This window comes from Phascolarctos cinereus, unplaced genomic scaffold (genome assembly GCF_003287225.1).
Source record: "Phascolarctos cinereus isolate Bilbo 61053 unplaced genomic scaffold, phaCin_HiC Scaffold_726;HRSCAF=1367, whole genome shotgun sequence".
In the NCBI taxonomy this organism is placed as follows: domain Eukaryota; kingdom Metazoa; phylum Chordata; class Mammalia; order Diprotodontia; family Phascolarctidae; genus Phascolarctos; species Phascolarctos cinereus.
The window spans coordinates 91,541,561-91,685,739 of NW_027556098.1; positions in this window are offsets into that span (position 1 = coordinate 91,541,561).

Here is a 144,179-nt window from a genome sequence, read left to right on the forward strand (position 1 = left end):
GTATTCTATAAGTATAACATATTTTTCAGTTTTCCTATCTTCTTCAAGTAATGGTGATCTCTGTGAGAATAGGAATAAAGTTTTAATTTTCTTCACATCTACCTTAATAACTAGCATAGTTTCTGCTCTTGGTTGGGCCTAATCAATATGATTTATTTTTTTAGTAAATTTAGCAAAATTAGTTCAGTCTATGGTATTTTGTTCCACTTTATAGCTATGGAAGCAATACGTAATTGTGTTGCATAAATGTTCTACTGTGAAATATACTTAAAATGTTGCAAAGAAGATGCAAAAGCTCTTTTTTGTCATAGATTTAGAGCGAGAAGAAAAGGTAGAAGTGCCCTAATTTAACTCTCTCATTTTAGAGATGAGGATTTAAACAACATGCCTAAACACTACAGATATTAAGTAATTGAGCCAAGGAGGGGTTCTCTTTAAATTCAGTTTAAGTAAATGGGCTCCAATAAAATATGTCATTGGAAAATAGAAACAACACTCTCTCCCAGAGGACCCTTTGATCCATCTAATCTTTTGCGCTGCCAGAGTTTTTATTAAATCTACCCTTTGGTCAGCTGATAGCTAAATAATGATGACTGTAGAGCATGTATTGTAAAGCAGCAAGTGTAATAAGCATTTTCAGAAAACGGTAGTTCTTGTTCAAATCTTGCAGCTTTCAACATTCAACATATTTTCAATCCTATCCCTCTCCATTCAGACAAATGTAACATGTAATTATCACATCCAAAGGCTTTCATGTACAACTACATATCCTACAACCAGCCAAGAGAAGAAATATTTATTAAGCTGTACTCTACTCCTATAGCTTTTCTGTATATGAAGGATAGAAGAAGATAATTAGACATAAACTCTGCTTTTAACTCTTTAAATGAGTTGGTAAGTTAAAACATTTAAAACAATACCCTAAAACAAACAAAACACTTCTAGATTTCAACTGATAACACCCAGTGGCTCAGCCACTTTCTATCTATGCCATACTGAGTAATTAATTTGATTTAATTTTGGCCTTAGTTTTTAATTTGTATAGTGAAGGCATTGAATTAAATAAGCTCAAAGTCTCTTCCTATGTATAAATATGTATCTTAATGAAGCAGAAAAACTATGTATCAAATTGTGTTTTATACACAATTGGAGGTGCTTACTTTCTACCACAATCTATTAGTGGAAACCAAGTTTTAGAATAGTATGACATGAGTAGATTGTCTTTAAATAGATTACATTAGTCCAGAAGAGTGACCACAGGATAGTTGTCAATATATTATGCAAAAAAATAAAGCACAATAGACCCTAGTTTATCTTAATGTTCCATAATACCTTAATAAAAGAATATGGTTATATCATGAAATTGACAAACATAAACCACATATACAGCAATAAAATATAATTTACTTAATGATTTTGTCTCTCTTCTTAGAATTATAAAGAGTTCTGAGGAATTATTTGGATCATTTTTGTTTCAATAATAATAATAATAATAATAATAATAATGAAGTTGTTCAGATAATTTTTTTAAAATTTTCCTTTAGAAAGATTTTCTGGTGATGTGGGGACAAAGAGTGCCCTCGGATCAAAAATAATATTAAGGGTTACTTTCCCAGGCCCCTGAAGGGGCTTGAGGCTTATTCTGTAGCCCATCCTATACCAAAAGAATTGCCTTTGTTTCCCTTATCCTATGTTCCTTATCCTGTCATTTATCTTTCTCGTCCAATGTCATGACAATTTTTCCTTATTTTGATAATTATCTTCCTCACCTTGTTTGTTCTTATCCTGTCCCTAATCTCCAACTCCCATACGAAACTCTAAAAATACATCATCTTTCTACAGGCTGTATAGCTTTCTGTCTATACAAGCCTGAGTCTTTTTCTATATTGGAGCCCTTTGTTTAGCTCCTTACTAACCTCAGGCCATTGAAGCTTTCATGAAATAAAGCTCCCAATGGCTACAGAGAAGGTGTGAGTGAATTCTTCCACGCCTGAACCAGCTCTCCCAACTCTAAACCTCAACACCAGCATAAAGGTTAGGTTTGAAAATATTACATTTAAAAAAAAAGAAAATATTCCATTTAACATCACATAATCACATAATATTTTGTAGCTGAAGGGCCCTCAACCGTCAAATAGTTGAATCCATACGAAGAAAACAATCCTTTCCCCAATGTAAGTAAGTGTTCATCCACCCACCTATTGAAGACTTCCAGGGAGGGAAAACCCATTCCTTTTCAAATTTGATTGTTCAGTCATTCAGTTATATCTGACTCTTCATGACCCTATTTATCATACTGTTTGTGGGGTTTTCTTAGCAAAGCTCCTGGACTGTTTTTTTTTTCTTTTTCACTTCCTTCTCCAACCCTTTCAAGTTAGTCCGTTACATTTTTTAATCATTTAAGGTGATCCATCTAAACACAATTGGAAGAAATCTAAAAGGTGATCTATTCCAACTCCCTTATTTTACAGAAGAAGAAATTGAGTCCCAAAGAATGTAAGTAACTTTCACATGATCACTCAGGTGTTAAGTAGAAGAACTGGAATTTGAATTCAGGATCTATGATTCCAAGTTCAGTGTTCTTTCTCCTTTTTTCCCCCCTAACATCAAGACTAAATCTAATTTTTGGAAACTCCATTCAGTGTTTCTAGTTTTTCCCTCTGGGATAATGGTGTCATACTTAAATAGAATGGGAATTTAGGAAATTATCTTAGAAAACCACAAATTAACATTAGCTACATTGTATTTTAATTTACTTTGTGAAACATTTCCCAATTATATTTTAATCTTGTTGCAACACACTCAGGATTTTTGTTGTAATTTGCAATTGACATAGTGAGTTTGACAGCTCTGGTTTGTGACCAAACAGACCACATCTGATGCACCTTTCCCAAGCAAACCATTCAAATACTTTAAGAAAGCTGTTATGTCCCTGTATGTATGTAAAGTCATTTCATCTCTAAGATAAATTTCCTTAATTCCTTTTACTCATTCTCATAGAGGATGAACTTGAGGTCTTTTCCATTGTGATTGACTTCCTCTAGATATACACCAACTTTCCAGTGACTTTCTTAAAGTATGATGCCTAGAACTGAGAACAGAACAGACTGTAGTCTGACTATCACAAAATACAGTGGTACTGTTGTCTCCATATCTCCATATTCCTGCAAGCTATTTCTCTCAACATGGTCAAAACTTCAGTAGTTGTCTTTTGTGTGTGTGTGTGTGTGTAGTATGTTAAAACCTCCATATCTTTTTTTAAACTTCTGCGTAGTTATACTAGTGTCCTTTTATATTTTTTAATTGATTTATTTAACTTAAGACTAAGATTTTATATTTTTCTCTTTAAAATTTTTTCTTATGTACATATATGCATATGTATGTGTGCACATACATATATATATATATAAATAAATAGATGGACAGGCAATACACATACATATACATACATATGCATATGTGGACATGTATGGATATTTTAGTCACTTTATGCATAATTCCAAAAAATGGTTTTACAATTTCACAGATGCACCAACAATATATTAGTGTATCTATCATTCCAGTTGAGCAAGAGTTTAATTATATTGTTCCATGGCTCAGCCCAAAATCTTAACATGATCCACACATCTAGGTTGGAACTGGACCCACATATCTACTACTGCTATTCTTATGAGGGCTTCAATATGATTATTTCAGTAGTAGATACATAATAAAACAGAATTGAAAAACCTTCCAAATTGGGCTCTCTGCCTTGAGGTTCTGTCTCCTCCATGTCATCCTCTACTTAGCTGCCAAAAATATTTACAAAATTAAAATCTGACTATGCCAACCATCTCCTCAATAAACACTAGAGGCCCTATGTTAATTCTTGGGTAAAATACCAGTTCCCTTATTTAGCATTAAAGCTTTTCACATTGTTCTCCAATCTTTATTTTTATCTTTATTATATGTGCATTTCCTTCACATATGAAGAAGAATGTACTGTTGTTCTTTAGTTGATTACATGGGAAACTTCATTTCCCATTTCCATACCTTTGCAGAGACTGTTTCCTATGCTTAGAATGTGTTTCTTTATTTTTCAAAATCTCTAATTTCCTTCAAAATTAATCTGAAATGTCTCTTCCTATGTGAGACCTTTCCTTACCCTTCACCCTCCAATGAACCCATACTTAATTTCCATAAAATTCAAGGTTGTATAATAAAAGAAAAAGAAGATAAGCAGATCACATACATTGTACAGTTATTAATAGGATATATATATTCCTATATAAATAAGATGTAATTATAAAAGTTACAAAATAATGTTATATAATTTTGATTATATAAAACTGAAAAGTTTCTTCACATAAAAAAGTAATAAAACCAAGATAAGAAAGAAGAGGTCAAGATGAAAAAAATTTCTATCAAATTTCTAAGATGAAGGTTTGCTTTCCAAAGTATATGAAGAATAAATGCATATGTTACACACACATATATGTATACATAGATGCATAGATATGTGTGTGTTTGTGTGTGTGCATATGTGTATTTAATTTTACCTCACTTCTACATGATGCAAACAATTACTTTCATTCAATTTCTTCTATGAATCTAAGGTAAAGATTGAGCTTCTCACCCAGTTACACATATAAATATTGCAAAGAATAATAGCCATTCCCTAATAGATAAGTGGTCAAATTATATGAACAGTTTCAAAAGAACTAGAAAGTATTCACAAACACATTGAAAGAATGCTCTGAATCATTAATAATGACAGACACACAATTCAAAATAACCCTGAAGATTCACCTCATAAAGTATGCAGAATGATAAAAAATGACAATAGTCAATATTGGCTTGATTGTGGAATAATAAACACACTAATAACTTGTTGGTGTATCTGTAAAATGGTTTAACTACTTTGGAAAGCAATTTGGAATGTAAATAAAGTAGCTAAAATATCCATACCCTGTGAACTGGTGACTTCATTACTGGACTTATACCTCAAGAAAATAATTGATATAAAGAAAATTCCCATATGCACCAAAATTCATAATTTAATTGAGATGGCATTGAATATACAAATTAATTTTGGTAGAGTTTGTCATTTTTATTATATTAGCCTTGCATACCAATGAACAATTAATAACTTTCTAATTTTTTAAATCATTTAAAGATATTCAAAGCATTTATCTAAAACCACCAAAAACATTATTTGTAAAGGGAATAAACTAGAGGCCTTCCCAGTAAGATCAGGTATGAAAAAACAATGTCCACTGCCAATTTAGTATTGTATTAGCAATCCTGGCAATAGCAATGAGAGAAGAAATTTAAATGAAAGGAATCAGAATAAGGAATGAGGTGATAAAGTATCTCTCTTTGCAGATGATATGATGATATTCTTGGGAAATCCTAAAGACTCAAGAAAAAGTCAGTTGAAACAATTAATAATTTTTAGTAAAGTAGCAGGATATAAAGTAAATATACATAAATCATCTGCATTCCTATATATTACAAACAAAACTATACAAGAAGAGACAGTTAAAACCTCATTTAAAATAACTATAGATAGGGGCAGCTAGGTGGAGCAGTGGATAGAGGACCTGAGTTCAAATCAGCCTCAGACACATGATACTTACTAGTTGTGTGACCCTGGGTAAGTCACTTAATCCCAATTGCCTCACCAAAAATGAAAAAAAAAATGAAACAAAACAAAACAAAAAACAAGCAAACAAATAAGCAAAAGAAAAAAGAAAAAAAGAAAATTGTAGACAGTATAAAATATCTTGGATTACACCTGCTAAAACAAACCCAGCAACTATGTAAACAAAATTATTTTTAAAATTATACAAATAAAATCACTTATATTGCTTTCAAAGAATTATCATGCTGTACCCACAAACTTGTTTTATTTTGGAGCAATCTAATCAGTTTTCATCCTCACTCATCATCCTGTTGCCTTCTTTCCTTCTTTCCTTCCTCCTTTCTTCCTTCCCTTGTTTTTTTTTTCCATTTACAATGGCCCAGACAAAATAAGAATGTGATTCATAAGCCATCTGTCTACACACATAGTTCCTTAACTCTTTATTTAAAAGACTTTTATTTGTGGCACTCTATTCCAAAAAAGAAAAAAAAATTTACGCATCCCTTTCTACATTTCTTTCATAATGTGAGATTGTTGTATATTATTCTCTTCATGGACTTGGTCTCTCTTCTCTGAAAGATCCTCAGACAAAGTGAGGATTTAGAAAGAAATTTTCAGTTTGAGTACTGAGAATATTTTTTGAAATATATTTTAATAACTTCATATAAGTTCTTCTGAAATGTATTTTTAATTTTATGCAATTAAATATTGTTCTGAGAACAATAATGGCAAGGATAAGACAATATTAAAAATGAAAATATAATAAAAATTAGTTTAATTTTTACATACTATACCAACCAAAGTATCAATGGATCACATCATAGAACAAGAAGAGAATAACAATGTTTATCTGGAAGAATAACAGTTTAAGCATTTCAATGGAAATAATGGCAAAATATAGAATGGAAAAGCAGGGTTAGCACTACCAGGTTTTAAGTTACATTATAAAACAGTCCTAATAAAAACAATTATATAGATCTAATCTAATCCTAACTCCTTTGTCCAATAGAATATCGTATTCCAAGCCTTCTGATTATTTAATGTAGAAACTATTGAATCTTGTGTTATTCTAATTGTGGCTCCACAATAATTGAATTTTTCCTTCTGGCTGCTTGCAATATTTTCTTTTTTGACCAGTGAACTTTGGAATTTGACTTTAATATTCCTAGAAGTTTTCATTTTGGTATCCCTTTCAGGAGGTGAAGAGTGGATTCTTTCAATTTCTATTTTACCCCCTGGTTCTACAATATAGGGACAGTTTGATAATTTCTAGAAATGTGATATCTAATCCCTTTTTTTAATCATAATTTTCAGATAGCTCAATAAGTATTTTTTAAATTCTATCTCCAGTATCTATTTTCCAGGTCAGTTGCTTTTCCAATTGTCTTCTATTTTATTTTTTCATTTTTTTGGTTTTGTTTCATGATTTCTTGATTTCTCATAAATTTATTACAATCCATTTGTTCCATTCAATTTTGTAAGGAATTATTTTCTTCAGTGAGCTTTTGGACCTCCTTTTCATTTGGCCAATTCTGCTTTTTAAGGCATTCTTCTCATTGACTTTTTTGGGCCTCTTTTGCCATTTGGCCTACTCTATTTTTTAGGTGTTATTTTCTAATGAGATATTTCACATTCTCTTCTATTTTTTTCATTCTTCTGTATTTGTTTTACAATGCATTGATTTCTCATAAAGTCACTAGCTTCCAATTTCTCCATTCTAATTTTTAAGGAAGTATTTTCTCCAGTAAGCTTTTTCACTTCCTTTTCCATTTGGCTGATTTTGCTTTTTAGGCAATCCTGATCTCAGACAAAGCAAAAGTAAAAATAAATCTTATCAAAAGAGATAAAGAAGGAAACTACATCTAGCTAAATGGCACCATAAACAACGAAGAAATATCATTATGAAACAAATATGCATCAATGGGTATAGCATCCAAATTCTTAGAGGAGAAGTTGAAAGAGTTATAGGAAGAAATAGATGGGAAATCTATACTAGTGGGTGACCTAAACCTCCCTCTATATAAACTAAATAAATCTAAAAACAAAATGAACAAGAAAGAAGTTAAGGAGGTGAATATAATTTTACAAAATTTAGATATGGGGGACCTCAGGAGAAAATTGAAGGGGGATAGAAAGGAATACACTTTTTTTTTCTTGGCAGTACATGGCACATACACAAAATTTGACTATGTACCAGGGAATAAAACAATGCAATGAAGAAAGGCAGAATGTTAAAGGCCTCCTTTTCAGATCATGATGTAATAAATATTGTATGTAATTAAGAGCCATGGAAAGATAGATTAAAGTAATTAGAAACTAAATAACCTAATACTAAAAAATGAATGGGTTAACCATGAAATCATAGAAGCAATCAATAACTTCATTCAAGAGAATGACAATAATAAGAAAACATACCAAAACTTATGGGATACAGCCAAAACAGTTCTTAGGGGACGTTCTATATCTAAATGCTTACATGAACAAAACAGAGAAAGAGGATATCAATGAATTAGGCATGTAACTAAAAAAAAACAATTGAAAGATAACAAATTAAAACTTCTCAATTAAATATCAAAATACAAATACTGAAAACCAAAGGAGAGATTAATAAAATTGAAATTAAGAAAATTATTGAACAATAAAATAAACTTTAGAGATGGTTTTATGAAAAAAACCCAATAAAATGGAGAGACCTTTAGGTAATTTAATTTAAAACATAGAAAGAAGAAAACAAAATCATAGCATCAAAAATGAAAAGGCAAATCCACCAGCAAGGAAGAGGAAATTAAAACAATAATTTGGAACTATTTTATCCAACTGTATGCCAATAAATTTGACAATCTTAGTGAAATGGATGAATGTTTACAAAAATATAAATTGCCCAGATAACCAGAAGAGGAAGTAAAATACTGAAGTAATCCCATCTCAGATAAACAAGCCATTGATGAACTCCCTAGGAAAACTCTCCAGGGCCAGATGGAATAACAAGCAAATTCTATCAAAAAATTAAAGAACAATTAATTACAGAACTACATAGCCTATTTGGGAAAATAGGTGAAGAAAAAGTCTTACCAAATTATTTTTATGATACAAATATGGTACTGATACCTGAACTGGGAAGGGTCAAAACAGAGAAAGAAAATTATAGACTAATTTCACTCATGAATATAGGTGCAAAAATGTTAAATAACATATTAGCAAATAGATTACAGCAACTTGTTATGAGAACAGTACATTATGATCAGATAGGATTTAAACCAGGAATGCAGGGCTGGTTCAATATTTGGAACACTATCAGCATAACTGATCATATCAACAACAAAACTGAAGAAAAGCACATGATCATATCAATAGATACAGAAATAGCTTTTGACAAAATAAAATGCCCATTCCTATTAAAAAAACACTATAGAGCATAAGAATAAATGAATTCTTCCTTAAAATAATAAGTAGCATCTACCTAAAACCTTCAGCAAGCACAAATGGAATGGGGATAAGCTAGAAGAATTTCCAATAAGATTGAGGGTAAAACAAGGATGCCCAGTATCACTGCTGTTGTTCAATATGGTACTAGAAACATTAGCTTTAGAAATAAGAGAAGAAAAAGAAATTGAAGGAATTAGAATAGGCAAAAAAGACACAAAACTATCACTCTTTGCAGATGATGTGACAATACACTTAGAGAATCCTAGACATTCACGTAAAAAAATTACTTGAAATAATAAACAACTTTAGCAAAATTGCAGGCTATAAAATAAATCTACACAAAATCATTGATTTTTATATACATTACCAACAAATTTCAATAGCAAGAAATAGAAAGAGAAATTCCTTTTCAAGTTACCATAGACATCACAAAATATTTAGGAGTCTACATACCAAAACAAACCCAGGAATTATATGCACACAATTACACAAATAACACAAATAAAGTCAGATCTAAAAAAATTGGAAAAAAAACACATCAGTTGCTCAAGTTAATGTAATAAAAATGATAATTCTTTCTACCTAAGCTCATTTACTTATTCCATGCTATACCAATTAAACTACTAAAATTTATTTCACAGAGCTAGAAAAAAAATAATAACAAAATTCATTTGGAATAACAAAAGATCCAGAATATCAAGGGAACTAATGAAATGAAATGCAAGGGAAGGTGGCCTAGCTGTTCCAGATCTTAAATTGTATTGTAAGGCAGCAATCATCAAAGCTACATCTTACTGTCTAAGGAATAGAGTGGTGGATCAGATGTATTCAAGACACAATAGTCAATGACTCTAGTAATCTACTATTTGATAAACCCAAAGACCCCAGCTTGTGGGATAAGAACTCACTATTTGACAAAAATTGCTGGAAAAAAACTGGAACCGTGTGTGGCAGAAACTTGGCACAGACCAAAATCTCACACCATATACCAAAACAAAGTCAAAATGGGTTCATGATTTAGATTTAAAGGCTGATACTGTAAGCAAACTGGGAGAGCAAGAAATAGTTTACCTGTCATATTTATGGAGAACAGAAGAATTAATGACCAAACAGGAGACAGAGAGATCATTACAAAATGCAAAATGGATAATTTGATTCCATTAAATAGAAAAAGGGTTATTTGCACACACAGCCAGTGCCACCAAGATTAGGAGGGAAGCAGAAAACTGGGAAGGATTTTTTTTTTTAAACCAGTGTTTCTGATAAGGGACTTATTTCTAAAATATATAGAGAAATAACTTAAATTTATAAGAATACAAGTCATTTCCCAATTGATAAATGGTCAAAGAATGTGAACAGGTATTTCTCAGAGGAAGAAATTAAAGACATTTGTAGTCCTATGAAGAAATGCTCTAAATCACTATTTATTTGAGAAATGCGAATGAAAACAACTCTGAGGTACCACATCACATTTATCTGATTGGTAACATGATAAAACAGGAAAATGATAAATGTTGGAGAAGATGTGGGAAAACAGGAGTTCTAATGCATTGTTTGTGGAGTTGTGAAATGATCCAACCATTGTTGGAGAGCAATTTGGAAGTATGCCCAAAGGGCTATAAAATGTGCATACCCTTTGACCCAGCAATAAGACTTCTAGGGCTGTATCCCACAGAGATCATACAAATGGGAAAAGGACCCACATGTACAAAATTATTTGTAGCAGCTCTTTCTGTGATGACAAAGAATTGGAAATTCAATGAATGTTCATCAATTAAGGGTTGGCTGAACAAGTTATGGTATATGAATGTAATGGAATACTATTCTGCTATAAGAAATGATGAGCAGGCAGACATCAGAAAAACCTGGAAAGACTTGTGTGGACTGATGATGAATGAAGTGAGCAGAACCAGGATAATGTTGTACACAGTAAAAGCAATGTTGTGTGATGAATAACTTTGATAGACTTAGTCCTTCTCAACAATGCAAGGATGTAAGGCACCTTCAAAAATCACATGATGGAAAATGCTATCTGCACTCAAAAAAAGAATTATGGAGTTTGAATTGAGATCTAACTACTCTATTTATTCTTTTTTTTTCCCTTCTGTTTTGTTTTGTTTCATCTTTCTTTGGTGCTAATTCTTCCTTACAACAAGACTAATGTGGAAATATGCTTAATAGGAACGTGTATGTGTAGCCTATATTAGATTGTGTGCCATCTTGGAGAGGGAGGCTGGGAGGGAAGCAGAGAAAAAAAAATTATACTCAAAAGCTTATGGAAGTAATTGTTGATAAATCAGAACAAGTTAAGAAAAAAAAAAGAAAATCTCAAATAGGGTCATGAAAATTTGGACATGACTGAAAATGACTGAACAACATAGAGCATACAGAAGTAGCACTTTAGTGCAAAATGTGTCCTATTTCTCCAATGTGTCAGCTAATATTAAACATCAATAAATATTAAAAAAGAAGCTGCTGCTGGTGCTGGTACTGGTATTGCTGCCAATGCCATGGCTACTTCTGCTGCATTTACTACTGCTGCTACTGATTCAGTCACTCTCAAGGCCTGCTTTTATTTGGCTGGGGCCAGATGCCTGAACTTCCCTTTTACCCTAACTTTTACTGCTGACCTTCTAAGTTGTCTTTGATGTTTGTGGGCTGAGAAGTCTGGAAACCACCACTGCCAGTGATCCAGGTACCCCAAAATGTGGTCTGACTTTACTGGCCCCCTGCCTGTGCTGGATTATGCTCCTCTCACACACTGGTGCCACAGACCTTTCCTATTGACCTTCTAGGTTGTCTTGGGCTGGAAATTGGTTTTACTCCATCTTTTTTGTGGGTTATGCTGCTCTACAATTTGTTTAGAATCATTTTTGAAGGTATTTGGAGGAGTTTAGGAGAGAGCTGAGGTGAGTCTCTGCCTTTACTCTACTCTCTTGGCTCTGCCCCAAGATAAGAAATAATTAACAGAGAGAAGCAAATAAGAGGGGTTGGGAAAGGCTTCCTTTTGAAGATGGAATTTTATTTGGGTCTTAAAAAAGTCAAGGGAAACCAGTAGGCAGAGATGAAGAGGAATAACATTCCAGGGGGAAGGAGAGATAAAATGCCCATAGTCAAGAGATGTGTCAAAAAGGAGTATAATGTCACTGGATCAAAAAGTATGTGGCAAAGAATAAGGTGCAAGAAGACTGGAAAAGTAGGAAATGACAAGTTTGGGGGGGATGTAAATTCCAAACAGGATTTTGTGTTTAATTCTGGAGTAAATAGGGAATCACTGGAGATTGTTGGGTAGAGGAGGAAATAAGATTGGACCTGCACTTTAGGAAGATCACTTTGGTGATTGAAAGATGTATTTACATGGGGAGAGACTTGAAGCAGACAGATCCACCAGAAGCATCTTACAATAATTCAAGCATGAGATGATGGACAGCTGCACCATAATGGTGGCAGTGTCAGAGAAGAAAAGGGGGAATATTTGAGAAATGATGTTGCAAAGGTGAAATTGACTGCCTTTGGCAAGAAATTGGATATGTGTGGAGAGAAATGATGAGGAGTAAACAATGACATATAGATTATGAGCCTCAGAGATTATGAGGATAGTGGTATCCTTGTCAGTAATAGGGAAATTGAGAAAGAGGGAGGGTTAGGAGGCAAAATAATAAATTCTGTTTTGTACATGCTGAGTTTAAGATTTCTGCTAGATATCCTATTTGAGATATCTGAAAGGCAGTTAGAGATATGAAATTAGAGGTCAAAAGAGGAGTTAAAAGAGGATAGGTAGAGTTTTGAATTACCAGTTTATAGATGAGAACTACATCCATTGGTGCTGATGAGATCATCTGGTGAAATAGTATAAAGGAAGAAGAGGATATAGGACAGAATTCTTTGGGACATCTATAGTATGAGAGTATGATCTGGATGAAGATGCAGGAAAAGAGACTGAAAAGAAGTGGCATCATAGGTAGGAGAGGAACCAAAAGAGAGTATCATTCCCCCAAAATAATAGAAGAAAATATGAAGGAGGAAAAGGTCATCAATAATATCAAAAACTGAAAAGAAGTCTAGAACAAAGACCAAGAAAAGGCTATTGTACCTGGTATTTATGAGATCACTGGTAATTTTTGAGAAAGTTTAGGTGGAATAATGAGTTTGGAGCAGGATTATAAAACATTAAGAAGAGAGTGAGATGAAAGAAAGTAGAGACACCTATTGTAGATGGACATTTTTTTAATTTTATTTTTAATTTATGAACTAAAATAAGCACTTGCATAAGATCATAAAATTAAAAAAAAGATAATTGTATATGAAACTACAATTCTGCTATGCACAACTTGATATTCATTTCAAATATACAGCAAAAAGTATCAAATAAATTTATTTTCCCCTTTTTTCTTCCCCCCTTGCCACTGTAGATATGGCTACATTAGACACAAATAGACACAAAATTGACTCTCTTTAAAATCAGCCTAGCTTTTATAATATACTCTTTATTGATCTATTGGTATTGACTATGTACCAGACACTGTATTAAGCATTGGGGATACAAAGAAAGGCAAAACAGCATCTTTGCTAAAGTTTGACCTATTATGGTAGCCTTCTGCGTGGTGTGACTGACTCATCTCTCCCCACTCAAGTTCATCCTGCACTCATTTGTCAAAGTAATTTTTTTCTATTTTTTGATTCAATTTTATTTTAAGTTCCAAGCTCTTGCTTTCACCTCAGCACTTATTCTACACATTGAGAAGGCAAGAAATACAAAATCTATTTTGAATTTGAAGCTGTGTCAAACAAATTTTCATGTTAGTCATAGCCCTCCCACATGCAGAAAAAAAGGAGAAGAGGAAGAAAAAAAATCCTTCAATCATGCTATCTGGGTCCATCAGGTTTTGTTTTTGTTTTTGTTTTTGTTTTGTAGAGCTTGATAGCATTTTTCATCTTGAGTCATCTTGAGTCTTTTGGAATAATGGTGGGTCATTGTGTTTGTCTGAGTCAGTAAGTCCTTCACGATTGATTAGCTTAACAATATCGCTGTTAATGTGTAGTTTTTATGGTTGTACTCACTTCACTTTGCATCAGTTGATATGAGTTTTTACAGTATTTGTGAAACAATCTTCATTTCTTAGAACAGTATGCCATCATATTCATAAACAATAACTTTTTTTTTCTGACATTCCCTGGTTTATGGGCATGTCCTTAGTTTCAAATTATTTGCTAAGGCAGAAAGGGCTGCTATTAATATTGTTATGCATATGGATCTTTATTCTTTTTCTTTGATTCATTTGCAGTATAGATCTACTAACAATTTGACCAGGTAAAATTGTATGAACAGTTTAATCGATTTAGACACATAGTTCCAAATTGCTTTCCAGAATGATGAGACTAATTCACAGCTCAGTCAATAATTCATCAGTTTTTATTTTTCCACATCCTCCCTATCATTGTCATTTTCTTTTTCTGCCATGTTACCTAATCTAATGAGTGTAAGGTTGTAACTCAGAATGGTTTTAATTTGCATTTTTCTAATTAATAGTAATTTAGATCCTTTCTATGAGTATAGATATATTTGATATTTTTTGCTCTTGAAAACTTCTTGTTCATATCCCTTGACCATTTTTCAACTGGAAAATGGCAATTATTATAAAAATTTGGTTCAATAATCTGTATATTTGAGAAATGAGACCTTTGTCAGAAAAAAAAAAACCTGCAAAGATTTTTCCCCAGTGTCCAGTGGGAGTATTTTAGTTTTCTTTCTGCATTTTTATTATATGTAATCAAAATGATCAGTTTTATTACCCATGAAATTTTCTTTTCCCATCCATAGAACTGAGAAGAAATTACCCTATACATTTAAACCATGTACCCATTCTGACCTTGTCTTGGTATATGTTGTGAGGAGTTGGGCTATACCTGGTTATTTCCAAACTACTTTCCATTTCTCCCAATAGTGTATGTTAGTAAGTTTTTACCCCAATAGTTGTTGTTGTTGTTTGGGGGGAGAGAGAGTTATCCAACAATAAGTTACTGATCCTCATTTGTTTCTATATGTTTTTATGTAGTTTGTCGCATTGGTTAGCCATTATCTGTCTTCTGCAGTACCAGAATGTTTTTGATGATCACAGCTTTATATTATAGTTTGAAATCTGGTATTGCTAAGCCCCTTTACTTCCCTTTTTCCATTGATATCCTTGATATTCTTTAGGTTTTCTTCCCCCAGATAATTTTTGCTAGTATTTCTTCTAGTTCTATAAAATAATTCTTTGGTAGTTTAATTTTTACAACATTAAATAAGAAAATTCATTTACAAAATATTTTATTTTTATTATATTGGATTATCCTACTCATGAGCAAATAATATTTCTCTGATTATCTAGATTTGTGACTATTTGTTTGAAGTGTTTGACAATTCTGTTCATATAATTCCTGCATGTGTCTTGGCAGGCAGATTTCAAAGTGTTTTAATAATACCTACAGTTATTTTAAATGGAATTTATCTTTCTCTTTTCCAACTAGTTTTTGTTGGTAATATTTAGAAATGTTTTGATTTGAGTGGGCTTATTTTATATCCTGAAACTTTGTAAAAATTTTTAATTACTTCAATTAGTTTTTAGTTTACTCTTTAGTGTTCTCTAAGTAAATCATCATGTAATCTGCAAAAGGACTTTTGTTTCCTAATGGCCTATGCTTATTTCTTGATTTGCCTTATTTCTATAGCCAGCATTACTAATACAATGTTGAATAATAATGATAATAATGGATATGCCTGCTTTATCCCTGCTCATATGGGAAAAGGATTCTTGATTGTCACAATTATAGATAATATTTCCTATTGTTTTAAATAGATACTACTTATCATTTTAAGAAAAGCTCTGTTGATTCCAATGTTTTTATTTTATTTTTATTTAACAAAAAAGGTACTTTGTTTTGTCATTTTTTTTGCAGCTACTAAAATAATACTCTTGGTTTTTTTTTTGTTTTTGTTTTTTGGTTTTGTTTTGTTTTGTTCTTGCTACTGATAAGTTCAATTATGCTTATAGTTTCACTAATATTGAACTAGCCCTTCATTCCTTGTATAAATGCCACCTGGTCATAGTACATGTGTTATATTCATGTAATGTCCTTGCTACAACTGCATCTCAATTCATTTAAATTTTTTGCATCATTACTCATTAGGAAATTCAAGACAAATATGGAGTCATACAAAGAATTTGGTAAAACATTTTAGGTTTTGCGAGGTGAGTTTACCCTGCTCGCTTTCACAGTTATGATTGCTAACCATTTATTTTTCCCCATCCAATATTATAATTTTCCTTCTCTTTTTTTCCAGCCTATCCCCTCCTTTAAAGTCCTTTTTCTTTTTGCCACTGCCTCCACTGATCTATTGTTCTTATTTTCTCCCCACACTTTTAAAAAATCCCTTCACCTCCTACTTTCCCAGTGGGTAAAATGAATTTCTATACCCACCTGTGTGTATGTATATTCTTCCCTCCTTGAGCCGGCTCAAAGGAGAGTGAGGTTCAAGTATTGCTTGCTCTCTCTCTACACAATTCTCACCTCTGTTTAATGATTACTTCTTTCAGGCAAGATTTAATTAAGATAATTTCCCTCATTCTTCCTTTACCCCTTCTCCCATTTCATCTCTCCTTCTCTCCTTTCATTTATTCTTTTCAGAGCATCCTAACAACATAATTATGTCCATGTCCTCTATCTAAATAGAGTCCCTCTAACAATCTCAGTGATGATAAAGTTCTGAGGGTTGCTGGTATGATCTTCCCATGTAGAATGCAAACAGTTTAACTTTATTCAGTCCCTTATGATTTCTCACTCATGATTACATTTTTAGGCTTCTCTTTTGTCTTATATTTTAATGTCAAATTTTCTATTCAAATCTGGTCTTTTCATCAAGTATATTTGAAAGTAATCTATTTCATTAAACGTCCATTTTCACACTATAGAATTGTATTCAGCGTGGTGGGTAGGTTATTGTTCTATGTAATATTAGATACTTTGCCCTGCAGAATGAGATAGTCCAATCCCATGATTCCTTTAAAATGATAGCTACTTAATCATGTGTGATATTCACTGTGGCTCCACTGCATTTGGATTTGTTCTTTCTGGCTGCTTGCAGTATTTCTCCTTGACTCATGAATTCTGTTTTTTGACTATAATATTCCTGCAAGTTTTTATTTTAAGTTTTCTTTGAGGATGTAAGTTCTGGATTCTTTTTATTTTTCTCTTGCCTTTTGGTTCCATGATATGTAAGCAGTTTTCTTTTAATTTCTTGATATATGAGGTCTAAGATCTCTTTTGGTGATGGTTTCTAGTAGTCAAAACTATCTCCCTATGACCTATTTTCCAGATCAGTTGTTTCTTCTCTGAAATACTTCGTACATTCTTTTATTCATCATTTTGACTTTAATTCATTGTTTCTTGATGCCCTATTTTGTCATTAGCTTCCACTTGTCCAATTCTAATGTTGATAAAGGAAGCAAAATAGGACTGCCTAGGATCAGTGAGGGACCAGTTGAGGATGTGTAACATAAATTTGTTGTGACCAAATAAGAACAGTTTTGCATGGTTTTCTCCACCTTCATTCAACAGCACACACATAAGAGTTAAAGACACAGATATCTAAGCATTCCACATGTGAACCAGCCAGATAAATGCATAATACACATACAAGACACATATAAATGATTATATATTTCCCATAGACATTTTGGAATGTATGTATTACATGACTGTGATACTATTACTCAAAATTCCTATTTCAGATATTGACTTTGGAATATAGAAACAACAGAACATGCTGAAGACCAAACAAACATAAAACAGCAGAATGTCATTTCAACATCTGTGCCAGTGTAGATAGTTGATTAGAGCAAGGTCAAAGATTCAGTTTTCACATTCTGCTCCTTAGCTATACAGGAGGTTCCAGGTAGTCATTTTACAAGGGCTTACCCTGTATCATAAGAGGTCTATAAAAGGAAATAAAGATTGTTCAGTTCTATTCATCACCACTACTTTAAAAAAAAAACATAAAATAACTACTGCTAATGGTGAATCAATAATACAACATGTTTATATGGATAGCAATTACATATGCTTTATTGTCTGATCAAAGATGTATATTCCTTTATATGCAAACAGTATTCATGTGTCTTTATGTGTATGTATTTATGTGTGTGTGTGTATACATTTGTGTATGTGTATATATATGTATATTTATATATGGGATATATGTGTGTATGTGTGTATATGTATGTATATATGTATGTATATGTGTATATATTCGTGTGTGTATATGTACATATATATGGAAACAGTTCAAGAAAAACATGGCATTATTTTAAAAATTACTTATCTCTTTTATAAAAAGATTATTATTGACTTAATAATTAGAGAAGACTTTATGGAAGAAGTTCTTATTTTAGTTCTTAAGCTAGAAGAGAATTCAAAGTTAGATCATGGTTGGATCGGATCATGGTTCCTGCATTAGAGAACTAAAGATTGTAGGTGTATATGGTTATGGGGTGGGCAAGGTGACTGGCAAGAGCAAAACAAGAATTTCTTCCTTCCATGGAATTCTTCATAATGTTTAACGCATTATAGGCATTTAATCAGCACTAAACATATCACATTATATTTTCAAGCATTTTATTATTTCCCCAACATAAAATCTTCCTGAAACTTTCCAGGTTAAATTCTCTTTTTCTTCTTGACTTCCTGCAGTTCTATTTCCCCCAAACTGTCTGTACTACAGTAACACTAAAAAAAAAAAAAAACAAACAATGTGAGCCATTAAAATATGGCAATATAATGTACCTTTTCAATGTGACGTTGGTTTCCTTTCAGTAAACTTCATCCACCTTTTTCTATTTTGACAGACATTTCTTCCAGATTCTCCCAGGTCTCCTCTCTCCTCACAGCATCCAAACCCTCAGTTATTTAGATACCTTTTAATGCCTTATTATAGAGAGTTAAGACTCATTTAAATCTCTAGTGAAGGGGAAAAATACCATCCCTTGTGTGAATGGAGAAAAAAAAAAGCAAAATATAATATTATTTGTCATCTCAGACACATAAAAAAGATTTCAAATCTTGTCAAAATAGTACATTGGGAACTAAAAGGACTTCATGTCATATCGCTGGAAAGAAGCCATGGACATCTTATGATGTTGAAGTGAAATATTTTCATAAAAAATATATCATGAATTTATAATAGTCAAATAGACTTTCTCTGAAGATACTTAATTTTGTTCTCATTGTACATTTAATGCTATAATTATTTCATTGTGATAGTATTGATAGATATTTAATATAGATGAAATTTCAAAATTGAAATCTTTAAAATTTATCTAACAAGCTAAATCGTTGTTATTGTTGCTTTTTTTTTGGCATCATGACACATTAAAAACAAAAAAAGAAACAAAATGCTACCTGTCTAGGAGTTAGAAGACCTACCTACTGTATGACCTTGGACAATTCAGTTACTTCTAACTCGGGATACTTTGACTTCTTTTTTTATTATTATTATTAATTTATTTAAACTTAAATACTAAAACTTAAATACCTACAAGAAAAAAAAGAAACATATTATATACTTAAATACTAAAACAAATATAGAAGAAGAAAAGAAAGAAAAGCATTGCCGTGTGCAGAGCAGAACCTAAGAGATGATTCAAAATATAGGAATAAGTTTCCATTTCAAGAAAGCATGCACACATACACACCCACACATTCACACATGTAGATATCTATATTCACACTTACATATAGACATATACATTCATACGCATATATGTATATATATATATATATATATATATATATATATATAAAATGCCATACTATATTTGTTTGTCATCTGTTTCTCTGAGGGTGGATAACATCTTCCTTCATTAGTCTAAGCCTTTCTATATTTTTCTGAGGCCACTAATTCATCATTTCCCATACCACAGCAATATTACAATCTTATAGCGTCTAGTTATTTTAAGTAGTCTAAAACAATATTGATTAATATGGCTGACATACAGTGTAGGTTCCCTATTTTCCTCTTTTGATTAAATTTATTTTAGTTTTAACTTTGTCTGAGATAATGATTACTACCTCTGCTTTTTTCCTAATTCTACTCCAGATCATTGTTTTGTTTGTATCTTATTTCCTATCCCACCTGACTCCTCTACTTTACTTATACCCACTACCTTGCCTTCCTATTACTTAACCTACATTCTTACTCTAACCCCATCCTTTCACTTTACTCTCTTATTTCTATCTGAATTTAGAAGACACTCACAGCCTTCCAAATATATGTTATTCCCTCTTTGTCCCATTCCCATTAATCTATATACCTTTTCTAGCCCCCCATCCTATTCCCTCACTCTCTTATTTCTTCAAAATATAGAATGATTTTATTCCCTTTCAAATATGTATTTTTTCTCTCTTTAACCCAGATCTGATGTAAGTTGGGTTTCCTCTAAAAATCCCTCTCTTATTCTCTCCCTCTCCCTATCACTTCAGTCTTTTATTTCTTTCTGAATTTATAAGAGTTTTATTACAGACACACATATACACATATATTCAGATATATGTATATATATATATAGATATATGGATATCTATATATATATATATATACATATATCTGATTGATCTATCTAGCTAGCTAGCTAGCTGTATTCATGTGTGTGTATTGTTCCCTCTTTAACCCACTGCCAATGAGAATAGGGTTCCAAAACTACCAGCTTTCCTCCTCAATGTAATTCCATTGTCAGTTCTTCCTTTCAAACCTCATGTGTGTAAGATAATTACTCTTTTTTTACCTTTCTTTCTTTTACCTATCTTTCTTTTAAACTACCTAATTATCAACATCAATCTTAGACAGATATCTTATATTTCCTCATATAAAAGTAAATAGTCTGTCCTTATTGACTCCTTTATAATTAGTCTTTGATATGTACGTTGGATCTTGTATGTCAAATTTTCTGTTAAGTTCAAGGTATTTTTTGTTTGTTTGATTGCTTGTTTTTGGCAATAGAATCCTGAAAATCTGGCAATTCATTGAATTTCCATTTTTTTCCATTTAAGATTGTGCTTAACTTTACTGGGTATGATATTTTTGACCACAACTCCTGTTTTTGCTCTTTGACAAGTAGTTTTCCAAGACTTGCATTCTTTTAGTTTTACCACTGCTATGTTTTGTGTGATTCTAATTGTGTCTCTGCCATATTTGAATTGTTTTTTTTTTCTTGTTCATTACTTTGACTTCTTAATTTAAGTCATATATGCTAACAACAGTGTTTTCCAAGTAGCATGTCATGAAACACCAGTAGCTTGGATGGATATCAAAGGCAGGTGTAACAATTGGAATGAAATAACTCATTGTTGCCCTTTAAATTTGGAGGACCAGAATGACATCACAATGTCAGGGTCAGTGTCTGACTATGATTAATGAGATCAATGTGAGCACAGAAGACTATCAGGTAAGATATAAATAGACTATTTGAACATTTGGGATGGATATGTCTATAAATTCAAACGTCTCACATTTCTTTTGAGCTACTGCAATTTTACTTTGCTCATAGAACACAAAGCCTTGTTTGATGTGGGCATGCTATGCTGGACAGTCCTTTGACAGTTTCTTTCATGTCTCACAATTGATAACAAAAGTTATTCAGTTATTCAGAGAGACTTTGCTTCTTCTGACCCCTGTATAAGCACTTGCCTTGTGTGAGTTCGCAGTAAAGTAGTCTCTTAGGTAAACATATTTTTTGGCTTTCAAACAATGTGGCCAGCCCATTGGAGTTGTGCTCCTTGCAATAGAGTTTGAATACTTGGCAGTTCAACTCAAGAAAGGATCTCAGTGGCAGATATCTTCTGATTAAATGGGCTACAACTTAATGCCGATGGATCACTTCTTTGCAAAACAAACAAGCAAAAAGCAAAAAACAGAAAACAGTGAAAGGAAACATGGGTTAGTCAGAGGATCTAAAGTCAGAGGATCGGGGCTCAAATCTGTCCACTGAATCTATTGACATCTGAGTACTTAAGTAAATCACTTAACTTTACTTTGAACCTCCATGTTCTTATCTATCAAATGAGGCAGTTGGATAAAATATGTCCTGTGTTCCCTTGCATCACTCCATCTATTGGAATATGAAATGAAACAATGAGAAAAAATAACATTAGGCATTTACTAGGTGCTTAGTGTTGGGGACAAATACAAAAGCAAAACATAGGTCCAGTCTAAGTCCCTTAAAAAACTTACATCTTAATGGTGGATTAGGGAAAAGTACTTTGGACTGGAAATTTACATTAGTGGTGTGTGGTGATATGTCACATGATCTGATCATGTTTTCTTTTTTTCCAGAAATCAGGGGTGAGGAAATAGAAGAATGGATAATGTATTTACTTTGTGGAAAATCACTTTTTGAAGTAAGGCGACACTATTGAGGAGGTGGCCTTTGAAGTGGTAGTGAAGTACCATAGCTAGGGGCTTTCCTGAAATAATCCTCCAGAAGCAGCTGTCACTAACCAGGAGAGCAAAAGTTCCTCTAGAGTATGGTCTCTAATGCGGGGGGAAAGGAAACTGAAAAAGCTGTGGAGGAGGGGGTCTTTGAGGAGGAAGTGAAAACACATTCAATCACAGTTTCCAGAGTGAAACTGTTTCTTAGTTTAGCTTGAGAAGCAACATGCACTGTAATCAATGTGCATTTCTGATCATGAATGCCTAGTGTCAACATCATATTCTGTAATTACACTTTGAAATGTAAGAAACTGTGTTGTGGCAGAAGGTGCTACAAAAATCCTCCCAGGTGGTGAGTTTGAGATGCTGTCATGATGCACTGATTGGGAGTCAGAGTAGTATTGTTTTCTTCCTGTGCATACCTTCTTGTCACTACAATGTGCAGAGGTAAAACAGAGCTCAAGTCAATGAATCTGTGGAGTTCAAACTCAATTTTGAGAAGAATATGCATCAATTTAGGGATTTAGTGTAGAATTCAGCCTGCTCATGAAGGCCACTGTACAATCTGTCCAACTTAGTGGAATTTAAATTTCAAGCGACCTCTGCTCTTATACTTGCCAATCCAAATGATTCCCTGATTATATTTTATAAAGAGCTCAATTTGAATATTGCATCTGAAATATCAGATTTTATATTTAAAAATCATTACATTTTTGAGTCAAAAAATTCAGAGGTGGTTTTTGTAGCCCTTGCCATTGAGATAGATTTGTATATTACTTTTCTAATAAATTCAAAATCTGGATGCATTCATTCATCACTCATATATCCATTTAACAAACATTTATTAAGGTCATACTATGTATCAAATGTTTTACTTGGTGCCAGGGCATAAAACAAAGGTTAAAATGATAGCTCCCTGTGTTCAAAGAATTTGTAGTTTAGTAGTATAGATGAGAAATGTGTTAATGAGAATGTGAGCACGTAAGAAAAGCATGAATATGGTGTTTAGAGAATCCAATGGATTCTTCCATGTTTCAATGAATCTATGATTTCACTGCTGTGATTATTCTTTTCAAGGGCAACAGAGACACAGAATTTTGGAACTGGAAAGGATCTTAGAGGTCACCTAACCCAAGCAATTTCACTGTGTTTACTTGCAGATGAAAAAGATTCTCTCCAACATACCTAACAAATGGTCACCTATTCCTTGTTTTAAGAATTCCAAGGAAGTAAGGTGGTGCATTAAATTCTAGTGCATATCACTCTACTTTTAGACAACTCTACTTTCCAACTTTTTTTCAAATAATCAAACCTAAAACTTTTTTTTTTTGCACCTTCTTTCTTTTCCATTGTTGGTGGCCAATCTGAACAAGCCTGATGCTTGTTTGTTCCACACAATTGCTATCACAAAACTTGCCCAAATTTTCACTTCTGTCTGTGAAATATTCCCAGTTCCTTCATATCATATGAAATTAATTCAAGGCACTTCACCTTTGGGTACTCTCAAGTTTATCATCAGCCTTCTTATAATGTAACATCCAGAAATGAACATAACACTGTAGATAACACATGACTAGGACAAAATACAGGGGATTAACTTATCCCAAACCTTGACCTTATGCTTCTTTTAATGCAGCCTAGTAGTATTAAGTATTTAATTACAATACTGTACTGTTGAATTATATTGAGAGAATTGGACATTAACCAGTCTAAGTGAAGCACAAGGATAAAAAATATTTCCAGAGCATTCAATTACATAGCTTTCCAAGTTGATGATGTCACATGAAGTCCTTTATGACTATTGTCTCTGCTGGTCATTCAACAGTTTTGGAAGTCATGTAGTTATGCAGTTATCTAGGTCATATCTTTTCATTTGGTTGAGAAGAATTAAATAAAAGATCTTATCAAATTCTTTGGTAAAATCTAGATAAATGATATTAATATAATTTCTTTTGTCTAACAATACAGCAAACCTGTCACAAAAAAAGAGGAAAAAAGGGGAAAAAAGAAATCAAGTTATTTATGCATGAATAAATCTTGATGACTCTTTGTAATTAGTGCTTCCTTTTATTGATGTGCACTAGCCATTAATTTAATAGCATGTCCTAAAATGGTGTCAGGAATTGAAATCAAGGTCAAAGTCTAAAGTTTGCAGATTCTATATTTGTTTCATTTTTTAAAAATTAAGAAAATATTTTCTTTTCTCAGGTCCTATAGCACCTCTTCTCTTTCAATAATCTTCAAAAACACCTATAAGATCAATGACAGTGGTGCAGTAATCCTATCTACCAGTTTATTCAGTTACTTAAAATGTAGTTAATCTAGATTTAGTGACTTGAATTGGTCCAGGGCAGCCAAGTTGTCTCTTTGTATCTCCCTACTAAATTTTTGTTCCAAACATGCTATTAACCATTTTAGCTTTATTCTGACATCTTATCTTTCTTCTTGGTAAAGAACATAGGAATCTGTTGGAGCCAAGATGGTGGGGTAAAAGCAGCAATCTGCTTCAGCTCTCTCCCAAACCCCTCCAAATACCTATAAAAATGGCTCTAAACAAATTCTAAGGGAGCTTAACCCACACAAAGACAGAGTGAAACAAATTTCCAGCCCAAGACAACCAGAATGACTGATCAGGAAGGTATATCTGGACAGGCTGGGAGTGAAGCACAGTGTGGCATGGGTGCATAGGGAGCAGGCCTCAGAGAACTGAATCACAGGCAGCTGTGGCTGTTTCCAGACCCCCTCAATCCACAAATGCCGAAGACAACTTAGAAGGTTAGTGGGAAAAGTCTGTTTCTGCAGTGCTGAGAGAGGAAGGTGAGGTCTCAGCTGCATTCCCCAAGAGTGTGGCACTGGGGTGGGCAGCTGCTTCCCAAAACTGCTGGCCCACAGACTGAGGGGGAATAGAGTGGCTGATCGGAGAGGGATTGAAGGGATCCTTCTGCTGGTGCTGAGGCAGGAATCTCTTGCTTTGCCCATGCTTGGATCTGGGTCACAGTTCTGGATGGGGGTCCTGGGGTGAGGAAGAGCACTGGCACAGTGGGGCTTGTAGTGCCTGTGGACAGGAAATCTTCCTCACAGTCCCAGGACAGAAAGGAGTGCTTGTGGTCCCTAATAGACCACAGCAAAGGCCAGGAAAGGAGTAAATACCTTGCCCCTTATCATAACACCTTACGGGTCCCTACAAGTATCTCTGAAAATAGCTATATAAACCTCTGAAGCTTGGGACAGTATATCCTCCACATTGGAAGCAGACTCTTACCTTAACAAAGAGTTTAAATCTCAAGTAATTGGCCAGGATCATGAGCAAGCAGCACAAAAAGAGTCAGACTATATTATCTTACTTTGTTGACAAAGAGGATCAAAATATACACCCAGAAGAAGACAACAAAGTCAGAGCTCCTACATCCAAAGCCTCCAAGAAAATATGAATCAGTTCCAGGCCTTGGAGAGAGCTCAAAAGGGATTTTGAGAAGCAAGTAAGAGAAGTAGAGGAAAAACTGGGAAGAGAAATGAGAGTGATGCAAGAAAATCACAAAAAACAAGTCAATAGCTTGCTAAATGAGACCCAAAAAAATACTGAAAAAAATAACACCTTAAAAAATAGCCTAACCCAAATGGAAAAAGAAGCCCAAAACCCAATGAGGAGCAGAATGCCCTAAAAAGAAAAATTTGCCAAATTGAAAAGGAAGTCGAAAAGATTACTGAAGAAAATACTACCTTAAAGGTTAGAATAGAGCAATTGGAGGCTAGTGAATTTATGAGAAATCAAGACACTGTAAAACAAATCCAAAAGAATAAAAAATAGAAGAGAATATGAACTATCTCTTTGGAAAAACAAGCGACCTGAAAAGTAGATCCAGGAAAGAGAATTTCAAAATTATTGGACTATCTGAAAGCCATGATCAGGAAAAGAGCTTAGACATCATCTTTCAAGAAATTATCAAGGAAAACTGTCCTGATATAATAGAACCAGAGGGCAAAATAGAAATGGAAAGAATCCACAGATCTCCTTCTGAAAGATATCCCCAAAGGAAAACTCTTAGGAATATTGTAGCCAAATTCCAGAGTTCTCAGGTCAAGGAGAAAATATTACAAGCTGCCAGAAAGAAACAATTCAGGTACTGTGGAAACACAATCAGGATAACACAAGATTTAGCAGCTTCTACATTAAAGGACCACAGGGCATGGAATATAATATTCCAGAGGCAAAGGAGATAGGATTACAACCAAGAATCACCTACCTAGCAAAACTGAGTATAATCCTTCAGGGGAAAGAAATGGTCATTCAGTGAAATAGAAGACTTTCAAGCATTCTTGATGAAAAGACCAGAGCTGAATAGGAAATTTGACTCCCAAATACAAGACTCAAGTGGAACATGAAGAGGGTAAACAGGAAAGAGAAATCATAAGAGACTTTTTAAGGTTGAACTGTTTATATTCCTGCATGGAAAGATGATGTTTATAACTCATGAGACCTTTGTTAGTATTAGGGTAGTTGGAGTAAAAAAAAAATGTATGTATGTATAGGTAGATAGGTAGGTAGATGGATAGATAGATAGATAGATAGATAGATAGATAGATAGATACAGGGCACAGTGTGAGCTGAAGATTAAGGGGTCATATCAAGAGAATAAAATTAAGGGATGAGAGAGGATTATATTTGGAGAAGAAGAAAGGGAGAGGTAGAATGGGGTAAATTATTTCACAAAAAAAAAACAGAGAAGAAAATGCTCTTACAGTGGAGGGGAAATGGGGAAGGTGAGAGGGAATGAGTGAATCTTATTCTCATAGGATTTGGCTTAAGGAGGGAATAACATACACATTCAATTGGGTAAGGAAATCTGTCTTACCCTATGGGAAAATAGGGGGAGAAGGGGACAAGAGAACAGGGGGATGATAGAGAGGAGGGCAGATTGGGAAAGAGGGTAATCAGAAGCAAACACTTCTGAGGAGGGACAGGGTCAAAAGAAAGAATAGAATAAATGGGAGGGCAGGATAGGATTAAGGGAAATAGAGTTAGTTTTTCACAACATGTCTACTATGGAAGTGTTTTGCGTAACTGCACATGTATAACCTATATTGAGTTACTTGCCTTTTCAATGAGGGTGGGTGGGGAGGGAGAAAGGTAGAAGATGTGAAACCTAAAATTTTAAACATGTATGTTTAAAAAGAATGTTTTCACATGCTACTGGGAAATAAGAAGTATGGGAAATGGGGTACAGAAGTCTGTCCTGCCCTACAGGAAAATAGAAGGGGAAGGGGATAAGAGAAGTGGGGAAGAGATAGAAGAGGCTAGGGGAAGGGATATTCAGAATGCATGCCATCTTGGGGTAGGGGGAAGGGTGAGATGGGGTGAAATTTGGAACTCAAAATCTTGTAGAAGTAAATATTGAAAACTAAAAATAAATAAATTTATTTAAAAAAAAACATAGGAACAAAGTAAGAATTGAGTAGTCCTGCCATTTCATAGTTATGAGGTAATATTATCACATCATCCAGCATTCTCCTTCATTCTTTAATCATCTTCTTTTCCATAATATTGTTCCAAAATTTCCCCTGCATTTCTGTTGTTAAGATGAGAAAAGATAAAGATCTTTTCTTACCATTGTCAAATCACACTGAAAATTATCACTCTCTTACTCTTATAGGATTATGAAATATTTTTGTATTCATTTGTTACCTTCTTATTTAAGTGTATATATTTATTTTTTAAACCATATAATCATAGATTTCAAGCTAGAAAGAATATAAGATATCATGAAGTAGATCTCCCTCATTTTACAAATGATGAATTTGAGTCTCAGACAGTTGAAGGTATATGTTGAAAATCACCAATGCAATAAGTAGCCAGTTCTTTAGCTTCCAATCCAGTACTTCTTCCACTGCACTGTGTTCAGTAGGTTGGACTACTGCTACTTCTTCCCTATCAGTCTTTTTTATTGATATAAATTAAAATGATGCAGATTCTAGGAGCCAAGATAGCAGAGTAAGAAGTCACTCTCATAATCCCTTATTGACCTCTGAAAGCCCAGAAAATATCCCATGAAAAACCCTGGAATAGTTGGACCAGCCAAAAGACAGGGTGCAACAGTCTCGTAGCCCAGGAAGCTTGGGGAATTAAGGGGAAAGGTCCCTCTTGCTCTGGGGGAGGAGAAGCAGTACAGGTCAGGAGGTATTCCAGGAAGCAAGGGAAAGAGCCACCTTAGCATACCAGGGGGAGATCCTGAAACCCAGCGTGGTGGAGCAGGCAAGCACCAACACAGGGACTCCTAAGTGCCTGAGTACAGGCAGAGGAAGAGGTGAAAACTGGCTCAGAAAACTAGTACATACCAGACCTTTCTCTGGCAGCCAAGTTCCCTGTGCCTCAATGAGAAGCACAACTCCAAGAGGGAAAACTCCAGGTGGAGAAACATCCTGCAGCAGCAAAACATCACTGTGCAAGGCCTAGGTGAGTAGGAGACAAAAACTGAATGCAAGGCCTGAATGAGCAGGATCCAAAGAAAGGAGTGCAAGCCCTGGATGAGCAGGCATCCTGCAGTGGCCAGACTCCACACTCTTACCCCTAGAGCTCCAGTGTTGCTGATTTCAGCCCAACACCAGGTAAGCTGCCAGAACCCTACAGTCTCCAACTGCCAGCATTGGAGGCCCACCTTCAGAAAGCCAGTGACTCTGGGTTCCCAGAACAAGAAGCTTAGGTCAGTGCCCCCTGCTCCCGAGCAGGAGAGCTCATTTTTTAAAGGTCAGAAAATAAGCAAACACGATGAAAAGGGTGAATCCACCGCCAAGAAAGAGGAAATTAAAATAATAATTAGGAAATATTTTGCCCAACTGTATGCCAATGCATGTGACAGTCTTAGTGAAATACATGAATATTTACAAAAATGTAAATTGCCCAGATTAACAGATGAAGTACTAAAATGCTTAAATAAACCCATCTCAGAAAAAGAAATTAAATATGTCATTGATGAACTCCCTAAGAAATCATCACCAGGGCCAGATGGATTTACAAGCATATTCTATAAAACATTTAAATAACAATTAATTTCAATACCATATGGGCTATTTGGGAAAATAGGTGAAGAAAGAATCTTACCAAATTCTTTTTATGATAAAAATATGGTGTTGATACCTAAACCAGAAAGATTCTAAATAGAGAAAGAAAATTAAAGACCAATTTCCCTAATGAATATAGATGCAAATATTTTAAATAACATATTGACAAATGGATTACAGCAACTAATCATGAGAATAATACACTATGACCAGGTAGGATTTATACCAGGAATGCAGGGCTGGCTCAATATTAGGAAAATCATCAGCATGATTCATCATATCAACAACAAAACTAAAGAAAACCACATGATCATCTCAATAGATGCAGAAAAAATCTTTTAACAAAATACAACATCAATTCTTATTAAAAACACTTGAGAGCACAGGAATAAATTGAGTCTTCCTTAAAATGATAAGTAGCATCTGCCTAAAACCTTCAGCACGCATCATATGTAATGGGAATAAGCTAAAAGCATTTCCAATAATATTGGGGGTGAAATAAGGATGTCTATTATTCCCACTGTTGCTCAATATGGTATTAAGAACATTAGCTTTAGCAATAAGAGAAGAAAAAGAAATTGAAGGGCTTAGAATGGGCAAAGAAGAAACAAACCTACCACTCTTTGCAGATGATATGATGATATACTTAGAGAATCAAGTAAAAAATAAAACTACTTGAAAAAATAACCAACTTAGGAAAGTTGTAGGTTATAAAATAAACCCACACAAATCATGTGCATTTCGATATATTACAAACAAAGCCTAAGAGCAAGAGATAGAAAGAAAAATTCCATTTAAAGTCATTGTAGATATTATAAAATATTTAGGAGTCTACCTCCTGAAACAAACCCAGGAACTATATGAACACATTTATAAAACACTTTTCACACAAATAAAGTCAGATCTAAATAAATGGGAAAACATCAGTTGCTCATGGGTAGGCCAAACTAGTATAATAAAAATGACAATTCTACCTAATCTAATTTACCTGTTCAGGGCCATACCAATCAAAGTATCAAAAACAAATTATTTTATAGAGGTAGAGTAAATAATGACAAGATTAATTTTGAATAACAAAAAGATCCAGAATATCAAGAGAACTAATGAAAAGAAATGCTAGGGAAGGTGGCCTAGTCATTTCAGATCTTAAATTGCATCATAAAGCTGAAATTATCAAAACTACTTGGTACTGGCTAAGAAATAGAGTTGGTGGATCAGTGAAATAGGTTAGGTATGAAGACACAGTAGTCAATGACTATAGTAATCTACTATTTGATAAAACCAAAGACCCTACCTTCTGGGATAAGAATACACTATTTGACAAAAACTGCTGGGAAATCTGTAAAAGAGTATGGCAGAAACTAAGCATAGACCAAAATCTTACCGTACACCAAAATAAAGTCAAAACAGGTTCATTATTTAGATATAAAAGCTGATACTATAAGTAAACTGGGAGAGCAAGGCATAGTTCACCTGTCAGATTTATGGAGAACAGAAGAATTTGCAAACAGGAGATAGAAAATATTATGAAATGCAAAATGATAATTTTGACTACATTAGATTGAAAAGTTATTGCACAAATGAAACCAATGCAGCCAAGATTAGGAGGGAAGCAGAAAACTGGGAAAGAATTTTTATAATCAGTGTCTCTCATAAAGGCCTCATTTCTAAAATATATAGAGAACTAAGTCAAATTTATAAGAATGCAAGTCATCTCCCAATTGATAAATGGTCAAAGGATAGAACAGGCAGTTTTCAGACAAAGAAATTAAAACCATCTATAGTCACATGAAAAAATATTCTGAGTTACTATTTATTAGAGAAACACAAATGAAAACAACTCTGAGGTGCCACATCACACCTATCAGATTGGTCAACATGATAAAACAGGAAAATGCTAAATGGTAGAGAGTTTGGAAATTTGGAACTCTAATGCATTGTTGGTGGACTTGTGAAATGATTCAACCATTTTGGAGAGCAATTTGGAACTATGTCCAAAGGGCTATGAAAAGATGTATAGCCTTTGACCTAGCAATAGCATTTCTAGGGCTGTATCCAAAAGACATCATAAAAATGGGAAAAGGACCAATATGTACAAAAAAATTTATAGCAGCTCTTTCTGTGGTGGCCAAAAAAATTAAAATTGAGGAGATGTTCATCAATTGGGGAATGTCTGAATAAGTTGTTGCATATGAATTTAATGGAATTCTATTGTGCTATAAGAAATGATGAGCATTCTGCAATTGGTAGTATGCATTGAGAGATGGGAAATGAAGCCTGTTCTTCCTGATTCTTGAGGTTTGGTCTACCAAGTATTCTTTGTTGACACTTTTCTAATTAACTCCTAATGTAGGCTACTAACATAAGAAAAAGAGGCAGCAAAGTATTTTCAGCTACATGGGTGCTTTAATATTGCTGCTCTTGGTTTTCTAGTTTGACTAAAATATTTTGTTGAGAATATGAAGTAATTTCTAATTGAAATATTATAAAATTGGTTAAATGATAGTCTTCATTTGGAAAAAAGAAAAAAACTTTAGAAGGTTAAATTTACCCTTGCTATAAATGCTCATTTTTGCAAATTAAGGAAATTCTTGCAATTTGTCTAAAAATTAAATTTTCTTAGAAGCAAAATGACTGAATGCTTTATCCACACTGAGATGGTTACTGTATTTTTTGAAGGAAAAAAATAAATATGCACTCAGTGCAGAAAAAAAAAAAGAAAGAGATGATGAGCAGGCAGACTTCAGAAAAACCTGGAAAGACTTGTATGGCCTGATGATTAGTGAAGTGAGCAGAACCAGTAGAACATTGTAAACAGTAACAACCATATTGTGCAATGAAGAACTTTGATAGACTTAGCTCTTCTCAGCAATGTATGGATTTAAGACAACTCCAAAAGTCTCATAATGGAAAATGATATCCATATCCAGAGAAAGAACTATAGAGTTTGAATGCAAATTGAAGTATACTATTTGCTCTTTTTTCTTCTGTTTTGTTTTGTTTCATCTTTCTTGTGGGTCCTTCTATTGGTTCTAATTCTTCCTCACAACATGACTAACGTGAAAATCTGTTTAATAAGAATGTATATGTAGAGCCTAAATCAGATTGTGTGCTATTTTGGGGAGGGAGGTGGAAATGGAGGAGGGAAAATGTAAAACTGAAAAGCATATGGAAGTGATAGTTGAAAGCTAAAAAATGAATTTATAAAAAATCTAAGCTTGTAGGGAAAAAATAAAATGATGCTTTCCCATTTTTTTGGCTCATTTGATCAATATAGATGGCTGCAAAGTCTGAATATAGTATTGGAGAAGGTAGTTTGGCCTGTTCTGTTAATGCTAATATATTAATAAGGTTTTCACCATTTTTTCTCTTGTTTTATACTGTATAAGACTAGTAGATGGGTTGGTGAGTAGTTATGATTTAGACTTGATACTAAATGATCTAATCAGTTAGCAATAGTTCTCAGTAACTTCTGAACAACTTTTTATTGTAAGGGGGCAGGAGAATGACCCGTAATTCTTACAGTAAACAAGAGCTTAATAAGTGCCCACTCTGAGCCATGTACTATTTGAAAGCCTGGAAAATATAAAAACAAAAGTGAAGCAGGATGTTCTCAAGAAAATTGCATTCTTTCTGGTGAGATATGTAAAAACCAAATATATATATATATATATATATATATATATATATATATATATATATATATATATATATATGCAATTGATATACACATACAAGGTTTATTTTGTTTCATTTTGCTACTTATGAAAAAAAATTCTAGTAGTCTATGGCAAGCATGGGGCATCATAAAAGTAACAAAAGCTTTCTATATTCTATTATAAATATCGTGATGAATGTGATTTCATATGGCAAGCGGTTGCAAATGAAAACAATTTTGATTTGCTTGAAAGCATTATTTTGCTTCACTGTAATTTAAAGAATACAATATGTACACCCTTCAAAATATGAGGTAATTGTCAATAATTTCAACAGTAAGGAAAGTCTCTTTGCATATGGGAATCCCAAAGTATATATGCTTTAATAGAATATTTTCCTTCAATGGTACTGTTTCCTTCTATCTGTACTATTGTGCAGTGAAATTAAAATTACAGACCCACAATACTTCACCAGGCCCATTACTGAAGAGGTCTACTTAAATGGACTTACCAAAGTTTGATCTTCTTTAGCCTAGCATTTGGAAACCTCTATGTCAGAATATTGTCTCAGAGGCAACAGTATGACATAACAGGAACTATATTAGATTTGGTGTCATCAAATATGGTCTTCCATCCCAGCTCTGCTATTTATCAATTCAGTGACTTTAAGCAAATCATGTCATCTTTCTGTACATCAGGATTCTAATTTGAAAAAATGAGGCTAGTGGAAAAGGTAACCTATGTGGTTCCATCCAATTTTAAGTCTATGCTCATATGAATGGGACTCAGGTATAAAATAGAAGAACCAGTTATCTAACATTCACATGACTGGCCAACTGTTATTTAGGGAACTGAAGTGGTAATTTGTAACTAAAATTATTTTGATAAATTAATTATCAGATAATAATCAATTAAGATGTTTAGTATATGAATAGGTACAGAGGGAATACAGGAGAAATATATAATGTCCTTCCTACCCTCAAAGAGGTTATAGTCAATTTAAGCAAATTTAAGACAGGATTTGGATAGTTTCACAAAATATGGGAGTTATTAATTACTAGCCTGAAGCAGCAAATCATTTATTTTTTCAGTCTTTCACAAACAATGAATTTCTTAATCTAAGAAATGGCATTCCAGTTGACACACGCATGAAAACATCCACCCAATCTCACTTTCTCATAATGTTTATTGGAATTTAGAGTTGCTGAAGACATCTTCAAAAGGTCAAGCAACATAATTAAATTTAAATGTAAATAAGGGAGATATCTATAAAGCAGTGGATTCTTAAAAAAAACATATTGTTAGATTTAGAACTCAAAATTCATAGATGAAAGAAATAATAGTAAAAGAAAAACAAAAAAAAATGAAAGAATACTTGAAATTTCTAAAAGCACTGGAAAATGAAATTCAATGAGATAACCTAAGAATTTTTGATCTTACAGAAAAAACAAGGTAAAAATAAGAAGCAACATTATAGTCCAGGGAATCATATTAGAAATCTACCTTGAAATTTTGCAAACAGAAAAAAATTACAATTTTATATCCACAGACTATTATAATTATATAATCCACAGATTAATGATAAAATCTGAACATCAAGTCATGAAGAAATCTTGTGGTCAAGCTTCAGAATGACTATTTTCAATCACAAATTTAAAAAAAAATCCTGCAAAGACCTTTTATTTAATAAGGAAAGATAGTCCAAAATGTACATGATTTATTCCTGTTCCATAAGAAAGGAAAAAAAAACAGCGTTAAAAGGAGGTGTTACAAAAATAAAGTAAGTGAATTTGCACTCAAAAAGAACAGGTTTGGAAAGCTGAGTTTAACTTTCAATGTAAATACATATATATGTGCAAATAAAAAAAGTACATATATATGTACATATACATATATGTGTAGTGCAAGTGCTGTCACCATTACAATCCTTACTTTTCCTTCTGCTTGTTTTTTTTGTTGAATTTCTAAATAAATCTAGAGAAATTGATTTTTTAAACACATTTTCTCATTTTTTATCAACAATTTTAGGATCTTGTTGGAATTGCAGCATGTTCCCTTGAATATGAGTTTGTGTTTGTTGCTGTTTTCGCATCACTCTACATTACTTCACAGCATTTACTTCTTTTCCTAAGGTCTAATTTTGTTTGCATATTCATTCTTTTTAGTCTCTTTGATTTTGTTTTGTTTTTGAGGTCTCCTTTTAATGAATTATATGAATTCTGAACTCACTGTTTCTCAATCTATTTGTCAAGTTTTGCTGACTCTACCCTTCTAGTATCTCTCATACATACCCCTTTCTCTCCTTTAACACCAATACTCTGACCACCCTGGGGCAAGTTCTCATCACCTTATTTATGAACTATTATAACAGTTATATGTTTGGTTTCCATGCTTCCAGTCTCTCCACACTATAATCCATTCTCCACCAAGCTGACCCAATTTACCTTCCTTAAGCTCAGGCCTGACAATGTCACTCCCCTCTTCAATAAAATGAGATATGGAATTCAGAATCCCTATCATATCTAGTATGAGTAAAAGAACATTTAAAATAATACCTCTGAAGAAGCTGCCTTTTCTGAGGATTATTAAGAGAACAGATAATATTCAATCACTATTGGTAAATCAGGAAAAAAAAGTATTATCATTAAAGTACACACACTCAGTTAGCTGGCATTTATTAAATGTCTAGTATGTACCAAGTACTATGGGGTTCAGGTGAAAAAAAAGTCATTGAGGTGATGTTCATGGAGAATAAAGGGACTTTGGATATATTGTCTTGGACAATCACTTTATTTATGAGATAGGGAGGAATAGATTGGTCCAGTGTACAGCTGGTAGTTTCCTGAAGTTGGGACACAGTACCTGCAAATTCAGTAGCCTTTCCTTGATAAAATATTCTTCCATTCTCTCATAAATTGATATTTCAGGGAATGAGTTTATAAGGATGAATGTGTTTGAGAGAGAGATGAGGAAGAGAAAGCCAGGGATAACTGGGCAGCAAATTTTTATCATCTGTACAAAAGAAAGGTAACATTAATTGCTGATTGTTTAAACCTTCTACCTGGTCTTGGTGAATGAAAGAAGAATGAGAGAGCAGTTATAGGTTATGATCACGGGGAAAAAAATTCCTTGAGTTCAAAAAATTATAAAAAAAAAATAGAAAATAATAGCATGAACTTGCAGAAAGAAGAGGTCATGGAAGTTATCTGATCCAGTCCCTGCATTTTACAGATAAATTCAATGGGGTACAGAGGAATGATTGCTTTTATTCTAAGTTATGCAGGTAAAGAGTAGTATAGCCTAAAATAAGTCTCGATACTTTCAGCCAAACTCTGTACTCCCTTCAGTGCATCACAGTATCTGCTTAGGCAATTAGTGTTGGGGAATGGGGCTTCATAGACATAGACCTGTTGAACTGAGAAGGGTAAAAGAGAAGTTTCTGGAATCACAGCCATATGAAGGCAGTGTAAAAAAAATGGCATATCTATTTGTCTGGTAGAGTATTCACCGTGTATGCAAGTCATCAAGAAAATAGACAGAGCATATATGTGCAAGGTCCATGAAAAACAATTAGATGCTAGTGTAACCTAGAAGGGAAATAGAGTAGGGAAATGGATAAATAAAGTTAATATTTCTTGGAGTTAGGAACCAAAGATAAATGTCATTCAAGGTAAATTTGTTTGATAGTAGGAGAAATGGTGGGTAGAGATAAGAAGGGAATAAGGAAGGTTGTTAACTATGTATTTACTAGGATGGAAAAAGATAATGTTAGTAAAATAAACTATCCGTAATTTTAGAATAAAATAATTTATGGGGCAGGTAGGTGGCGCAGTGGATAGAGAGCACCGGCCCTGGATTCAGGAGGACCTGAGTTCGAATCCAGCCTCAGACACATAACACTTACTAGCTGTGTGACCCTGGGCAAGTCACTTAACCTCATTGCCTAACCAAAAAAAAAAACAATGAAGTGATTTAGGCTTAGTCTGAGTGGACAGAGTTTGTGATAGAAAGTTGGAGCTATGTTGGTATAAGCAAAAATAAAGAAACAAACAAAAAACAGCTGGAACTGGTTGAAAGTTGTGTATAAATATGATAAAATATATGTATAAATACAAATATGTGTTAATTTGATGGAGAACAACATAAATCTAATGATTATAATTGTCAATGTGAATGCACAAAACTCACCATTGGAACAGAAGATAAATGACATATAGAACTACAAAATAGAACCAATAATTCCTATTTATTAATTACGTTTAGACCATAAACCCAACTTCAACTTAAAATGAGGGCTAGAATAAAATTTATATACTTCATGTGATTACAAAAAAGCAGGTGTTGTGATAAAATTTGAAATTAAATGAAAAAAATTATATCCTTAAGATATTATAAATAAGAAAACTACATTATGCATAAATACCAATATCAATCAAATATTAAATTACCAAATATTTATTACGGATTACTATGCATCAGACATTGTGCTAGAACTTGGGATAGAAATACAAAGAAAGAAAGGATTCTTACTTGTATTCTAATGGAGAAAACAAGTATATAAATAAGCATACAGCAAGAGGGACCAGACTTCCTGTGAGAATTCATTGGTGAGTAAACTACTTCTGCCCATTAAGAATAGCACATTCTCACTATTTATAATCTTATAGAACTATAAAGAATATTGATTTGATTATTCAAATTAAATCCTGAATATTTTAAGTTCTAATTCTTTTCACATCTCCAAAGAGTTATGAAATTTACTAGTTTAATGTGCATTGAGAGAGTTTGTTATGCGTTGAGAGAGGATTATCAAGGTTTGGAATCTGAAAAGACTCATTAGATGAAAGGGAAAGATTGATGAACAGATAGTTAATAAACATTTATTAAACAATTAATATGTACCAGGTACTGTAGAAAGTGCAGAGGATACAAATTCAAGGGAAAAATTAGTTACCCTCAGCCCTTTAAGTAACTTACAATCTAATTGAAGAAGACAACACATAAAAAAAAAATGGAAAAACTGGGGGAAGGGAGTAGATGGAGGAATCTAGCAGAGGAGTATGATGAAGTCCAAAAGGAATGTATCAAGTTGGAAATGGGGAGAAGACTATGCTGAGACACTTTCATAAATAAAGGCCCTTGGTAATTTCACATTAGATTATAATGATATCTAGTATATTCAAATACCAATGCATACACAAATACATGCATATATACATGATTGGATGTCAACAAAAATGTATTCATGTATGTATGCATTCACTATACCTAAGTGGAGAGAGATATGAATAGATACATAGATAGATACCAATTTAGGGAAACTGGGTGGCACAGTGGATAGAGAAAAAGACCTGGAGTCAGAATTCAAATCTAGTCTCAAACACTAGCTGTGTAGCTCTGGGCAAGTCACTTAACCCTGTTTACCTCAGTTTCCTCACCTGTAAAATGAACTGGAGAAAGAAATGGCCAGCCACTATCTTTGCCAAGAAAACCCCAAATGGGGTCATGAAGAGTTGGACATAGCTGAAACATCTGAACATTATGCTAACATCTGTCTCTCATTAAATATAGAACTTAGCATAATTCCCTAACCTTTCAATTATAGGAAAGAAAAATCCCAAAGGACAGTTAATGTCTCATATCCCCAGAGCAAAATATGAAAATGAAAGTGCCCATAGAAGAAGTCATAAGTTGGAGAAATTCAGAAATTGAAGTATTGAGGATGTCTTATGTTAATGGATATGTACCTAAGTGAAGACAGACTTTATTTTGCTCTTTGGTCCCTATCATATGGAGCCTTAAGACTATTGCAATAATGCATCGTTTTCTCAACCAGAGGGCTTTCCACACAATTCTCTTGTTTTCTTAGAGAATTAAGAAAAGAATGCATTTTAATAGCACCCTAGATTCATGTAAAAAAAATTCTTGCATTTATTTGAATGATCAGACACTTAAATGCAAATTGTGTTTATTTTAATGTCTGATCAGAGCTTCAAATCATCACATCATACACATTTATCTCAATGTCCAATCCAAGTGATCAGACATTCACATAAACACAGGTGCAATAATTAAATATGCAATTTTATAGATAGTCCTCCTGGTTTTTCTATTTCTACATAATTGCACATGAACACCTGAGTCAACTGAGCCTTATTGTGATGGATCTGGGCTGGTTCTTTTGTTTGGCTTTTTTAAGCATAATTGCGAATTGGTACTGAATGCACATTCTCCTATAATTCAAAGGTGGGTACACGTGGGACAACTAGAGCTTATCTGATGGAAACATGACCGTTAGTTTTGTGCTACATACTCAGTGGATATCAAGGGCATTGCAAGGTAAGATGCTCTGACCTATAAAATCATAAATTGGCCTGAAATGCATGAGGGATCAGGGGTGTGCCAGTTTAATGATTGGCTTGGGGGAGAGGTGGGACTATAAGCATTATTAACATTTTTTCCATCACTTTAAGTCTAAAAAATCAACAAAACAATATAGGGAACTGATTTGTAGCATTTGCCAATTCTGAGTTATAAATGTTCCCACTAAAACTGTAATAATTGGTTTCTCAGAACTGGCTTTGACTCAGTACTATGGAAAAAAATGCTCTTTATGTGAAAGCCAATAGTAGACAAGTCAGTGACTCAACAAGCACTTATTAAACACTTACTGTTTAATGTGCTCTAGGAATTGTGCTAAATTTAAATAAAATAATATGAAGAAAGCTAAAAAATATAGTTTCTTCCCTAAGGAGACTTCACATTTTAATGGAGAAGGAATGCCAAATACTCAACAAACATTGTGTATGCCTAAACACACACAGTATTTTCAGAATCAATGGGAAATAATCTCTGAGGGAACAAATACATTTTGAGAACAAAATTTTCAAAGTTTCCCAAGAGACAGTGTGGTACAGAATAAAACAAAACAAAATGAAACAAAGAACACTGAGTTTAGAATCACCCAAGTTTGTGTAATAGTTGTGCCAATTAGTACTTGTGAGAACCTGTACAAGTAAGTTTGAGGTCCTCACTTTGCATCAGTTTGCTTCTCTGTAAATAGTGTTTACCTTGAAAGTCTCTTCCAGCTATACACATATGATCCTGTGATCCTTAATCTGTCACTTATTACCTGTGTGACTGTACAATTCAATTGACCTATTTTGTCATTTGCTTCTTCAACTGCAAAAGGAGGTCATTGAAGTATATCACCTCTAAGGTCCTTTCCATTTATGAATGTGAATTCTTATGAATTTAATTATTGCCAAATCGACATTTACTGGCATGGGAACTATAGACATAATCAGGCTGTGCCTGAGATGATAAAAAAGACAATATCAAGGAAGCACAAGTAGATTTAATAGTGAAAATGAAAATATGCACAGACATATATGCACACAATATTCATTTGTGTGTGTGTGTATGTGTGTGTGTGTGTGTGCATGTGTGTGTGTGTGTGTGTGTGTGTATGCACACATCAGGAGAGATTAAAAAGGAGGGAGAGAGAAGATTTTTTTTTTAACAAAGAATGTTTCTGGCATTGCATACAATAATATGTCTACACTATTAAAAGTGCAACATAAACTTATCTGCTCCCTGACAAAGATTACCCATTAAAAACATTTATAAAATCCCCAAGAAATATGTTGTAACTTAATTATTTGGTTTCATTATAAGGAGGATGACTCTCCATTTCAAGAAATATATGTGTATGATCTGCAGTGAGTTTCTCGTCTGAATAGACTTATTAAAACTCTTGATATATTCATAAAAGGTACAAAAGAATGAGGTCCCTTGAATTCACAGTGAAATCACCCTCTTCTCATGTACCTGTATTTGTTCTTTCTCTAAGTTCTAAAAATAAAACTACTCTTAAATCAAAGTACTTTAACCTAGGTTCTGGCCCCAAATTGATTGACCTTGGGCAAGTCTTTGGAATTGTCTGGACTTCAATTGCTTCATCCATATATAACTTCATTCTCAAAACCCAAAGATATGAGTCCCTTTCCTTATTGGTGGAGATCAATGACCCATGACTGCATCAGAGGCAGGGTGGGGTTAACAGGAGAGGGAAAGATCCAATCTGTTGAGTCTCTTCAATCTTTTCAAGTCTTTTTAGACACTTCAAGTTTTCAGCTTTGAGAGAGAAGATAGAAGATGCCAGGACCACATGAAAGAAAATACTTTGGGAAGAAGCCAACATAAGAGGAGCTGGTAGTTCCCATGATGTTTCTGTGCCCAGCTTGCTACATTAGAGACTGGGGACTTTCCCCTGGGTGAGATGTAGGTCTAGGTCTCTCTCTCTTCCTCTCCCTCTCTCTCCCTCTTCCTCTCCCTCTCTCTCCCCACCTCTCCCTCTCTCTTCCCCACCATCTGTCTTGGTTAAGCTGACTTATTTCACTCCTAATAAAGGAGTGCCTTTACTGCTTATATTCTCATACGTCTACTTTCTCTGAAGAAGCTATGTGTCACAGTTGATGGAGTGCTAGGCCTGGAGTCAAGCTTCAACTTCCTGAGTTCAAATACAGCTTCAGTCACTTACTAAGCTGTGTGACCCTGGGAAAATCACTCATTTCGGTTTCCTCATCTGTAAAATGAGGTGGACAAGAAAATGGCAAACCACTCCAGTATCTTTGCTGGGAAAGCTCCAAATGGGGTCATGAAGAGACAGACACAACTGAAATATTATGTAACAACAACAAATATTTTTTTTCTAACTTCTATTTTGCTATTGATTTGGATAAATGAGTTTCTTGGCTAAATGGTATATGTATTCATCATCAAACTGATAGTTTGTGGGAAAGGGGTAGAGACTTGAATAAAAAGCTTGGGATTCTCCTATCTTTATTAAAGAAACAGTGATCAAGGGTGGTGCCAAGATGGCAGAATAAAAGCAAAGACTTTCTTGAGCTCTCCCCCAAATCCCTCCAAATACATGTAAAAATGACTCCAAATAAATTATAGAGCAGCAGAACCAAAAAAATAACAGAACAAAACAAATCTCTAGCCCAAGACCACCTGGAAGGTTGGCAGGAAAGGTCTGTTGCACTAGTCTGAGAGAGAAACAAGGTCCAGCATAAAACATGTCAGCACAGACTGGTCCGCAGTAAACCTGGAGCAGTTCTCAGGGCATTGAATCACTGACAGCTGTGGCAGTTTCTAGAATTTTCAACCCACAAACACCAAAGATAACTTAGAAAGTCTATAGGAAAGGTTTGTCAGACCTGGGTGAGGGAAGAGCACAGTCTGGCCCCAGCCCTGGCCCCAGCAGCTGCATCTGGAGCTATTAGCCTATAGACTATGAGGGGGGATCAAGCAGCTGATCAGAGTGGGATTGCAGGGATCTCTTTGCTGGGACTGATGCAGGATTTTCTTGCTTTGTCTGTGCTTGGATCTGATTTGCAGTCCATGGTGGTGGTCCTGGGGCAAAGAGGAGTTCTCAAGTGGCAGAGCTTGTGGTGGTGGTGAAGAGTGAATCCTTCTCTCTATTCCACTGCAGGAAAGAGTGCTTGTGGTTACTCATAGATCAAAGCATGTGCCTGGAGAGGAGTATACACCCGTTCTTTGATCATACCACCTTTGAAGAACGGAAAATTTATAGGTTCCTAGAAGTATCTCTGAAAACACCAAACCCTTGAAGCTTGAAATACTGCACCCTTTACACTGGAAGTAGAGCCTTAAAAGTCAAGTAATTGGCTGGGAAAATGAGCAAACAACAGAAAAATACTCAGACTATAGAATCTTAATTTGATGACAAAGAAGATAAAAACATACAACCAGAAGAAGACAACATAGTAAATGCTCCTACATCCAAAGCCTGCAAGAAGAATATGAATTGGTCTCAAGCCATGGAAGAGCTCAAAGAGCAAGCAAGAGAAGTAGAGGAAAAATTGGGAAGAGAAATGAGAGTGATGCAAGAAAATCATGAAAAGCTAATCAATAGGTTGCTAAAGGAGACCTCCCCCCAAAATACTGAAGAAAACAATACCTTACAAAACGGACTAACCCAAGTGGCAAAAGAGGTCCAAAAAGCCAATGAGGAGAATTGACCTAATGGAAAAAGAGGTCCAAAAGTTGACTGAAGGAATAATTCCTTAAAAATTTTAATGGAGCAAATGGAAGTTAATGACTCTATGAGAAATCAAGAAATTATAAAACAAAATGAAAAGAATGAAAAAATGGAAGAAAATCGAACTATCCCATTGGAAAAACAACTGATTTGGAAAATAGATCCAAGAAAGATAATTTTAAAATTATTGGACTACCTGAGAGCCATGATCCAAAAGTAAACTAGACCTCATCTTTCAAGAAAGTATCTAGAAAAGCTTCCCTAATAGTCTAGAACCAAAAGGTAAAATAGAAATGGAAAGAATCCACTGATCACCTCCTGAAAAAGATCCACAAAGGAAAATTCCTAGGAATATTATAGCCAAAATTCATCATTCCCAGGTCAAGAATAAAATATCACAAACAGCCAGAAAGAAACAATTCAAGTATTGTGGAAACACAATCTGGGTAACAGAAAATTTAGCAACTTCTATGTTAAGGGATCAGAAGGCTTGGAATATGATATTCTAGGGATCAAAGGAGATACGATTATAGCCAAGAATCACCTACCCTGCAAAACTGAGTATAATCATTCTGGGGGAAAATGTACATTTGATTAAATAGAGGAATTTCAAGCATTCTTGATGAAAAGACCAGAGCTGAAAAGAAAATTTGACTTTCAAATATGACTCAAGAGAAGCATAAAAAACTAAACAGGAAAGATAAATCATGAGAGAGTTACTAAAGTTGAGCTGCATTCCTACATGGAAAGATGATATTTGTAACTCATGGGATCTTTCTCAGTATTAGGGTTATTAAGGAGTGAGAGAGGAATGTACTGGGAGAAGGAGAAAGGAAGAGGTAGAGTGGGGTACATTATGTCTTTTAAAGTTCAATGGAAGAAGGGGAAGGTGAGAGGGAATGAGTGAACCTTAATTTCATAGGATTTGGCTTAAGGAGAGAATAGCATTACATTGAATTGGGTATGAAAATCTATCTTACCCTACAAGAAAGAAGAGGATAAGAGAGGGGGGATATAGAACAGAAAACATATTGGAGTAGGGGATTATCAGGATCAAACACTTTTGAGGAGGGTCAGGTTCAAAGAAGAGAATGGAATAAATGGAGGTTGGGATAGGATGGAAGGAAATATAGTTAGTCTTTCTCAACCTGACTATTATGGAAGTGTTTTGCGTGATCACACCTATATAACCTATATAAAATTGCTTGCCTTCTCAATGAGAGTGGGTGAGGAGGGAGGAATGGAAAGAATTTGGAACTCAAAATTAAAAAAAAAATGTTTAAATTTGTTATACATGCAACTGGGAAATAAGGTGTACAGGCAATGAGGTATAGAAATCTATTTTGCCACACAGGAAAATAAAAGCGAAGAGGATCAGAGAAGGGGAGGGGGTGAAAGAAGGGAGTGGAGACTGAGGAAAGGAGTAATTAGAATGCATGGCATCTTGGGGTGGGGGGAGGAGAAATGGCGAGAAAATTTGGAACTTAAAATCTTATGGGAGTGAATGTTGAAAACTAAAAATAAAATAATTAATTTAAAAAAAAGAAACAGTTATCAGAAGACAGATTAAACCTGAAATTGACATTCTCTAGACTAATAATATTTAAGGGAGTAGATAGATACATTTCTAGCCTCTCTCTTAGGAGCTCAGAGTGACCATGCTTCTGGTCTGCCAACCTCCTGCTTGTCTTCCTGGCTGGAAACAGTCTCCCTTGGAGATAGGGAGAGAAGACTAGAGATGTGTATTTGACCTCTCTTTGAGTAACACAACATGCTGCTTTATGGAAGGATAGCCCTCAACACATAAAAAGAAGGAATTGGACTTCCAATCACAAAAGTATAGCTTTAGAGTTGGAAGAGACCTTAAATATCTTCTGGTCTTTTTGTAGTTAGGTAACTCTATAACCACCAAGGTCTCTTGCTACTCCAAAATGCTAAGATGTTGAAAATTTTTTATTTCAATTATAGACAAGCCATATATAAAAACATCTGCTTTACCAAGTAGAAGAGATCCCCCCAAAAGGTTGGAAAAACTATGCTGCTGATGCAGCCTCCCTATGACAGTTAAAATGAATGTTTTTACATCTCATTGACACTGGACTATGACCATAGGTTCTTGAAGGTCAAGAAAGAGACTAAAACACAGGTTGCCCCCAAACGTTGCAAATGATAATATTTACTGAACACACAGAATTTTACTTATCTTACCTCTTCATTCAGCATAACATTCACTGCTGCTTTCAAATAAATAACACAACCTGACCAAAAATGGTCCTTTTTTGATTTAAAGGGAGTTAGCCAATGATAACTGCTGTGGAACTTTGTTATGCTTTCTATCACCTATGCTCATCAGACGGATTTTGAATATTATTATCTGTATTCGATTTTATTTTCATAAAACTCACATCATCTTTCACATCTAAGTGCCTGTATCTAAGCAGTAGCAGAGAAGACAGAATAATGAAAAAAACTTTTTCATAAATGAAGAATAAACAGAATGAGAAAGAAGATAATGGTCACAATTACATCTAGGTATATCAGAATGGGAAGCAATAAAACTATAAGATAATTATTTCAGGCAGAAGAAATAGCTCTTTAATTTTGCTTAGTGAAAAGCTCAAATTGTGCTAAGGCTTCAACCCAAAAATTTGTATTTTGTGTATTTTTATGCCCATGAAGAGAAAGTAATTTGAACATTTTAAAATTATGTGACTATTTTGATTAACACAAACAGCAAAACCAGCTCACAGAGGTCAAGGGGAAAAATGTGCAGAGCATTTGTGGCTCACCTAAGGCCTTAATTGTTCCCTAGAAAAAAATGTTATGACTAGCCACATTACACTGCTCAAATCAAGTTCTTGGGAACTAAGGTTCAAACTTGGGATTTATTCCTGAGTGGTGAAAATGCAGACTTTTTCACAAAGACATGATATGATAAAAATTTTCATAATGGTAATGTTAATAATATTAATGAAAACAGTAGAGCAATAACCTAGAGCAACAGTATGTACATGCCACTTACTCTGTGGAATTTAACAAAAAAGAAGTTAACCTCTGGATAAAGCTTACGATCCAATAGTGAAAACAAAAGAAGACATGGATGATAGCTGCCTGAATTCAACTAATAATATATCAATAAAGGTCTTCTTCCCCCCTCATGCCTCTCCCCACCATAGTGAACAAATCTAGTGGATGAATTCAAATCCACTTCAGAAAACTTTGAAGTACCTATCAACTTTGTCTGCTATTAGAGTTGCCAAAGATGTTTTCACTGAGACCTGAATAACCAAAATAGTCTAATGATTCCAGACACTTTCAAATCAAGCTCTGTTAAGACAATGCTGGTAAATTTAAGGCTCAATTGCTCCATGCTCAAGTTAGAGTGTATTGTAGAAACTCTTCCATAAGCTTAGCGATGTGTCAAAGTTATTATCTCATTTTTCTCATCCTGAGAACTAATGTGCCATAGGCTGTATAGTCAGGGTTGTGCTGGAGCCATCCATCTCCAAACTGCTTCTGAAAATGTAGGGCTAAATTTTCCATGTGAGCATTTATACCTTAGACTAGCAATCAGTGTAAATTAAGGCTTGCTCTATCATTTTATTGATTGTCTACACTTAAGAAAGCATAAGAAATATACTTTAAACTTAAAAGTGTGTCCATACATTTCCACACCCCAGCCCTATTGTTAAACATTAAACTAGAACACTCTTGTACTGCTCCAGAAGCATAACTTGAGCTCAACAGTAGTAGAGTAGGCAGCTCAGGAATGAAGTCATTACCAGATTGGAGATCTGATAAATGTAAAATGATGATATTGATGATGATAATGATGATGATGATGATGACAAAGATGATAACTAATACTAATACAGTGCTTTAAGGTTGCAAGGTGTTTTATACCAATTACTTCACTTGGGCCTCACAACATCCTACCTACCTGTACAGCAGTTATAGTTTTCCTATTTAATCTTTAGAGAATTTCCTTTACCAATGGTCCACATTTCTTGATCCCATTGCTCCATAAGCAATATGACAGTTGTCTTTTCTGAAAATTATGTAAACTGAAGTATCCCATTTTAGTCACCATGCTGAAAGCTACTGTAAGATAGAGAAGGTGAGAACGGTCTCATATGACTCTATTCTTGACTGAATCACTGTCCTGTCGATACCCCTTTATACTGTGATCGACTGTAAGTATAAATAGTTCACTTTGACCAATCCTAATATTGTTGTGTGATATTCCCACAAAATCCACTTCAAAATTGTATGACATGCCACTTGGAGTCAGGAATCTCTAATTTCAGATCTAACCTCAGACACTGTTATTTTTCAGACACTGACTAGCTGCGTGATCCTGGACAAGTCACTCAATCTCTTTGTCTCTATTTCCTCCACTTTAAAGAGGGATAATAATAGCACCTACATTATAGAGTTATTGTGAGGATCAAATGGGTTAATATTTGTAAATTGCTTATCACAATGCCTAGAATATAGTAAACAATTAATAAATGTTTATTTTCTGCCTTCCTTCTTCCCTTCATTCCTTTCTTCCTTCATCCTTTCTTTTCCTGGCTTATTGCCTACATAATTATTTGATTACAGGATTGAGGAGGAAGGGAAACATTCATTCTATCTCCCTATACAATATTCTAAAAAGAATTAAACATAAAGAGATAATTTCTTATCGGAACTCCTTGGAAGAAATTATTAGACTGAGACAAAAAATAGTAGCAACATCTTAACATAGGATTTTTTAAGGTTTGCAGAGTTCTTTGCTCATAATACTTCATATCATGCTTGCAACAAATGTGTGAGATAAGCACTAGATGTCTTGTTATCTCTATTCACAGAGAAGTAAACTTATGTCTCAAAGTTCATTGACTTGCTTATATTCACATAACTAAGAAATGTGTGTCAAATGTGGCCATTTGAACCCAAATCACCTCAGAATGTAATCCATTCCAGTTTCCCACTACTTACAAGTTCATCCTCCCATTGCCTCCATATCTTGAGACCTAGTGCTTCTTACCTGACTACTCATCAGACAAAGTGAGGGAATTATATATACTTTTTTATGTATATAAATGTGTCATATGTGTGTGTATATATACTTACAACCCAGACACAGATGATAACAGGAATATATTTGGGGGAAGATATAAAGTTGTTCCCCTATTGTATTGATTCTCCCACAGCCTTGGAGCCTTTTTTCTATACTGAGGGAAGTCAGTGGTGAAAATCTTTCTTACCATTTGGAACTGGACTCAGCAGCAGGAGGTGGCATACCTGTCTGCACCTTTTATGATTAGTTATGCCTTCTGGTTCTACCCAGTAATCATTTTCTAATTTGTCCAAACATTAAAAGCTTTCAGACAGACAGCACAATACTTGGATTTTCAATAAAGGAATGAAGGAATTTGAATCTCTGGAGATATTTCATGAGAGCTTTGTTGTTACTGGGGGTAAGGGTGCAGGCAGGGTGTTCAAATAATATTGATGAAACATTGATTACAGTAACTATGTATATAGGGTATGTTTGTACATTAGAAGTTGTAACCGGATAATTGCTAAATTCCCCTGTACACGTAAACAGGTACTGTATTTTTTTTAATATACATTCTATATAAGTGCATTCATCTAATGTATACCAACACATTTTTACATTTGATCGAGTTCTTGTTTTTAAAACCTATGGCACTTGACCCAATAGTAGCCAAATTTCCATTTGAATAAGAGTTCGCAAAATGAAATAATATTTCCCCAGTAAATATAGAATTGACATGGTACTACTGATTTTCTTTTCTCAATCATGAAGCAATTTGCCTGGAAACTTTTAAGTTGCTGCTATATGGAACCCAGAGACAGCTTCAACGGTTGGATGAACACATTCAGTTATCAGAATTGGGGGTAAAGTGGTAGGGAAAAGAATAGAAGATACTATAACATTAAATCTCCTGAATGGTTACCCTAAATATAACTTTGTGAATAACATCTTATAATGTATGGTAACTTGGTATTCAATGAGTGAGAATTCTATTATTGTCCTCCTTTCCTAAATTTTGCTACTGAATTTAGGATTTTCCCCAGTGCATAGATGGGACAAATGAGGAAGTGATTCAGTAATACCACCAGGAACAAGACACCCTCAAACAGTGTTATATTCTACACATTTCACAATAATGTATTGAATCAGTAGCATAATTATAATGTAAGCTTGATAATACTACTGAATAACTGTAAAATATAGCTATAACTATGCCTTTAATTACAATATGTAAAGTGTATTCCCCTCCTCCCCACTTCTTCTTTTGTGGGTTGTAAGTACTCTGGGAAAATCTTTTGGGATGAAAGTACATGAGTAAAGAAAAGGATTTCCCTTCAAAAAAAAGTTCTTTAGAAGGAGCCCTTTGATTTAGTGTTCTCCTGTAATTTTGATGGAACACAGCCTACTAATTGGATATGTTAGAAAGCTTTAGATGAAAGTCTCACAGGAATCATGTTGCAAGAGAGAATCTCTGAATGTTCAGTTGTCTTAAAGCAGATTGGTTACATTTACCCCCCCTTTTTTTTTTTGCTTTTTGGTGAGGCAATTGAGGTTTTCCCCTCCTCTTACCCCATATTATGCTCTCTGGTGCCAGTTTACAGGAGTCCAAAAACAGAATTTACTAAAAGCTCTCCCCAGGCTTAGAAGAATGAGCAAAAATGGGAGGGATTACACATACCTTAACTCAAAATTTGTGAGAGCCCTTCATTTCCCACACATTTGAATTACTTCCAAGTAGATTCATAAGACTATCCATGCAAATACAAAGCATTAGAAATGAATCCAAAACACCACCACCTCAAAAATACGTAGATAAAAGGGTTCCTGGATTTGAGTACAGGCTCAAGCTTCTAGGACTACCCAAAATGCTGAGTTCAAGTCCTGGACATATGAGCTCCCAAATAGTTAAAAGAGTTTCATACTTCTTAGTTCAACATATCAGACTTGTTCTATATCTATTCCAGAAGCCATGTATTAAAACTCTTTTATTAAGCAGTTTAATGATTTAATCCCCCCTTTTTTTTTCTAAATGGGTGCAAGTTAAAGGAGAGGTTCTATCAGGGTGTTTTAAAATTAAATCTATCCTCCCTTTAGTTTATTAACTAACTGCATTTAGGGGTTGTTGAAAAAGTATTCAATTGACTTTGAGTGATGCTTACAATCAGAGTTTTTTTTTTCCCTTAGCTGTACCAAGGCCAAGGTCCACCAGATGTCAGTACAATATAAATAATCCAAAATATTTTATTTAAAAGCCAAATAGGAAGCCTAACACAAGGTAAGCGCCAGCAAATAAAGCAATTTCAGTGAATTACACAAGAATTCACAGGCACCAAATGGAAGAAAAGAAAAGGTTAAAAAACTGGTCAAAGACAAGCATCAATATGATATTTAAAGTGTTTTTCTATTAATAGCACTGTCAGTATTAATGTAAGCTGATAAAGCCGATCTTTTATTTACCTTTCCTCAAGCTTCATTATCATTCAATTGCTGTATATGCAGTTGGACTTTTTATTCACCGGTGGTTATACACATTAACAGCCCATGTTATATCCTGCCCTTGGTATTTTCCCCATTCTTTCAAAACACACACACACACACACACACACACACACACACACACACACTAGCAAGCTATGACATTAGTTTGTTCCTTGACCAGTGTGTCCATTGATCACAGTTAAACTAAAGATTACTCAGCTTTTCTGACCTAGTGATGCTGCTTAGAAGTATATTAGACTACAATGATAATTTTTTTTTACAGTTTTCTTTTTTATTATAAGAGGCAGCATAACCTAATGAACAGAAAGCCAGTCTTGGAGCAGACTATTTGGGTTCAAGTCCTGCATCTGACAAATACTATGTGACTGCAAAAGTTACTTAATCTCACAGTTCTTTCTCTGTATAAAATCTAACAAAGTTAATAACAAAACTGCTTTATTTGTGACTCCCGAATTTTTTTAAAATTTTCTTCTCTTCATTAAAAAAAAGTCTCATTAATGAATACGTGTGGACCTCTGATTCCACAATAGCTTGTGCCTTGGAAAATGTGACTTCTGGTGTTGGTTTCCATCAGAAAAAAACACAATTTTAAAAAGCTTAGCAGAGAAAGGGGATATCACTTGCAAAGGAAAGAAGAAAAATGTTTCAGAATAGAAAGGAGGAAAGTTGGATCTTATTGAAGAAACTTTCATTTGGGTAAATCAGAATGTCTGCAGTGCTATTTGTTAACTAATAAAAATAAAAAGTGTAAGTCTTTAAGGGAAAGAAGGTTTGAAACAAGCAGTAAACAGATTTAACAATTTCTTTTTCTTTTTCTTTTTGGGGGGTAATTTTTTTTTTCTCCTTTGGTATTTTTACACATAGGAGATTATTTTTTTTTTCACATCTTTGCTATGTCCTGTTAATTGCATTTGTGCATGCTGGAGAGTTGAGGAATCCTAATATAGTAAAGGCTACATACAGAGCCCACCCTGGCATATCTAAGCATTTTAACACTCAATGCTGGGGCAAGTGAGCAGATTAACTAATGGAGTAAGAGAGGAACAAATGAAAGTGTACCAGTGCATAATGCAAACAGATGTTGTTGAGGCTGAGGGAAATTCATTTTCATAGCTCTCGCTTAACTTTGGGGCTCAGAAGTTTATTGATCTAGTTTTTATTTTCCTTTTTTTTCTTTTCACTTTTTCTCCCAAACCCTCACACAGCTGTAGGTGATATGAGGTTATCCGCCTCCTCAACTTAAAATAGACTTTCAGCTTCTAAGAATGAGCCCTCTCTCCCACTTAGATCAAACAGTGTTCTGGACAGTTTTTTCTCTTAAAAACAAATCAAACCAAACAAAGAAAAAAAATAAAGCTAAACAAACAAACCATTAATGAACATTTAGGTGTTTTGAACAAATATATAACAAAAATAAAATAATATAAAATATTCCAGTGATTTTTTTTAAGGGTGGGTCACCAAATATGTTGTTTACATAGATTGGGAATAGAATCAGTGACAGAGGAATCAAAGAAAAATCAAGTCAAATAATGGACATGTCAGCTTTCCTACCCAGAGTAATGAACAAGTCATCTCTAGTCATTGGCATGCTGAGGCAGCTGGATTAGATTGTTCTATCTTATACAAAGTTGGCTTAATTCTATCCTTTAAGCAGTGGGAATACTGAGTTCACCACTGCGAAGTGAGCAATAGAGCAGGGAACTGTTTGGTCCATGGGAATTGTATGCCAGAAGCAGGTATGACCTTTAAATCTCAGTGGCTAAATGCAGAATTGATCAACTGCAGGCATAACACTGGTTCTAAAAAGATCTTTCATTAGTTCTTAAATATTTTGGATGTCTCATGGGCTATGTTTCATGATTAACAAATAATATGAAAAAAGCCAGTTATGTCCACATGCCTTCCTTTGGGTTTTGTGTTGTTCACTCATGTCTAACTCTTTGTGACCCTATTTGGGATTTTCTTGCCCATTACTGGGGATGGTTTACCATTTCTTTCTCCAGCTCATTTTATAGATGAGGAACTGAGGAAAACAGGTTTAAGTGATTTGCCCAGGGTCACACAGCTAGTGAGTGTCTGAGATCAAATTTGAACTAATGAAGACAAGTCTTTCTGACCACATGACCCAGAACTCTATATGTTGAGCCACCTAGCTTCCCCTACATTCCTCCCTAGGAGCTTTCAAAGATTATGGTAAAAAGCAAAAGAACTTGCATTTCACATTGAATTGTGGGCAAGAAAGATGTAACGAAATGCAGTTATAAGGACCTGATAGGAAAAAAAACGTTTTTAATGGAATCATAGAGTAGAATCCTGGATCAGTATCACTAAAAGAGCAAGTGCCTTCTTTTAAGTCAGTCCCACAACAACCTGCTAAACAATAATGTCAAATGCCTCCGAAGAAAGGACAAGGTCATACACAGATGACAATCAATAGTTTCAATAAGTGATGGGTGGCAAGAAGAGAGCCAAGGGGGTGGAGGCATGCATGTTTTCAAGTGTCAAAAATCTGTTATTATTCTAAGTCTGCATAAATTTTCAGGGGTTCACTATCAAGCTGCTGGTCTACATTGACCTTGCAGTCCACAGAAATTCAAGATAATTTTCATATCCATTGATTTCTAAGCGTTTTCCTTTATCCTATGCTTATATAATAGATTAGTTTTACTCACATGAAGCTCTACATTTACCTTTTGAAATTTCACCTTATGTAAGTTTGATCATCATTCTAATCTACCTTAATCTTTTTTATCTAAATTCTTCTATCCAGTCTATTACCTATTATACCTAACTCCTTGTCACCTAAAAATCTAATAAGTCCGCCACCAAATTAGATGTCTTCCAGACAGTCCCTCATAGTCCCTCTGACCAATTTGGAAACTATATGGAGCCAGGTTTTTGACAATTGATTAAGAAACATTGGTCCCTTATTAAACTGTCTATACTCTTTGACCCAGCAATACTATGACTGTGTCTATTTCCAAGGATGACTAGGGAAAAGGGAAAAGAATCTAAATGTTCTAAAATATTTACAAAAGTTCTTTTTGGCAAATGACTAGAAATTGCAGGAATGCCCATCAATTGTGGAATGTCTAGATAAGTTGTGGTATATGATTGTGATGAGACACTATTGTGGAATAAGAAGCAATGAACTTGATGAACTTAGTGACATGGACAAACTTGCGCAAAATAATGAAGAGTGCAATGAGAAGAACCCAGAGAACATGCATAAAGCAACAACAATATTGTTTTAAGAACAACTTTGAGTAAAAATGTCATCTTGAGCACTATAAATACTCAAATTAGCTACAAAGGACATATGAAGGAGGATGCTGCCTGCATCCAGAGAAAGAACTAATAAGCAGAAATATATGTAGAATGAGTTCACACACACACACATACACACACACCCACACACACACACATATTTGTGTCTAATGATAGCTTTCTCTAGGGTGGAGGAAGGGGAGAGAAAAAGGGGAAAAATTAAACAATAACTTTATTATATATTTAATAGTAATAGAAAGTTGTATGTAATAGATTCATAGTTTTGTATGCAATCATCTTTTTTATTATACTGTTATCAAAATACCTGTTCCATTCCATAAACTAAAAATAATAAAAATTTTCAAAAAAGAATAAGTTCTATAAGACTTGTTTAGAGGAATTCAGTCTTCAATATCTGAATATAATATTAGATACTTGTTACCATGACATGTTGCATGAGAAAATAGAATATTATTATAAAATGCTTATAGGTTCTCATGTGAAATGCCTTATTAAAAGTGAAAAGTATTTTACCAAAAAACAAAAACAAAACAAACAAAAAAAACCTGGACCCTTAACAAATGAATGAGGAGATGGAGTGTGAATATAAAGTGGGCCTTGAAGCCAGTAAGACCTGAGTTTAAGGACTGCCCTTTCATACTTTGTCTCTGTGACACTTAGCAAATCACTAAACTTCTCAGTGCCTCAGAAAACATATTAAGTTGCAGAGTACATGCTGTTCTGCAATAGTACAAGGAGTTTCCTGTACTAACAGAATCATAGGTCTGGAAATGAAAAAGAAAGGAGAAAGAAAGTAAGAAACAAACAAACATCATACCAAAAAGATAAATATCCCTTTATTCCTCGTAGATTTCACATTCACTATCCCTGGAATCATTCAAGGATATCTATATTGTACCCTCCCTAACAACACCCTCAGTTTAATAGTGTGAAAACTAAGACTAAGAAGGTAGATTGCTTTGCCCAAGGTCTTACAGGTTTTAAGTGGCAAAGCCAAAATTTGAAACCAAATTCTTTGACTAAAAAACAAATCTGAACTCCTTTTACCTTAATCTTTGACATGTATTCTTCACCATTTGTACTGATGTAGGTGATGACTTTAAAAGCATGGTTCTTTTTACATTTGCAAGTGACATGAAAGAGGGAGACATAGTGAATGCATTCTTTGAGAGAGTTGGTTGCGTGCAAAAAGAAGAATTTGCTGGAATTGACAGGCCAAATGCAATATTTGAAATTTGATAGGGATGCATGTAATGTCTATATACATAGGTTCAAAAATTAACATCATGAGTTAATGATGAGAGAGATAAGCATTCTGAAAAAGAAAGGAAAAAGCTTTGGATTTTTTATTGGATTGTTCTCCCTAGGATTTTCAGCCATATATCAAAGCTTAAACTAGATCCATCCTTCCTTAGTTTTCATTCTATTTGACTTCTTAACAGATTTTAATATTGTCTACCACAATTGGAGGGAAGGAGTTTGATTTTGACAGTCACCTATGTAAAGATAGATGAAATTATTCCTTCCTGCTTAATAGCCTCCTTTTTATCATATGCACTGCTGTCTTCTTGTTCTTATTTCATCATTTATCTCATGACCCTAAGAAGGAAGGTTTTCTAACCCTCTTTCCCATGCACTTCCTTACCTGCTACTTCTTTACTGTGACCCTCTGAATTCAAGACTTAATTCAAGTTTCTGCTTTCACAACATATATTTCCCAACCCCTCTCATAACAAATTGTCCTGTGACAACCACAATGTGTGTGGTGGGGGACAGAGTATCTCACTCTTAGTCATTGCTAGCAAGATTCTTTCCAGAGTCTTTCTTAATCAGCTTATGATTCACCTTGAAAATGATCATGTACTTATGAGACAGTCTGGCTTCAGAAAGGGCTGAGAAATGACCAACATGGTGTTTGCTGTCCAACAACTCCAGAAGAAATGCCAGGAGTAGAATAGAGGTCTGTACACAATGTTTGTCTATACAACTAAGGCCTTTGATACTGTCAGTCTCTAGTGTCTGTGGAAGATCATGGTGAAATTTGGTTGCCCAGAGAAATTCATTAGTATTCATCAGTTTTATGATGGCATGCTTGCATAGGTTCTGGATAATGGATGACATTCTTGTGTTTTACCAGTCACCAAAGGAGTAAAGCAGGTCTGTGTACGTGCTCCCCTGATGATTGGCATGATGTTTTCAGGTAGGTTTTCAGATGCCTTCAATGAGGACTAAAACTGCATCGAGCTCAACTGCTGCACTGATGGCAAACTATTTAATTGAAAAGGCTACAAGTGAAGACCAAAGTGGAGGGAGAGTTAGTACACAACTTTTTGTTCACAAATGATTGTACACTCATTGTAGCCTCTGAGGCTGACAGGCAAAAATGTATGAATTGATTCTATGCTGCTTGCAGTAATTTTGGCCTAAAAATTAACATCAAATAAATATACATTCTCCATCAGCTAGCTCTGCAATATCCATGTATCAAACCATAAGTTACAGCAAAAGGAGAAATTGTGAATGCTGTGGATAAGTTCATTTACCTTTGATGTATACTTTCCAGTGATCTATACATAAATGAAGAGGCTGAAGTACACATTGCCAAAGCTAGCTCAGTGTTTGGGAGGATCTGAAGGAAAGTGTATGAGAGAAGAGAGGTTAGCCCACTTACCAAACTGAAGGTCTACAGACCTATGAAACCTGGACAGTGTCAGTGACATGCCAGGAAACTGAATCTCTTCTATTTGGATTGTCATAGGAAGATTCTGAAGATCACTGGAAAAGATTAGGTATGAAACACTGAGGTCCTTTCTTAAGCTGAACTGCCAAGAATTCAAACTCTTTTGCAGAGAATGTAACACCAATAGACTGGCCACATTATTCAAAAGTCAAATGCACACTTTCCTAAAAGACTATTTTATGGATATATCACACAAGGAAGGTGCCCATATGATGGCCAGAAGAAGCAATATAATGACACTCTCAATGTCTCTGAAAAACTTTAGTATCAATTGTGAGACATGAGAGACACTAGCATAGGCTCATCCTGTGTGTTCCGCCCATTCCAAAACAAAAAAGGCTGTTCTTTATGAACAAAAAATGAATTGCAGTAGCTCAAGAGAAATATGAAATGGGGAAATTTGAGGATATCTCTATTCCGAATGTCCATATAGACTATTTGTTTTCAGCTGATGGTACAGCCTTCTGGGCTTGTATTAGTCTCATCAATCATAGTCAGACACACTGTACACTGATCCTGATATCATGATGTCATTTTGGTCCTCTTTGAGCATAAAGAACAAAAAACAACATCTTCCATTTCCAATTTATATACTTGGTGTGTATATTGTTGTTTGCATGTTGTCTTTCCCATTAAAATGTGAGCTCCCTGAGGGCAGGTATGTGTTTTTTGCCTTACCTCATATTCCCAGCATTTACCAAAGTTTCTGGAACACAATATGTGCTAAATAAATCTGGTTTTTGACTGACCAAAGATCTCCTTGGTTTTCTTCCCTTATCTTTCCTTTCTTCAGTCATCTATACTGTAAATTACCTGTATTTTGAATAAGATACTTTTGTTAAGGATATCCTATATCATAGGGTCAAAAAGAAAATTAATAATCTCTACACAAAAGCCATTCAGGGTTGGGAGAGGGAGAATCAAGGACCTTACCTTTCATAAAACCAGAATCATATGAGCCACATCAAATTATTCCTAGTGTTGTTATATTTATTTGATTGGTTTTGGTTTACTTTTTCTATTGTGAAGAATGACATTTTTTTTAACTGGCTGATTCCCATTCCCCTGGATTCTCTCCCTCTTCATTTCCATCTTCTGGCTTCCCTAGCTTCCTTCAAGTCCAAGTTAAAACCCATCTTCTATAAGAATCCTTTCCCAATTCTGCTTAATAGATGTGTCTTCCTTTTGCTTATAACTCCCATTCTATTTGTCTTTCTCTTGATTGAACATAGCTGTTTGCATGTTGTCTTTCTTATTAGACTGTGAAGCACTTAACAGTGGGGGCTATTTTTTCCTTTCTTTGTATTACAGTGTTTCACACAGTGCTTGGCACATAGTGACACTTAATATATGCTTATTGACTTCCTTTGAGTTTTGGAGAATTTTTAAAATTTAATATTTTTAATGAACAGGCACTGATGAGAAAATCAGAGGGATTACCTAGTTTTTAAACTCAACTATGATCTGGGGGCACATTGAGATAAGAGATCAAAATATATGGCAACATTGAGAAGCATACACTTCCTTCCTCCTAGTGAGAAGGTTCTACATTGCTTCAATCATAATTAGTACCCTTTCTCCTCATACCAGTTTATGGCTGCCTAGAATGCTCAAACTACACACACACACAAGCACACATACACGCACACACACACGCACACACACACACACACACAAAATGAGTCACTATTAATTTAGAATTGTGATGTGCATTCCTGATAAGGATCGCTCAAGCAACTTGCATTTAAATCCTTGTTTGAAACAAATATGAAAGGAAAGGAATTCATATGAAATACCTCTTCCAGGATACTCCTATTCACTGACACAGTATTAAATGATGACTATAACAACTGGACTGCATCCAGTCAATGCGATTTTTAGGTGTGATTCATGAAACCTAAACATGTGCTAAAATGCCTCATATTTGGAATTCTAAGACTTTGTATTTGATCATGTAAATGATCACACTAGTCCCACACTCAACATAACAACAGTCATCAATCTTTATCAAGCAGCTACTATATATCAGGTACTGTGTTAAGTTCTGGAGATACAAAGGAAGGGGAAAAACAGCTCATCATTTCAGGGACATCACAGTCTAATGGAGCAGATAACATTCAAACAATTATATTCAAACAGTAGATACACAGTATAACGCTGGAAGAGTCTCAAAGGGAAGGCACTGAAGTTAGGGACTGGGAAAGACTCCTTACAAAAAATAAGACTTTAGCTGAGACTTAAAAGAAGCCAAAAACTCAAGAGGTAGACACGAGGAGGAAGACAATTCTGGATATAGAGGATAGCCAGTGAAAAACCATATTCAGGAGATGGAGTTTCACAGTGAGCAACAGTATCAAGGCCAATGCTACTGGGTAGCAAAGTACATACAGTGGGGTGGGTGAGGTGAAAGAAGACCCAGAATGGAAAGAAGTGGCTAGACTATGAAGAGATTTAAAAGTCATAAAGAGATTTTTATTTGTTCCTGGATGTAATGGGGAACCAACGGAGTTTAAAGAATAGATAAGTGACACAGTCAGGTCTGAACTTTAAGCAAATAGATTTGACAGCTGAGTGGAGAATGAATGGAGAGAGACTTAAGACAGGGACATAAAACAGCAGGCTATGGCAAAAGTCCAGGAGTCACTGAGGTGCTGAGCTCCTGTACCAATATCAGAAGAGAGAAAAAGGTATATAGAAGAGATGTTAGGAATAAAGAAACAACAGAATTTGAGAAGTAATTGGATATGAGGATGACAAGTGAGATGTCAAGTATTATAACAAATTTTAAGCCTGCTTTACTAGGAGAATAGTGGTAAACTGGACAGCAATAGGGAAGTTGGAAGAGGGGACATAATGATGAAAAGACAAGTTCAGAGTTGGACATATTGCGTTTAATGTTCATGGGACATCCTTTTTAAGATGTCTAAATAGCACTTAGGTGAGACTGGAGGTTGAAAGAGAGGTTAGGGATAGATAAGTAGATCTTGGCATTATCTACATAGAGATAATAACTAAAGCCATGATAACTGATGACAACAATAAGTGAAATATTACAGAAGAAGAAGAGAGGAGGGCCCATGACAGAAACTTGGGAGTCTGATTTGAGTTATGAGGTTATGACTTGTGAGGACTGATGGATCAAATGAGGGCTTTGGAGAATGGGAGGGATGGCTTATTAATTGGCAATAAGCAAGCAGCCAAAGACAAGGAGGGATTTAAGATAAGTCAGAGTGGGAATTGATAGAGATAGAGAGTGCTGGAGAGTGTGTGATTAAATATAATATTTATTTTGCAAACAGTGGGGTTTGCCTTGGCAAAAAGAAGGGCCACTTCTTCATGTGAAATAAGAGGTAAAGAGAGATTATTGCAGAAGGCATCTGAGTGATGTGAGATAAGGAAATAAGGAAAGGGAGATCTCTGAGAATTACTCAATTTTTTTTTCAGTGAAATATAAAGCAAGGCAATTAGCTGATAGCATGGAGGGAGAGGAGATATATGAAGAATGATAAGGTTTGGAAAATGTACTGTTGTGAATGGCATAATGAGTCAATTAAGAGGTGAAAAATTATTACCTTCTGTAGAAAGGGCCCAAGTGAGTTTATGTAATGTAATTTTAGTGGACTGAATCAGCTTAGTTTTCTGATTTCCAAGTTGAGTAGGAGCAAAGTCAGAGAGAATGGTAAGAAGAATATAAGGCTTTATCTCAGCAGATAAAGATAAGTGGTAAGATAATGAGTTCAAAGACTGGATGTGAGGATTGTGTAAGCTGAAATGGTTCCCTAAGGTACCAACATGGGAAAGTTAGAACAGTTTAGCTAATGTTAAGTGTTATGAACTGAGAAGCCTAGAGGACTAGAAATCATAGTGAGAATGATGAATAGGTTTTGGGATTGCAAGGCAGAGGGAGAAGTGGAAGGACAACAGATTTTGTTATGTATTAACACAACAGTTTCACAGTTCATAAATATGGAAGTTTTGCACTTCAGGATGAAGGCAAGATAACAGGTATCATCATGTCTATGGGTAGGTAAAGTGGGGGTAGATAAGGATGTTATGTGAAATCATTAAATTAAAGAATTGAGAGGAGGTTATAGTGTTTGAGGAATTTATCTTGAAGTCCTTTAGTATGAGACAAGAGCTTGGGAGTAAAAAGTGAGCCCAACACTGAAGTCCTTGAGAAAAGAAGGAGAATATCTTAAAGACAGGTAGACAAAAGGTACCAGAATTTTGGCTTGCTGATATGTAACAATTAAGTTTATCCCAAAGGAGGAGAGGTTGCTGAGTAGTGGTGGCAGAGGGAGATCCTGGAAGTGGTAATGGGAAGCACAGAATATTCTAACTCTAACACATCCACCAGTGAATCCTGGAATTGAGAAAAAGTGCAACAAGTCCTGGAAAGGGTCTTGAGAGACACTATGCCCTCTTAAGGGATCCAAGTCTTAGTGAGAGCCAGGAGTTAAATGGAATGTGAAAGGAAACAATTAAAGACAAAAACAAGTTTGTTACCTACGAAGCGTAAATTTCTTTTCTTTTGATTAGTATTTTATCTTTCCCCAATTACATGGAAATACAATTTTTAACACTCATTTTTAAAACTTTGGTTTCCAAATTCTTTCCCTTTTTCCCTCCACCCCACTCATTGAGAAGGCAAGCAATTCAATATAGGTTATACATGTGTAATCATGCAAAACATATTTCCACATTAGTCATGTTTTGAAAGATAACCTAGACAAATAAAAAAAAAAGAAAAAGAAAGTAAAAAAAATGCTTCATTCCATATTCAGAAACCATCAGTGCTTTCTCTGGGGATGGATAACATTTTTCATCATAAGCTCTTCAGAGATTTCTTGGATCATTGTATTTCTGAGAATAGCAAAGTCATTAATAGCTGATCATCTTAGATTACTGCTATTACTTTGTACACAGTACATGCCATTTTTCATTAGCTTCTGTAAGTCTTTCCAGTTTTTTTTCTGAGAGCATCGTGCTCATCATTTATTATAGCACAAATAATATTCCATCACAATCACATACCATGATTTGTTCAGCCATTCGCCAATTAATAGGCATTACCTCAATTTCCATTTCTTTGCCAAAGAGCGACTATAAATACTTTTGTAAACATAGGTCTTTTTCTTTTCTTTTCTTTTCTTTTCTTTTCTTTTCTTTTCTTTTCTTTTCTTTTCTTTTCTTTTCTTTTCTTTTTTTTTTTTTCTTCTCTTTCTCTTTTTCTTCTTTCTTTCTTCTTTCTTCTCTTTCTCTTTCTTTTTTTTTCTTTTCTTTTCTTTTCTTTTCTTTTCTTTTCTTTTCTTTTCCTCTCTTTTCTTGTCTTCTCTTTTCTTTTTCTGGATAAGACCAGTAGTGGTATTGCCAGGTCAGAGGGTATGCATGTTTTCATAGTCTTTTGGGCATAGTTTCAAATAGTTCTGCAGAATGGTTGAATCAGATCACAACTCCAACATTAATTCACCAACAGTGAATTAATCTTTTCATTTTTCCATATCCCCTTCACCATTTATCATTTTCCTTTTTTTGTCCTATTAAGCAGTCTAGTAGATATGAGAATTGTTTTAATTTAAAATCAATAGTGATTTAGAGCCTTTTATATAAGTACAGATAGCTTTGATTACTCCATCTGAAGACTGTTCATATCTTTTGATTATTTATCATTTGGTGAATGGTTCTTTTTGTTTTTCAAAATTGACTCAGTTTTCTAGGTCTTTATCAGAGAAATTTGCTTCTCTTTTTTTCACAGTTACTATTGCTAACTGTATTTCCCTCCATCCTATTTCCCTCTTTGTTTATTCTATTCTCTCTCTGCTTTCACCCTGTTCTTCCTCAAAGTGTTTTGCTTGTGACTACCATCTTCCCTAATCTGCCATGTATTCTATCACCCTCCCTGTCACCTCCTTCCCCTCCTACTTTCCTATAAAGTGAGATAGATTTCTATACCCAATTGAGTGTCAGTGTTATTCACTCTTTGAGACAATTACAATGAGAGTAAGTTTCATTCATTCCCTCTCATCTTCCCTCTCTTACCCTCCACTGTAAAAGCTTTTTATTGCCCCTTTTATGAGAGATAATTTAGACTATTCTGCCTATCAACCTTTCTTTTTCTCTCATTACATTCCTCTTCCATCCCATAATTTTCTTTTTTCTTAGATATCTTTTCACATTCAACTCACATTTGTACGCTCTGTTCACATGTACTCCTTCTGACTACTCTAATAAGGAGAAAGTTCTTATGAGTTACAAGTATCAACTTCCCATGCAGGAATGTAAACAATCTAACCTTACTACAACCTTATTATTTCCCTTTCTTGTTTACCTTCTTATGCTTCTCTTGAGTCTTCTATTTGAATGTCAAATTTTCTGTTCTACTCTGGTCTTTTCATCAAGAATGTTTGAAAGTCATCTATTTCATTAAATATACATTTTCCCCCGGAAGAATTATACTCAATTTTTCTGGGGAGGTCACTCATGGTTGGAATCCTAGCTCCTTTGTCCTGTGGAATATCATATTCCAAGCCCTCTGATCCTTTCATGTAAAAGCTGCAAAATGTTGCATTATCTAGATCATGGCTCCACCACATTTGAATTGTTTCTTTCTGACTGCTCACACTATTTTCTTCTTGACCTGGGAGCTCTGAAATTTGGCTAAAATATTCCTGGCAGTTTTCATTTTGGGATGTCTTTCAGGAGGTGATTGGTGGATTCTTTCCATTTCTATTTTACTTTGTTCTTCTGGAATATTAGGACAGTTTTCCTCGATAATCTCTTGAAAGATGATGTAGAGGATCTTTTTTTTTTTAAATCATGGCTTTCAGGTAGTACAATAAGTTTTAAAGTATCTGTCCTGTATCTATTTTAGAAGTCAGTTGTTTGTCCCAATGACATATTTCACATTGTCTTCTTTTTTTTTCATCATTTTTGTCTTGTTTTATTGTTTCTTGATGTCTCATAAATTAATTAACTTCCATTTGCTCCATTCTAATTTTTCATGAATTATTTTCTTTAGTGAGCTTTTATACCTCCTTTTCCATTTGTCCAATTCTGCTATTCAGGACATTCTTTTCGTCATTTTTTTTTGGTATCTATTTTACCTAGTCTACTTTTTAAGATGCTATTTTCTTTACTATTTTTTGTGTCACCTTTACCAATATGTTGACTTTTTTCTCACAATTTTCTTTCATCAGTCTCATTTCTCTTAGTAATTCTTGCTCTTCATCGCTTACTTGATTTTCAAAATCCTTTGTGAGCCTTTCCAAGGTCTCAGACCAATTCATACTTTTCTTGGGGCCTTTGGATATAGGATCTCAACTTTCTTATTTTCTGAGTGTGTGGTTTGATCTTCCTTGTCACCATAGTAACTTTCCACGGTCAGAATATTTTTCCTTTGGATTGCTCATTTATTTATTTTTCTGTTTATTTCTTGACTTTTAACTGTTTGTTAAATAGGAGCTGTGCTTCCAGGGTGGAGTGTGTACTGTATCAAGCTTCAGGCTTTTTTTCCCCTCAGGTTTTCAGAGATATTCTAGGGACCTGTAAGTTTTTATCTCTTGCAAAGTGGTATGATAAAAAGACAGGTATTTACTGCTACCCTGGCCTGTGCTCTGGCCCTGTAAGTGATCAATAGCACTCTTTTTTGTTCTGGAACTGTGATGAGGGTCCCTGCTCCACTGTAGTCCATAAGCTATGATATGCTAGTGTTCTTCCTTGCCCTAGGTCTGCCAGCCAGGACTGAGATCCAGATCTGAGTATAGGTAAGCAACAGTCTTGCCCCCACTGCCAGCAAAGAGACCCCTGCAATCTCCTTGCAATCAGTTGTTCAACCCCTGTATCATCTGTGGGCTGAGAGCTCTGGAAGCAGCAGCAGCTACTGCTGCTGCTGATTCAGTGGCTCCCAAGGCCTGTTCCTGGTTTTGTGGAACTTTGCCTTCACTTGTGCCACATACACTGGACTCTATACCACTCTCACTGCATCAAAACAGACTTTTTCTGCCAACCTTCTAAGTTGTCTTTGGCTAGAAAATTATTTCACACAGTGCTTTTGTGTGTTCTGTCACTCCAGAAATTGTTTTATGGCATTATTTAAAGGTGTTCAGAGGGGGGTTGGGGAGAACTCTGGTGAGTGGCTGCCTTTTGTCTGCCATCTCTGGAGTATTTATTTCAAAAAGAACACTGGATGGGAGTGGGTAGCTTTAGAATGTGACAGGGTTTGGGAGGAGGTATTTAGGTTGAGGAAAGTAAGAATAAGGAACTGGGCAGTGAGAGATTTGTCCAGAAATGAGTTGCTGTCGGTGTCAGATTTCTTTCCATTCTTTCTCACCCATCCCTCCAAATTTGAACATGCAGGAATGAAACATTTCCTAACCTTTTCTAGTCAATTTCTTCTCTTCCTGTTTTTTGCCTATTGTTCCTCCTTTATCCCTAAATGAAATTGCTTAGAATTGGAAATTTTGTTTATTTTCTTGTCCATATTATTTAAACTATATACACACATATACATATATTGATCAAAATTAACCTCTTAAATATTTACATTGGTTACTGTATGAAATGTAGTCAGATTGAGAGGAAACGAAAGGTAAGAAAAGGAGAAAGGGTATTGTTTTTCTTCGTGAACTTGGGAAACTCATGTAACTTATCTGGTTCCTTTCCTTCATCTATATGAGGAAGACATTAGGCTAGATGACCGCTGCTAAAAGTGTGCTGGTAAAGGCTTAACAATCAGTTTTCTGAAAATAATAATAAAAAAAAGTGCCCAAGAAACATTTTTTAAGTTTAACATTTGTCATTACTATTTACTGTGTCACTTTCTTAATGTATACAATCAATAAGACAGTAAATTTGGCCTTATTTTTGCCAATTTCTGAGATAAATGCTCACATGGAAAATGTAATAATCAGCTCATGAACTTGTTGGAGCTGACTCCAGTACAACTTTGAAGATCTTTCCAGTTCTGTATCTATGACTATGCAGTTATCTTAACTTGGTAAAAATTCTACAAGTTCTATAAAATACTAATCATAATTGCAATAAAACCAAAAAATAAAAGCAAAAAAAGAAATAGTCTATGTGCTAGTGAGGGGTGAAATGATAAGCACATGAATGTGATGTTAAAGGAGCCAGGTAGCACAGTGTGGAAAATCTCTCCATCGGTGAAAATAGCAACTCATCAATGATTTAGTAGATATAGCCTAGAGCAGTGGCTCTTGATCCAAGATGTATGAAATAGATATTTGTATGCGTGCACGCACACACACAGAGAGATACAGATATACTTTTATTACATTTAGTATTTATATTATGTATTGTTGAGGAGGAATGTTAAGGAGTCTCCTGAACTTGTCTTTTTGAGTTGCCATGTTTTCTACAAACACTAAACTCAGAGTGTGCAGGAGGCCCTGAATGTATCAATAACAAAGCCTTCCCTGGATTGACATATTTTGTTTTTTGCATCCCAAAGTAGACTCTTTGTGTATCCTTAGGAGTCAAAATCAATGCCAGTCAGTCTGCACCAGGCTGATAAAACTGGTTGTGCAGCTGGAAACCTTGCAGATAAGTACGTTATCATATCTCCATGGTCTAGCAATTCCAAAGGGAAAAGAAGGAAGCTTTTGCAACTCCCTTACCCCTTTCCTTTGGGAGGGATTTCCTCCTTTTCCTACTTTTACTGCACCTTTTCGCCTCCCATGCCATGTCCCTTTAGATAAAGATTTGTATTTTCGCCTCCTCCTTTTGCTCTGCTGTCAGAAATGTGCAAAATTCTGTATGGATTGAGAACTCTTTGGGTTCCCCATGCATGTCCATTCCTCTTTTAATAAACTTAGTTTTCACATAAGTTTCATGAAATTGTAATTGCCTGTTGACAATACACACACACACACACACACACACACACACACACACACATACATGAACATATATATGGACTTTAAAATATATTAAAATGTGATCTCTATACATATATAATTATAGTTACATATACATATAATTGTTAGGTGGCACAGTGAATAGAGCCTAGACTGGGTCTGGAATCAGCAAGACTCACCATCCTGAGCTCAAATTCAGTCTCTGACACTTATTAGCTAAATGTCCCTAGGCAAGTCACTTTATCATGTTTTCTCAGTTTCTCATTTGTAAAAATGAACTGGAGAAGGCAATAGCAAACCACTCTAGTATCTTTGCCAAGAAAACTCTAAAAGAGGCTATGAAGAGTGAGACACAACTGAAATGACTGACGAGCAAAATAGATATAGTTATCTACATCTACAATATCCACATATCAGAGATATAACTATTTATTTATAACTATGGATTTTATTTTATGACTTTAAAAACATTATTCTAAGAAGATGTAGACTAGATCCACATTAGTGTAGTCAACCTGGACAATGAATCCTGTTAAGTAGTCCTATTATTCCAATTAGCATTACTTATTTACATTGGACTGGAATTAATTACAATATTTTACCTAACTATTACTTGAAATAGTACATATCTGAATACATATAACCACTTTAGGACATTCATTGGTCTCCCCAATCAGGACCTTCCAGGAGGATTTACCTGACTGCCAAAGGTATTCAATACATGTGAAGACCATAATACAAAGTTTACAATGACAATAACAAAAAAAAAAGTAAAAAACCTCTCATAGAATCCAACTCCCTCATTTTACACTTGAGGCAACTGAGACCCAGAGAGATTATGTGACCTTCCCAACTTTAACTAGTTAGTGGAAAGTCACATCTCTTGATTCTCAAGTCAGCATTCCATTTTTATGCCATATGTTCCTTCTGAGTGAAATTCATTAAATCTACATTTATTATAAGAGAAACCTACTGGGAATTTGTCTGTTATGTTTTGGGTTATCAAATGACATTTGTCATTTTGCTGTAATCTGAGTTTTATGTATTTATGAAAAATGTGAACCTTTTTTCATACAAAATGTATCTGTTTGTGAAAGAATATAGAGGTTCATAAAACATTTCTCATCTATCTTGTCTTTTTCTACTAAAAATTGAAATACTGAAAGTAGGAAATTTATTTAAAAATTGATCTCATGACACTGACATGTATTATAATTCTTGAAAGCAATGTCCTCGTGACCCAAGGTCTCCATATTTAAAGTCAGAGTACTCAAAAAGCTAGGATTAGAGCATAGAACAAAACAAATAGATTTTCCTCTCATAGAGCAAGTTCATGTTCTAACATTCCATTTATCATATAGCCTGAAATGAGTCTAAATGTTTCCCTTTGATCTTTTCAATTACTTATATACTTGATTCCCTGGGACTTGAAATAATTTACTGATCCTCCAAGGAGCTGTATAATATATCAGTCCAATATTGATGTCAGTGCTAAACTCCAATAAGTCACTAATGTCAGAATGGGGAAAAAATTGTTCTTAACTACTAACAATGTTGATTTCTCTTTGTAACTTAATGAAGTGTGCTACTGAACAGATATTTGGGCCTGTTTAGTCTTCATTAGGGAAAAATATGAATGCCCATGAATGAGGTGAAAAAAATGAGGATGTGGTAAATAAAGAGTAAAGGTAATGAGAATATATTCACTTTTAAAACCAATTTATCAATCAACTAGTACATGAATGCCTAATGTATGCCAGGCCCTATTCTTGGTACTAAAATTAATGTGCAAATTTGATTAATATGGGATTTTAAAAAACCCTTTTATCTGTTTATTTCTTTAATCAGAAAACCAATATTTTCAATCCAAAAATAAATAGCTAGAAGATAACACATGATTTGTGCTATTTATGTGTCCATAGGCAAGCCATTTAAACTCTCTTTTTCAAAGAAGTTTTCTTCTGGAAAATAGGAATACTAAGCTTTGCTCTTATATACCTCAAAGAATTGCTATCAATAAAGTGCTCTGTAAAAATTAAAGCAGGATATAATTAACAACAGCAACAACAATAATAAAAAATACTTTTCTACCTTTGCACCAGTAGCCTTCTCCCAGTGGAGATACCTCGACCTCTGTGGCCTCCTCTGTTTGCTTAGATTCCTTCCTGGAACAAATTAGAGGAAGAATTCATGCCAGCCAGGCTCGCTTCCCACCAGTCTGATCCCTTGATTCTATGGACTACTTGTTCTCCCCCTATTATAATATAAACTCCTCAGTATGAGGGACAGTCTTTCTTTTCTATTGTATTTATATTCCTAGTACTTTCCAGATTGCCTGGCACACACAGTCTTCACACTGAACTTCATGTTTGTGTAGGCAAACTTTTCGTTAGGAAAACTAAACTGACAACTATACATTTGCACAAAAGGCTGACAAAGATATTAGATTCCAAAGCTGCTGATGCCTATAGGAGCCTATAGGACCCTTCCATTCTTCATAAAGGACATCTGGGAAATATATGACCTATGGAGGTGTCACTTTTTATGCAGAAGTGGAGATAGAAAGAAATGTGATCTTTGAAATATGTACTCTGACATATATAGATATACATGTGAGGAAAATCAATATTATGCAGCATTATTTAATGACCAACAATACCCTGCAACCCATTTCTACTCCCCATTTTGTCAGACCCCATTTCTCAGTTTAGTTCAAAAGGATGTCTCTTCCAGTCTGAACTAAAGGCATGATTTGAGAAATGCCCAAGAACATTTACTCATTAACAAGACTCTTGAGGCAAGATGGTGGGAGTAAGAAGCAAATCACTCTTACCCTCCCTTATCAACCTCTGAAAGCCCAGAAAATATTGCACCAGGCAAAACACTGGAACATCTGAACCAGAAGAAATATGTGGTGCAGTAGTCCAGTAGCCCCAGTAGCCTGAGGGTTTAATGGGAAAGACCCCTCTTGCCCTGGGAGAAGGGGAGAAATATAGAATAGGAGACATCTCAGCAAGTTACGGAAAAGCCTTCCTCAGTATACCAAGAGGAGATCCTGAAACCCAGGTGGTGGAGCAGGCAAACGTCAACATCTGGACCCCTGAGTGCCTCAGTAAGGGCAGAGGAACCTGTAGAAACCAGCTCAGAAAACCATGTGCCTCAGCATTCTACAGCACTCTCCCAGCTCCCTAGCAAAACTAAGGGAAGCAGCACTCCAAGGGGTCCTAGGTGTATAAACACCCTACAACAACCATCTGAAAGGAGTTGAAGAGGGGCGGAGCCAAGGTGGTTGAGTAAAAGCAGGGACTTGCTTGAGCTTTCCCCCAAACGCCTCCAAATACCTATAAAACATGGCTCTAAACAAATTCTAAAGCAGCAGAACCCACAAAAAGACAGAATGAAACAAATTTCCAGGAAAAGACAGCCTTGATTGTTGGTCAGAAAGGTATATCACGCCAAGCAGGAAGAGGAGTTCAGTTTGGTGTGGGCACACAGGCCACAGAGAACCTGGAGCAGGCCTCAGAGGACTGAATCACAGGTAGCTGTGGTGGTTTCCAGACTTCTCAACCCAGGAATGCCAAAGACAACTTAGAAGGTCAGTAGGAAAAGTCTATGTCTGTGGTGTGAGAGAGACCTAAGGTGGTCTTAGCTCCAGTTCCCAAACTCAGCCCCAGGGTGGTGGCTACCTCCTGAGCTTCTGGCCCACAGACTGAGGGGAAATCGAGTGGCTGATCAGAGGGGGGTTGCAGGGATCTCTCTGCTGGTGCAGGTTTCTCTTGCTTTGCCCGTGCTTGGATCTGGATCACAGTTCTGGGTGGTGGTCCTGGGGTGAGGAGGAGTGCTGGCATGGTGGACCAGTGGTGGTGGTGAAAGGGAAATCCTCACTTCCAAGACAGAAAAAAGTGCTTATGGTCACTCATAGACCAGAGCACAGGGCAGGAAAGGAGTAAACACTGTGCCCTTGATCATAGAACCTTGGAAGAACTGAAAATTTACAGGTCACTAAAACTGTCTCTGAAAACAGCTGCATAAAACCCCTGAAGCTTGGGACAGTACATTCTCCACACTGGAAACAGACTTGTACATTAACAAAAAATTCATACCACAAGTAGTTGGCCAGGATCATAAGCAAGTACTGTGAAAAGATTCAGACTATATTACCTTAATTTGGTGACTAAGAAGATTAAAACATATAACCAGAAGAAGACAATGAAACCAAAGCTCCTACATCCAAAGCCTCCAAGAAAAATATGAATGGTCCCAGACCATGGAAGAGCTCAAAAAAGATTTTGAAAATCAAGTAAGAGAAGTAGTGGAAAAACTGAGTGATGCTAAAGGATACCCAAAAAAATCTGAAGAAAATAACACCTTAAAAAATAGCCTAACCCAAATGGCAAAAGAGATCCCAAAAGCCAATGAGGAGAAGAATGCCCTAAAAAGCAAAACTGGCCAAATGTAAAAGGACATTCAAGTTTACTGAAGAAAATACTTCCTTAAAAATTAGAATGAAGAAATTGGAAGCTAGTCACAATTTGACAAATTCAGGCACTGTAACATTAATACAAATGAATGAAAAAAATAGAAGAGAATGTCAAACTGCACACTGGAAAAACAACTAACCGGGAAAATAGATCCAGGAGAAAAAAATTTAAAAATTATTGGACTATCTGAAAGCCATGATTAAAAAAAAAGCCCAGACATCATCTTTCAAGAAACTATCAAGGAAGATTGCCCTGATATTTTAAAACCAGAGGGCAAAATATAAATGGAAAGAATCCACCAATCACCTCCTGAAAGAGATCCCCAAAGGAAAAGTCCTAGGAATGTTGTAGCCAAATTCCAGAATTCCCACTTCAAGGAGAAAATATTGCAAGCAATCAGAAAGAAACGATTCAAGTATCGTGGAAACACAATCAGGAAAACACAGGATTTAGCAGCTTCTACATTAAGGGACCAGAGAGCTTGAAATATTATATTCCAGAGGTCAAAGGAGATAGGATTACAGTCAAGAATCAGCTACTCAGCAAAAATGAGTATAAGCCTTCAGGTGAAAAAATGCATATTCAGTGAAATAGAAGACTTTCAAGTATTCTTTATGAAAAGGCCAGAGATTTATAGAAAAGTTGACTTTCAAATACAAGACTGAAGAGAAGCATCAAGAGGTAAGCAGGAAAGAGAAATCATAGGAGACTTATTAAAGTTGAACTGTTTACATTCCTACATGGAAAGATGGTATTTGTAACTCATGAGACTTTTGTCAGTATTAGGGTAGTTGGAGGGAAAAATGATATGTAGATATGTAGATAGATAGATAGATAGATAGATAGATAGATAGATAGATAGACAGATAGATATGTGGATGGCACTGAGTTAGTTGAAGATGAAGGGAATGATGTCTGGAGAATAAAACTAAGAAGATTATTCTGGAAGAAGGAGAAAGGGAGAGATACAATGGGATATATTATCTCACATAAAAGAGGCAAGAAAAGGCTTTTACACTGGAAAGGGAGTGGAGGAAGGTGAGAGGGAATGAGAGAGTCTTATTCTCATCAGATTTGACTTAAGGAGGGAATAACACTCAATTGGATATACAAATCTATCTTACCCTGCAGGAAAATAAGGGGGAAGGGGTTAAGAGAGCAGAGGAATAATAGAGGAGAAAGCAGATTGAGGGAGGGTATAATCAGAAGCAAACATTACTGAGGAGGGACAGGGTCAAAAGAGAGAATAGAATAAATGGGGGGTGGGATAGGATAAAGGGAAATATAGTTAGTTTTTCACAACATGACTAATATGGAAGTATTTTTCATGACCACACATGTATAACCTGTATTAGTTGCTTGCCTTCTCAAAGAGGTGGGGAGGGAGGAAGGGAGAAAATATAAAACCCAAAGTTTAAAAAAAAAAAACAAATGTTAAATATTGTTTTCACATGCAGCTGGGAAATAAGATATACAGGCAATGGGGTATAGAAATCTATCCTGCCCCACAGGAAAATAGAAGGGGAAGGGTGTGAGAGAAGAAGGACAAGATAGAAAAGAAGGCAGATAAGGAAAGATGTATTCAGAATGCCGTCTTTGGGTGGAGGGAGGGACAAGATGGTAGGAAAATCTGAACTCAAAATGTTGTGGAAGTGAATGGTGAAAACTAAAAATAAATAAATCAATAAATTTAACAAAAAAAACTAAAAAAATAGAAAATTAAAAAAAAGAAAACAAAATAGAAATCTCCTTTGAATATCATATCTAAAAATAACTGCTTTTGGGATCCTGTCATTCATCCTATTTTTAATCTACCTAAAAGCACTTTTATGGAGTTGGTTGTTACCTCTCTCTCCCTCTTGTCAATTAAGATATCATGAGACTCTTTACCTTTTTTTTTTTGAACCCTGGGTCTCCCTATCTTGACAAAACTGGAAGTGCAGCAGTCATTCAGAGATCCAAACCCATTCTGGATTAGTACAGCTTTGACTAGCTGGATATCTCACTTGTGTCAGTTCACCCCTTTTTAAATAGCTTGGTGTCCCCTTGCTCTTGAGGCCCCACAATTGTAGTGTCAAACTAAGTGCGGATATTGGACCTCCTTTTCCCACTGGTATAGTCAGTCACTCAAAAATCACCTCAAAAATCACATCTTTGATGTGCCAGTATGGGGAATAGAAAGAAAGATAAAAGGCAGTCCCTGCTCTTGAGAAACTCAAACAACCTATAAACAGCTATGTACAAACAAGCTATGTAAAGGATAAACTGGAAAGAATCAATGCGGTGAATCTACTAAAATTAATAACTTCTGAATTTAAGCTATTCACCAGTCTCAGCTTCCTCAGGAGCAGGGATTGCATGCATGTAACACCATATCCAGTGACATTCTCCAAAAAATCTTGTTTATTGTTTTCTCTTTGTATGTCAGGCTAGTTATTCTGCAAACAAACAAATGAGGTTACCCTGACATGATGTTCTTAATGAAGCTGTGCTGATGAGAAGTAATCACTGCTTCATTTTCTAAAAGCTCACAAGTAATCCCTTAGATAATATGTTCCCTAATTTTTCAAATAAAACAAGTTAAATTCCCTGACCTCCAGTTTTAAGTCCAATCTCTTAAAATTGCAGTAATTTATCCACAGGAAAATTTGTAAGAAATAAGGGGGAAAATGTTCATCTCTAGTCTTGTATGCTTCTACTATTACCCATTTTGTTTCAATGAATGGCAGAAGGAGTCCAATAATCACGTCTGCCAATTCTTTCAATATCAAAATACACATATTAGCCAAGCCTGGCAATTTGAACACAAGAGATATAGATGCCATCTTACCACCTTCTTGCTTATTTTTTTGTTCCAACCCCATATTACATTTCATTTTTCACCTTTAAAATTCAAAACTCAATATACTTGGAACAGGAAAAAATGAACAATCAGAATTGAATAATTTTGTCTTCTCATTATATTACTTTTCAGTGCCTGCCACATAGTAGGCATTTAATAAATACTTGATTGATTTATCAAGATCATCTCTCCCACCTCAATGAATAGTTTAAACATTACTTCCTTTTAATCAGAAGGCACAACTCAAATGGAGTGATGGAATGAGTTGTTGAGGTAATGAATTGCTGGTTAAGAGTCTGCAGATCTTCCAACTTCATCATAATTGTTTTATCATTGTGGGGGCACTATTTTTTTTTTGCCTTGTGGTTGGCTGAATGCTCAAGCTATCCACTTATGCTCATGGATAAACGAACCTGAGGGATCATACAACATTTGCAAAGACCCTAAGGTATTATACTCTCTTAGAATTTTTTTAACATTGCAAAAGATGAAAATAGATAAGCAAATGACTAATATAAAAAAGTTTTACATGCTTGCACATGTATAACTTATACCAGATTGCTTACCATTGCAGAGAAAAAAAGAAGGAGAGAGAGGAAGGGAGGAAAGAATAGAATTTGGGACTCAAAACTTAAAAAAGTTTTAAAAATTACTATATAATTTGGGAAAATACAATATTATCTTAAAAGAGATAGACAACTATTACTGACCTTAGGAAACTGCAACATGCTTATAAATTTGACTTCTGTCTAAATTGCCCAAGCTCTTCAGCTATCATTTAAGCAGTTCAACATCCACCTTTGCAATCAGGCAAAACTGGATTCAAGTCTTGCCTCTGAAACAAACTGGTCCTGTGACCATAAGTAATTCATTAATGTTCAGTTCCCCTGGCAACTTTACAGACTGTGTTACAGATGAATTGCTAATTTTATTGGACAGGAATTACTTATATGGATGAAACTATAGGTCTGAATAAAACATATATTTATCGATATAGATATGTAGGTGTCTGTATAGATATAGATTATATACTTAAAACAATATTTGTGGTATATATACATATATGCATGTATGTAAATAATATATCTAGAATAACTTACATTTATATATTACTTTATGATTGGCAATGTATCTCACATGTTATCACATTTTATTTTTACAAGAACCTTGGGAAATGCATGCTATTATTCCTTTCCCACCCCCAATTTATGGGACAACTAGGTGGCACAATGGATAGGACACTGGGCTTGGAATCAGGAAGACTCATCTTCTTTAGTTCAATTTCAGCCTCAGACATGCAGTTGCTGTGTGACCCTGAGCGAGTCACTTAAGCTGTTTTCCTCAGTTTCCTATATACAAAATGAGATGGAGAGGGAAATGACAAACCACTCCAATATCTTTGACAAGAAAATCTTTAAAAGGGGTCATGAAGAGTCAGACATAACCAAAAAATGACTCAACCACAAAATTATCAATTTATACACAAGGAAACTGAAGAGCTGAGAGAAATTAAATGACTTATCAAGGGACAGACAGCGACTAAGTATCTGAGGCAGGAGTCAAACTCAGGTCTTCCTGATTCTAGGCCCAGAGAAAATTCGCTGCACCACCTAGAAACACATGATACATGAAACACTATCATATTTCTTCCTTAAAATAAAAAATAAAAAATAAAGGAGGGACAGCTAGGCAGTGCAGTGGATAGAGCACTGGCCCTGGTGTCAGGAGGACCTGATTTGAAATCCAGCCTCAGGCACATAACACTCACTAGCTGTTGACTCTGGGCAAGTCACTTAACCCCAATTTCCTCATACACACACAAAAAAAAATAGAAAAAGACTTCTTTCCTTCTTCCTCAGAATAACCTTTTCCTGAGTAACTTTGAAAATTTAGTAAGATATAAGTGAAACAATGTCTTAACTGTCCTAGCCTTTGCTGGCAATGAAGAATGGCACGGTTGTTTGATGCGGCCTCTAATGACAAAGACAACTATGATGAGGAATTTTTTTTTTAAACATATTTACAGATACAGGTATGACAAAAAAAAAACCCTGAAAACTATCAACATTTTCATTGTGCATGCTGGCATTCTAGAAACATAAGAAGAAGTCAGAAAAAGAAACATGTTATTGAACTATGAGTTCAAACATAACCTTCCCCAGGAAGTTTTTTTTTTTTTAACAGAATAGCCAGTAAATAAGCATTTTTGCATGGAATATGGTAAATGAAAGAGGTTCAATACAAAGGAAAATGTCAACAAACATGTTTCTTTGTCAAGAAATATTAGCTTTGGAAGGGTCCTTACAAAGCCTTTTAGTACCTCTAAGGGCCTGGTGATTTACTTCAAATAATGAATTTTGGCCCAATGAGAGATGTAGAGGCATAGTGGAAACAATATTGGACTTTAATTCTGAAGACTTGGGTTCAAATCATTTTTCTAACACATTTGATATGTCAGAATGTTTAAGTAACTTAATCTCTCAGGTTCCTCATCTGTTAAAATCAGAGTAATCATACCCCTAAGATTTATTTCATAAGTTTATTACAAATTTCTAATAAGATAATATATCTAAAGTATTTTGAAAATATGAAAGTATTACATTTATTTAAGCCTTTAACAGCCACAAAAAATGAGTCACATGATTTTTTTGTTTGTTTGTTTCCTAGGGCAAGAGTACTATGTTAAAAAAAAAAGGTATTTACCATCATTAAAAATAATTTATTGCTAAAAAAAAAAAGAAAAGTACCATCATCAGAGCCTTTAGCGAGGTATATTTTTGTTGTTGTGGCTTTTTGCTGGTGGAGGGTCTTGCCTGGATATTAATACCTGCTGATTGATCAGGGTGGTGCTTGCTGAAGGACAAGGTGGTTGTGGAATTTTCTTAGTATCAGATAACCATGAAGTTTGCCCCATTGATTGACTCTTCTTTCAGAACTATTTCTCTGCAATGTGTGATGCTGTTTGATAGTCTTTTACTCCAGTAGAATTTCTTTCAAAATTGGAGTCAGTCCTCTCAAACTGTGTTGCTGCTTTATCAATTAAGTTTATGTAATAGTCTTCAATATTGCTGTGTCTCAACAAACAGGGAAGCCTGAGGAGAGGGAGACAGGCAGGGGAATGGCTGGTTAGTGAAATAATCAGAACACACACAACATTTATTGCTTAAGTTGCACTTTGTGATGCCCCAAAACAATTACAATGGTAACATCAAAAATCATTGATCATAGATCACCATAACAGTTAAATTAAGAATAAAAAATGTTTGAAATAGTGTAAGAACTACCAAAATATAACACAGAGACATGATGTGAGTGAAGAATGACACTGTTTGTGAAGTATGAAAGCAAAGCAAAGAACAACAAAACAAGGTATGCCTGTATATTTATTGTCTGTTATTGTAGGTTGTATCTTTGAACAAATGAAAACGTAGTGCCCCTCTGGACATTTCCTTCTCCCATGACTTTGGAAAAGCTTCCTCACTTCCCTGAGCATTGGTCTTTATTTGTAAAATGAAGGGTTTCACCTAGGTGGCCTCAGGTCTCTTCCAGTTCTCAATAAGTAATCCTATGAGCCTATAATGAGTCATTCACATTTTCATGCCCTTAAAAAACTGATAATGGGGCATTCAGGGCAAAATTTTAAAGGACGTCTGTCCCCACATCTTTCCATAAGTTCTTCCTTGATTTTTCACTTTTAAGTGTTAACAACATTTTATATAGTGTAGCCTATTACAAAAAAGAAAAAAAAGTTTATTAGCACCACCGAAGTTATTACTGTGGCACTGTTCAATGCCATTGCGGTTAAGGCAATGTCAGCATTTCCTCTATAAACCCTCTTTTCAGAGCTTTATAGCTTTGTAGTTGAACAAAAGGATATTGAGTGAATAAATAGCTTCCCAAACGTTAGAGAAGATATGATGATTACAGTTCCTGGCTTCCTCCCTTCAGACAACTAAAGCAAGAGAGCAATGAAAGCAGTAAATTCCAATGAAGGAAACACAAAATTTCACTGTTTATAAAACCCAAAAATACAAAGGCTGCTTCAGACCTACAGTTATGAATCATCTTTAATAATGTCACCTGCTCACTCTTGGATGAGAACTAGGAAGAGTCCCATAGCCAGAGCAAGACATTCTTGGGTATATATCCCATAAGCACTTTGCCCTGAATAGAAGATTAGACTTCCCAATTCCATGCAATATTATTTTTCCCTTTCCTGTGTAATAGGGTAACCATAAGCTGTAGGCTTTTGCTCTGGATGATGTTATAGAAGAAAAAAATATCATAATAATGGCATTAATGAGTATGGGGATGATGGGATTGACTTCCTTCAACATACTGCTATCTACACCCTAATGATGGATACTTCACAGGATTCTGAAAACTCTCCAAAATATATAACTGCAGGAAGTATAATATGAAAAAGAAGAGAAGCAAATATCTGCCTCACTCCTGCTGGTGATTAACTTCTACCCTGAAGCATTAAGACTGATGAAAACCCATTTTAACAAGTGAAGCTGTAGGCATTATTTATGGGGCTAAGATTACTCTACTAATATATATCTACCTTTATATCTATGGCAATGGGGAGGGTTTAAAACAAATTGAAATCAAGTAGAGATCAATTCAGATAGAGGAAAGATCAAATAGAAATTCAACTTCTTTTATTCTCTCTTTAAAGATCAAGTAAGTAGTTTGCTTGTTCACATGTGATAGCATTAGCAGACTCTGATGATGGATGATGATAATTGTAGTTTAAGGTTTGCACAATGTTCTATCAGGTTCACTCCTATAAATGACCTTATGGTGAGTATTCCACAAAAGGAGTTAAAAACCATATAAGTCTCCAGATTCTAGGAATTATAGGGTCTTATTTTTGACCTGTGATTTCATCTTTGTTTGCAGCTCTCCATGAGCAACTCTCTAACACAATGTTGGCTGACATCTTTGTTATATTGACTTAGACACTTATCTAGAACTTGAAGAGGTTAAATAAGTTACATAGGGTGACACTGAAAATATTTGGCAGAGAGGATATCTAAATTGTCTAGTGGAATGCCCCTGGAATCAGGAAGCTCTAAATTTACATACAGCCTGATTCTTACTAGCTGGTTAATCCCTGTTTTCTTGAGTTTTCTCTTCTGTAACATGGGGATAGTAATAGTACCTACCTCCATGGGTGGTTGTGAAGTTAAAATGAGATAATATCTGTAAACTGCTTAGCATAATGCCTGGAACAAATTAAGTCATGTGTAAATGTTCAAACCATCATAATCATTATCCACATTACCTGACTTTGAGGTCACCTATCTACTCACTAGACTGTGCTGGATCAGTAGCATTTTTCCCCACTGAAATGGACTTTAACAAATTAGGAATCTTTAGGCAGGGATAACAAAAGAGTCATCAAATAAGCATTACACTGACTCCTTTTATGATTTACTTTTTAATGTTGATTTCAAATCAACAACAACATCTTTGAAGCACTCTAGCCTAGAAATTGTGGTTAATCAGAAGGTGCTTCTTAGGGTCCATCGTGTGCTTCATGGGGGTGCAATGGCACATATTATCAAATATAACTATTATTTTTTATGAGTGCTAGTGAGTAGGCCAAAGATTTCATTCTTAGAGGGAATTCCTTGGTGAGTATACTCCCTCTAACAATGCAAATTGGTTCCTTCTCTAAAATTAATTTTCTTACCGAGTGGCTTTGAGCATTGAGAGATTAGGTGACTTGTTCAGGGTCACATAGTATTTTTCAGAGATAGGACATGGACTAGAAATAGATCATCTCAGTTGCAAGTCCAGTCCCCTATCCACTATATCATTTTACCTCTCAATTTTTACAAATCCATATATTGTTAGTGCCAGAAAAGACCTTTCTCTATGCCATGTGGATATTTGGGTTGGCAAAGGCAAAGTTGCATATGATGCAATGAAGGCTCTAAAATATATATTTAAGGGGCAGCAAGGTGGCGCAGTGGATAGAGCCCCAGCCCTGAAGTCAGGAGGACCTGAGTTCAAATCCAGCCTTGGAACAAACATTTCACACTTGCTACTTGTGTGACCCTGGGCAAGTCATGGGGATTTAAAATAATGATTTTAAAATACTGTGCAGTTTTACATATTCTGGGAACTCCACCTCCCTTCATTAGGTGCTGTTCAAACTCTCACTTTCCTGTCCTCTATTTCTCTCCTCCATTCCTCATCTCCTCCTCATCTTCTCTTCTTTTTCCTCCCCTTCCTCCTCCTTTCTATTCTCTCTCTCTGTCTCTGTCTCTCTCTGTCTCTCTCTCTCTCTTTCTCTCTCACTCTCTCTCCTTTCCCCTACTCCCAAGGTAGGCTGACCTGGGAATGAATTTAATTGTTTGTCTTGTTCAGAATTTTGGATTTATTCTAAGTGTCCAAATTGCTAGTTATATCTCTGATAGTAACATTTACAGGCTTTGATTTTCAATCTCAACTGAGTTTGATTTTAAATCCTTACCTGGGCCATACAAATTCCTGCACTGAATAATCACTGATGCTTATGATTAAATAATAGTAACTACAGAGGATCTTATTTTTAGAGGTAGAAAAGATTTTTGAGACCATTTAGTCCAACTCCTCATTTTTCAGGTGATGAAACTGAGAAATAGAAAGGATATGTGACTTGCCCACATTTATAGCAGGAGTATTAATTAGAGCCATAATTTGCAAGCAGGTCCTCTGACTCCAGAGTCCACATTCTTTCTGCTGTACTATGCTGCCACTCCTAGCTATGATCAATCCTTAATTTAGAAATTTACCAGAAATTCTTTGGCTGGTTGCTAAATATTTAGATACCCTCTAAACACTCTAAACTAACAAGAAGGCATAAGGAATTATACTCAGGTGGCATTAAGCAGCTACCCCTGCCAACCAAAGGATTTCCAAAATGCCCAGTTTATATAGGACACACTTAGGTGTTAATAGCACCATACATCTATCTCCTTGAGGAGTTCTTCTCAGCATATCTTTTTGGCTTACTCTCTCAAAACTAAGAAAAGAAAAATAAGACACCAATCTGAACTCCAATCTGATTTAAGTCCCAAACAATGCATATACTGCTGTCTGGAAGGGTCACATTTCTACTGCTCTCATAATCAGTAACAATCCTTTTGGAGACTGTTTCATTTTCAAAAGAAGGAAATAATTACAAAATTTTCTCTAACTAGAAGCTTGCGGTGAATTAGAAGGCGTAACATTTGATTTAAAAAATAACAATGCTTTCAAAAATACATTAAAATGTGTATCATAGCCCAAGGAGATATTATCTTAAAGCATGTCCTAAGTATATATTTTAGTCACAAACCTGAATCAGTTCTGTTGGAGAAGTAAAGCATAGTGTTAAATCTCATGCATCCAATTACCATAAAGAAATAAAAAGGAAATGAGTAAACTAAATACAAATAATTATATAGGCAATTATTTGACTTCGCACTTATAGAGGTGGGAAATTCAGGGTCACAGATCACCTAATTCTTTTGTGCTGCTGCAACTTACCTAGTTACTTATGAGACTGTGTATAATCATTTTGCTGCTTTCAGTAAAAATATGGAATCTCTACCCTATAATGAACAAGTAATCATTTCATGAACATATAGTTTCCATGGGTAAGTAGTACATTAGCTCATAGCAGGAAGAGTTTTCAAAATAAAGTAAGTATAAAGAGAGAAACTCTTTGCAGAGGTAGGGGACAATGCATGAGGAGTATTGTATATACAAACAGAACCAATAAATCTGATGATTTTGTTCAACTGTTTTTTGTTGTCTTTTTTTCCCCTCAATCTAGGTTAGAAGGGAAATCTGAGAAATGAAGATATAATAAGACTAGTGGTTCCCTGACATAAGACATCGTTCTCCCTCTATACACCTGATTGGCCCCAAAATTTTCCTGGTCTGTGTGCATAGAATGTCCCAACCATGTGTAGTCACTGCTTCTCAGACTTGGTGGGTGTTCAGTATTGTTCCAGTCACTATACCCTGATGATTGACTGACCAGATATGTTTCCACATGGAGATGAGGGAAGGGGAGTGTCCTGAGAATCAAAGAGCCACTATATCCTTGCTGCATATCCTTGCTGTTTCAGAGAAAAGTGAACCTCCTTTTCTTAACTGTTCAATGACTCTCAAATGTCTCAATTCAGCCCTACATAAAATCTAAAATAAGGGGGTGCTTGCTTAAGAAAGTGCCTACGGCATTTGATGGAGTCTGGCTCATATCATGGTTAAGTTGGGGGAAGACCCTTGCAAATACAGAAGAACAGGAAGAAGAGGAGGGTGATCTGATCAGATGGCAGGACATTCCTGGTTCTCTGTGTTCCTCCTGATCTTGCATGGAGAGTCCTGTCTTTGGAACAGATTAGCTCTGTGGCTACTGAAAAAGGCTATCCTAGCTGGTAAAGAAAATGGTGAGGCCCATGTGTCTTAGCTGTTTTAAACTGTGCTGCATAAATTGGACTACCAGCACAGTCAGACAGAAAATAAATTGGGCCAGCACATTCAGCAACTGGAGACAGAGTTTTCAAAATTCTTTGCCTGTAATGAAAGGCTACAAGCAGCCAATGGAGCTGGTGGCCAAGCAAATGAAGAGATCTTTCCTGATGGGGTTGGGGAGTCTGGGGCCTCAGTCTATGGGCTCAGACCCAGAAGTGAAGGTTGAAAATTAAAAATAAATAAAAGAAAACTAAAAAGAAAACAATTAAAAAAAAAAGAAAGAAAATCATTGATGGCCAGCACATGAGTGTGTTTACAAAACTATACCTGGGAAATTAGACCTCTGGGCACTCTTGGCCTGGACCCAAGCCTGAGGTATGCAGCAAAGCTTTTGTCTCTTTAGGATCATGTCTTTGGGTGGTATGGTGGTACAAAGACCAAACCATGGAGGAAATGGATGCTATGGGATTGATGTTTGTGCCATCCCTTCTAGCAATCACCAGACTTGTTACTCAGGGTCAGATGAAAACCTTTTGTTACCTGAATCATCTCATGTACTTAAATACAATATTTGGTTCCCAGTGGAGTGAAAGAGATTTCTTTTCTAGTCATGGAGATAAAAGAAGGTAGAGTATTCCATTGCACCAGATCCCTTTTTAATAAACCTGTGTTACTTTTGAGGAGGGTAGATGGTACCTGAAAGTTTACAGGGTATAACAGGTAGCTGAATAAAGTTATCATGGCTATTTGCAGAACTGTTCCTGATCTCATTTGTCAGTGTAACCTAGGTACAGGGCAAGTGGTATTGGTCTATCAAAGTTATTAATACTTTTTCTTTTCTCTGTTTGTATGGCTAAACCTAGTTTGTTTCACCTGGAAAGGAGTCCAATATACCATGAATATCATTTCCCAGGGCTATCTAAACTCTCATACTGCCACATTGCAATGGGCAGAGACCTGAAAGAGGCCTTCCTTCCTGAAGTCTTTGGTGCACATCATTACACTGATGACATAATATTGACTTCAATGAGGTCACAGTGGCAGAGGTGTGGCAGATCAGATGGTGCTTCATATAAAGGACAAAGGGTAGACAATCAACTCTAAGAAAATCCAGGGTTCAGCCAGCTCAATCAAGTTCAAGAGGATACAGAGAGTGGAAACAGTGAATGGTTTCCCTTGTACCAGAGAGCTAAAGTAAGAGTGAAAACTTTAGACACATTCCTATAGCAGAAAGTATGGGTTTGTGTGTATATATCTCTATCTATCTATCTATCTATCTATCTATCTATCTATCTATCTATCTATCTGTCTGTCTGTCTGTCTGTCTGTCTGTCGGTCTGTCTGTCTGTCTATCTATCTATCTATCTATCTATCTATATCTATATCGATGTATGTATGTGTCTGTATATATACATGTATATGTGCATATATGTGCAAATGTGCATGTATGTGTACGTATATGTATAGATGTGTATATACATCTATACATTAATATATACACATGTGTCCGTGTATGGTCTATATGTATATAATTAAATCTAAAGAATATATGGGAGAGAAGAGTGTCATATATTTATGACACTCAAATTTTATAATTTTTTTTCCATAAAACCAGCTCTTAGTGTTATTCATTAGTTCAGTAGTTTTCTTGATTTCAATTTTATTGATTACTCCTTTGGTTTTCAGTATTTCCAATTTGGTGTTCAATTGAGGATTTTTAATTTGTTGTTTTTCTAGATTTATTATTGTATGCTCAGATTTATGGGGAACAGAAGAATTCACAACCAAACAGGATATAGAAAGCATTACAAAATGCAAAATGGATAATTTTGATTATATTAAATTGAAAATAATTTGCACAAACAAAGCCAATGCAACCAAGATTAGAAAGAAAGTAGAAAATTGGGAAAGAATTTTCACAACCATTATCTCTGATAAGGGTATCATTTCTAAAATATATAGAGAATTAAGTCAAATTTAAGAATACAAGTCATTCCATAACTGATAAATGGTGAAAGGATATGAACAAGCAGTTCTCAGATTAAGAAATTAAAGCCATCTATAGTCATATGAAAAAATATTCTAAATCATTATTCATTAGAGAAATGCAAATCAAAACAGCTCTGAGGTACCACATCATACCTATCAGATTGGCCATTCGGACAAAATAGGAAAATGATCAATGTTGGAGAAGATGTGGGAAAATTGTAACACTAATGCATTGTTGGTGGAGTTGTGAAATGATCCCACATTTTGGAGAGCAATTTGAAGTTATGCCCAAAGGGCTATAAAAATATGCATACCCCGACTCCCAAAGAATTCATAAAAATGTGAAAAGGACATATATATATACACATATATATATACAAAAACATTTATATAATCTCTTTGTAGTGGCCAAGAATTGGAAATTGAGGGAATGCCCATCAACTGGGGAATGGTTGAGCAAGTTGTGGTATATAAATTTCATGGAATACTACTGTGCTATAAGAAATGACAAGCAGGCAGATTTCAGAAAAACCTGGAAAGACTTGTATGGACTGATGCTGAGTGAAGTGAGTAGAATAGGAGAAAGTTTTCCATAGAAACAGCCAAGTTTTGCAATGATTAATAGACTTAGCCCTTCTCAGGAATGCATGGATCTAAGACATCTCCAAAGGTCTCATGACAGAAAATGCTATCCACATCCACAGAAAAAAACTATGGAGTTTGAATGCAGATCGAAGCATACTATTTGCTTTCATTTTCCTCTGTTTTGTTTTGTTTTCTCTTTCTTTTGGTTCCTCCTATTGGTTCTAATTCTTCCTTACAATATCATTAATGTGAAAATATGTTTAATAGGAATGCAAGTGTATAGCCTATATCCAGATTGTGGGCTGGCTTGGGGAGGGAGTTGGGGAGGGAAGGAGAAAAAAATTTAAAACTCAAAAGCTTATGGAAGGGATTGTTGAAAAATTAAAATAAATTAATAAAAAATGAGCAAATTAAATTCACCCTCCAATTTTGCTTTTAACATTTCATGTAGGATCTGCCCACAATAAATATTCCAACTTCAATTAAAGGTGCTGTAACCTATCCTTCCAAAATATTAACTTTTTCTATATTTTTTTTAATTAGCAAAGTTGCCTTATTTTTCTGCTGTTTCTTGTAAAGCACCCAGTCAGAAACCACTAGTGTCCTTTAGAGATCTGTATTTGGTTGAGTAATGGAAAGGAAGTAGGGATTGGTGGCAGAGCTAGCAAATAATGCTAGATGCCTGAAATTTGATGATTAGATTCCTATTCTTTTCAGTATAGAAAGTTTTTTAGGCAAGAGTCACTCATTCAAATGTAAATATTCCTTGGAGCATAGCATCTGAAATTCTTGTAATTTAAACTTGTGGATTCTTGGTTTGAGAGTGGAGGATTAGTTAACAACAATCTGAGTACAAACAGGAGTGGGAATAGAACAAAGTAGAGTTGTGAGGGTGTATGGAGGACCTCAGTGGGTTTATCAGAATTCTCCCAAAGAAGCAACAGTGTAAAATTGGTGAAACCAGAGGAGGGAAGAATTGGAACAAATTACTAATTGACAGGAATTGTCAGTTTTCAAACACAAACTTAATATCTGTGCAGATTCATCAATCCTAATAAGTATACACAGACTTTCAATTGTTTTATATGGGGGAAAGAATACTGGATTTGGAGTCAGGACCCCTGGGTTTGAATTCCAGTTCCATCACTTGCTAACCATGTGACCTTCAGTAAATAACAATCTCCCCTAGCTTCAGTGTCCCCATATGTAAAATAATAGTATGGGACTAAGTGACCTCAAAGGTCCCTTCTTACTCTCAACCAATGATATGTACATCTTATTCATACATTAATGCAAAGGCCAAAGCTAATTATCAGAACTTGGTCTCAAAGGAAGAGGTTAGAGGCAGAGAATTAAAGGGATAGTAAAACTAGTAGCTTATTTTTCCTAGGAAAGAATGCTCAAGAGAATGGCATAAAACTGGGTTCTTTTATATGTGAAGTTTGAAGTAACTTTACTCAAGTCTCTTGAAGTTACTAGATCTTTTTGTGTTATGTTAATATTTTCTCCCTTTGGTATTTACTATGTCCAGAATAATTCACCACATACTTTTGAAACTGTCTTCAACTTCTCCACTGTCTGTGTGATATTCTCTTCTTATGCAGATGTCTATCGAGATATCTGGCTCTTCCTGGACTTGTATTCCAGCCTAAATATAAGTCTTCTGTTCTTTAATCTGTCCCTTGGCATATCTTAAAGGAGGCTTTCATAGAACTGACCAACATAAAACATTGACCTCACTTCTCTGACATTCTTTATTGCAATAGGCTCTTCTTGGTGTAATTAATAAAAAATGGTTAGTACAACAGACTACCGACTCACTAGTTTATAATTAAATTCAGTTGACTATTAGAATACATACCAGCCTATAATTTTGAAAATTGGTGCATAACACTTCCGCTTCTGGGAGACAAGACGGCCGAGTGAAAAGGTGGTTGCTCTCATTCTCCCCTATCAACCTCTGAAAACCCAGAAAATATCACCCCACAAAAAAAAACCTGGTACAGCTGAACTACAAGAAACATGGTGAGCAGCAGGGCAGTAGCCCAGCAAACTGGTCTCCCTGTGCCTCAGCAAAAATAAGGGAGGCAGAACTACAATGGGCCCCAGGCAGATAAGTACCCTGTGGCATTCATCTCAAAGGAGATGAAGAAAACAACCTAAAGGCTTCCTAAAGCCCGGCCTTGCTGTTCCACCCAACACCAGGTGAGCTGGGAGCCCTAGCCTCCAAATGTAAAGAAATCCTGAAGTGCAGGTGGTAGAACAGGCAAACACCAACACCTGGACCTGCCAGTGTCTCAGTGAGGGGGGAAGAGGAAAGGTGGAAACAAGCTCAGAAAACCACCAGGGCCCTGGGCACTCCACTGCAAAGGAATCTCCCAGTGCATTAGCAGAAAGGAGGGAGACAACACTGCAGGGGACCCCAGGCAGATAAACACCCTGCAGCACCCATCTAAAAGAGATGAAGAAAGCTAAAGGAAAGGAAAAGCAGGCAACCTAGAATTGCCTGAAAGTTCCAGCCTTGCTGATTCCAGCCCACAGAGGTAAGCTGCCAGAAACCTACAGCCTCCAATTGCCACATAAGAGGCCCCAGCACACAAAGCCAGTGACCAAGACCTAGGCTACCAACACAAGAAGCTTGGGTCAGTGCTCTGTTCCCCAGAAGGAGAGCTCAATCTCTTTAAAGGCCAGGGAATAAAGAAACACCATGAGTAAAAAGAAACGTACCATAGATTCATATTATGAGAAGAGTGAAGATCAAGACAGAAATTCTGAAGAGGACAACATTGTCAACAAACCCACATCTGCAACAACAAAAGGGAATATGAACTGGTCTGAAGCCCAAAAAGCCTTCTTAGAAGAGCTCAAGAAGGATTTTAATAGTCAAATGAGAGAGGTAGAAGAGTCCTTCAAAAATACAATTGGCCAATTGGAAAAAAAATACACTGAAGAAAACAAGTCCCTAAAAAACACAATTGGCCAATTGAAGAAGGAAGTACAAAAACTAACAGAAGAAAACAATCTGTTAAAAACTAGAATTGGACAAATGGAAACTAATGTCTCTATGAGAGAGCAGAATCAAACAGAAACAAAAAAATAAAAATAGATGAAAATGTAAAATACCTCATTGGTAAAACAACTGACCTGGAAAATCAATTCAGGAGAGACAATTTAAAAATTATTGGACTACCTGAAAATCATGATGAAAAAAAGAGCCTGGACAGTATCTTTCAGGAAATCATAAAGGAAAACTGCCCAGAAGTCCTAGAACCAGAAGGGAAAATAATCATAGAAAAAATCCACCAGTCACCACATGAAAGACATCCCAAATTGATAACACCAAGGAATATAATAGCAAAATTCCAAAATTACCAGATGAAAGAGAAGGTGCTGCAAGCAGCCAGAAAGAAACAATTTAAATATCATGGAACCACAGTCAGAATTACACAGGACTGTGCAGCTTCTACATTAAAATACCACAGGGCATGGAACATGATATTCCGTAAGGCAAAGGAACTTGGAATGCAGCCAAGGATCAATTACCCAGCAAAAATGAGCATCATTTTTCAAGGGAGGAGATGGATATTCAATGAAATAGGAGACTTCCAAACTTTCCTGATAAAAAGACCAGAGCTCAAAAAAAATTTGATCTTCAAGTACAGGACTCAAGAAGGACTTAAAAAGGTAAATGGGACAGAAAGATACAATATGTTGTTAAAAGGGGGGGGCTGTTTAAACCCCTACAAGGGAATATGACACTTGCAACCCTTGAGAACTGTATTGTTATTACACCATGTTAAAGGAGTATACATAAAGAGGGTGGATATTAGTTGACTTTGATGTAATGATAAAAAAAAATCTAATCAAGTGGGTTAAATGGATCCAAATAAGTGGATCAATCTGATCTTAGAAAATGTACTGAGAAAGGAGGAGGCAGACAAGGGTAAATTACATTACAGGAAAAGACACAAAATCCTATTACAGCAGAGGGAAAGAAGGGGGGGGAGCATTGTTTGAACCTTACTCTCATCAGATTTGGCTCAAGAAGGGCATAACATAATCAGTTAGGTATAGAAATCTAACTTGCCCTATAGGCAGTAGGAGGGAAAAGGGGAAAGAAAAGGGAGGGGGAAAGAAGGGAGGGAAGAAGCAGTAAGAGTAAAGGGGAAGAAAAGGGAAAGGGATAATAAAAGGGAGGAGGGACTGAAGGAGGTGGTCAAAAGCAAAACACTAGTGAAGGGGGAAAGGAAAAAGGAGAAAGAAAAGCATAAATGGGGGAAAGGATGGAGAAAAAGACACAGATAGTAATCATAACTGTGAATGTGAATGGGATGAACTCTCCCATAAAACGGAAACGGATTGCAGAATGGATTAAAAACCATAATCCTACAATATGTTGTTTACAGGAAACACATTTGAAAAAGAGTGACACATACAGGGTAAAGGTAAAAGGCTGGAGCAGAATATATTATGCTTCAGCTGAAGTAAAAAAAGCAGGGGTAGCAATCCTGATCTCAGACAAAGCAAAAGCAAAAATAGATCTAATCAAAAGAGATAAGGAAGGAAACTACATCCTGCTAAAAGGCACCATAGACAATGAAGTAATATCATTACTAAACATATATGCACCAAATGGTATAGCATCCAAATTCTTAGAGGAGAAGTTCAGGGAGTTACAGGAAGAAATAGACAGCAAAACTATACTAGTGGGGGACCTGAACCTCCCCCTCTCTGCACTAGATAAATCTAACCACAAAATAAACAAGAAAGAAGTTAAGGAGGTGAATAGAACATTAGAAAAGTTAGGTATGATAGACCTCTGGAGAAAACTGAATGGGGATAGAAAGGAATATACTTTTTTCTCAGCAGTACATGGCACATACACAAAAATTGACCATGTACTAGGGCATAAAAACCTCACAATCCAATGCAGAAAGGCAGAAATATTAAATGCATCCTTTTCAGATCATGATGCAATAAAAATTATATGTAATAAAGGGCCATGGAAAGATAGACTAAAAAATAATTGGAAACTAAATAATCTAATCCTAAAAAATGATTGGGTCAAACAACAAATCATAGAAACAATCAATAATTTCATTCAAGAGAATGACAATAATGAGACAACATACCAAAACTTATGGGATACAATGAAAGCAGTTCTTAGGGGAAGTTTTATATCTCTAAATGCTTACATAAATAAAATAGAAAAAGAGGAGATTAATGAATTGGGCATACAACTAAAAAAACTAGAAAAAGAACAACTTAAAAATCCTCAACTAAACACAAATTAGAAATATTGAAAACCAAAGGAAAAATTAATAAAATTGAAATTAAGAAAACTATTGAACTAATAAATAAAACTAAGAGCTGGTTTTATGAAAAAACAATAAAATAGATAAACCTTTGGTTAATTTAATTAAAAAAAAAGAAGAAAACCAAATTACTAGTATCAAGAATGAAAAGGGAAGCTACCACCAAGGAAGAGGAAATTAAAACAATAATTAGGAATTATTTTGCCCAACTATATGCCAACAAATTTGACAATCTTAGTGAAATGGATACATATTTACAAAAATATAAATTGCCCAGATTAACAGAAGAGGAAGTAAAATACTTAAATAACCCCATCTCAGAAAAAGAAATTGAACAAGCCATTGATGAACTCCCTAGGAAAAAATCTCCAGGGCCAGATGGATTTACATGCAAATTCTATCAAACATTTAAAGAATAATTAATTCCAATACCATATAGAGTATTTGGGAAAATAGGTGAAGAAGGAGTCTTACCAAATTCTTTTTATGATACAAATGTGGTATTGATATCTAAACCCAGAAGAGTCGAAATAGAGATAGAAAATTATAGACCAATTTCTCTAATGAATATAGATGCAAAAATTTTAAACAAAATACTAGCAATAGATTGCAGCAACTTGTCACAAGAATAATACACTATGACCAGGTAGGATTTATACCAGAAATGCAGGGTTGGTTGAATATTAGGAAAACTATCAGCATAATTGAGCATATCAACACCAAAACCAACAAAAACCACATGATCATTGCAATAGATGTAGAAAAATGTTTTTTTTTTGGCTTTTTTTAAAGGCAATTGGGGATAAGTGACTTGCCCAAGGTCACACAGCTAGTAAGTGTCAAGTGTTAGGTCTGAGGCTGGATTTGAACTCAGGTCCTCCTGACTTAAGGGCCAGTACTCTATCCACTGTGCCACCTAACTGCCCCTAGAAAAAGCTTTTGATATAATACAACCCCATTCCTATTAAAAACACTAGAAAGCATAGGTATTAATGGAGTCTTCCTTAAAATAATAAATAGCATGTATCTAAAACCTTCAACAAGCATTATATATAATGGGGACAGGCTAGAAGCATTTCTGATAAGATGGGGGTGAAACAAAGATGTCCATTATCACCACTGTCATTCAATATTGTACTGTAAACCTTAGCTTTAGCAATAAGAGAAGAAAAAGAAATTGAAGGCATTAGAATAGGCAAAGAAGAAACAAAGTTATCACTCTTTGCAGATCACATGATGATATGCTTAAAGAATCCTAGAGAATTAAGTAAAAAACTACTTGAAATAAACAACTTTAGCAAAGTTGCAGGCTATAAAATAAACCCCCTTAAATCATTAGCATTTCTATATAGTACCAACAAAGCCAAACAGCAAGAGATAGAAAGAGAAATCCCATTTAAACTTACTGTAGACATTGTAAAATATGTAGGAGTCTACCTCCCGAAACAAACCCAGGAACTCTATGAACACAATTCCAAAACACTTTTCACAAAAATAAAATCAGATCTAAATAATTGGAAAAACATCATTTGCTCATGGGTAGGCTGAGCTAATATAATAAAAATGACAATCCCACCTAAGCTAAATTTTCTTATTCAGTGCTATATCAATCAAACTACCCAAAAATTACTTTAAGGAGTCAGAAAAAATAATAAGATTCATTTGGAAAAGCAAAAAGGTCCAGAATATCTAAGGAACTAATGAAAGGAAATGCAGGGGAAGGTGGCCTAGCAATTCCAGGTCTCAAATTGTATTATAAAGCAGCAATCATCAAAACTGCTTGGTACTGGCTAAGAAATAGGGAAGTGGATCAGTGGAATACTTTAAATATGCAAGATACAGTAGTCAATGACTATAGAAATCTATCATCTGATAAACCCAAAGACCCCAGCTTCTGGGATAAGAACCAACTCTTTTAGAAAAACTGCTGGGAAAACTGAAGAAGAGTATGGCAGAAACTAGGCATAGACCCAAATCTCACACAATATACCAAAATAAGGTCAAAATGTGTCCATGACTTAGATATAAAGGCTGATACCATAAGTAAACTGGGAGAACAAGGAATAGTTTACCTATCAGATCTATGGAGAACAGAAGAATTCATGAGCAAACAGGAGATAGAAAGCATTATGAAAAGCAAAATGGATAATTTTGATTACATTAAATTGAAAAGGTTTTGCACAAACAAAGCCAATGATACTAAGAATAGAAGGAAGATAGAAAATTGGGAAAGGATTTTTTACAGCCAGTCTCTCTGATAAAGGCCTCATTTCTAACACATATAGAGAATTAAGACAAATTTATAAGAACACAATCCATTCCCCAATTGATAAATGGTCAAAGGATTTGAGAAGTCAGTTCTCAGATGAAGAAATTAAAAACATTTGTAGTCCTATGAAGAAATGCTCTAAATCGTTATTGATTAGAGAAATGCAAATCAAAACAACTCTGAGGTACCACATCACACCTATCGGATTGGCCAACATGACAGAACAGGAAAATGATAAATGTTGGAGAAGACGTGGGAAAATTGGAACACTAATATATTGTTGGTGGAGTTATGAAATGATCCAACCATTTTGGAGAACAGTTTGGAACTATGCCCAAAGGGCTACAAAAATGTGCATATTCTTTGATCCAGCAATAGCACTTCTAGGGCTATATCCGAAAGAGATCCAACAAATGGGAAAAGGACCCCACATGTACAAAAATATTCATAGCAGCTCTTTTTGTGGTGGCAAAGAATTGGAAATTGAGAGGATGCCCATCAATTGGGGAATGGCTGAGCAAGCTGTGGCATATGAATGTAGTGGAATACTATTGTGCTATAAGAAATGGTGAACAGGCTGACTTCAGAGAAACCTGGAAAGACTTATATGGTCTGATGCTGAGTGAAGTGAGCAGAACCAAGAGGACTTTGTACACAATCACAGCCACATTATACAATGGTTAATATTGTTAAACTGAACCCTTTTCAGCATTACAAGGATCTAAGACATTTCCAGAGACCTTGGGATGGAAAATGCTTTCCACATCCAAAGAAAGTACTGTGGAAGTTGAATCGCTGTCATTTATTTGTACCTCCTGTTGAGTTTTATTTCATCTTTCTGATGGTTCCTCCTATTGGTTTTAATTTTTACTTACAACTTCACTAATGTGAAAATATGTTTAACAGGAATGTAAATGTAAAGCCTATATCAGATTGTGCGTCCTCTTGGGGAGGGTGGATGCGAGGAAGGGGGAGAAAAATTTTCAACTCAAAAGCATATGGAAATGATTGTTGATAAATCTAAATAAATTAATAATATTCAAAAAAATAAGAAAAAAAATTGATGCATAAGATACTATTCCACAACTGTTGCAGGTGCAGAGGAGCTCAAGGAAGGAGGAGTGTGTGCTAAAGATAAATTTTCTAGGTCTTCCTAGCATTGATGCTAATAATTGTAGTGCTATTTAGAGGGAAAAAAAAGACCCATGTAGAAAGATGGAAGATGACCTAGGGGCAGGGAGTAGTGTTGAATAAATTATACTCTAGTACCAGAGAAAAAAAGGAATACCCATAAAGACCAAAACAATTTAATTAAACAGATAGTAAGTACCTTTATAAAGTTTAAGACACTGTTTTCTGCAGTGAAGAAACAAAGATGAAAAAATAAGAGTGCCTTGTGTTAAGCTTCTTACCTTCTACATGGCAATGTATGTTTGTGTGTATATGCTGTGTTTCTGTCTCTATCACCACCTATTTATTTTATCTGTGTCTATGACTATTTATAAATTCATCTATCATTCACAGACCTAGGCAGCCCATCTTTTCTAACACAAACTTGAAAGAAATTCCCGCTATAACATAGCTGATAAGTAGTCATCTAGTTTCTGCTTTAAGACCTATAATGAGAGGAGACCTACTACTTGGTGATACAATCCATTAAATTTAGGCAGTTCTAATTGTTAAAAAGTATTTTTTAAAGTATCTCTCCTCCCCTCAATCAGTGTTTTAAGTGAGCTTCCCTTATATACATACAGCTATTATCCATCCCAGATAGGTAGTGTAGTGGATATGGTACTGGAGTCAGGAAGATTTTGGTTCAAAACTGGCCTCAGACATTAGCTAATGGATCCTTGGCAAGTCATTTAACCTCTGTTCTCCTCCATTTCGTCATCTGTAAATTGTGCATAATAATAGCACCTACCTTCTAGAACTGTGAGGATCAAATGAGATAATAATTGTAAAGTGCTTAGCATAATGCCTGTCACACAATTGGTGTTATAGAAATGCTATTCTTATTGTTGTTACTATTCTTCTTATTATTATTCCCTGATTCTTCTCAGGCTAAGCATCCAGAGTTTATTCAATTAGAACTCATCATCACCTTTTACTACAAACCTTTCTCTCTTGCTAATTTTCCTATTATTGTTCTGGGTATCAAATCACCCAGGCTTGCAAATAGTGTCATCTTCAACTCTTTCTTTACACTCACTCCATGTAACCAATCTACTGTAAAGCCATACCATTTTTTTATTTTTATTTTTTTCCATATGCTTTTGAGTTGAAAATTTTTCTCCCTTTTTCTCCCCCCCACCCTCCCCAAGACGGCACACGATCTGACATAGGCTTTACATTTACATACCCATTAAACATATTTTCACATTAGTGAAGTTGTAAGTAAAAATTAAAACCAATAGGAGGAACCATCAGAAACATGAAACAAAACTCAACAGAAGGTAAAAATAAGTGATAGCAATTCGACTTCCATAGTTCTTTCTTTGGATGTGGACAGCATTTTCCTTCCTGAGGCCTCTGGAGATATCTTAGATCCTCATAATGCTGAGAAGGGTTCAGTTTAACATTCTTAGTTATTGCATAACGTGGCTGCTGTTGTGTACAAAGTCCTCTTGAAAACCATACCATTTTTACCTTTATAACTTTGCTCAGATATGTTCTTTTTTATCTATTCACACAGCTGCCACCTTTTTCAATGACCTTCAAATTGGCCTCCCTCCTTCAAATCTCTCCAGTCCATCCTCCATTCAGCTGTCAAAGTGATATTCCTAATGCTCAGGTTTGGCAGTGTCACTTTCCTATTACGTAGACTCTAGTGGCTCCTTATTAAAGGATCAAGGATGAATCTTCTGTTTAGCATTTAGATCCTTTCACAGCTTGGCGCCTTTCTAACTTTTAAATCTTTGTATATTTTACTCCTTTCCACAAACTCTACAATTTGAATATAAATGCCTACCTGCTGCTCCCTGCACTTTCCATTCAATACATTTGTGTGGACTGTCTCTCACTCTTGGTATACTCTCTTGCCTTACCTCTGACCTATAGACTCTCTGACTTCTTCAGTGACTCAATTCAAGTTTCACCTTCTGCAGGAGGCCTTTCCCAGCCTTTATCTTCAGCATCACAATTATTTCACTTCTAAGGTTGTTTTTTTTTTTTTTAGGGCATGTATGTGCTGGTATTTACATATATATGCACACATAAAGAGCATATATGTGTATATATAATATAAATCTATGTATAGGTAGATGTGTATGTATGTGTATGTGTGTGTGTGTACACACATACATATGAAGTATTACTAGTCTAAGATGACCTTTTTTTTAATTTAGCAATAGTACTTTCAGCAATTGTCACTTCCTTTTCTAGCTGTCTATTTAATGATCTTCCTTATATATTTTTTCCTAACAAAGTCAAGTTCATTGATCTTTAATTTGCTGGCTGTCTTCTGACATTTTTGAAAACTGAGAGACCACTGCCTTTCTTCCATCTTGTGGTACAACTCCTGTTTTCCAAGATCTTCAGATATTACTGAGTGCCTTATTAATCACATCTGCTGCTTGAAATCTAAACATTTTGTGCCCTACTTCTTCATCCTTTATTTTCTTCTTGGGATCACCCATGTATGAACCTTCACTGTTGATGATTTATTTGGAGAAAAAGAGTATATTTAGTCTAAAGAAGAAAGTAGTGGAGAGTAGAGAGGGAGAGGGGAAAAGCAAAGAAACAAAAAACTGATGTCTTTCATCAAGTGTTTGGAAGGCTATTGTGAGAAGGAGCAGGAAGAGGGAAGGGAATAAGCATTTTTATAATTCCAATTATGTGCTAGACATTATGCTAAGTGCTTTTCAAATATTACTTTATTTGATCCTCACAACAGCTTTGCAATGTAGTAGCTGTTATTATCCCCATTTTACATTTGAGGAAAGTGATGCAAACCGAAGTTAAGTGACTTGTTGCTGAGGTAGTAAGTATCTTAGGCTGGATTTGAACTCAGATCTTCCTGACTCAAGGCCAAGTGCTCTACACACAGTACCATATAGCTTCCTAGACAGGGATAGACTGTGATAGGCTGGGATATCTCTGAATATAACCAAGTTCCCCTCATTGAATGTCTAAGCAGCTTTTTCAGTATGAGTTGAACAAGACGGCTTTGGAAATTCCTGCTAACTCTAAAAATACTGTGATTCCCCTTCCTGGCTGTCTATTGTGAGTACCTCTTTTCCTCATTCAGGGATAAATGGAGGAACAAAAGGCAAGAAAGAACTAATCTACATTGCTTTTACTTTTCACTCTTTTTTTTTCCTCTGTGCTTTCATGAGTTAGGTTAAGTCTTTGCAAAGGGCATATGCAGAAAGCTAAACAAAGAAATGAACTCTAAGAATCTTATTAACATTTTTATTCTAAATTTATTTTACTTTCAATTCACAAAACAAAACAAGTATCCATAAAACAGTACAATAAAAAAGATGATTGCACATGAAACTGTGAATCTCCCATGTACAACTTGCTATTCTCTCCAAATACATGACAGTGTAATGCAGAACATTATTTTACCATTTAGGTAGTAGGGCCCTTTAGGCAATGGAAAGCAGAAGTTGCTGCTTAATCTTGCACCAGACCTCTTTCCTCCTAAATCTAAACAATAGTGAAATGTACTCCTGCATGGCTTAAGCACAGCCCATACCTCCAAAGCAAATGGATAAGAAAACTTGCAATACAATGGCTTCAGATAATTATGTTTATACCAGAAACCAGGACACCTGGTCTGGTTTGTGTGATCCCTGACCTGTAATGATGGGGTGCTAGGGTGCTTGTGCTTATACTTTTGCCCCCAAATGCCTCCCTAGTCTCAGAAACACTATCTCTAACAACCACTCCCCAGCCCAAGGAAGCTGTGCCTAGCAGTATTCATGCATGGGCCTCAGCAAGATCCTTATCTGGCTGCTCAGGTCCTAGCCCTCAGATCATATCTCTGGAAAACTCCAAATTCCTTAGTAAGACCCTTATCTGGCTGCTCAGGAAAGTTTGAAGAGCATTATCATATCTACACAGAGGGAGAAGGGTGTCCTTGACCAGCCAGACTTCAAAGATCCATCCCCTTCCCTGTCCTGTATACTCCCTATATAAACCCTAGCTCAACCCCTGATGGGGGCTGCTTGATTTGGATGTGAATATCCCTGGCAGCCGCGCACTAATAAAGTCCACAATTTAAAATTAGCTTGGGTGGTCAACTCGCTCATTTCTCGGTATAACACAGTGATGTAATTTTTTCCTCTTTTTTACTTCCTTTCCTGTCCTATACCATACAAAAATTGTTCCAATGGCATTACTTGTAAATGTAAAAAAAATATCCTTCAAAACCTGGATATAATCTAAATGTTCAACAATTGGGAAATGGTTAGATAAATTATAAGAATTAACAAACTATATTATTATTTCTCATTCCCTTTTTGACTAAACACAGCACCTTCTCTATCATGCTCTTGAAACCTCGTCATCTTGGAAGCTCACTAGTGCCTTGGAATTCACAAGTTAAAATTAACCTCTATTCCTATCGCTTCTCCCTCTCATCAGATAGCTCCTTCCAGAACCCCTATTTAAAGAGGATGCCCAGGCCAGTAAGTCTCTCTCCTCTCCCATCTGAACTCTGTCATTTCTCTGCACTTTGTCCATCATTCACCTTCTCTGAATACCTTTGTCTCACTCTACCTTTTTCAATTCCTTTTCTTTTTGTGTTGTCTTACCCCTTTAGAATGTAACCTCCCCAAGGGCAGGGACATCTTTCTGCTTGTATTTGTGTTGACAGTACTTAGCAAAATGCTTGGTACATTTTGAGCACTTAATAAATCTTTGTTAAGTGATTGACTGAATATGAAAACATAATTAAAATAAACAAGTATGAGAAATAGAAAGAAATCTGTAATGACTTCTTGTAAACAATGCAAAATGGGATGAGGCAGGAACAAAACCAGAAATACAAAGTACGCACTGTAGTCTTCCAAAAGTAAATGTGAAGTGGAATGAAAAGGGGAAAATGTAATGGAAATTTACATGGAGTGATATAAAAGTTATTGTGGTATTTTATATATTGAAATTAATTTGTGTCAGTATAAACAATTGTATAGAAATTTCCAATTTTGTATTATTTAATCTTTAATTTATAATAAATCTTTTTTTAAGAGAGGATCGACAAAAAATGTTGGCTTCTTGTATTGATTCTGCCATTCTCTAGCAAGATAGTTAACTGCATTCCTTTACCTTTCAGGGATTTACCTTTCATGCACAAGTCAAGAAATCACCATGTGGTGGCATTGGACCTCTTCAGAGGATGATCAACAAATAGATTCCACATATTTAAAATAGTGAATTGAAGCAGATGACTTCTAAAGTTCCTTTCTTCTCTGATGATATAGTTTTTTTCCAGACTAATTGATTGAAAGCCACTCAAGCATATGTTTGCTGATGCCTGTATGCTTGCATCCTTGGATGGCTTCAAAGCATCTTTGCAATTATTGAATTTGTCATTTGGAAAGGACTTTTGTATCCAACATTTTCAATTTAAAGATAAGAATTTTGTTAAATGAAAGGGATAAACTGACTGTCCTTTTAGGTTCTTTGCAGTTCTATGTCTGTGATCTCATGAAACTTCAGAAACCTGGCTAATTTTTCCAAGATCAGATTGCCAATGACAGAGAGGGAACTAGAACTCAAATCATCTGATTCCTAATTCACTACTCATTTCTCCATACTGCCTCCTATTTCTTAATGCTATAAGAGATTGCATTAACTGTGATGTTTGTGGTTTCTCAGTCAGAAGAGGACAGAAGATGTAGGAAGAGGTTCAAAATGACTGGAAATTGGATTTCTGCTTGAGATCTTTATGGAAACAAGACTTAGGAGCAGTATCTGCTTAAGTTAGAGCTTTAAAGGAACTGGCAAATTAATAGTCAAAGGCAGATGAGGAATGTGTGCAGCTTAACAACAATTCATATGAAAATAATTTGTGGTGGATTGCAAGCTCAATACGGCCAAGCAGTGTTGTATGGCAGCCAATTAAATATATTTTCATTTATGAATAGGATTATGTGACACATTTTAAGGACATTGACAACCTGGACTATTTCCAAAAGTGAGAGATCAGGATAGTAAGAGGAATTGAAACCATGCCAGTAAGGCATCAGTTGAAGGAAGGATAGGTATTTGAGACAAATGAAGCCATACAGAGGATAGACTCTTCCACTATTTGAAAGACACTTATGTAGAAGAAGGACTACAGTTTTTTGGCTTGACCCCAGAAGACAGTTAAAAAGGATTTGTTAAATAACTACTACATTCTAGGCGCTATGTTAAGTGTTGGACAGAATTAAGACCAATGAAAGGAAATCAAAAGAGAGGTAGATTCCAGCTCAATATTAACAAAATTTTTGCAACAATTATTTGTTATTCAAAAAGCAATGGATCATATTTTCAAAAAGCAAATTCTTAGTTGTTAAATGTCTTCAAAGTGTGGATGGGAATATTGATGATGGGATCCACTCTGGAAAAAGGAGGTCTGAGACACATTTTGAAGTAGATAACTTCTAAAATCCCTTCGAAATCTGTTGTACTGTGATTGTCTCCTTTTGTTTGCAGTCACAGTGCTTACTAAAGAGAAGAGATGTAAGTTTGCAATTTTTTATACCTAGTACAAGAATGAAGTAGTTCACCTAGGTAGTTCAAATTTAGTAAATCCCCATTTTGGATTAGTTGTTTCTATAGCTAATCTTTACTGCTTCTAACAAAGCCTGTAAGTATTTTATATATTTCATGCCCAGGGGAAAAGCCTCATTGCTTCCTCCCTAGTTGCAACTATAACACAATTCTAGGCAAATAGCAATAAATACTTCATGGATGAAAGTTAACAAAATCTATTTGATAATCCTCTTGCTACATTTTACTCCTTTGAATTTATTCAAGTTTTTATCTCTGCTTCTTACTTTAAACATGGTGGCAAAAACGACCTCCTAAAACTTGGATAGGAAAACACACACACACACACACACACACACACACACACACACACAGAGACACACACACATTAATTTCAAAATGTAAATAAAAGAGTAGTACCAAGTAATACCACTTTCCCCCCTTCATTTGTGATTATGCCAAAACATATATTTTCATTGCTTTGTGTAGAAAAGATTAGGGTTAGCTACATAGTGGTGAATTGCAAGCTCTCAGATTAAACCTCAATAACAAACTTAGTTAAGTGCTACCTCTGACAAAGAATAGTACTTAACATTTAGAAGATAAAAAAAAAATCAAGGTACTGTGAGCTAATGGAGTAGTCCTCAAGATGTTAGCCTGTCGGACTGAGCAAAGTCATCTTAAAGGTGGTGGAGCACTTACAGGGTTTCTGAAGAGTTGTCAGAACACCTGAAGGTCTGCATTATCTCATTAGACAGCAGGAACTATTTCTGTGAAAGGATGGAATTTGAAGGATATTCTGCTGCAAGATTTCAAGACAGGGCCCACCAACAACTCCAACTTTTGCATTTTTTTTCTTTAAAAGGGCAGCAAATGGTCCAAAATGCACATTGAGAGAGAATATGCAGTTTTCCAAGTTAAAATTCTGATGGAGTAGCTGCCCTATCATCATAAGTGATATATTACTTTTGTAAGTATGGTTTTGGAATGTCAATTGAATAATACCTCTCAATAACCTGTCTATCAAAGAGAAGAAGACATATTGAGACAATTTTGAGGACTACCATTAAAAAAAGCATTATTGCTCAGACTCTGACATCATTAGTTTTTTTTTTCAAACTTGGTTCTCTAAAGTCAAAGTAAACAAAGATAACAGTTGACAACCACATAGCATTATTTAGTTATAAAACAATACAAAAATACTATTTAATTTCAGCCCAAAGTTTCTAAAATTCAACCATTAGAGATAAATGTCTTAAAATTAAGCAATAGACCTCCTTGGTGGTAAATATTTCTGAAGGCAAAACCCTTGAAGTCATCAGCACCTTTCTCAAAATTAACCATGTGTTCTTATTTCTTTCTAAAAGATGTGATAAAGGAAGCATTAGAAAGCTGGTTGTTTGAGAGCATAGGAAAATGAAAGAGAAGGTGGGGTATATTGAAGACAAAAATAGTTTGCTTCACAATTTTATTTAAGCATCAACTGTGCTTCAAAGACTTTTTGGTATTATATAACTTAAGGTTGTATTTATTCTTTTCCCTTTTTCTTTTCCTTTCCTTTCCTTCCCTTTCTTTTCTTTTCTTTTCTTTTCTTTTCTTTTCTTTTCTTTTCTTTTCTTTTCTTTTCTTTTCTTTTCTTTTCTTTTCTTTTCTTTTCTTTTCTTTTCTTTCCTTTCCTTTCCTCTCTTTTCCTTCCTTCCTTCCTTCCTTCCTTCCTTCCTTCCTTCCTTCCTTCCTTCCTTCCTTCCTTCCTTCCTTCCTTCCCTGAAAACAGCTGCACAAAACTCCTGAAACTCGATACAGTACATTCTCCACACTGGAAGCAGACCTCTACTTAACAAAGAGTTAAAAACTCAAGTAATTGGCTGGGAACATGAGCAAATTATGCAAAAAAAGTCGGACCATAGAATCTTTCTTTGGTGACAAAGAAGATTAAAACATACACCCAAAAGAAGACAACAAAGTCAAAGCTCCTACATCCAAAGCCTCAAAGAAAAACATGAATTGGTCCCAGGCCATCTAAGAACTCAAAAAGGATCTTAAGAATCAAGTAAGAGAAGTAGAAGAAAACCTGAGAAGAGAAATGAGAGTGACACAAAAAGAAAATCATGAGAAACTAGTCAACAGCTTGCTAAAGGAGGCCCCTAAAAAGTATAGAAGTAAATAACACTTTAAAAAATAGCCTAAGCCAAATGGGAAAAGAGGTGCAAAAAGCCAATGAGGAGAAGAATGCCTTCAAAAGCAGAATTGGCCAAATTGGAAAGGAAATACAAAAGCTTAGTGAAGAAAATACTTCCTTAAAAATTAGAATGGAGGGGGGCAGCTAGGTGGTACAGTGGATAGAGTACCGGCCCTAGATTCAGGAGGACCTGAGTTCAAATCCAACCTCAGACACATAATACTTACTAGCTATGTGACCCTGGGCAAGTCACTTAAACCCATTGCCTATAACAAAAAAAAATAAATAAATAAAAAAATTAGAATGGAGCAAATGGAAGCTAATGACTTTATGAGAAAGCAAGACATTGTAAAACAAAACCAAAAGTATGAAAAAAAAAAGAGAAAACAATGTGAAATATCTCATTGGAAAAACAACTGACCTGGAAAATAAATCCAAGAGAGACAATTTAAAAAATTATTGGACTATCTGAAAGCCACAATAAAATAAAAAAAAAAGAGCCCAGATATCATCTTTCAAGAAATTGTCAAGGAAACCTGCCCTGATATTCTAGAACCAGAGCGCAAAATAGAAATTGAAAGAATTCACTGATCATCTCCTGAAAGAGATCCTCAAAGGAAAATACCTAGGAATTTTGTAGCCAAATTCCAGAGTACCCTGGTCAAGGAGAAAATGCTACAAGCAGCCAGAAAGAAACAATTCAAGTATTGTGGAAACACAATCAGGATAACACAAAATTTAGCAGCTTCTAACTAAGGGAATGAGGGTTTGGAACATAATATTCTGGAAGTCAAAGGAGATAAGATTAAAGCCAAGAATCACCTACCCAACAAAACTGAGTATAATTCTTCAGGGGAAAATGGACATTAAGTGAAATAGAGGACTTTTAAGTATTCTTGATGAAAACACCAGAGCTGAATAGAAAATTTGACTTTCAAATACAAGACTCAAGAGTAGCATGAAGAGATAAGCAGGGAAGGGAAACTATAATGGACTTATTAAAGTTGAACTGTTTACATTCCTATATGGAAAGATAATATTTGTAACTCATGAGAACTTTGTCAGTATTTGGGTAGTTGGAGGGGAAAAAATCATATGGATAGATAGATAGATAGATAGATAGATAGATAGATAGATAGATAGATAGAGGACACAGGGTGAATTGAAAATGAAGAGGTGATATCTGGAGAATAAAATTAAGAGGGGAGAGAGAATCATAGTGGGAGAAGGAGTAAGGGAGAGGTAGAATGGGGTAAATTATCTCACATAAAACAGACAAGAAGAAGCTTTTACAGTGGAGGAGAAATGGGGGAAACTGAGAAGGGAATGAGTGAATCTTATTCTTATTGGATTTGACTTTAAGGAGGGAATAACATATACATTCAATGGGGTATGGCAATCTATTTTAACCTCCAGGAAAATAGGGAGGAATAAGAGGGATAAGAAAACAGGGGGATGATAGAGAGGAGGACAGAGAGAGGGAGAGGTAATCAGAAGCAAACATTTCTAAGGAAGGACAGGGTCAAAGGAGAGAATAGAATGCATGAGGGGCAGGATAGGATGAAGGGAAATATAGTTAGTTTTTCACAGCAGGACTACTATGGAAGGGTTTGCATGACTACACATATATAACCTGTATCAAATTGCTTGCCTTCTCAGTGAGGGTTGGTGGGGAAGGAGGAAGAGAGAAAATTTTGAACCCAAAATTTTAAAAAACAAATTTAATTTTTTTTTCACATTCAACTGGGAAATAAGATATATAGGCAATGGAGTATAGAAATGTATTCTGCTCTAAAGGAAAATAGAAAGGGAAGGGGATAAGAGAAGGGAGTGGAGATAGAAGGGAGAGCAAATTAGGGGAAGGGTTATTCAGAATACACACCATCTTGGGGTGGGGGGAGGGATGAGATGGGGAGAAAATTTGGAACTCAAAATTTGTGGAAGTGAATGTTGAAAACTCCAAATAAATAAGTTAATAAAATTGGGGGGAAAAAGAACTTTGAGTTCAGATTTCCCATATGCAAAATGGGAATAGTGGCATTCTTAGGGTTATTGGGTGTCATATATAATGAACAGCAAAAGTCAATTTGAGAAAAATACAATGCATTAGAAGGGAAGTGATAGACAACAAACATGAGAAAGTAAGCTATGTATAGCTTTTGAAGGGCTTTAAAAGCAAAAGAAATAAGATTATATTGGATTATAAAGGCAATAGGAAGCCATTAGAGTTAATTAAATAAGGAAGTGACTTGGTCAGATATGTACTTTAGGAAAATCACTTTGGCAGATGTTTGGAGAGGAAAATGTTGAGAAAGGAGACCAATTAGAATAACTATTTCAACAATATATGCTAGAAGTGATAAGAGTTTGAATTAAAAGGTCATAAGATTGGAAAGATGGGGTGGATGCTAGAGCTTTTGTAGAGGTAGAAAGAAAAATGTTTGGCTACTGATTGGATATTTGGTTTCAACTATAGGAGCAGTAGTACCTTCACTATCAATGAAAAAAAAAACCGGTTCCAGAGTAGAAATGTCTAGTGGAGGACGAATGATGCTGACTTCCTGGGCAGCTGGTTGTTCATACATAATTAGAGCTCAGGGGAGAGAATACAGTTTTACAAAGAGATATGGTAGTTATCTATATAGAAGCAATAAGTAAAACCCTGGGAGCTGAGTGAGAGAGTTTATCTAGAAAATATTTAAATGTCCAGACAAATCCTTGAGGAAAATCTATAAAATTTCAAATGTCTGACTACATACAATGGAGAGTTTACTCATGAAAGAGAGAAAGATAGAGGTGAGATAAAAAAGGAAGTGGGAAATAAAGGGAAAAGAGATGGAACAGATTAGGAATTCTGAATATTTCCTTACACTTGGCTTAGTCAATGAAATTTTGCCTTGTTGTAGGATAAACTACCACACAACAGAAGCATTTTCACATTTTGAAAGACGAATTTGCTTTTTTCATATAGCACTGATCTGCAGAGAGCAAATTAATGCTTCCTAGAAGGGTCCTTTACTAGGATTAAAAGCATTCAGAGAAAATTTAGACAAAGTAGTCCATGCTAAAAACTATACACCCTTTTACAAGGCACGTTTAAAGAGTGGGGTTATTTGGAGATAACTAGGAAGACCTGGGGACAACAAGGGAAGCGCATTAGAAAAGTAAGATGAACCCCTCATACCTGAAACAAGACTACCATCTCCAAAATAGGGTAGCCCCACCTTTCTCTCTTCTACTTGGGGGAATAATATAGAAAGGAGATTTAGAAAGGAGTAGAGAAGTGTTAAAACCAGCAAATAAGCTTTCACATGATGGTCTTCTGGCCACTGCAGAAGGATGGATTCCATGCTTGTATGAGTTTTCTGGGTTCATATTTGGCAAAGGGTATCACTGCATCTACAGGAAAAATGGCTGTTTCTCCATGAGATCTACTCAGGCTTTTATACAGAGGGGGAAGTCTTGTCCAGGAAGTTTCCTTGATATTCTACCCCTGATATTAAAAGTAAGGAGAGGAGGAAACAGGAAGAAATGAAGGGATAACTGGAAGTTTGAATATAAACTGCTTAAGAATAGAGATAATTTTTTTTCACATTTGTATTTTCAGTGCCAAGCACAATGCTTGATATTTAGTATGTACTTGCTGATTTATTTATTGATATAAGAGGTGTTGACAAGCCTAGACAGTAGACAACTTAGCAAATAGAAAAAGTCTAGCTCAGAAAAAAAAATTACTCCCTCTACTCTCCCCATACTATAACATGGTCCTATTCAGAACACCAAGATGTCCTCCTTTCTCTGTCTTTCTGCCTTTCTCTGTGACTCTGTATCTGTCTCTCTCTGCCTCTGTGTCTCTGTGTCCCTGTCTCTGTCTGTGTCTCTCTGCCACTCTCTCCTTCCCCTTCTGCCGTCCCCCCCCCCAGTTTTTGCTTATCAGTGAGAGCCATTTCAAATAGCCCAAAGCACATTATAAGTTAAAAAATGGGAATACAATGGGGTGGTGGAGGGGAGAAGCCTCATAGACATTTCAGCGTGACAGACCAGATGAGAAAAGAAGAGGGGTATACATCTTACTGACCTACTGATAGGACAAATGTGGGATGAGGAGGTAAAGTAAACACAAAACACTGAATTTATAAAAGAAATAGACAATCTCTTTAGATCACGTGTTTTCATGTCATGAGGTCTGAGAAAGGAGGATTTTTGACATTTACATGTGGCGCGTATGTCACTGTGTGCATCCCATGCCAAAGAGGATTGGCCATTTAGCCAGGAACAGCTAACTCAGAAATTTAGAAGAATTATTCTATACTCTAGTACCCTCTTTCCCAGTTTTTCTGTGGGGAGCTTTTGGAGCCTTTTCTTAGACTCTCCAATGGGTGAATGGTGGAGGCATTCCTTTCCCCTGGCAGCTATTTTGGCTTTTCAGACATGGCAATCTTAGCAAATAACATGATCTAGTTGAACATGAGACTGGAATTCAAGTCTCTGAATCCCTTGTATTTCTTTCCTTGAGCAAAGGAGACTGAACAGTGATCATGAGATATAGAATTCTGAGAAATCTAGAAGTTGAGAATTTGAAAAGTTTAGGAAAAGAGCTCATGATTTCCTTAGTTCCTCATCTGCAGCTGAACTATAGCAGCTTTTTTCAGCTACTACACCTACAATGGAGAAGGGGACTTGTGCCAGGAGGCTTTCCAGTAGATATGGACCTTGTCGGAGTTGTTCAGACAGAGCAAATCTCTAGTTCATCTAAACATGTTACTTTTTGAAGATTTAATTATCAACCTTCTGGGAGAATGTAATGGCAGTTAGAGATTACATTTTCATGGTTTAAGATTTTGTCTAAATTTGCTGTTGATTCCTTAATATTCTTAATCAGTGTATGTGTATGTGCAGGTCAGTGTGTGTGGAGAAAAAAAAGTTTTCCTATACTTGATCTAACTTATATATCATTTATATTTTTAATCCCTTTTTGAGGAAGACTCTAGATTTAAGCTAAAGCTAAGTTTTAATTCATTTTCCCAGAGACATTGGAGTGATAGCATAAAGGCCTAGAGACAATGAGAATAAAAAGCCTGACCCATTTCTTTAGAGACTAGAATCCTCTAGAATTAAATCTGGTTCATGCATGAACCTAGAATTGGGACCTCTTTCTATAAAGAGGGGTTCTATTTCCCTGCTCTATCTCTGGTCTATTGTTACACGTTCAGGTGCTTAGCTTGGATAGGTAATGTGAAGACCTGAATTTGGAAGGAATCTCTATTAATAATCAAATCAAAAAGCTCTGTAGTATATAAATAAATATTATCTTTACACTGTTTCTTATCATTTAAAATCAAATTGTAATGGTGGTTCATGACTACCATTGATAATTGGGTCACCAAATTGTAAGTTCCATGGTGTTTGTGCCAGTGTTGTGTTTTTAGTGAGTAAGAGGGTTATTCAAATGTGTTCATGGATCATTCTCTCTCTCTGTGGAAAGAATATATGAGTAAGAGGCAATAAAGCATTACTACCTGCATGCTGTCTGTCCTGGCATCCTCTCCAGGCACCAATATGCAATAGTCATTCTACTTGGATACAATAATATTTTTCTGAATGGATGGAAGAAATTGTGTGTACTTTGTTGGATAAGCACCCTCATGGAATTGTGAAGAAAGGATGATTTGGGATGCTAGGGAGAATAAAATATAAACTATCAGGGTTTTAACCCTATAGGAACTACATGGCTAGCATTTACCTTTCTCTCTGGGACTGGGAAAAGGATTTTGGAGGCCATATGCACTTATCCTTTGCACTAACCTATTCAGTTCATAGTGTAGGACCTTCCCACAAATTTATCTAAAAACCCTATTTTGTAGAGAGCTGTGCTATGGATGTTCAGTAAACTATAGCATTCATAGATTCATGTAATGGAAATTTCAAATTGTTCTTTAAGATTATGTCATCTAGTCTTTTCTTCTTACAGATAATTTAGTGACTTGGCCAAAATCACATTGGTAGTGAGTGTTTGAGCCAAAATATGAAACCAGAAAATATATAAATACATAAAATCTAAAAATAAAACTGACAAAAAGCTTTAGAGTACAATATCCTCCCACTTAAGTTAATCTCTCTCTCTCTCTCTCTCTCTCTCTCTCTCTCTCTCTCTCTCTCTCTGTCCCTCTCTCATAGGTATATGTGCATGTATATTTGGGTGTATGTATGTATGTGTATGCATATATGCATATGTATATACATCCCCTTAAGCGAATCATTCTGCACACCTCTATGGAAATCAATTCTTATATAATGCAAATTTGTCTGGAGGTGGGAAGGGAAAGAGGCAGGAATGGGGCCATGCATCTGTGGAGGGATACAGAGACTGAGAAGCAAGAGCAGGAGGAGGAAAACTGGGGACAGTCACATGGTATCTGCGCTGGGACTGACAAAAGACGGACCTGCAGGTGAACACCAGAGCAGGTGGGCAAAGTAGATCTCCTCTTTCAGTGACAGAGGTCTCAAGCTGCAGTGGCACTGTGGCAAACTCTCCCTTCGGTCCTTCCTTCTGCTTTCATTTCAAGGGGTTATTTGTTTGTTTGTGGGGGTTTGGTGCAGAGCACACAGCCAAGGGAAAGGAGTGGAGAGGGAGAAAGAACAGCACCATATAGCAAAGTTAACATAGGTGTTTCTTTGGAATTCTAATTTTTTTCATAATTCTTTATGTAAAGTTAAATTTGCATAATGCAAGACCTGTCTGCATGTATGTATGTACACTTATTCTTTCATGGTTCAATGTAACCATGGTTCAGTTCAATAGGTTTCCTACAGAGCACATGAAAAATATGGGTTTGACTTTGTGCTATTTAACATTTTTAACCAAGAGCTGGATAAAGGCTTAGATGATGTGCCTATCACAGTTTCAGGTGGCAAAAACTTGGGAGGAATAATTAACCCAGTAGATGAGAATCAGAATCCAAACAGATTTTGATAAGACAGAGTATTGGGCTAAACTGGGATGCATAGATGGACAATAGCTCAGGGGTGGGGGTGGAGGAGAAGAGATCAGAGAATTTTAGTGAACTGCAATCTCAATATGAATCAGCAGTGTGATATGCTGGCAAAAAAAAAAACATAAACAAAAAACAATAATATACTCCTTGGACTGCAATGAGAGAGCACAAATGCAAAGATGAGAGTTTCATAATAAACTGACCTTAATAGGCCTCATTAGAATACTGAGTGGCAGGGGCCAGAGCCAAGATGGCAGAGTGAAAGCAGTGAATTGTTGAGCTCTCCCCAAACTCCTCCAAATACTTATAAAAATGGCTCTAAACAAATTCTAAAGCAGCAGAACCCGCAAAAAGACAGAGTGAACCAAATTTAAAGGGCAAGACAATATGGATGATTGATCAGAAAGGTATATCGTTCTGGGCTAGGAGAGGAGCAAAGTGAGGCCTGGGTGCACAGGTCATAGCAAACCTGAAGCAGGCCTCAGAGTACTGAATCTCAGGCAGCTGTGGTGGCTTCCAGACCTCTAAACCCATAAAAACCAAAGACAACTTAGAAGGTTAGTGGGAAAAGTCTGTTTCTGTGGTGAGAGAGGAGCTAGGTTAGAGCCAACACCAGAGTGCAGAGCACAGACCTCAGGCATCAGGGTGGTGGCTGCATCCTGAGCTTTCAGACTGAGGGAGAATCCAGTGGCTGATCAGTGAGGAATTGCAGGGATCTCTTTGTCAGTGCCAAGGCAGGAATCTCTTGCTTTGCCCATGCTTGGATATGGGTCACAGTTCTGGGAAGTGGTCCTGGGGTGTGGAGGAGTGCTGGCATGGTGGAACTTATAGTGGCAAGGGAGAAAAAACCTTCCTCACAGTTCCACAAGAGAGAGGAGTGCTTGTGGTCACTAACAGACCAAAGCACACGCCAGGAAAGGAGTCATACCTCGTACCTTATCATATCACCTTGCAAGAACTGAAAATTTACAGGTCCCTACAAGTATCTCTGAAAACAGCTGTATAACCCCCTGAAGCTTGGGACAACACATTCTCCACATTGGAAGCAGAGTCTTATCTTAACAAAGAGCTGAAAACTCAAGTAATTGGCCGGGATCATGAGCAAGCAGCACAAAAATAATGAGACTATATTATCTCACTTTGGTGACAAAGAAGATCAAAATATACAGCCAGAAGAAAACAAAAAAGTCAAAAACCCCTACATCCAAAGTCTCCAAGAAAAATATGAATCAGTCCCAGGCCTTGGAAGAGCTCAAAAGGGATTTGGAGAAGTAAGTAAGAGAAGTAGAGGAAAAACTAAGAAGAGAAATGAGGGTGATGCAAGAAAATCATGAAAAACAAGTCAACAGCTTGCTAAAGGAGACCCAAAAAAATACTGAAGAAAATAACACCTTAAAAAATAGCCTAACCAAAAGGCAAAAGAGGTCCAAAAAGCCAATGAGGAGAAAATGAAAAAGGAAGTCAAAAAGATTACCGAAGAAAATACTTCCTTAAAAGCTAGAATAGAGCAATTGGAAGCTAGTAACTTTATTAAAAATCAAGACATTGTAAAACAAATCCAAAAGAATGAAAAAATAGAAGACAATGGTAAATATCTCATTGGAAAAACAACTGATGTGGAAAATAGATCCAGGAGAGAGAATTTAAAAATTATTGGACTATCTGAAAGCCGTGATCAAAAAACGAGCCTAGACATCACCTTTCAAGAAATTAACAAGGAAAACTGCCCTAATATTTTAGAACAGGAGGGCAAAATAGAAATGGAAAGAATCCACAGATCTCCTGCTGAAAGAGATCCCCAAAGGAAAACTCCTAGGAATATTGTAGCCAAATTCTAGAGTTCCCAGGTCAAGGAGAAAATATTACAAGCTGCCAGAAACAAACAAATCAAGTGTTGTGGAAACACAATCAGGATAACACAAGATTTAGCAGTTTCTACATTAAAGGATCACAGAGCATGGAATATAATATTCCAGAGGCAAAGGATTACAACCAAGAAACTTACTCAGCAAAACTGAGTGTAATTCTTCAGGTGAAAAAATGGTTATTCAGTGATATAGAGGACTTTCAAGCATTCTTGATGAAAAGGCAAGGGCTGAGTAGAAAATTTGACTTTCAAACATAAGACTCAAGTGGAACATGAAGAGGTAAACAGGAAAGAGAAATCATAAGAGACCTATTAAGGTTGAACTGTTTACATTCCTGCATTGAAAGATGATATTTATAACTCATAAAACCTTTGTCAGTATAAGGGTAGTTGGAGGGTGAAAAATTTTATGTATGTAGACAGATAGATAGAGAGAGACAGATAGACAGACAAACAGACAGACAGAAGGATAGATAGATAGATAGATAGATAGATAGATAGATAGATAGATAGACAGACAGATAGATAGATAGGTAGAGGGCACAGGGTGAGTTGAATATTAAGAGGTCATATCTGGAGAATAAAATTAAGGGATGAGAGAGGATTATACTAGGAGAAGAAGAAAGGGAGAGGGAGAATGGGGTAAATTATCTCAGAAAAAAAAAAAGAAAAGGCTCTTATGGTGGAGGAAAATGGGGGAAGATGAGGGGGAATGAGTGAATCTTATTCTCATAGGATTTGACTTATGGAGGGAATAACATATACATTCAATTGGGTATGGAAATCTGTCTTACCCTATGGGAAAATAAGGGGAGAAGGGGACAAGAGAGCAGGGGGATGGTAGAAAGGAGGGCAGATTGGGAAAGGGGGTAATCAGAAGTAAATACTTCTGAGGAGGGGCAGGGTCAAAAGAAAGAATAGAATAAATTGGGGGGCAGCATAGGATTAAGGGAATTAGAGTTAGTTTTTCACAACATGTAAACTATGCTAGTGTTTTGCATAACTGCACATGTATAACCTATATTGAGCTGCTTGCCTTTTCAATGAGGGTGGGTGGGGAGGGAGGGAGGGAGAAAATTTGGATCCCAAAGTTTTAAAAATATATGTTAAAAATTGTTTTCACATGCAACTGGGAAAATAAGAAATACAGGAAATGGGGTATAGAAATCTATCCTGCCTACAGGAAAATAGAAGGGGAAGGGGATAAGAGAAGTGAGGGAGAGTATGAAGGGAGGGCAAATTAGATGGCAAGCTGTTATCCTCTTACCTCGTGGTGAGTAATTTCAGTATAACTAAGGATAAAGCAACATTATTTATGGGTAAGGTAAGACTTCCTAATGAAGTAGTTGGAGCTTTTTGTTATGAAACTGTATTATTGAGACTTCTCCTTCTGGAAGCCAAGATGGGGGAGTGAAAAGATAGTCCTTCTCACTCTCCCCTATCAACCTCTGAAAACCCAGAAAATATCACCCCACAAAAAAAACCTGGTACAGCTGAACTACAAGAAACATGGTGAGCAGCAGGGCAGTAGCCCAGCAAACTGGTCTCCCTGTGCCTCAGCAAAAATAAGGGAGGCAGAACTACAATGGGCCCCAGGCAGATAAGTACCCTGTGGCATTCATCTCAAAGGAGATGAAGAAAACAACCTAAAGGCTTCCTAAAGCCCCGGCCTTGCTGCTTCCAGCCCAACACCAGATGAACTATGGGAGACCTATAGTCTCCAAATGTAAAGAAATCCTGAAGTGCAGGTGGTAGAACAGGCAAACACCAACACCTGGACCTGCCAGTGTCTCAGTGAGGGGGGAAGAGGAAAGGTGGAAACAAGCTCAGAAAACCACCAGGGCCCTGTGCACTCCACTGCAAAGGAATCTCCCAGTGCATTAGCAGAAAGGAGGGAGACAACACTGCAGGGGCCCCAGGCAGATAAACACCCTGCAGCACCCATCTAAAAGGAGCTGAAGAAAGCTAAAGGAAAGGAAAAGCAGGCAACCTAGAATTGCCTGAAAGTTCCAGCCTTGCTGATTCCAGCCCAACATGAGGTAAGCTGCCAGAAACCTACAGCCTCCAATTGCCAACATAAGAGGCCCCAGCACACAAAGCCAGTGACCAAGACCTAGGCTCCCAACACAAGAAGCTTGGGTCAGTGCCCTCTGTTCCCCAGCAGGAGAGCTCAATCTCTTTAAAGGCCAGGGAATAAAGAAACACCATGAGTAAAAAGAAATATACCATAGATTCATATTATGAGAAGAGTGAAGATCAAGACAGAAATTCTGAAGAGGACAACATTGTCAACAAACCCACATCTGCAACAACAAAAGGGAATATGAACTGGTCTGAAGCCCAAAAAGCCTTCTTAGAAGAGCTCAAGAAGGATTTTAATAGTCAAATGAGAGAGGTAGAAGAGTCCTTCAAAAATACAATTGGCCAATTGGAAAAAAAATACACTGAAGAAAACAAGTCCCTAAAAAACACAATTGGCCAATTGAAGAAGGAAGTACAAAAACTAACAGAAGAAAACAATCTGTTAAAAACTAGAATTGGACAAATGGAAACTAATGTCTCTATGAGAGAGCAAGAATCAAACAGAAACAAAAAAATGAAAAAATAGATGAAAATGTAAAATACCTCATCAGTAAAACAACGACCTGGAAAATCAATTCAGGAGAGACAATTTAAAAATTATTGGACTACCTGAAAATCATGATGAAAAAAAGAGCCTGGACAGTATCTTTCAGGAAATCATAAAGGAAAACTGCCCAGAAGTCCTAGAACCAGAAGGGAAAATAACCATAGAAAGAATCCACATCACCACCTGAAAGAGATCCCAAATTGACAACGCCAAGGAATATAATAGCAAAATTCCAAAATTACCAGATGAAAGAGAAGGTGCTGCAAGCAGCCAGAAAGAAACCACTGTCAGGATTACAGAGGACCTTGCAGCTTCTACATTAAAAGACCACAGGGCATGGAACATGATATTCCGTAAGGCAAAGGAGCTTGGAATGCAGCCAAGGATCAATTACCCAGCAAAAATGAGCATCATTTTTCAAGGGAGGAGATGGATATTCAACAAAATAGGAGACTTCCAAACTTTCCTGATAAAAAGACCAGAGCTCAACAAAAAATTTGATCTTCAAGTACAGGACTGAAGGATAAAAAGGTAAATGGGACAGAAAGATACAATATGTTGTTAATGGGGGGCTGTTTAAACCCCTACAAGGGAATATGACACTTGCAACCCTTGAGAACTGTATTGTTATTACACCATTAAAGGAGTATACATAAAGAGGGTGGATATTAGTTGACTTTGATGTAATGATAAAAAAAAATCTAATCAAGTGGGTTAAATGGATCCAAATAAGTGGATCAATCTGATCTTAGAAAATGTACTGAGAAAGGAGGAGGCAGACAAGGGTAAATTACATTACAGGAAAAGACACAAAATCCTATTACAGCAGAGGGAAAGAAGGGGGGGAGCATTGTTTGAACCTTACTCTCATCAGATTTGGCTCAAGAAGGGCATAACATAATCAGTTAGGTATAGAAATCTAACTTGCCCTATAGGCAGTAGGAGGGAAAAGGGGAAAGAAAAGGGAGGGGGAAAGAAAAGGGGAAGAAGGGAGGGAAGAAGCAGTAAGACTAAAGGGGAAGAAAAGGGAAAGGGATAATAAAAGGGAGGAGGGACTGAAGGAGGCAGTGGTCAAAAGCAAAACACTAGTGAAGGGGGAAAGGAAAAAGGAGAAAGAAAAGCATAAATGGGGGGAAAGGATGGAGAAAAAGACACAGATAGTAATCATAACTGTAGATGTGAATGGGATGAACTCTCCCATAAAATGGATGCAGAATGGATTAAAAACCATAATCCTACAATATGTTGTTTACAGGAAACACATTTGAAAAAGAGTGACACATACAGGGTAAAGGTAAAAGGCTGGAGCAGAATATATTATGTCAGCTGAAGTAAAAACAAGCAGGGGTAGCAATCTTGATATCAGACAAAGCAAAAGCAAAAACAGATCTAATCAAAAGAGATAAGGAAGGAAACTACATCCTGCTAAAAGGCACCATAGACAATGAAGTAATATCATTACTAAACATATATGCACCAAATGGTATAGCATCCAAATTCTTACAGGAGAAGTTCAGGGAGTTACAGGAAGAAATAGACAGCAAAACTATACTAGTGGGGGACCTGAACCTCCCCTCTCTCACTAGATAAATCTAACCACAAAATAAACAAGAAAGAAGTTAAGGAGGTGAATAGAACATTAGAAAAGTTAGGTATGATAGACCTCTGGAGAAAACTGAATGGGGATAGAAAGGAATATACTTTTTTCTCGCAGTACATGGCACATACACAAAAATTGACCATGTACTAGGGCATAAAAACCTCACAATCCAATGCAGAAAGGCAAATATTAAATGCATCCTTTTCAGATCATGATGCAATAAAAATTATATGTAATAAAGGGCCATGGAAAGATAGACTAAAAAATAATTGGAAACTAAATAATCTAATCCTAAAAAATGATTGGGTCAAACAACAAATCATAGAAACAATCAATAATTTCATTCAAGAGAATGACAATAATGAGACAACATACCAAAACTTATGGGATGCAGCAAAAGCAGTTCTTAGGGGAAGTTTTATATCTCTAAATGCTTACATAAATAAAATAGAAAAAGAGGAGATTAATGAATTGGGCATACAACTAAAAAAACTAGAAAAAGAACAATTAAAAATCCTCAATTAAACACTAAATTAGAAATATTGAAAACCAAAGGAAAAATTAATAAAATTGAAATTAAGAAAACTATTGAACTAATAAATAAAACTAAGAGCTGGTTTTATGAAAAAACAATAAAATAGATAAACCTTTGGTTAATTTAATTAAAAAAAAAAAGAAGAAAACCAAATTACTAGTATCAAGAATGAAAAGGGTGAAGCTACCACCAAGGAAGAGGAAATTAAAACAATAATTAGGAATTATTTTGCCCAACTATATGCCAACAAATTTGACAATCTTAGTGAAATGGATACATATTTACAAAAATATAAATTGCCCAGATTAACGAAGAGGAAGTAAAATACTTAAATAACCCCATCTCAGAAAAAGAAATTGAACAAGCCATTGATGAACTCCCTAGGAAAAAATCTCCAGGGCCAGATGGATTTACATGCGAATTCTATCAAACATTTAAAGAACAATTAATTCCAATACTATATAGACTATTTGGGAAAATAGGTGAAGAAGGAGTCTTACCAAATTCTTTTTATGATACAAATATGGTGTTGATACCTAAACCAGGAAGAGTCAAAATAGAGAAAGAAAATTATAGACCAATTTCTCTAATGAATATAGATGCAAAAATTTTAAACAAAATACTAGCAAATAGATTGCAGCAACTTATCACAAGAATAATACACTATGACCAGGTAGGATTTATACCAGGAATGCAGGGTTGGTTCAATATTAGGAAAACTATCAGCATCATTGAGCATATCAACACCAAAACCAACAGAAACCACATGATCATCTCAATAGATGCAGAAAAAGCTTTTGATAAAATACAACACCCATTCCTATTAAAAACACTAGAAAGCATAGGTATAAATGGAGTCTTCCTTAAAATAATAAATAGCATATCTAAAACCTTCAGCAAGCATTATATGTAATGGGGACAGGCTAGAAGCATTTCCAATAAGATCGGGGGTGAAACAAGGATGTCCATTATCACCACTGTTATTCAATATTGTACTGGAAACTTAGCTTTAGCAATAAGAGAAGAAAAAGAAATTGAAGGCATTAGAATAGGCAAAGAAGAAACAAAGCTATCACTCTTTGCAGATGACATGATGATATACTTAGAGAATCCTAGAGAATCAAGTAAAAAACTACTTGAAATAATAAACAACTTTAGCAAAGTTGCAGGCTATAAAATAAACCCACATAAATCATCAGCATTTCTATATATTACCAACAAAGCCCAACAGCAAGAGATAGAAAGAGAAATCCCATTTAAACTTACTGTAGACATTATAAAATATTTAGGAGTCTACCTCCGAAACAAACCCAGGAACTCTATGAACACAATTACAAAACACTTTTCACACAAATAAAATCAGATCTAAATAATTGGAAAAACATCAGTTGCTCATGGGTAGGCCGAGCTAATATAATAAAAATGACAATCCTACCTAAGCTAATTTACTTATTCAGTGCCATACCAATCAAACCAAAAAATTATTTTATAGAGTTAGAAAAAATAATAACAAGATTCATTTGGAAAACAAAAGGTCCAGAATATCAAAGGAACTAATGAAAAGAAATGCAGGGGAAGGTGGCCTAGCAATTCCAGATCTTAAATTGTATTATAAAGCAGCAATCATCAAAACTGCTTGGTACTGGCTAAGAAATAGGGAGGTGGATCAGTGGAATAGGTTAAATATGCAAGACACAGTAGTCAATGACTATAGTAATCTATTATTTGATAAACCCAAAGACCCCAGCTTCTGGGATAAGAACCTACTCTTTGAAAAAAACTTCTGGGAAAACTGGAAAAGAGTATGGCAGAAACTAGGCATAGACCCAAATCTCACACCATATACCAAAATAAAGTCAAAATGGGTTCATGACTTAGATATAAAGGCTGATACCATAAGTAAACTGGGAGAACAAGGAATAGTTTACCTATCAGATCTATGGAGAACAGAAGAATTCATGACCAAACAGGAGATAGAGAACATTATGAAAAGCAAAATGGATAATTTTGATTACATTAAATTGAAAAGTTTTTGCACAAACAAAGCCAATGCAACTAAGATTAGAAGGAAGGTAGAAAATTGGGAAAGAATTTTTACAACCAGTCTCTCTGATAAAGGCCTCATTTCTAAAATATATAGAGAATTAAGACAAATTTATAAGAACACAAGCCATTCCCCAATTGATAAATGGTCAAAGGATATGAACAGACAGTTCTCAGATGAAGAAATTAAAGCCATCTATAGTCATATGAAAAAATGCTCTAAATCGTTATTGATTAGAGAAATGCAAATCAAAACAACTCTGAGGTACCACATCACACCTATCAGATTGGCCAACATGACAAAACAGGAAAATGATAAATGTTGGAGAAGATGGGAAAATTGGAACACTAATACATTGTTGGTGGAGTTGTGAAATGATCCAACCATTTTGGAGAACAATTTGGAACTATGCCCAAAGGGCTATAAAAATATGCATACCCTTTGATCCAGCAATAGCACTTCTAGGGCTATATCCGAAAGAGATCAAACAAATGGGAAAAGGACCCACATGTACAAAAATATTCATAGCAGCTCTTTTTGTGGTGGCAAAGAATTGGAAATTGAGAGGATGCCCATCAATTGGGGAATGGCTGAGCAAGTTGTGGTATATGAATGTAATGGAATACTATTGTGCTATAAGAAATGATGAACAGGCTGACTTCAGAAAAACCTGGAAAGACTTATATGGTCTGATGCTGAGTGAAGTGAGCAGAACCAAGAGGACTTTGTATACAATAACAGCCATGTTGTGCAATGACTGATATAGTTAAACTGAGCCCTTTTCAGCATTACATGGATCTAAGAAATCTCCAGAGGCCTCGGATGGAAAATGCTGTCCACATCCACAGAAAGAGCTGTGGAAGTCGAATCGCTATCACTTATTTTTACCTTCTGTTGAGTTTTGTTTCATCTTTCTGATGGTTCCTCCTATTGGTTTTAATTTTTACTTACAACTTCACTAATGTGAAAATATGTTTAATAGTAATGTAAATGTAAAGCCTATATCAGATTGTGCGTCCTCTTGGGGAGGGTGGATGCAAGGAAGGGGGAGAAAAATTTTCATCTCAAAAGCATGTGGAAGTGAATGTTGATAAATCAAAATAAATTTAAAAAATTTAAATAGAAAAAAAAGAAAGGTGGAGGTCTAAGGGTTTGTAATGCTGTTTATATGACAAATAAATTTTGCGTATTTTTTTCTTTGTTTTTTTTTTTTGAGGAGAAGTTTCTGTGGGTACAAGTATTGGGAAATGATAGTGCTATAAAAACTTGAAGGCATCAATAAATTACTTTTAAAAAAAGGAAACTATATTATTACAGGAGCTACTTATCTTGGAGGTGGAAGTTCAGAAGACTTTATATAAACTTTTTATAATAGCTCACTAGTTATTCTTAAGGGTCTATACACTCACATACCAATCCAATGGAGACCTAGTTAACCTACATTTCCTATATATACATCTACATCTACATTTATGTGTACATCTATATGTATATCTAAATCTATATCTATAGAAATAGATACTTCTATATAGATAGATAGATATAGATATATGCACATATACACACATAAGCATACACATATATGTATATGAGTACACATGCATATGTATATTGTGCATGTGTATGCATATATGTATATATGTATATATAGACACACACTTATTTTTCTCATTTTCCATTATTATTTATATATTATATATAATTATATATAATATATATTTATATATATTATATAAAATTATGTATGTTATATATAATGTATAATTATATATATAAGCACTATAAGTTCAAAGATTTCTAATAATGACACTTTATTAAACATTTCATTATAATTGATGGTGATTTTTTATTTCTTTTTAATTTCTAGAATTAAAAAGCATTTCCATAGCATAGTAAAATAAAAAAGGTAATTAAATATGAGACTCTAAATCTACCATGTACATCTTGATATTTCTTTCAAATATACAACAAAATTATCATGTAAATTTGTTTTGTTTCTTCCTTACCCCACCCTAGAGATGGATACCATTAGACAAAAATAGGTGTATATATGTGTGCATGTGTGTGTGTGTGTGTGTGTATGTGTGTAAAATTATTCTATGCATACTTCTATTTATCACTTCTTTCCATGGATATCTATAGTATCGTTCTTCATCTGTTCTTTATACTTAATATATTTTAAGTATCTGTGATATTTTAAAGTTTAATTCAACAAATGATATTTCATTCACATCCTATGGAGTTTTTATTTTTAATAACATTTATCAAAATCCTGAAACATTTCTGGGTAATAGCATTGCAAACCTTATTTGTTCTAGTGCTTAAATTGAATCAGAAAATCTTGGGGCCAGAAGAGATAAAGGAGATAAACTAGTCAATTGCAAACTACAATTAATCACTGCTTGAAAACTTCTGGTTAAGGGAAGTCATTTCTTCATCTTTCAACCAATTTTAACAATGTTCTTTAATTATTATAAACCTAATTTTGCAATACTTGTCTGAGAGAGAAGAAAAGTTATCAGAAACTTCACAATTCTTCATGTATTTACAGAATTAAATACATCACAGTTTCAAGAGATAATAATTTCTTTTGGAGAGTGTTTTCATCCTGAAAAGTTGTGACAACTGAAGCACTATGGATTCAGTTGGGTAGCACCCATTTGTAGTATATTCTATGATATTGAAGGAAAGTGAAGAAATGAAATGTTTGGGTTGGAGCTCTACAAATATGGAGCCACACTCAATGTCCAAATGATACTCTATTTTTAGTTTTTACTAGCCCTTTGGTTTAGTCATCATCTATCAGCACCTTCTATAATTTTTGTGGAGAAGGGGCCTACTATCCTTACCACAACGAAGATCAATAATTAAACCATTGCCACAAATGGAAGGTAAACACCAAGAATCCCAAGAATAACAATGCCCTCAGACTACTAGCTTTGCTTCCAGCATGGCCCCTAAGATATCATCAACAGCGAGGGCAACCTCTATGGATACAAGATTTGTCATTTCTACCATTACCAACTATTAAATGCTATCAACTGCCACTAATGAGCCAGAAGGATAAACCTGGGTAGATTGTGAGACATTGTAAGGAACAGGCAAAAGGAAAGGGGTGGCATGGGTCAAACCATTGCCATCTAGGCAACTACATCTTCACCTCAGCCCCAATACAGACAGTCTAGGGTCCTGCAACCAACTGCAATGGAAATGTCAGCTACTTCCACCAGCTTTGTTTGCAGCCCATTGCACATACGGCAATGTCCAGGGGCACAGACCTTGCTTTCCAGATACTTTAATTTCACCTCCTCAGTTGCCTCAGGAAAGAAAGTTATCACCACCAAAGTCTTTGACACTATCATATTATTCAACGTTAGAAATAGTTATGTTTTTATCACTAGAAATGGCAGTAAAGAAGATACCTTACCCTTTGCTTTGCTGCTGCACCCTAAGGACCACTGGACCTTTTCATTTGACTTGCAGCTGAAAGAAACCTCTTAATTGTGTTGTCTGCCCCTATTAGAATGCTCCTTGAGAGAGGGACTGTCTGACTTTTATGTTTATATGGCTAGAACTTCCTGAAATGCTTTGCATATGATAAGAACTTTAGGAATGCTTTTCCATCTTTCCTTCCTTCCTTCCTTCCTTTTCCTTCCTTCCTTCCTTTTCCTTCCTTCCTTCCTTCCTTGCTTCCTCCAGCACCATAACAAGGGAAAACAAGAGTTAGCAGCAGTTTGGCTGAATGATATCAACATTGTTATGCGGTTGTAGCCTGTAGCTTGTAGATTTAAAGATAAAGTAGAACAATAGATTCTGCAGATAGATAATTACATGATTTACAACTGTAGAGCATTTGAGGGACACATTCCATTGTTTGTGGGTTGATATGCAGATCTAGGAGACATATGGAGCTTGGGGAAGGTGTCAATTGCACTATTTAAAATCTCTAGCATGCTTCAACAAAATGCACATTACCGTGTGTGTTACCTCCTTTATCTGCTCAGGAAGGAAAAAAAAAGTCTTAAAGGAATCAATTTGAAATATTTCCATCCCCTTTAGGCTTCCTGTTGTGTTTGATGGCTATTTTGAGTATCTTTTTTAGTGACTAAGAATTATTTTTCTATTACAAGTTTGGTTTCAATGGGGAAAAAAGATCATAAGAAAGTCCTGGCTGCATCTCTAAGCAGTTACCTCAGATTTTTGTTCCATCAGTCTCAGTATATGTTTTAGCATTCAAGATGTCACAATAGGTGACATTTAGGTTTATTCATTTACACAACTTTCTTCTCCCTTTCTAAAACTATTACCTCAAAATTGGAGTTATGGAAACCAATAAGTTAGAGACTAGCTGAACAAATTGTGGTTTTTGTTTAGAATTCCACTGAATGATTACCTTATAAGAAATGGGGCATATGATAACTTCAGCAGAATATGGAAGACTTGTATGAACTGATGCAGACTCAATTAAGCAGGAAGGCAGGAGAACAATATACATTATGTCCACCACAATGTAAATAAATATAATGCAAAAAGATAACTAAATGAACATTAATTGCTATGACCTATCTTGATATCAGAAAAGAAATGTTTCAGAAAGAGGCCTGAATTTGGAGTCAGAAGATCTGTTTTTAAATATTGGCTCTGTCACGTGCAAATGTATAACTTTCAGTAAGTCATGTAACCTCAACGTTTCTTGTGAATTCCATTAAAAAGAGGGCTTCAAACCATACTGTTCTTAAAGTTCTGTCCTTTTCTGTTTTTTCAATTTTTTTCTTTTTTTTAATCCATTCCCCTAATCTGCCCTCTCTTCTATCACTCCCACACTTCTCTTATCCCCTTCCCCTTCTATTTTCCTGTAGGGCAAAATAGATCTCTATAACCCATTGTCTGTTTCTTATTTCCCAGCTGAATGTGAAAAAAAAAAACTTTTTAACACGTGTTTGTAAAACTTTAGGTTCCAAATTTTCTCCTTTTTTCCCTTCCCACCCACCCTCATTGAGAAGGCAAGCAACTCAGTGCAGGTTATACATGTGTAGTCATGCAATATAGTAGTCATGTTGTGAAAAACTAACCACATTTTCCTTCACCCTATCCTTTCCCCCATTTATTCTATTCTCTCTTTTGATCTTATCCCTCATAAGAAGTGTTTGCTTCTGATTACCCCCTTCCCCAATCTGCCCTCCCTCCTACAACTCCCTGCTCTCTTATTCCCTTCCCTCCTATTTTCCTGTAGGGTAAGATAGATTTTGATACCCAATTGAGTGTGTATGTTATTCTCTCCTTAAGCCAAATCTGATGAGAATAAGATTCATTCATTCCTTCTCACCTTCCCTTACTTCCCCTCCACTGTAAAAGCTTTTTTTCTTGTCTGTTTTATGTAAGATAATTTACCCCATTCTAACTCTTCCTTTCTCCTTCTCCTAGTACAATCCTCTCCCACCCCTTAATTTTGTTTTCTAGATATTACCCTTCATCTTCAACTCACCCTGTACCCTCTATCTATCCATCCATCTATCTATATATCTATCCATCTATCTATTTTACCTTTCAACTACTATAATATCATCTTTTCACATGCGAATATAAACAATTCAACTTTACTAAGTCCCTTACAGTTTCTCTTCCCTGTTTACCTCTTCATGCTTCTCTTGAGTCTTGTATTTTAAAGTAAAATTTTCTATTGAGCTCTGGGGTTTTTTTGTTTTGTTTTGTTTTGTTTTTGGTTAGGCAATGGGGCTAAGTGACTTGCCTAGGGTCACACAACTAGTAAGTGTTATGTGTCTGAGGCCGGATTTGAACTCAGGTCCTCCTAACTCCAGGGCCGGTGCTCTATCTGCTGCATCACCTAGCTGCCCCACAGATCTGGTCTTTTCATCAAGAATGCTTGAAAGTCCTCTATTTCACTGAATGACCATTTCTCCCCCCCCCAACCGTGCCCTCTATCTATCTATCTATCTAGCTATCTATCTATCCAAATAAGTTTTTCCCTCTAACTACCGTAATACTGACAAAGGTCTCATGAGTTACAAATATTATCTTTCCATGTAGGAATGTAAACAGTTCAACTTTAATAAGTCTCCTATGATTTCTCTTTCCTGTTTACCTCTTCATGTTCCAAGCATGGGCAAATCAAGAAAATCCAGCCTCAGCACCAGCAAAGAGATCCCTGCAATTCCTCTCTGATCAGCCACTTTATTCCCCCTCAGTCTGTGGGCCAAGAGCTCCAGAAGCAGCCACAATATGGAACTATGCTGGGACTGTGGCTGGGACTGGGCTTCTCTCTCACTATGGTCACAGAGCTTTGCTACTGACCATCTTAGTTGTTATTGTTAATTTGTGGGTTAAGGAGTCTGGAAACCACTGCAGCTGCCTGTGATTCAGTTCTCTGATGCCTGCTCCTGGTTCACTGAGGACTGGTCTTTGGCTGTGTTCCCTCACTGAACTGCCCTTCTCTCCCAGCCAAGGGCAACAGATCTTTCCTATCAACCATCCAGGTTGTCTTTGGGGGGAAATTTGTTTCACTCTAGCTTTTTGTGAGTGCTGCTGCTCTAGAATTTCTTTAGAGCCATTTTTACAGGTATTTGGAGGGGTTTGGGGGAGAGTTTAAGTAAGTCACTGCTTTTACTCTGCCATCCAAGCTCTTTCCTTTTCTAAATTTATAATTCTTCCAACTTGTTACAAAACATGCTTTTGACTTCTTGGTGGAAATATGGACTAAACTTTTAATTATTCACAAGAAGATACTACTTTGAGAATCACTCAAATGTAAGGATTAGGGGGTTGTAGATTCTGTCAGGTATAATATTTTTTTCAATCTATGTTGTTTAACACTTTTTTTGTTATGAAAGACATTTTCATGAGAAGGTGCATATTGGGAAATGACTGTGATATCACAGATTATAATATATATATATATAATATATATATATATATATATATATATATATACATATATATATATATATATATACATATATAATATATATATATATATATATATATATACATATATATATATATATGGGATTGAAAGGAATAAGTGTGTGTGGAAGTGTTTGAAAGATATTGAACTGGCCTTGCTTTTGCTTTCAGATAGAAGTCTAAGAATTATGGAAAGAATCATACCCGATATATTAACAGGAATGTCAATGTCAAACACGTGTATTCTTCCCTGTGTAACTTTACAGTCACTACTAACTAAAGTAATAAATACTTGGGACAGAAGGGGCAAATATATGTCATGTTCAATAGGTCTACAACATTACAGGCTTTCATAAAAGCTTTTAATGAGCAGTGACAACTTTTTCTAATAATATGGTCTTTAGGTATATCAAATGCAACTTAATATTTCTATATTTAGCTGATATAATATATAGACACACCCCTGAATGAAAACGTCACCTTTAATGAACAATTTAGGAAAGCCATTCATTTTCATTTTGCATTAAAAACTACCACAAAAATAGAATAATTCATCTATAGGGATATAATTTTTAAATGTTTGGCATAAACTGAATAAAGGTATAATACTAACATAAGTAGACAAAATTAAAAGCATTGAAAATAAAACAACTTTGAATGACTTCAGAATTGTGATCATTACAATGACCAATCATGCTTCCAAGGGACCAATAATGATGCTTGCTACTCAATTCCTGACAGAGATGATAGAGTCCAGATAGAGAAATGAAATGTATTTGGGACATGCATAATGTAGAATTGTCTGCATATTTATTAAAACAATACTGTTCATTTATTTATTTATTTATATTATTTTTTTGCAGTGGAGGTAACCGTGTGAAGGAAAGAAAATAAATGCTTTTTAATTGAAACAATGATAAAACAAATATGCTGGAAGATTGCAGATATTGACAATAAATTTTAAAATATCTTTTACATGGTTCTTTAAGGTTTACAAACTGTATTTTGAACAGTTGTATTGTAAAGTAATATGGCTCATGAAATTTTGACTTGGGAAAATACAAGTGACTTCTAAGTTGGTAATACTTAGAGATAGAAGGGATTTTAAAGATCATTTAGTGCAATACTGTTATCATTTTAAACAGATTATTTAAAAATATCACTATCACAAATACCCCTACCCACAACACATTCTTGTGACAAAGAAGTATGATGAACAAAAAAAAATCAAACACTGGCCACATTAGACAATATGTGCCTCATTCTGTACCTATATTCCTCTAATTATTTACCTAGAAAACAATGGTGTACTTCCTCACCAGTCCTCTGAAACTAAAATTGATAATCACATTGATTACAGTTCTGATGTCTTTCAATATAGTTTTCTTTAACATTGTAGCTTGTCGTTTTGTAAATTGCTCCCAAGGTTCTGTGTATTTCATTCTTTGTCAGTTCATATAAGTCTTTCATTTTTTTCTGAATTCTTGATATTGACTGTATCTTAGAGACCAAAAATATTTCATTAAATTCATATATAACAGTTTGTCCGTATATCCAAGGGAACCTGTTTTGCTTCCAGTTCTTTGAAAACACACACACACACACACACACACACACACACACACACACACACACAAATGCAAGCACACTTGCACACATGCTCACACACATGCATAAATCATTTTATATATGGAGCCTCTCAAATCTCTTTGACCTTGCAGAGAATGCCCAGTTGTCAGTCACCTTATTTTCCAGGTTAAAAGATTAGTGATCAGGGAGGCTAAAGTGAATTGAGCACAGTTACATAGCTAGAAAGAAGAAGGGTCAGGGTTCAAATTCAGTGTTTTGGTTCTGAATCTTGTTCCTTTTCTGAATTATTCTACTTTTACAGAGATAGCAGATTTATGTAAAATATGTATTTTCTGTCTATCTCTTCTTTTAAAACAATAAAAAATTTGGTAACATTTGTTTTTTACATCACCTTTATTTCCAAATGCAAACCTTTCCTACTTCCCCGCTCTAGTTTGCCATCCCTTTCAACACAGAATAAAAAAGAGAGTGTAGGGGAGAAAAAAAAAAGAGACCAGCAAAACTACCCAATGTAACATTGGAGTCTGCCAGTGTATGCAGGATTCCACTAAAGCCTCCCTCATCTGCAAAGAAAACTAATTCTCTCCCTTCTTCTTTGGGGTCTTTTGGTCATTATAATTAGGAAGCATTAAGGTTTTTTTGTTTGTTTTTTACCATTTAAGTTGTTGCTGTGATTGCATATGATGTTTGCATGGTTCACTTTACTTCATTCTGCATCGGTACATAGATCGTAATCTTTCTATGTTGTTTTCCCCCTGAATTCTTTAGATTCATTATTTCTTATTGCTTAGCAATATTCTTTACTTTTCTACACCATTATTTTTTTGTATGACTCTCCAAGCAGGGCTATTTGAAGGGTAGTGCATACTGCTGGTGCTCATTTTGTGTTTTATAACTAACTTGCCAAAAAACATGGCTCTCTCAGAAGAAATTGCAAAAAGCATCACCACACAGTGAAATCAGACAAGTGACAGGAGAAGTCTTCAATTTTGCTTAATATAGCTTGGCACTTTTTTTACCCTGAAAACATCAGAGGATGCTGAAATTGCACTGGATGAAAAGAAATGCATTTTAGCATAGGGGATAGGAATGAATTTGATTTAACTAAAGCATTTCTTGATATTTCATAGTCCTTGTGTCATCTCTCATAGTATATCTGCCAAGTCCTTCTCTTCACAGCCAAATGTCATCACAAGCAGTCATCTGCTCAACCAGTGTTACTTCCTGTTGTTTCAGCCATTATTGAAAAATATGTCCCTTTGCAGATAGATATATATTCAAGAGGTTTTTTCTGTCCAAATTTAGAAAACAAGCTTATGGATTTTTCATCTCCAATTTGGTTCTCATGACCAGATCAGACAAAGAATAATTATTTCTATTGCTTTTCAAAGCTTTCTGCTGGATGATGTTAAATTATATTCCAGTTACTAAACTTTATTTCAATTGATTTTGCAGAGTCCTCTTTCAAGTAACACTTCTTACAAAAGCTGCATACCTGTTCCTTTAATCTGGAGGCAAGTTCAGTGTAACTTTTAGCAGCCTGATCAGGGGTGATGATGTGAAGTGATCTGCTGATATTACAGAATGTACATTTCCTATACTCTCCTGACTTAGTAAAAAGAGCTCTCTTTCTAAACCTGAGTCATCATTGATATTAGAAGTCCTTCCTTTCATTTCTGTATCATATAGTGTTGAAATTTCACTGACTAGAGCCTTGTCTTGAGGCAACACAAAAATGAAATTTGAATGAAGAGGTGCCATAATAATGATTCATTGTGATTTCTCAACATGTCATATTAGAGATACCCAGAATTGTAGCACCAAGAAAGATGGTGAAGTTCTACAATATGCCTCCAATGCCTTCTCTAGAATGATGTTCCTAAGTGTAAAAGTTATATCACTGAACTATGATTTACAGTACTTGTAAGCAGTGTGGCTTCAATAATCTTAGAAGTTTAGCAAATGTCTTCATCTTAGGCATGGATAGTGAGGCTTCTTATTGTGGTCACTGTTTGAGCTCTACACACTGTCAAGAGCAAAGAATGCTTCTATTCAGGCAGGATACTCTATCTTTTTTACTTCAAGATAGAATAGTAATTCTTCTTCGTCAGAATGGCTGGTGGGGAATGTCAAATTTTTCAAGCTCAAAATGCTCTCTCAAACACATATTTGCTCAGATTTAGGTAAGAAGTCCATATTTAATTCTGTACACGTTAGACTAACAGAAAGCAGAACTACTACTTGTTTAAGATACAGTACCATTATATGTCGTACTGTATGTTCTCTGAAGTTCATTCTAATTCTATGAACTTGTGATTCTGAAAAGCTTTTAGTACCCCCTCATTATCACTAGAATTGAGCAAGAATGAGAAGGCCTATCGTCTAACTGAATTGTATTACTTGCAGGAGAACAATATCTTGAAATCACCCTTTTGATTTCAGCCACCATAACTCAAATGTTCCAAAACACCAAAGAATTCAAAAGCACCAACATCACCAAGCTGACATCATACCACACCCAACCCCCAACATTGTATTCATATTTAATATTAAGCTATCAATCTTCTGTTGGAAAGAGGAAAAGTGTACAACCAAAGGATTGAAAAGACAACATAATCATGCATGACATCATTCCATTTCAACATGAAAATGTGTTAGTAGCTAGGTTGCAGAGTAGATAGAGTGCGATGCCTAGAGTCAGGAAGAACTAAGTTTAAATCTTTCCTTAAATACTGGCTCCATGACCCTAAGTGAGTCACTTAACCTCTGTTTGCCTCGGCTAGGTCCTCATTTGTAAAGTGGGGTTAAAAGCACCAATCCTCAGGGTTGTTGTGAGGATCAAATGAGATAATTTTTATAAAGTGTTTAGTACAGTGATGGTACTACATAAATGTTAGTTATTATTATTGTTGTTGTTGTTGTTGTTATCATATGCTGTCATTGTGAAGCAAAATCTGATCTCAGAAGCAACATAGCCCAAGAATATTTTTTTTTCCTTTTTGAATTATATCAAGATCTTATGGACACTGGTCCCTGCCACCTTTCCAAGTTTATTTCCCTCTAGTCTTATATGTGAGTCCTTCAGTCATAACAGTCGATTCTCTGACCCCTGTGCTTGTTGTGTTCATTCATTAATACTGCCTTGTTATCATTGGTTAACTTGTCATGTGTGCAATACTTGTCTTCCTATTAAGACTATAAATTACTTGGGTCTGGATTACATCTTATTTTATTCTTCTTTCTATGCCCAGTAAGACACATTAAGCATTCACCAGCTATTTAAATTGACTGAAAGGAAGCCCACTTCTTACATGAGTCTTTCTGCAATGCCGCAGTTGTTTGGGAGGCATTTATAACTCTGGCATAAACCTTTGGAAAATATTCCTTTATGGGCAATTCAATCCTTTGGTCTGCCTCAGGGGCCAGAGAATTAAGCTCATTTTATTTCAAGTTAGGTTGTTAAACAGCAAGAGAGCATGGCTCAAAGATTCCATTGGCACTGTTAGTGCTGTTAGTTTCCACCACTAAGATTTGATTGATGAGAAAGATTCTGACTACACAACTATTATCAACAGAATAAACAATGCATTATCAATATTTCCCAGATGCTTGGGATCCAGAGATAACAATATTTAGAGAAGCCTACAATGTTATGTGCAGATCAATGTAAGCATCATACATGACTTGGTAGAATGCCAACATGGAGGCAATTCAGTTAGTAATGTGGTATTTACCTCCATCTCAAAGCTTCTTTGCAATAACCTTCTCTCCCTCTGCACAGTAGTGAAAATTGGGTGGATAAACTAATTTCATTGCTTTGTCATTTCCTCATTTTTTGATGGTTAAATCCTTATCAATATTGAATTCTGTGTACTTTTATTCCTAATTTTATGTCAAAACATTGCCTATCATTGATCCTATAAAGCCACACAGAGCCAGGGAACTCATTTTTTGAAATGAATTTGATGCAATTCCAAAATCCATCACAGTCACAAAAGTGACTTTTAAAAACCACTGGTGTTAATTTTTTTTTAATTTTAGAATCAGAGCAAATGAGGGAAAGAATTCATTTTCATGAAGATGAAGTTGCATCTCAAAAGAACATACTTGTTGGCACATATTCAAAATAAAAATAACATGATAATAAAAATAACACCATATTAATACACTAGAGTACTTTGCACATTTTCACAATCTTTATTTAAAAATTTTATCTGCTGTGTTTGGATGAGAAGCTTAGCTAAAATTATTAGTTATTTCAGGATTTAATGAATTATTTAAAAATAACAGCCTTTTATTTTTTTTCCTTTTTACACTGGTTATCATATTGTGATTTAGATTATTTTTTTTTACTAATGAGATATTAGATATACTGTCAAACCACTTTTTTTTTTACAGTGACTCGAAAACACCTCACTTTCCCTTTCCTCTTACCTTATGTGTAGCTCAGTATTCTAATGAAATATGGCAATTTCTTAAAAGATGCAACAAATTAATTCATAGAATAGTTTAGAATAGTGATATTGTTTAATTGGAAAAGGAGCTCAGAGGATGCTAAAAACACATAGTTCTGAGGCCTTTACAAACATTTATACTTCTATTCAATTAAACACTTATTAAAGGCCCATTATATAAAAGACTATGTTGGGATTATTACTCTTCAGTCTAACATCTTCCTAACCCCCCTTAAAAGTGATAGAGTCCTGACTACTTAGATACAAACTCTATTCCTCTGCTACTAATCCATTATCTCCTTCCCCCTCTTAACCACTGCTACCAACTCTCCATCCTTCTCTGTCCTTCCATTCCCTTAAATCCCCTGAAATCCCATTTGATTCCTCATGAACTTTCTTTTATCTTGTAATCTCACATTATTTCAATCCATTTTCAGTCAGAGAGAACTAGACTCTCTCAAGAATATACTGCATTCCTGCCATGTTCGCCTATACTAGACACTCTTTCTCTTTCCCTGACACACTGGGGTAAGAGAAGGAATAGATATAATCCATTCTCCTCATAGCTTCTTTCAAATTATTCTCATGTTTTAAAGTTCAATCCAAAGGTGTATATCACTCTATCTAGAACCTTGTTGACATCATCCATTGTTCTGGCTCACAGAATTCTTTATTCTAACCCCTGTCTCATATTTTAAAAATAACTATGCACATTGATCTCTCCTAAAGTATACAGGCATCATTATCAAACCTCATCAACTGTCCTAGCACCCTTAATTCTTATGCATTGCCTTTAATCCCTCTCTTAGAGAAAAGTCTTAAAATCATATTACCCATACCTACAACTGCCTTATCTTTATGTATTTGAACCCTGAAATTCCTTTCTCTCTGATCAGAACTTCCTAGCCTTTAATTTTTTTTTCTTTCTCCTTCCTACTAGTGAGACTTTCCCAACTTGGAGAACACATGTTCCTAGCCCAAGGCATATAAGAAGATTTTCAAGGTATTATGGAGAATATTTGGCAAGTAACTATGTAATTTTATTGAAATATTCCTAAACTCCAAAGTTTTTTTTTTCCAATCAATGTTACAAACAGTTTTATAAGTTTTATAACAGTCCTTGAGGTGCTTTGAGGAAGTACATAGAAATAGCACTAAAGAGTCCAAAGATGCGAAGAAAATAGTCAGATTGGATCAAGTATACATTAAGAGAATATCTTTACCAGATAAGATACAATCATAAAGGCATTAAGGGACTAATTTAAAAGTTAACAAAAGTAAGAAAACATATACAATGACTGGCAAAAATCTCAGACCTCATTGGTACCAAAGAAAGGTGACTAAGAAAAAGATATATATATATATATATATATATATATATATATATATATATATATATATATATATATATATATATATATATACACATATAGCCAATATGTAGGTGATACACTGCTATATGTTTAATAATTTTGTCTCACTCCATTTTCTTAAGTCTATGAAATTAACAAATCATTAATTCAAGTTCTGGTTTATAGTCTTTACTTATTTGCGAAATGTAGATCATCACACTGAATTTAACAATAAGTTCTCATAAGCTGTGGCAAGAGAGCTCTAGCACACTGTAAAAAGCTACATGCCTACTCTACCACCTATATTAATAAAGTCTTTATAAGGGTCATTTGTACACAAATTGAGGGACTTTTGAGGTAAAAGGGCAGAAGCAGACTTGGAAAAATAGTATTCAGAAATAGATTTTAGCTTTGCCATTTCACAATTGACTGAAATATGTAAATAGCACATGGCTCCATTGCATTTATTGTTTATGGATTATGAAAAAAAAGACTTTTGGTGGAGGAAAATACTGACTTTAGGCTTTTTTTACAACAAGATCTCTCATCCACACAACAAGATCATACAGCATTCCTGTGAGATGTAACAATAGAAGTAATCCTGTTTACTTTTTGGAAGTGTATGGTTGAAAGTTTGAAAAGATGGCTAGATATGGCACCACTAAAAGAAATTTCCAAAATGGAGAGATCGCAAATCCATCTAAGTATTTGAATGGAGGAATTGAACAATTCTCAGAGAAGAAAAATTAATTAGGACATTTTATTTCTCATGCGCATATGAATAGTAAACTCTATAATTTGTTGCCTCTCATATTATATGAGGGTATGGGAATGTTTGCCTTAAAGGGAAGTGGTACAGGGTCTGAAAAATGCCATTTTTGTTGCTATTATTGTGCTGTTTAGTTATTTCAGGAATGTCCAACTCTTCATGTACCGTTTTGGAGCTTTCTTGGCAAAGATGCTGGAGTGGTTTATCATTTCCTCCTCCAGCTCATTTTATAGGTGAGGAAACTGAGGCACAAGGGGTTAAGTGACTTGTCCAGGATCACACAGCTCATCTCTGAGGGTAGATAACTCAGAAAAAGAGTCTTCCAGACTCCAGGCCTGGCACTCTATCCACTAAGCCACCTAACAGCCTGAAAAATCTTAGGAATCCCTGATATATAGAGATAGATAGAAAGATAGATAGAAAGATAGATAGATAGATAGATAGATAGATAGATCTATATATCTATATCTATACCTATAGATATAGATATATAGATAGCTATATAGATATATAGATATATATATCTATATATCTATATCTATACCTATAGATATAGATATATAGATAGCTATATAGATATATAGATATATATATACACACACACATTTATATATATACACACACATATATATATATAAACATATATATATGAACATATATATACATACACATATATACACACACACATATATACATATATAAACATATATATATGAACATATATATATACATACACATATATACACACACACATATATATATAAACATATATATATATATACATATATTTCACTTTTCTGTTCTCCTTTTCTATGAAACTTGTTCTATAATCATTCTCCTCATTTAATATTCTTGATCTATAAATTAACCAGCCTAATGAGGTTCAATCCTCTACATTTGAATTCTTTGCCGCCTTGTCATATTATTCGAAAAATTTCAATTCTCAGTTGCCCCCACTATCTGCTTTTCTTCTGCAACAATATTCCTGATAAGGAAAATCACATATCTACGATGACTGAGCCCACTACAAATGTATGTTATTTCATTTCAACCAGGCCCTCATTGCAGTGAAATCAAAGATCCACCAAAAAATAGCAAAGGAAGGTTACAAGATAATTATACTTTATAAAGTTTTTAACACAATAAAAAGGCATCCAGGTTCTCAGGATTTTTTGCACATATTAAAATACAGTATAGCAATTTAATCAAATACAATGGCTCATGTTCTTTATAAAAAGAACAAGACCAACTACTATGAAAATTTGATGCAGCAAAGTTTTAATTATACTCATAAAGTAGAAAAAAGCAAATTATAATTGAAAAGTTGAAGAAATATCTCTATAATATAGGATAATTTGTTTATTCAACAAGCATTTATTTATATGGTTCCAGCTTCTATACAACTGTATACTAAGATTTTTATGTGAATAAAATAAGACAGTGCCATAATATAGGGCAATTAATTGAAAAGTTAGTAAAAGAGATGATCATAATAATAGTTGATACTTAAAGCTTTAACTTTTACCAAGCATTTTACATGCTTGAATTTATTATTACAATAACTTTGTGATCAGTAAGTGCTATTGTTATTCTAATTTAACAGATGAGGACACTGAGGCCCAGGGAGGTTAAATGACTTGGCCAGGAATGCACAGCTAGCAAAATTCTGCAGAGCCCTTCTCAGCCCCAATCCATGCAACCAGTCGCTCCAGAGTAGCAATTTTATGCATATTCATCTAACTTTATACTCTATTTGCTCACCTTCTATGAAATAACCATTTTATCTATCAGCAGGGCATGCAGCTTAAATTTGATAAGAAAGCTACATCAGCTAGAAAAAGAAGGGATTGAACTTTTAACAAAGTAACATTCAAAACACACTTATAGATATATTGAATTATTTTCTTGCATCCAGCATAAAGAAGCTTCCCTAGGAATGTCAGATTTGGTCTCTGAGTTGATATGTGTGCAATGAAGAGAAACCCATAGACTTCCCGGGTTTCTAAACAGTTTTTATTTTAATTACAATATTTTTTCAAAACAGTTTAGTCAGATTTTAGAACAGGAAAAAGCCTTATATCAAAAAATGTATTCAAAACACTGATTTGAGGAAATAAATAATTGAGGAAAAGGGGAAAATTCATAAATGACTTCATTTGGATAATAGCCCAATATGCATTAGAGAGTTCAGACAATCATAGTCCCTATTTTATACAACATGGTATATTTTTGACTACTGGAGAAATAATTGTAAATGTATGATTTTGGAAATAGAATTTTAAAATGCATGTATCCTTTTGCAATGAAGCTACCATCTCTTTACCCCGGATATCCTGTGTTTTTACTGTATGGTCTTCCTAACTGTGAATGGATGCTGCTTGGGAACAAGACCACATCTCCTTAAATATTTCCGAGGACATGAATATGTTAACAAAATTCAAAAAATTATGGATTTCACTAAATTGAATAACTAATGAATTTAGAATCTTTCAGACTCTTCCTCATTTAAAAAAAAACACCTAGTTCGTATTAGTATAATAATGCCGGTAATGACGGCTTGAATATTTTAGGTAACTTAAATTGATGGCAGTCTAGTGACATCATCTATTTCTCACAGCAAAGAAAAAAAGAAGATATTCAAAATATTTATTCTAGCTTTCCTCACGTCAGTCTTTTTAGGACTTTAATGGATCTGGGATGTCATTCATAAGGGTAATCCCTTCTATATTGCAGGTCACAACCCATTCACACCTTTCATACTGTGCCCATATTCTCACAAAATTATCCTTCGTAAGAAATCTGCCTAACAGGCTGAGAGCCTTCCTCTAGCTCTCTTGATATTACCTGGGTTCTGGTGAAGAATGGAGGGTGCCCATCACTTCATCATGGCAACATGACCAGCCTACCACCTTTTGAAATCATATCTCTTTTCAATGATACCTCATTTTAGTCTGCATTATGTGCATAATTGTTCTTTAGCAATATGTTGCATCTTATTTATACCTATAATTGCCCTTGGGTTTACAGATAACTTTGATTCCTGGCTGTGTTATTTTAATTTTATTTACAATCATTTAGTATTAGCAAGCAACTTAAGTACCTACTATATGTTGAACACTGTGATAAGCACAAAGGCAAAAGGCAGTCCCTACTCTCAAGGACTTCAGAATCTAATAGGGGAGACAACAGGTAAAGAATAATGTAGGAATCAATACAGACAGAATAAATTGGAGATAATCAATAGAGAGAAGATGTTAGAACTGAGGGAGATTAGAAAAAGGCTTTTTGTAGAATGTGGGATGTTGGTTGGTTGCTGTCCTTTGTTCTCGAAGAAGGCCAAAATAACATCACAATGTTGAGGTCAATGTACACTGTGTCTGACTGTGGCTGATCAGGGAAATAAGAGCTCAGAAGACTCTACCACAGGTCAGGAAGAAGTAGTGCATGTGAACATTTGGGATGGATTCTCTAAATTTGTGCATCTCATTTTTCTTTTAAACTACTTCACTTTTGCTTTGCTCATATAGCACAGTGTCTTCTTTGAAACATACACAACATGCTAGGTGGTTCTTTGGTACCATCTCTCATGTCACTCAATCAATTCCAAAGTTCTTCTAAGAGACCTTGAGAGTGTCCTTGTATTGCTTCTTCTGACCACTTGAACACCTGCCTGGTGTGAGATATTAGCTGGGACTTGAAGGAAGACAGGTAAATCAGGAGATAAAGTTGCAGAGGAAGCTAAGTGGAAAATGGACTAGAATGGGGAAAGGATTGAGTCAGGAAGATGTGTGTACATATATTTATGTGAAATTTGATTCAGGAAGATGCTTGAAGGCACCAAAAGTCCAGCTCAGTTTTCTAAGTACAATCAACCTGCTCTCTCTATTACTAAATTGTGGGTCAAATCTAGTGTCCATTTGCAGTCCCTATCCAAGATACAGATAATTAAGGGCCAATATACAACCTGTCCACACAACTCTAAACTATAGTCTAGAACACAGGGTTTCTTTAGCTATTTTTTTTTTTAATTCTTGGGCTGAACTCTTTCTGGTAATTTCAGATCTCTTTTGGGAAGCTCTGCAGTGCTTCAGGATTTGATGTAATCAGCACAAAGTCATTTTCAAAAAAGAGCTTCTGGATTGATCACCATAGATAGTGAATTCTTATTCTCTTTGAACTCTGTGCTGTACCTCCCCCATGTTGATGACAATGACCTTTGAAGAGAATAGTTCTCCCTGTATTAGGCTTTGCTTGATATAATACCCATAATATGTCTACAGTTTATTGTTACAAAGATTTTGTAGATATTAGAAAGTATTCACATGTTTCAAGAAGTTATGGGCACATTCTTAAGGTTTTGGGTAGTAATAAATTCCATTTTTTCAAATGTTTAGTTATTTTCTTTTCTTTCAGATCTTTTTAGAATCAATTTCTTACTTCCCTCAAAATTATGTCATAACATTCAATATGGGGAAGAAAAGAAGAAAGTAAAGAAAGACAGGAAGAGCAATTGTTTGAGACCAATCTTTATAGGGGATAACTAAAACAAAGTTGACATAATTTCCCTTCATCATGTGTTGCTTTTTTATGACATAATACTTATTATAATCTCCTATTATCTGCCTCCAGAAGGTTTTATAAATGAATTTATATTTGGCACTGTCTTTAGTTGCAAGAGATCTCCTTTTGGCAAGCAGATGAAGTGTTCCATGGGTAAAGATGCTTTTAGGTTCTTTGGCCTCTTTGACCTTGTGGTAGTTGCTTTACACCTACTAAAGTTCCATAGGAAATACTTATATCCTATGCCATTGCCTCTCTTTTTTCTAGTTCCCAATTTTGGCATCAATAGTTTCTTTAAATCCTCCATGTTATCTGTTAAGATTTAATAAATTTCTTTTATTATGTTATTATTTCTTTCTTGATAATTTCCTATTGCCTATGTTCTTCTTGAAGAAAACATTCATTATATACATGCATGGATCATTGGCATATTATACAAACATTTATCTTCCTTCATTTATTGACCACAAAACATCATATGAATACATATATGTTTGCGTGTATGCATGTGTACACACATATGTACATGCATGTATACCTACATACATAATACACATATATACATACATATACATATTCATATGTACTAGATTTTGATGCATAAGCTGCAAATACTTTTGTTATGATATTTTTGCTTATGTCCATCATGAATTCTCAAGAACTCATGAAATACTGTCCCTTGTCATTTTGGGATACATGATGAATCTAATTGGATAAATTATTTTCTTTGCTTCTCCAAGGAGACTTGTGAGACATTTATTCTTGTTGTTTTGGTTATGTTTTAGTGGGAATGCCATAATTGCTATGATTAAATTCCTTCAGTCCATTGGCTAGTAACAAGATGAAGATCTCATATCCAGAGAAATGACATTAATGATTGTAGATGGTTTAAAACCATCAGTCTTAAAAAACTATCACCCCTTTATTGACCACCATCACATGGGCAATATAGAAGTAGAAGGCTCAAATAAGATAATATTTGCAAAACACTTAGCACAGTGTCTGGAAGATAGTAGGCACTATTATCAATGCTTATTTCCTTTCCTTTTGCATTTCCTTCCCTTCTCTCTTTTAGAAGGGGGACACATAAGACTGGGGGACATTGTTACTTGGTTATTTATTGGTTTTCCAAGGACAAATAATTAATTGTCAATTGACCGGTTTGATGATAATATCCTCTGGGCTTACCAATTCTATGTTGTCTATGCTGACACTTATAGCTCATGTTAATATCTGTTTATTTATTCATTCCCCAATTTCTACATCAATAGGTTCTTTACATCGATAAGATTAGACGTGTTCTGAATGCCAGGCCTATCTTGCCATTCTTTATTTTTTAATATGTTTTATTTTTATTGTCTAAGGCTTTGTGGCATGATAGAATGTGCTAGAGTTCACATTCCGCTGTCCAAGTCTTCAGTGTCTTCAGCCAACCCCTCAATTAGAGCAGGACTTTTTATATGGTAAAAAACATAAAAATTTCAATGCAACAATATTGGATTCCATTGCTGAATTTATCAAAGTCAAGAAATTTTAACAGAGAACATCATGGTGTGTTATACCAGATAGGTAAAAATAGGTACCTACGAAATAGGGACCTTCCTGATGAAGATTGTCTTAGGGACGACCATTCCTGAAGGAAGCAGTGGTAGCTATTATTACAAGTAGTAAGTATGGATATTCTTTAGCATTATATTACTAGAGAGAGGAACTATAGTGTATTAGGTAGAAAAATTACCTTAAATATAATAATAATAATTATAATAATAATAATAATAATAATAATAAGTATTTATATATTGATTTAAGGTTTCTAGAGTGCTTCACAAAATTTATCTAGTTTTTCATGCTTACCACAACTCTGGGAGATAGGTGCAATCATCATCCTTATTTTATACATGAGGAAACTGAGGTACAAAGAGATTAACTTACCTAAGGTCTCACAGCTAGTGCATATGAGGTCAGATTTCAACCCAGAACTTCCTGCCTCCAAGATCAACACTTTATTCACTATTCTACCCAGCTGCCTCAGAAAAACTGAGGCTCAAGTCCTGCCTCTGCCACATACTGGCTTTATGACCCCACATAAACCATTTACTCTTTCAGTGTATGTGGATACTCTCAAAAACAATAAGTTGCAAAGAAGGTGTTCAAAGGTATTGGCTGAGATTTGTTTCTTAATCTAAGAATTTGCCATAACAGTGAAAATTGAACCCTTGTTCCTATTCCTCTTTTCTTTTTTTTTATACAAATTTATTTATTTTTGGTTTTCAACATTTGCTTCCACAAGATTTTCAATTCCAAATTTTCACTCCATCTTGCCGCTCCCCCATCCCAACATGGCATGCATTCAGAATACCCCTTCCCCTAATCTACCCTCTCTTCTATCTCTCCCCTCTTTCGCTTATTCCCTACTTCTTCTATTTTCCTATAGGGCAGGATAGATTTCTGTATCCCATTTCCTGCATTTCTTATTTCCCAGTTGCATGTGAAAAGATTTTTTTTAAACATGTGTTTTTAAAACTTTGGGTTCTAAATTTTCTTTCTTCCTCCCTCCCCACCCACCTTTATTGAAGAGGAAAGCAACTCAATGCAGGCCATACATATGCAGTTATGCAAAACACTTCCACAGTAGAAATGTTGTGAAAAGCTAACTTTATTTCCCGTAATGTTATACTGCCCTCCCATTTATTCTATTCTTTCTTTTGACCCTGTCCCTCCTCAGAGGGACTCTAATTACCCCTTTCCCAATCTGTCCTCCTCTCTATCATCCCCCTGCTCTCCTGTCTCCTCCCCCCCCATTTTCCTGTAGGGTAAGACAGATTCCCATAGCCAATTGATTGGTTATGTTATTCCCTCCCTAAACCAAATCCTATGAGAATAAGATTCCCTTGTTCCCCCTCACCTTCCACCATTCCCCCTCCACTTTAAGAGCCTTTTCTTGTCTGCTTTGTGTAAGATAATTCACCACATCCTGCCTTTCCCTTTCTTCTTCTCCTACTATAATTCTCTCTCACCCCTTAGTTTTATTCTTCAGTTATGACCCCTTCATATTCAACTTACCCTGTGCGCTCTCTCTCTCTCTCTCTCTCTCTCTCTCTCTCTCTCTCTCTCTCTCTCTCTCTCTCTCTCTCTCTCTCTCTTTCTTTCTCTCTCCATACATACATATATTTTTTCCCTCCAACTACCCTAATACTGACAAAGGTCTCATGAGTTATAAATACCATCTTTCCATGCAGAAATGTAAACAGTTCAACCTTAATAAGTCTTTTATGATTTCTCTTTCTTGTTTACCTCTTCCTGCTCCACTTCAGTCTTGTATTTGAAACTCAAATTTTCTATTCAGCTCTGGCTTTTTTTTTTTTTTTTGGTTAGGCGATGGGGTTAAGTGACTTGCCTAGAGTCACACAGCTAGTAAGTTTTATGTGTCTAAGGCCAGATTTGAACTGAGGTCCTCCTGACTCCAGGGCCTGTGCTCTATCTGCTGCACCAACTAGTTGCCCCACAGCTCTGGTCTTTTCATCAAGAATGCTTGAAAGTCCTCTATTTCACTGAATGATCATTTTTTCCCCCTGAAGGATTATACTCATTTTCCTGGGTAGCTGATTCTTGGTTTAATCTTATATCCTTTGCCCTCTGGAACATTATATTTTATTCCATGCCCTGCAGTCCCTTAAAGTAGATGCTGCTAAATCTTGTGTTATCCTGATTGTGTTTCCACAATACTTGAATCGTTTCTTTCTGGCTGCTTGCAATATTTTCTCCTTGACCCAGGAACTCTGGAAATTGGCTACAATATTCCTAGGAGTTTTCCTTTGGGGATCTCTTTCAGGAGCAGATCTGTGGATTCTTTCAATTTCTATTTTACCCTCTGGTTCTAAAATATCAGGGCAGTTTTCCTTGATAATTTCTTGAAAGATGATGTCTAGGCTCTTTTTTTGATCATGGCTTTCAGATAGTCCAATAATTTTTAAATTCTCTCTCCTGGATCTATTTTCCAGGTCACTTGTTTTTCCAATGAGATATTTCACATTGTTTTGTAATTTTTCATTCTTTTGGATTTGTTTTACAGTGTCTTGATTTCTCATAAAGTCACTAGCTTCCAATTGCTCTATTCTAATTTTTAAGGAAGTATTTTCTTCAGTAATCTTTTGGACTTCTTTTCCATTTGGCCAATTTTGCTTTTTAGGGCATTCTTCTCCTCATTGGCTTTTTGGGCCTCTTCTGCCATTTGGGTTAGGCTGTTTTTTAAGGTGTTATTTTCTTCAGTATTTTTTTGGGTCTCCTTTAGCAAGCTGTTGACTTGTTTTTCATGATTTTCTTGCATCACTCTCATTTCTTTTCCCAGTTTTTCCTCTACTTCTCTTACTTGCTTCTCAAAATCCCTTTTGAGCTCTTCCAAGGCCTGGGACCAATTCATATTTTTCTTGGAGGCTTTGGATGTGGGAGCTTTGACTTTGTTGTCTTCTTCTGATTGTATGTTTTGATCTTCTTTGTCTCTAAAATAAGATAATATAGCCTGACTCTTTTTGCAAGGTGTGCTCATGATCCCAGTCAACTATTAGTGTTTCAAACTCTTTGAAAGGTAAGAGTCTGCTTCCAATGTGGAGAATTTACTGTCCCAAACTTTGGGGTTTTGTACAGCTTTTTTCAGAGCTACTTCTAGGGACCTGTAAATTTTCAGTTCTTCCAAGGTGTTACGATAAGGGGTGAGATGTTTACTCCTTTCCTGGACTGTGCTCTGCTCTATGAGTGATCTACCACAAGGGCTTTTTTCTGTCTTGGAACTGTGAGCAGGGTTTCCTTTCCACCACCACTACAAGCATCACCATGCCAGCTCCTCCTCACCTCAGGACCGCTGCCCAGAACTGTGACCCAGATCCAAGCATGGGCAAAGCAAGAGAATCCTGCATCAGCAGAGATATCCCTGCAATCCCCCTCTGATCAACCACCTGATCCCCCCTCAGTCTGTGGGCCAGAAGCTCAGAAGGCAGCCACTGCCATGGGACTGAGCTCCTTGGGGAATGGATCTGAGACCCCATGCTTCTCTCTCAGCACCGCAGAAACAGACTTTTCCAACTGACCTTCTAAGTTCTCTTTGTTGTTTGTGGGTTAAGATGTCTGGAAACTGCCACAGATGCCCGCAATTCAATCCCCTGAGGCCTGCTCTAGGTTTGCTGTGGCCTGGGCACTCCATGCCAAACTGTGATCCTGTCCCCGCCTGGCATGATATACCTTTCTGATCAACCACCCAGGTTGTCTTGGGTTGGAAATTTGTTTCACTCTTTCTTTTTTTGAGTTCTGCTGCTTTAGAATTTGTTAATTGGTATTTGGAGGGATTTTGGGGACAGCTTAAGCAGGTCACTGTTTTCACTCCTTCATCTTGGCTCCACCTCCCCCATTCTTCTTTTCTTAATAGAAGTACCTAGGTATTGAAAGTCATTAAATCTATATTGAAAAAGTAAGTGGATATAGAAGAACATCCTGGATCTTTGTTAAGAAGATGAAGGAGAAGAAGAAGAAGAAGAAGAAGAACAAGAACAAGAACAAGAACAAGAACAAGAAGAAGAAGGAGGAGGAGGAGGAGGAGGAGGAGGAGGAGGAGAAGGAGGAGGAGGAGAAGGAGGAGGAGGGGGGAGGATGGGAGAAGCCCTAGGCTTCTAAGACATGAAGTGTAATACAAAGGTCTATCATATTAAATTTAGATTAGGCATTCCAAGGCAGCCTTCTACTCGATTGATAGCTTTATATTGTAATTAAGGCTAATTTTTTTTTTAACTGGTCACTGCCAATAACAGGATGGACTCTAAATACCTAAATATCTCATTTGCCATAATGGATAAATCTGAGCCTGGGTATCATTCATGAAAAAATAACATTAGCAGTATCAACATGAGCTTGTGGTATGTTTCAGTTTTTGATTAGAAAACAAATGGGAAATGTCACAACTTGATTTTGCTTCTATGAAAGGATGCCAAAATTTCTTCAGAATTTCTAGATTACTACTGAAAGAACTCACAAGGCCCAAGGCACTTCTTTCCTTTGAAATTAGCTTCTGAGTAAGTGATGATGTTTTGGGGAATCTGTATGGAAACACTATCAGATTAGAAATAGTAGTATTGGCTAAACTGCTTATCACAATAAACTACGGTTTTCCCTTTACTCTAACTGGTCTAGAAGTTCAGAGCTCTTCAAGGGTTACAAACCTATTAGAAAAAAACTTTGAAATTCTAATAGAGTAATTCTAATTTTGTGGTTTTGACAAGGCCTTTAGTAGATCACTGTACTATACACAGAG